We start from the raw sequence: 144,179 nt of genomic DNA, 5'->3' as shown, positions 1-144,179 counted from the left end.
CAGGGCCATCCAAATAGAATATGTGGTATGGGCTTTTTTAGTAGGTCATCCTACCAGATTAGGGTTTATCGATGACGAGCAACTGACATTAGTAATAACTATGAGTAGATATCACACTTCTATATGTATAACACAAGAGGCAGTTGATCCTACTTAATTAAGTACTAAGATACCCCGGCCCATGCATTAGTCGCAAGTGCCCCATATGTCCTATTTTTGGCAAAGTCATGCTAAAATTCACGGAAAATTTAAGCATGACCTTTGCTGAAAATAGGACATATGGAGTACCCGAATTTGCCGGAACGGAAGTTAATCGACATTTCGGCAAACTCAAGGGCCTCTCGGGGTACAGCAGCAGCATCACAAGTTGACAAAATTCCCAAGTAGTACAGCAGCAGCATCACACGTAGTACCAATGAACATATAGTCCAGCACATTATGAATTTCGATAAATGACAGCAAGTTAACCCATTCTGAACATATAGTACCAATGAACATATAGTCCAGAACATATTGTCCAGTAGCAACATCTATTTACATTACTTCTGATATAACCTTGCAGTGTTCTTACACCTTGTAAAATGTATAGCGGTGTCATCTACTGTCCATAATACTCCCTCCGACAAACTTGAGACAAGTTTTTTCGGGCAAAGGGAGTATCATATAAAGAAATAGACCCCTCTACCACATCATAATGATCTGCTAGAGCAGAACACTTGCAACACAGTCTACACTGCACGTGGTACATTTCTGCAAGTAGAAACACAAGCACCACTCATGGACAAGTAGTAAAGCATTGATGTATATAGCAGCAGTAGTAAATTAGATTGTACCACTCATGGTACATTTCTGCAAGTAGAAACACAAGCACCACTCAGAGCAATGGAGAGGAAAATCTGACAATAACTTAACTGAAACCAAAGAAAGACCAAGCAAACTATTGCAAGTACAGTACACTAACTACTTGCTAACCAAAGAAAGACCGGTTAACTAACCATAGTAGTAGATGAACATCTATAGTAGTAGGAAACTCTAGAATTGGGGAATTCCCAATTTACACAACATAACACCACATGTACTAGAACATCAACTACATAGAGCAAACACACAGAGGCCAACAACAGCATGAGATGCATAACACCAAGACCAAGAATACATGGCCAGTTCACAATAATATACTAACTCTTCAGTTACTATCACAGTTAAATCTTCGTGTAAATTACATCAATTTTAAAATCAGCACAACTACAAAACCTAAACATTGACAACTACCCAGTGAATCACATTGTAAATTCAATGAACTTGCAGTTGAAGAAACCATCAAAAAGCAAGATTCAGACTGGAAAAGAAAACAATCAGAGATGGGGGACAGGGGAGAGGGAGGGCAGACGCTGGCAGCCGGAGGGGTGGGAAGGGGATGAGCATACCTGCGCTGGACGCCGGTGGGTAGGGCTAGAGCTCACCCCGGTTCTGCTCGATGATGGAGTTCGTCCGATCCTGCAGAGAGAAGGGAAGGTGGAGGAGTCCGTCAAACGGAGCCATAAAGAGATGTGGGGCGGCGGGAATGGAGGGGAGGAGGGAGGTCGAGGTGGACGCCGGCGGGTCAGGAGGGATTTACCTGGCCGCCGCTCGATTTGGCGCGTGGAAGACGAGGTTGGGCGGTGGGTAGACGGGCACCTTGGCGTGCAGGCGCTTGTAATCGAAGAGGAAGACGGCGGCAGTCCTCCTGGGCGCCTCGGTTGGTCGTGGGGAGGCTGGCGGCCACGTGCTTCGCGGGTCGGCGCGGGGGCGGCGGCGCGGGGGAGCTGCAGTGGTGGGGGGCGCGGGGGCGCGGCGGCGGCGGCGCGGGGGAGCTGCAGTGGTGGGGGGCGCGGGGGCGGCGGGGGTGGAGTCGGGCGGGGGTCGGGGCGGCGGCGTCGTGGGTCAGGTGAGCGCGCGGGTGGACTGGCGAGGGAGAGGGAGGAATTAGCTAAGGGGGAAACTTACTAATGGCGCACCCCGAAGCGGTGCGCCATTAGAATGTTTTTTTTACATAGCAATGGCGCACCCACGATCCGTGCGCCATTAGTAATCTTTTTTTATATAGAAATGGCGCACCAGCCAGAGGTGCGCCATTAGTAATCTTTTATATATATATAGTAATCTTTTTTATTATTACATTTTGTTGCATCTAATAATTTTTTAGAAAATGAATATGAAAATGAAACAGTAATAATTTTTTATAAAAACAGTAATAATTTTTTAAAAAATATCATCAAATTTGTTATTTGAAAATATTTATGAATATGAAAAAATATCATCAAATTTATTATTTGAAAATGTCATCAAATTTATTATTGGAAAATATCATCAAATTTTTTATTTGAAAATATAATCAAATTTTTTTTTTGCAATTTTAGTTGCATTCATTTGTGACGGTAGAGCGTGTTGGGTAACGTAGCGGAAATTCAAAATTTTTTACGCATCACCAAGATCAATCTATGGAGTAATCTGGCAATGAGGGGAAGGGGAGTGCATCTACATACCCTTGTAGATCGCGATGCGGAAGCGTTGCAAGAACGCGGATGAAGGAGTCGTACTCGTAGCGATTCAAATCGCGGTTGATTCCGATTTAAGCGCCGAACCACGGCGCCTCCGCGTTCAACACACGTGCAGCCCGGTGACGTCTCCCACGCCTTGATCTAGCAAGGAGAGAGGGAGAGGTTGGGGAAGACTCCGTCAAGCAGCAGCACGACGGCGTGGTGGTGGTGGAGGAGCGCGGTACTCTAGCAGGGCTTCGCCAAGCACTGCGAGAGACGAGGAGGGAGAGGGGTAGGGCTGCGCCAAGAGAGAGATGTTCTCATGTCTATGGCAGCCCCAAAACCCCCACTATATATAGGGGAGGGAGAGGGGCTGCGCCCCCATCTAGGGTTCCCCCCCCCCAAGGGGCGCGGCCAGCCCTAGATGGGAGTTGGAGGGGCGGCCAAGGGGGGAGAGAGGGGGCGCACCACTAGGTGGGCCTTAGGCCCATCTGAGCCTAGGGTTTCCCCTTTTCCCCCTTCCCTGAGCCTTGGGCCCCTTGTGGGAGGCGCACCAGCCCACCTAGGGGCTGGTCCCTTCCCACACTTGGCCCACGCAGCCCTCTGGGGCCGGTGGCCCCACCTGGTGGACCCCGGGACCCTCCCGGTGGTCCCGGTACGTTACCGATAGCACCCGAAACTTTTCCGGTGACCAAAACAGGACTTCCCATATATAAATCTTTACCTCCGGACCATTCCGGAAGTCCTCGTGACGTCCGGAATCTCATCCGGGACTCCAAACAACATTTGGTAACCACGTATATCTATTCCCTATAACCCTAGCGTCATCGAACCTTAAGTGTGTAGACCCTACGGGTTCGGGAACCATGCAGACATGACCGAGACGTTCTCCGGCCAATAACCAACAGCGGGATCTGGATACCCATGTTGGCTCCCACATGTTCCATGATGATCTCATCGGATGAACCATGATGTCAAGGATTCAATCAATCCCGTATACAATTCCCTTTGTCTACCGGTATAGTACTTGCCCGAGATTCGATCGTCGGTGTCCCGATACCTTGTTCAATCTCGTTACCGGCAAGTCTCTTTACTCGTTCCGTAAAACATCATCCCGTGATCAACTCCTTGGTCACATTGTGCACATTATGATGATGTCCTACCGAGTGGGCCCAGAGATACCTCTCCGTTTACACGGAGTGACAAATCCCAGTCTCGATTCGTGCCAACCCAACAGACACTTTCGGAGATACCTGTAGTGCACCTTTATAGCCACCCAGTTACGTTGTGACGTTTGGTACACCCAAAGCATTCCTACGGTATCCAGGAGTTGCACAATCTCATGGTCTAAGGAAATGATACTTGACATTAGAAAAGCTTTAGCAGACGAACTACACGATCTTGTGCTAGGCTTAGGATTGGGTCTTGTCCATCACATCATTCTCCTAATGGTGTGATCCCGTTATCAACGACATCCAATGTCCATGGTCAGGAAACCGTAACCATCTATTGATCAACGAGCTAGTCAACTAGAGGTTTACTAGGGACATGGTGTTGTCTATGTATCCCCACATGTATCTGAGTTTCCTATCAATACAATTTTAGCATGGATAATAAACGATTATCATGAACAAGGAAATATAATAATAACCAATTTATTATTGCCTCTAGGGCATATTTCTAACAGTCTCCCACTTGCACTAGAGTCAATAATCTAGTTCACATCGCCATGTGATTAATACCCAAGAGTTCACATCACCATGTGAATGTAATGAATCCAACACCCATGGGGTTTGTTCATATCTTGCTTGTGAGAGAGGTTATTAGTCAACGGGTCTGAACCTTTTAGATCCGTGTGTGCTTTACGAAATATCTATGTCATCTTGTGGATGCAGCTACCACGCGCAACTTGGAGCCATTTCAAATAACTGCTCTACTATATGAATCCGGTTTACTACTCAGAGTCATCCGGATTAGTGTCAAAGTTTGCATCGACGTAACCGTTTACGACGAACTCCTTTTCACCTCCTTAGTCCACTAGATACTAAAGATAAGTTCGACCGCTGTCATGTGATCCATTCCCGGATCACTATTGTACCCCTTGACCAACTCATGGCAAGGCACACTTCATGTGCGGTACACAGCATAGCATACTGTAGAGCCTACGTCTAAAGCATAGGGGACGACCTTCGTCCTTTCTCTCTCTTCTGCTGTGGTCAGGTCTTGATCTTACTGAATACTCACACCTTGTAGCACAGCCAAGAACTCCTTCTTTGCTGATCTATTTTGAACTCCTTCAAAAACTTGTCACGGCATGTATTCATTTGAAAGTACTATTAAGCGTTTTTTATCTATCCTTATAGATCTTGATGCTCAATGTTCAAGTAGCTTAATCCAGGTTTTCCATTGAAAAACACTTTTTCAAATAACCCTGTGTGCTATCCAGAAATTTTACATCATCTCTGATCAACAATATGTCAACAACATATACTCATCAGAAATTCTATAGTGCTCCCACTCACTTCTTTGGAAATACAAGTTTCTCATAAACTTTGTATAAACCCAAAATCTTTGATCATCTCATCAAAGCGTACATTCCAACTCCGAGATGCTTATTCCAGTCCTTAGAAGGATTGCTGGAGCTTTGCACACTTGTTAGCATCTTTCAGGATTGACAAAAACCTTCTGGTTGTATCACATACAACCTTTCCTCAAGAAAATCGTCGAGGAAACAATGTTTTGACATCCTATGTGCAAGACTGCTAATACAATTCCAACAGACTCTTAGCATCGCTACGAGTGAGAAAGTCTCATCGTAGTCAACTCCTTGAACTTGTCGGAAAACATCTTAATGACAAGCCGAGCTTTCTTAATGGTGACACTTACCATCATTGTCTGTCTTCCTTTTAAAATCCATCTGCACCCAACAGCCTTACGACCATCAAGTATTTCTTCCAAAGTCTACATTTTGCTTTTATACATGGATCCTCTCTCGGATTTCATGGCCTCGAGCCATTCGTCGGAATCCGGGCCCACCATCACTTCTCCATAGCTCGTAGGTTCATTGTTGTCTAGCAACATGACTTCCAAGACAGGATTACATACCACTCTGAAGTAGTACGCATCCTTATCAACCTACGAGGTTTGGTAGTGACTTGATCCGAAGTTTCATGATCATATCATAAGCTTCCACTTCAATTGGTGTAGGTGCCACAGGAACAACTTCCTGTGCCCTGCTACACACTAGTTGAAGTTATGGTTCAATAACCTCATCAAGTCTCCACCATCCTCCCACTCAATTCCTTCGAGAGAACTTTTCCTCGAGAAAGGACTCATTTCTAGAAGCAATTACTTTTGCTTCCAGATCTGAAATAGGAGGTATACCCAACTGTTTTGGGTATTCTATGAAGATGAATTTATCCGCTTTGGGTTCGAGCTTATTACCCTGAAACTTTTTCACATAAGCATCGCAGCCCCAAACTTTTAAGAAACGACAACTTAGGTTTCTCTAAATGGTGTCGTCTCAACGGAATTGCGTGGTGCCCTATTTAAAGTGAATGCGGTTGTCTCTAATGCCTAACCCATAAACGATAGTGGTAATTCGATAAGAGACATCATGGTATGCACCATATCCAATAGGGTGCAGTTATGATGTTCGGACACACCATCACACTATGGTGCTCCAAGCGGTATTAGTCGTGAAACAATTTCCACAATTTCTTAATTGTGTGCCAAACTCGTAACTCAGATATCTCTATGATCATATCATAGACATTTTATCCTCTTGTCACAACGATCTTCAACTTCACTCTGAAATTACTTGAACCTTTGAATAATTCAGACTTGTGTTTCATCAAGTAAATACACTCAGCATCTACTCAAATCATCTGTGAAGTAAGAACATATCGATATCCACTGCGTGCCTCAGCACTCATTGGACTGCACCCATCAAATGTATTACTTCCAACAAGTTGCTCTCTTGTTCCATCTGACTGAAAACGAGGCCTTTCAGTCATCTTGCCCATGTGGTATGATTTGCATGTCTCAAGTGATTCAAAATCAAGTGAGTCCAAACGATCCATCTGCATGGAGTTTCTTCATGCATATATACCAATAGACATGGTTCGCATGTCTCAATCTTTTCAAAAACGAGTGAGTCCAAAGATCCATCTACATGGAGCTTCTTCATACGTTTTATACCAATATGACTCAAACGGCAGTGCCACAAGTATGTGGTACTATCATCACTATTTAATATCTTTTGGTACGAACATGTGTATCACTGCGATCGAGATTCATTTTAGGTGCAAGACCATTGAAGGTATTATTCAAATAAACAGAGTAACCATTATTCTCCTTAAATGAATAACCGTATTGCGATAAACATAATCCAATCATGTTTATGCTCAACGCAAACACCAAATAACAATTATTTAGGTTTAACACCAATCTCGATGGTAGAGGGAGCATGCGATGCTTGATCACATCAACCTTGGAAACACTTCCAACACATATCGTCATCTCACCTTTAGCTAGCCTCCGTTTATTCCGCGGCTTTTATTTCGAGTTACTAACACTTAGTAACCGAACCGATATCTAATACCCTGGTGCTGCTAGGAGTACTAGTAAAGTACACATTCATATAATGTATATCCAATATACTTCTGTCGACCTTGCCTGCCTTCTCATCTACCAAGTATCTAGGGTAGTTCTGCTTCAGTGACCATTCCCCTCATTACAGAAGCACTTAGTCTCGGGTTTGGGTTCAACCTTGGGATTCTTCACTAGAGCAGCAAATGATTTGCTATTTCATGAAGTATCCCTTTTGCCCTTGCCCTTCTAGAAACTAGTGGTTTTACTAACCATCAACAATTGATGCTCCTTCTTGATTTCTACTTTCGCGGTGTCAAACATCGCGAGTTGCTCAAGGATCATCATGTCTATCCCTGATATGTTATAGTTCATCACGAAGCTCTAATAGCTTGGTGGCAGTGACTATGGAGAACCATCACTTTCTCATCTGGAAGATTAACTCCCACTCGATTCAAGTGATTGTAGTATTCAGACAATCTGAGCACATGCTCAACGATTGAGCTTTTCTCCCTTAGTTTGCAGGCTTAAGAAACTTGTCAGAGGTCTCATACCTCTTGACGTGGGCATTAGTCTGAAATCCCAATTTCAGTCTTCGGAACATCTCACATGTTCTGCGACGTTTCAAAAACGTCTTTGGTGCCACAATTCTAAACCGTTAGCATTACGCACTGAACTATCACGTAGTCATAAAAACGTGTATGTCAGATGTTTTGCAACATCTACAGACGACGCTGAGGTTCAGCGCACCGAGCGGTGCATTAAGGACATAAGCCTTCTGTGCAACAATGAGGACAATCCTCAGTTTACGGACCCAGTCCGCACAATTGCTACTATCAACTTTCAACTAAATTTTCTCTAGGAACATATCTTAAACAGTAGAACTATAGCGTAAGCTATGACATAATTTGCAAAGACCTTTTGACTATGTTCATGATAATTAAGTTCATCTGATTATTTCATGAACTCCCACTCAGATAGACATCCCTCTAGTCATCTAAGTGATACATGATCCGAGTCAAACTAGGCCGTGTCCGATCATCACGTGAGACGGACTAGTCATCATCGGTGAACATCTCCATGTTGATCGCATCTACTATACGACTCATGTTCGACCTTTCGATCTCTTGTGTTCCGAGGCCATGTCTGTACATGCTAGGCTCGTCAAGTCAACCTAAGTGTTTCGCATGTGTTCCGAGGCCATGTCTGTACATGCTAGGCTCGTCAACACCCGTTGTATTCGAACGTTAGAATCTATCACACCCGATCATCACGTGGTGCTTCAAAACAACGAACCTTCGCAACGGTGCACAGTTAGGGATCATCTTATTTATGCTACCGTCGTTCTAAGCAAATAAGATGTAAACATGACAAACATCACATGCAAATCATAAAGTGACGTGATATGGCCAATATCATCTTGCGCCTTTGATCTCCATCTTCGAGGCGCGGCATGGTCACCTTCGTCACCGGCATGACACCATGATCTCCATCATCGTGTCTTCATGAAGTTGTCTCGCCAACTATTTCTTCTACTACTATGGCTAACGGTTAGCAATAAAGTAAAGTAATTACATGGCGTTTTCATTGACACACAGGTCATACAATAAATTAAGACAACTCCTATGGCTCCTGCCGGTTGTCATACTCATCGACATGCAAGTCGTGATTCCTATTACAAGAACATGATCAATCTCATACATCACATATATCATTCATCACATCCTTTTGGCCATATCACATCACATAGCATACCCTCCAAAAACAAGTTAGACGTCCTCTAATTGTTGTTGCATGTTTTACGTGGCTGCTATGGGATTCTAGCAAGAACGTTTCTTACCTACGCAAAAGCCACAATGTGATATGCCAATCTCTATTTACCCTTCATAAGGACCCTTTTCATCGAATCCGATCTGACTAAAGTGGGAGAGACAGACACCCGCTAGCCACCTTATGCAACTAGTGCATGTCAATCGGTGGAACCTGTCTCACGTAAGAGTACGTGTAAGGTCGGTCCGGGCCGCTTCATCCCACGATGCAGCCGAATCAAGATAAGACTAGTAACGGCAAGTAAATTGACAAAATCGACGCCCACAACTACTTTGTGTTCTACTTGTGCATAGAAACTATGCATAGACCTAGCTCATGATGCCACTGTTGGGTAACGTAGCGGAAATTCATCATTTTCTACGCATCACCAAGATCAATCTATGGAGTAATCTAGCAACGAGGGGAAGGGGAGTGCATCTACATACCCTTGTAGATCGCGATGCGGAAGCGTTGCAAGAACGCGGATGAAGGAGTCGTACTCGTAGCGATTCAAATCGCGGTTGATTCCGATCTAAGCGCCGAACCACGATGCCTCCGCATTCAACACACGTGCAGCCCGGTGACGTCTCCCACGCCTTGATCCAGCAAGGAGAGAGGGAGAGGTTGGGGGAGACGCCATCCAGCAGCAGCACGACGGCGTGGTGGTGGTGGAGGAGCGCGGTACTCCAGCAGGGCTTCGCCAAGCACTGCGAGAGACGAGGAGGGAGAGGGGTAGGGCTGCACCAAGAGAGAGATGTTCTCATGTCTATGGCAGCCCCAAAACCCCCACTATATATAGGGGAGGGGGAGGGGCTGCGCCCCCATCTAGGGTTCCCCCCCAAGGGGTGCGGCCAGCCCTAGATGGGAGTTGGAGGGGCAGCCAAGGGGGGAGAGAGGGGGGCGCACCACTAGGTGGGCCTTAGGCCCATCTGAGCCTAGGGTTTCCCCTTTTCCCCCTTCCTTGAGCCTTGGGCCCCTTGTGGGAGGCGCACCAGCCCACCTAGGGGCTGGTCCCTTCCCACACTTGGCCCATGCAGCCCTCTGGGGCCGGTGGCCCCACCTGGTGGACCCCCGGGACCCTCCCGGTGGTCCTGGTACGTTACCGATAGCACCTGAAACTTTTCCGGTGACCAAAACAGGACTTCCCATATATAAATCTTTACCTCTGAACCATTCCGGAACTGCTCGTGACGTCTGGGATCTCATCCGGGACTCCAAACAACATTCGGTAACCACGTATACCTATTCGCTATAACCCTAGCGTCATCGAACCTTAAGTGTGTAGTCCCTACGGGTTCGGGAACCATGCAGACATGACCGAGACGTTCTCCGGCCAATAACCAACAGCGGGATCTGGATAACCATGTTGGCACCCACATGTTCCACGATGATCTCATCGGATGAACCACGATGTCAAGGATTCAATCAATCCCGTATACAATTCCCTTTGTCTACCGGTATAGTACTTGCCCGAGATTCGATCGTCGGTATCCCGATACCTTGTTCAATCTCATTACCGGCAGGTCTCTTTACTCGTTCTGTAACACATCATCCCGTGATCAACTCCTTGGTCACATTGTGCACATTATGATGATGTCCTACCGAGTGGGCCCAGAGATACCTCTCCGTTTACACGGAGTGACAAATCCCAGTCTCAATTCATGCCAACCCAATAGACACTTTCGGAGATACCTGTAGTGCACCTTTATAGCCACCTAGTTACGTTGTGACGTTTGGTACACCCAAAGCATTCCTACGGTATCCGGGAGTTGCACAATCTCATGGTCTAAGGAAATGATACTTGACATTAGAAAAGCTTTAGAAGACGAACTACCCGATCTTGTGCTAGGCTTAGGATTAGGTCTTGTCCATCACATCATTCTCCTAATGATGTGATCCCGTTATCAACGACATCCAATGTCCATGGTCAGGAAACGGTAACCATCTATTGATCAACGAGCCAACTAGAGGCTTACTAGGGACATGGTGTTGTCTATGTATCCACACATGTATCTGAGTTTCCTATCGATACAATTTTAGCATGGATAATAAACGATTATCATGAATAAGGAAATATAATAATAACCAATTTATTATTGCCTCTAGGGCATTTTTCTAACAGAGCGGGGCGGGGAAGGTGCGGGGAAGGGTGCGGGGGGTCGTCGGCGGCGGTGGAGCGGGCCGGGGAGGGTGCGGTGGGTCGTCGACGGCGGTGGAGTAGGGGAGGGTGCGGTGGGTCGTCGGTGGCGGTGGAGCGGGGGAGGGTGCGGGGGGTCGGCGGCGGCGGCCGGTGGAGCGGGGTAGAGGGTGCGGGGGGTGCTCGGCGGCGAGGGGGGCCGGATCTAGCGAGGTGGGATAGCGATCGAGATGGAGGGGGATCGAGATCGAGTGTCCATTAGTAACCCTGGTTACTAATGGCGCACCTACTGGTGGTGCGTCATTAGTAGTTTTGCAAAAAAAAAGTAAAAAAATATACACTAATGGCGCACCAGGGAACAGTGCGCCATTACTAGTGTAAACTAGTAATGGCGCACTATACACTGGTGCGCCATTAGTAGTTTTGCAAATATATATATATATATATATATATATATATATATATATATATAGTAGTGGCGCACTGTGCCCTGGTGCGCCATTAGTATGTTTGGAAAAAAATTGTTACTAGTGGCGCACCGTGTGTCTGGTGCGCCATTAGTGTCTTTCACACTAATGGCGCACCAGCACATGGTGCGCCACTGCTATATAGTAGTGGTGCACCACATGTCTGGTGCGCCATTAGTGGCCATTCCATCTATAGCCCTTTTCCTAGTAGTGTATGGGAACTCATCTGTCATTCAGTACTGCATTTCATCCTCAGTCGCAAGGGCAAGTTGAACGTGTCAACCAAGTTCTCGAAGACATGCTTCGAGCTTGTGTTATTTCCTTCAGCAATAAATGGGAGGAATCTCTCCCGTATGCTGAGTTCTCTTATAATAATAGCTATCAAGCTAGTCTGAAGATGGCCCCCTTCGAAGTGTTATATGGGCGAAAGTGCCGAACCCCTCTGAACTGGTCAGAAACTGGGGAACATCCACTCTTTGGTCAGGATATTATCCAACATGCCGAAGAACAAGTCCGCATTATTCGTGAGAATCTCAAGACTACTCAGTCACGTCAGAAGAGTCAGTATGACCGTAAACATAAAGACATGGTCTATCAACCTGGCGAAAAGGCCTATCTTCGAGTTACACCAATGAAGGGTGCTCACCGCTTCGGGATCAAGGGCAAGCTAGCTCCTCGCTATATTGGCCCATTCACTATTCTCGAAAGGCGTGGAAAAGTGGCATACCAACTGGAGGTTCCGCCGAACCTTTCTCAGGTTCACGATGTGTTCCACGTGTCACAGCTTCGCCGTTGCTTCAAGGACCCAATCCGAGCAGTGGATCATGAAGTACACGAATTGCAGCAGGACCTCTCCTATAAAGAGCATCCGGTCCGCATTCTCGACCAAGCTGAACGCCGCACACGTCAGAAGGCGATCAAGTTCCTCAAAGTTCAGTGGTCGCACCATTCTGAAGATGAAGCCACCTGGGAACGCGAGGATCGCCTACCTGCTGAATACCCCACACTGTTTCCGTCTACCTCCTAAATCTCGGGACTAGATTTCTTGTAGTGGAGGAGATTTCTAACGCCCCGATAATTAGGCTACAGTAAAACTCTCCTGATGATGCCATGTCATCTCTGTTACTGTTGCTAATCAAGTGTTAGTTCAAAACATTTCAAATTCAAAAAATGAATTAGTGACAAACACCCAGAGTTTTCAAAAGTCAGAACAAAAATGTTCGTGGGGTGCCAAATATTGCACTGGTAATTATTGTGGAGAAAACTTTTTTTAGAAATTGCCTAAGTATTTTAAAGTGAAATAAAATAGAAAAGAAAAATAAAGAAAAGAAAAGAAAAAGAACCCCCCCTCACTTGACCAGGCGGCCCAGCTCACAGGCCAGACCGGCCCACCTGGCCCATCTGGCCAACCGCCGGCCCAGCCCCCCTGCCTCGTCTCCCTTCCCTGTTCCCCCGACCTGGGTCAGAACAGGGGCGCATCGCCACCGGACCTCCCTCGCCGGCGTCGAGGACAGGATAAGGCCGCCACGCCCCCGCCTCCTCGATCCCGCCTCCCACTCGCCCCCACTCTCGCCCTCGGTGCTCGCCGCCGTTCTCCGTCGTCCCCGCGGCCACCGTCATCGCCCTGCACCCCCGACATGCCGTAGGCGTCCGTCGTCGTCCTCCACGTCGACCGGTGCCCACCGTTGGAGCCGGGAGGCACCACAGCACCGGATCCACCTCGTCCCCTTCCGCCTCGCCGCCGGTGATTCCCGTCGACCACGGCCTCCCTCTGCCCTCCCGTTCACTCACGGGGCCTCCTTGCGCCCGCACGGTGAGCACCACACGTCCTCCCCCTGCCTCCCCCTCGTTCTGCTGCGCATAACATCGCCGCCATGGATGACCGAACGCAGCTCTGCCGTGCCGCTCTTCGTCGTCGCTTCCTTCGATGCCATGGCCGTCCAAGCACACCATCGTGCTCGGGGCACTCCAGTGGTGCGGCCTGGCGCTTTAGATTGTTTATGTGCGTGCTAGTTCTTCTTTTTCGCCAAGCTACCATAGACCACCGACGCCGGCGACCTTGCAACTCCCTGTTCCGGCCATCTCCGGTCGGTCCAGTGGCACCACTCGACGCGCGGTAGCGTCAACGTTCGAACGCAGGTGAAAACGCGTGATTTGGCGCTCTGTAGCGAAGATCCGAGCCTCTTCGGCGAACTCGCCGCCGCGAAGAGATCGCCGGCGCAACTCCGGCGCCGGCCGCCGACGTGGCACACCTGGGGCCACCCCCTGTGTCACTGCCAGTGGGGCCCCTGGTCCCCTGTTGACCAGTTGACCTGGTCAACTGTGCTGACGCTGGGCAGGCCCCAGCCACTGACGTGCGGGCCCCACCGCTTAATCCCCTAACAAAAATGTTTCAATAATTAACACTGATTAGTTTAGCTAATTAGTCTATGGCAGGTGGGGCCTACCTGCTAAATATCTTTGTTTAGTTAGTTTTAAAACTCTGTTATCTCTCTGTCTATGACATGTGGGTCCCACTGGACCCACCTGTCTGGTTTGACTAGTCAACCGCTCTGTTGACTGTTGATGTCATCAAGACGTCATGCTGACGTCATATTCCATTTCTGTTAATATAATTAAAATCAGAAAATGATTAAATCTTTAGAAAATCATATAAAATAATCTGTAACTCGGATGAAAATACTTTCTACATGAAAGTTGCTCAGAACGACGAGACGAATCCGGATACGCAGCCCGTTCATCCACCACACATCCCTAACATATCGAACTCGCAACTTCCCCCCTCCGGTTCATCTGTCCGAAAATGCGAAACACCGGGAATACTTTCCCGGATGTTTCCCCCCTTTGCCGGTATCACCTAGTACCGCGTTGGGCACACCTAGCATCATGCTTTGTCATGACATGCATCGCCATGCATTTGTTTGCATTGTGTTTATTGTTTCTCCCCCCTCTTCTCTCGCTAGACACCGAGACCGACGCCGCTGCCACCCAGTACGACTACGGTGTTGACGACCCCTCCTTCTCTGCTGAGCTTCCAGGCAAGCCCCCCCCCCCTTGACCAGATATCGCCTATCCTTTTCTATACTCTTGCATTAGAGTAGTGTAGCATGTTACTGTTTTCCGTTAATGCTATTCTGCTGCATAGCATGGCTTTGCCACTACTGTTGTTACCTTTACCTGCAATCCTACATGCTTAGTATAGGATGCTAGTTTTCCATCAGTGGCCCTACATTCTTGTCCGTCTACTGTGCTATACTATCGGGCCGTGATCACTTGGGCGGTGATCACGAGTATATACTTATATACTCTATACATTATACGTGTGGTGACTAAAGTCGGGTCGGCTCGTAGGAGTACCCGCGAGTGGATCTTGTGGCGGAGCGACAGGGCAGGTTGAGACCACCTAGGCGAGAGGTGGGCCTGGCCCTGGACGGCGTCCGCGGTTACTTCAAAATAACACGCTTAACGAGTTCTTGGTATTTGATCTGAGTCTGGTCATTTGGTCTATACGCACTAACCAACTACGCGGGAACATTTATGGGCACTCGACGTCGTGGTATCAGCCGAAGCCTTCGTGACGTCAGCAAGTGAGTGGCGCGCGCCGGATTGGACTGGAACGCCTACTAAGCTAGGTCTGCTTTCGGCCGCCCTCGCAACATGCAGGTGTGCAATGGGCGATGGGCCCAGACCCCTACGCCATAGGATTTAGACCGGCGTGCTGACCTCTCTGTTGTGCCTAGGTAGGGCTGCGACGTGTTGATCTTCTGAGGTTGGGCATGACCTAGAAAAGTGTGTCCGGCCAAATGGGATCGAGCGTGTTGGGTTATGTGGTGCACCCCTGCAGGGAAGTTTATCTATTCGAATAGCCGTGTCCCTCGGTAAAAGGATGACCCGGAGTTGTACCTTGACCTTATGACAACTAGAACCGGATACTTAATAAAATACACCCTTCCAAGTGCCAGATACAACCCGGTGATCGCTCTCTAATAGGGCGACGAGGAGGGGATCGCCGGGTAGGATTATGCTATGCGATGCTACTTGGAGGACTTCAATCTACTCTCTTCTACATGCCGCAAGATGGAGGCTGCCAGAAGCGTAGTCTTCGACAGGACTAGCTATCCCCCCTTATTCTAGCATTCTGCAGTTCAGTCCACCGATATGGCCCTTTACACATATACCCATGCATATGTAGTGTAGCTCCTTGCTTGCGAGTACTTTGGATGAGTACTCACGGTTGCTTTCCTTCCTCTTTTTCCCCCGTTCCTTTCTACCTGGTTGTCGCAACCAGATGCTGGAGCCCAGGAGCCAGACGCCACCGTCGACGACGACTCCTACTACACCAGAGGTGCCTACTACTACGTGCAGCCCGCTGACGATGACCAAGAGTAGTTAGGAGGATCCCAGGCAGGAGGCCTGCGCCTCTTTCGATCTGTATCCCCGTTTGTGCTAGCCTTCTTAAGGCAAACTTGTTTAACTTATGTCTGTAGTCAGATATTGTTGCTTCCGCTGACTCGTCTATGATCGAGCACTTGTATTCGAGCCCTCGAGGCCCCTGGCTTGTATTATGATGCTTGTATGACTTATTTATGTTTTAGAGTTGTGTTGTGATATCTTCCCGTGAGTCCCTAATCTTGATCGTACACGTTTGCGTGCATGATTAGTGTACGATTAAATCGGGACGTCACAGAAACTCACTATGAATTTAGGTCAAATTCCCTGTATAAGGGCATCTATTTTCATTTTGAGCTCAACAAGGCAGAGAGGGACGGGCTTATAAACCGGTGTGAGCGCCCTTCGGTTGGCGAGGTGGGACTAAAGTGGACCAACCCTTTAGTCCCGGTTTGTGGCACAAACCGGGAATAATGGTCATGGGCCAGGGGCGAGGCACATTGGTCCCGGTTCGTGCCTTGAACCGGGACCAAAAGGTCCAGACGAACCGGGACCAGTGGCCCACGTGGCCCGACCGGCCCCCTGGGCTCACGAACCGGGACTAATGCACCCCATGGGTCCCGGTTCGTGCCGAACCGGGACTAATGGGCTGGCCAGGCCCGAACGAAAGCCCTGTTTTCTACTAGTGTCACCCTTTCCTCTTCAAGGGAAAACCAACGCATGCTCAAGAGGTAGCAGAGACCTTTAGTACCGGTTTGTAATACCAACCGGTACTAAAGGTTGGGGGGTTTTGGTTTTATTTTCTATTTTTTATTTTTATTTTAATTTTGTGTTTTCCATTTAATTTAGAGATTGTTTTTACATTATAATGAGTTGTTAAATCACTAGGTGAAAGTACCGCGGATTAGTTTGAAGTGGATATGGATCGTCCTAATAAGTGATCAAGTAATATGGATATGGCATATTACTTGATCACTTAGCTAGGATCCATATCCAGTTGAAACTAATACACAGTTTCTTTCATAAATGATATAATAACTCATCATCATCATCATCATATTAATATAAAAACTCTTGTATCATATCATCACAAACAACACTATCTAGCTAATAATCATCATAGTCGTGGTCATGAGATTATAAGCGTTCAACATGCATGGTCATGAGATTATAAGCGTTCATAAGACCACAAAAGCAAATCACTTTGAGATTAAGTTCAGGACGAAGAACACGGACATGAGAGGACAAGTACTAAGAGCATGAACTAGCTAATCACTCCTGCTACTCTCTCTCAGGTAAAATAGCATAGAACATGTGTAGCTCTCCTAATTCATCATATTGGAGCATGCAGATGAACCTGTCTCCTAATCCTGGGATGCGCTTCTCATTGCTGCCCCTAGTACTTCTTTGTGATCCTTCACAATTTTGCTCCAGTCTTTCACTATTAAGCATTCCTCGGTTTTAGAAATCCTGAATGCACACATGTGCAATGTAGGATGTCTTGGGCGTAAGCTAACCGTTGACATGCGACCTTTAGTACCGATCCACTGAGGCACAACTATCACGGGAGTCCCTGTTGAAGAACATCGTATAGTAACATACTTAGCAATGAAGTTTAGGTTGAAAAATAATGTATGCAAAAGATGCACTGAGGACAAATAGTAAAAATCTTACCATCTTGCCTAAATAGATATGACCGTAGTTCAATACGAACACTATTGGTCGCACCTTTTGAGTACTAAGATTTTCAAATTCAGGAAAATAATTTCTCTTGACAGCATCAAGATCCTCAAGCCATGAAACATAATGGCTTATCTCCTTGCAGTTTAGTTCAGCCCCGGGACAGTGGGCGGTCCTGTCTACCAAGCGCCGGACATGTTTGCTTGAATGGAAATAAGCTGTCAATAGAAATTAGTTGTCAACTACTTTTGAATAAACAATATCGAAGACATAAATATGGTTGAGAAATTCACATAATGGTAGAACTGGAGGCGTCTACGCATCGACCCAAATGTCTTTAGTACCTTCAATATCATCTTCCGGATGAATATCAAAGGTGATAACCATATCAGCCTCAAATGCATAAGCCTTGCATAGTGCTTGCCAAGTTTTGCATTAAAATAGGTGTAGGTGTTTGCATTGTATAATTTGACGTCGAAGGTATAACCATGCTCGGTCTTCAAGTAAACTCTCTTTACCTACATAGTTTTGTTAGGACTTTTCCAAGACGAAAACTCTTGCATGGCAGGGGATACACTAGTAGAATATTGAAAATTTAAAATTATAAGTTGAAACAAATGAAGCATAAGTCATCCTTAATTACGAAATAAGACTTGTCGTTGTGACTTACTGTATCCACTTCGAAGGTATCATCCAGATTGATGCTGAAGTGCCTATCATCAACTAGGAAATTTCTGTCGCACAGGCCGCGCTCGTCTTCATAGTATTCGCACATAATGAAATTGTTTTCGTTCTCAGATGACATTTCCTATGTTCATAGTTGAAACATTAATTGATAAACACTTACTAGTTCTATTAATCCAACTAATTCAACTAAGCACTTACTAAAAATAAACTAGTTTCTATTAATTTTCTTACTAAAAATAAAGTAGCTAGTTCTATATAGGAAAATTTTAATTAGATGATCAAATCTCATATACCTAAATTTAATATATCTAATTCATCTAACATTAATATATCTAAATAATCTATAACTAAAAGTATAACAAACTAACTCATCTAACATTAATATCTAGCTAATTCATCTAACATTTGACATTAATATCTAACATTTCTATATATATGATCATCTAACAATTGACATTAGTCTAACATTTATATAAATTAAAACTATAAAAAAACTAAAAAACAAAAAAAAACATTAAGAAAAATCTGTCTTTGTTTGTGTGTGTGTGTGTGTACTGTGTGTGAGGTCGGCCGCCGGCCATGGCGCGGCAGGGCCGGGGCGGTCGATCTTACAGCGGGGCGACAGCCGGCGATGCGAGGCGATAGGCTGGGGCGGCGACGTACGGCCGGGGAAGGGGGGCCGCCCGTGCGCGTGCGATCGACGTACGACGGGGAAGGCATGCGCGGAGACGAGGGCGGGGACGGGCGCGCGCGACGGGGGCGGCGACGTCGACGGGGACGGGGACAACGACGGCGCTGGGGACGGGCGCGCGCGACGAGCGCGTGTACGGGGACTGGCGCGACGAAGAAGAAGAAGACACTAACTAAAATTTTCGTAAGTGCTGTATATATAGGAGTGGCCTTTAGTACCGGTTGGAGCCACCAACCAGTACTAAAGGTCCAATTTGGCAGGCCAAGTGGCGGGAAGCGCACCCCCTTTAGTACCGGGTGGTGGCTCCAACCGGTACTAAAGACCCGCCCTTTAGTACCGGTTGGAGCCACGAACCGGTACTAAAGGGGATGCGCTCCCATCCCGCGGTGCACAAAGTTTAGTCCCACCTCACAGAGCAAAGGGCAGCCGCACTGGTTTGTAAACCCAGCCGTGGCTGCTCCTTCGAACTCCTCTCTAAACCAGGCTTCTAGGCCTAACTTTGTCGCGCTGCCCTGTGAGCCTGCTGGGCATTATGGGCCTGCATATCCACGCCCAAGGCCGAGCAGGCCCACTGGGCAGCGCGCAAATATGTTTTTATATAGTTTTTTCTTTTCTGCTTTATTTATTTTCTTCTATTTATTTCGGAGTAGTTTTTTGATGTATTTAGAGTTTCTTTGTGAATATTTTTGCTTTAGGTACAGAAAATTTCAACAGTTAAATTTCAATTATTTGAAATTTGTGTGAATCACTAGTTTGTGAATAACTTAACTTTAAAAATAGATTTTTCAATGATTCTTTTTTTCTTATGTTTAATATTAGTGTGTTTTATAATTATATTCAAATTGGTAATACGTCTGGAGTTGTAATAAGTTTAAAAAAATGAAGTGCCGGTGTAACAAATGAGTTTTCGTCCGAAACCCCGATACTTCGAAAGAGATTGTTCAATTTGTACACGAAGTGCATCCAGTTTTTGTCGTAACCCCCTCTACTTTTTTGCACATGTTATGTGGGTGAAATGATTATACCATACCAAGTTTCAACCTTTTCAGAGTTTATTTTGTAGTGCTTTTCAATTTCATGGTTATTTAGCTCTCAAAACAAATCAGTAAATGAATGAAAAATAGCAAATGATGTCAGAAAGGGTTGAAAGTCGATGACGTGGCTTTGAATGGTGCATACTTAATGCAAAAAAAGTCCGGAGATGTAATAAGTTTTAAAAAATGAAGTGCCGGTGTAACAGATGAGTTTTCATCTGAAACCCTGATACTTCGAAAGAGATTGTCCAGTTTGTACACGAAGTGCATCCAGTTTTTGCTGTAACCCTCTCTACTTTTTTGCACATGCCATGTGGGTGAAATGATGATACCATGCCAAGTTTCAACCTTTTCAGGGTTCATTTTGTAGTGCTTTTCAATTTCACGGTCATTTAGCTCTCAAAACAAATCAGTAAATGAATGAAAAATAGCAAATTACGTCAGAAAGGGTTGAAAGTTAATGACGTGGCTTTGAATAGTGCATACTAAACGCAAAAAAAGTCCAGAGTTGTAATAATTTTAAAAAAATGAAGTGCCGGTGTAACAGATGAGTTTTCGTCCGAAACCCTGATACTTCGAAAGAGATTGTCCAGTTTGTACACGAAGTGCATCCAGTTTTTGCCATAACCCTCTCTACTTTTTGCACATGCTATGTGGGTGAAATGATGATACCATGCCAAGTTTCAACCTTTTCAGAGTTCATTTTGTAGTGCTTTGAATTTCACGGTCATTTAGCTCTCAAAACAAATCAGTAAATGAATGAAAAATATCAATGTCAGAAAGGGTTGAAAGTTGATGACGTGGCTTTGAATGGTGCATACTGAATGCAAAAAAAGTCTGGAGTTGTAATAAGTTTAAAAAAATGAAGTGCCAGTGTAACAGATGAATTTTCGTTCGAAACCCTGATACTTCGAATGAGATTGTCCAGTTTGTACACGAAGTGCATCCAGTTTTTGCCATAACCCTCTCTACTTTTTTGCACATGCTATGTGGGTGAAATGATGATACCATGCCAAATTTCAACCTTTTCAGAGTTCGTTTTGTAGTGCTTTTCAATTTCATGGTCATTTCGCTCTCAAAAAAAATCAGTAAATGAATGAAAAAATAGTAAATTATGTCAGAAAGGGTTGAAAGTTGATGGCGTAGCTTTGAATGGTGCATACTGAACGCAAAAAAGTCCAGAGTTGTAATAAGTTATTAAAAATAAAAGAGAGGCGCAATGCTCACCTGCACGTTGCTTAGCTTCAGGCCTTGAGAAACTACACATAGCTCTGTGCAGTCTACACCAATTCAAGGCCTGAAGCTAAGCAACGTGTAGGTGAGCATTCCGCCTCTCCTTCATCGTCTCTGCACTCAGGTCTTATAAACCGCTGCTAGTGCATCTAGCTTGGCGAGGGGGGACTAAAAAATAGTTGTAGAAAGAATCAACTAAAAAACTCTAGTACCAGTTCATGCCACGGACCGATACTAAAGGTGCTCGTGGGGCCCCAGCCTTAGAACTGGTACTAAATGAAATGCCTTTGTAACAGATGAGTTTTTGTCCGAAACCCTGATACTTCGAAAAAGATTGTGTAAACATGTAAAAATATACATCAAAAATACATTGGTCAGTACCGCCTTTCAGCCAAAATGCGCTACTGCTATGTGTAAACATGTGAAAATATACCCCCTCTATAAAGAAATATAAGAGCATTTAGATTACTAAAATAGTGATATAAATGCTCTTATATTTCTTTACAGAGAAATACATCAAAAATACATTGATCATCAATGATCTTTTTGTGTATAATATGAATTGTCAATATGAGTCCTCACCGGTTTAGAAATCGGAGAAGACTCATATTGTGGCCACAAATTCTACACATGGAGTTCAATGAAGACCAAGTGGTTGTGATAGTTTGAGAAGTAACATATTTAAGGTGGTAAAAACCTTGTTAGCGAGGTGAGACTAAAAAACCGCTGCAGGAAGAATCAACTAAACACCTCTAGTACCGATTTGTGGCATGAACCGGTACTAAAGGTGCTGGTGGGGCCCCAGCCTGACCACGGCCTGCCACAGCCTCTTTAGTACCGGTTCGTGGCACGAACCGGTACTAAAGGTTCGCCACGAACCGATACTAATGAGCTCCGCCTGCCTAGCTATTGGAACCGGCACTAATGGTCACATTAGTGACGGTTCAGTTATAAACCGGGACTAATGTGCTTCACATTAGGCCCTTTTTCTACTAGTGCGCGTTACTACTATTTTGCTTAGCAGTAGCGCAGTCTGTATACGGGTGCTACTACTATACTTAGCCTGTTGGCAATGGTGTGGTAGTTATACTAGTAGCGCATTTTATCAGGGAGGCGCTACTGCTATTTATATAGCAGTGGCGACCTTGTTCAACCAGCGCTACTATTAGATAGCAGTAGCGCGTTGTTTTAACTAGCGCTACTGATAATCCTCTATGTATACGGTTTACGTAGTACTGTTTAAAGGCATAGTCCTCGGACGAGAGGCACGCTGCATTGGAAAAATAACCTTGGACGTGGTCTTTGGAACCCTGGATAATTTCAGCTCCGAGGAGATCATGTTTCACGTCGCTGCTTTCCAAACGGGATGCTTTCTCAAGATCCCAAGCAATGACGCACTACGGCTACATGAAGCTCAAGATGTCAGGCCCGAAAGGGATCATTACCACCTCAAGCGACCCCGACGGGGCACTTAAAGCCGAGAATAAGATGGCGTATCTTGCCCTCGAGACTTTGGCCGAAGCCTTCGCGGCCGAGGAGCTAACCGCGCTACGCGCCAAAGTCGACCGGGATGATGTCCTCCTCGACAAAAGATCGAAGTCTACTTCTTTCAAATCGGCCGACGAAATAGTCAAATTCCAAGTACAACCCTCATCCAGAGATTGACGAGGCTCTACGCACTTTCCTCAAGGAAAACTATGATATATTCGCCTGGCACCCCTCCGACATTCTAGGGATCACTAGTTGAAAACAGGGCTTTGGTTCGGCCAGAAAAGAGCATTAATCCCGGTTGCATTACGAACCGGGACTAATGTGAGCATTAGTCCTGGTTCGAGCGGCTAGGGCACCGTACAGGCATTAGTCCCGGTTCAAATGGGACCTTTAGTCCCGGTTGGTGCCACGAACCGGGACTAAAGGGTGCGATGCCCATTAGTACCGGTTCATGGCACCAACCGGTACTAAAGGTTAGACCTTTAGTCCCGGTTCGAGCCACTAACCGGTACTAATGGGGTTTGAGGCATTAGTACCGGTTCATGGCACGAACTGGTACTAAAGGTCCCATTTTCAAACTCTAACCCCCCCCCCCCCCCCCCCGGATCGCCTTTTCAGTTTTGTAAAAAGGAAAAGAAAATGATAAAAACTTCAAAAATTAAAATCCTTCCAGATGTAGTTATGTTACTACATGTACTAGTTAGGAAAATTTAAAAACTTAAATTTGGACATGTTTTGCAAAAAGTGTAGGGAAAATGTAAAACGGCTATAACTGTTGCATACGATGTGAGAAAAAACGTTTAATATATCAAAATGTTCAGCACGAAAATCCGCATCCGATTTTGACAGCCTACGGCCTGTTTGCAAATTTTTAGAATCCTCAAATTCTAAAAAGAAAAAAAGTTATGCTCAAATTTCTGTTTTTTTGAATTTTTGTTAAATCTGGTCAAACTATGGTCAAACTACTTATTCAAAAAGTATTAGTGTTACTAAATAATTATTCAAGAATATTAGTGTTATTAAATAATTATTTCAGTTTTTTTGAATTTTTGTCAAATCTGGTCAAACTGTGGTCAAACTAATTATTCAAGAAATATTAGTGTTACTAAATAATTATTTCAGTTTTTTTTGAATTTTGGTCAAATCTGGTCAAACTATGGTCAAACTACTTATTCAAGAAATATTAGTGTTACTAAATAATTATTGTTTTTTAGAACAATAGTTTCAAACACAAACAGTGAAATGTGTGACTTCATGCTCAAGCTAAATTCCTGAGGGTTAATAGGATTGACATCTTACTATTGTCAGGAAAACAACAAGTGCAGACTTGGAAACGAGGGAGAATGGAACCCGGAAGTTAAGCGTGCTCAGGCTGGAGTAGTGAGAGGATGGGTGACCGTCCGGGAAGTTAGATGATTTGGAATGATGAGGGGTGATTAGAGATTAGAGGTTAAATTGAGCATTGATGAGGGGTGATTAGAGATTAGAGGTTAAAATAATTCAGAAATTTGAAAATCAAAAAAAAATTCAAAAAAAATTCAAAAAAAATTCATAAAATTTCCTTTAGTACCGGTTGGTGTTACCAGCCGGGACTAAAGGTGGACCTCCAGGCAGCGGCCACGTGGAGGGCCTTTAGTCCCGGTTCTTGTAAGAACCGGGACTAAAGGGAGAGGCTTTAGTAACGACCCTTTAGTCCCGGTTCCAGAACCGGGACTAAAGGCCCTTATGAACCGGGACTAAATGCCCTTTTTCTACTAGTGGATACCCCTTAGGCTCGCAGCCCAAGCGTCAAGCAATGGGCGAGGAGTTGGCTAAACTATTGGAGGCCGGGTTCATTCGAGATATAAAATACCCCGACTGGCTGGCCAACTTGGTTATGGTACCAAAGAAGGATAAGTCCTGGCGTTTGTGTGTCGATTTCAAAGAACACAACAAAGCTTGCCCCAAAGACCCCTTCCCCTTACCTCGTATCGACCAAATTGTAGACGCCACAGCGGGCCACGATGCGTTGTGCTTCCTGGACGCATACTCGGGATATCATCAAATAAAAATGCAGGAGTCCGACCAGGCAGCAACAACATTCATTACACACTACGGGCCGTTTTACTTCAACACAATGCCCTTCGGACTAAAAAACGCTGGAGCCACATACCATCACATGATTCAGTCTTGCTTGAAAAAACACATTAGAAAGACCATCCAAGCCTACATTGTCTATGTGGTTGTCAAAACAGAACACGTCGGATAGTTGGTAGACAACCTCCACGATACATTTGCTAGCCTACGGGAATACCAAATCAAACTCAGCCTTCGGAGTCCCGGTCAGCAAACTCCTCAGCTTCATCTTATCTAGCCGAGGAATCGAAGCCAATCCGGCAAAATTCAAGCCTTGGATCGTTTGAAGATTCCAACAAAGCCCAAACATGTACAGAAACTGGCAGACTGCGTGGCGGCTTTGAGACGCTTCATCTTGCGGCTCGAAGAAAAAGCCCTGCCCCTATACAGGCTATTAAAGCAGACTACAACATTCAAATGGACCAAGGAGGCCGCGACGTCCCTGAAAGACATCAAAGCTCTCCTCGCCACCAATTCCATCCTCGCAGTTGATACGTCTCCAACGTATCTATAATTTTGTTATTGTTCCATGTTGTTATATTATCATTCTTGAATGTTTTACAATCATTTTCTAGAAATTTTATATTATTTTTGGGACTAACCTATTGACTTAGTGCGTATTGCCAGTTGATGTTTTCTGCTGTTGATGCTTCGTGCTCCAAGCTCAGAACTTTTCTGTTAGAATTTCAAGATAACTGAGTGTTCCTGCTGTAAGGTCTTACCTTCACCCACCTTACACTTCACCATTTTGTTTGTAGTCATGGTAGCATGTAGTACTCCGAAAACCCACATGTTATAGATGATTGCTGCACCAGGAAGAGCACATTTTAACTTGATATTTTTAGTGAGAGATCACCTTAATAATTAACTACTGCACAAACAAAAGATACAACCAACAAAAAGGATAAACATCTCATGCAACTCATAAATAGCATGATGTGATATAGCCCTTGGCACTCAGAACTTCTTTATGACCCTCCGTGGTCATCATGAAAGTACCTTGGGATGATGTCGTAGCCATCATCATGTTTCCAGTCCTCAGGCGACGAGCCTTGAAACATAAGGGGACGCTCTAGCTACTGCATGCTGGAATTGCAACTTTTGCAATAGTGTTTTTTCGTGTGATGGGTGCATTCTAGAATTGGCAAACTATGGCGTGTTGACTGGAGATGCATGATGAGAGGATGATCGCTGATTATGAAATGCTCTATGAATGGGTTGATTCAGTGACATCCTTGCTTAGTTAATTCGCTAGTGACGCGTTTGGTTGCCATTATCCACACTAGCCAGGCCCGCCTGAAAAGAATTTGGCCCGTTTGGTTGGCTGGGTCACATCTAAATGTTGGCCCGCACGAAACTGAAAAGCACTCCCCAGCCAGTCCCGTTAGGACTGGCCGAATCAACAGTTTCCAGCAATCCAGCCTATATGGAGCCACCCTGACCGCAATAAAATACTAATTTATTATTATTGTCTCAAAAGATTAATTACCTAATAATTAATTAATTAATTAATATACACGAGCAACATTTAAAAATGAAAATGAACTCATATTAACTAACATGTTTGCCCATACATGTATTAAAATTTCTACAAGTAATTTTTCATAAAAAATGGTTTCCTGTTTTTTATATTTTTTATCCGTTTTATTGGTATATTTTTATTTTGATGGATTTATTTTTCTTTTTCATGCCACTTGTGTAACTACAGCATATCCACCGATCGCACTCTCGCAGTCACAAGTTCGTCGGTCGTGCACAACTATATGTTCACCTGTCTTTCATAGGTGCTAATAAGGGCAGTGGAATTATTTTAAAACATGTCCGACAAACATGACCGCCACCGAGGGTCTCTCCTTGCTCCTCCCTCGCCGTTGCCAGGGGTGCGGCTAGGCGAAGCCTGGTCGTCGCCTGCTGCTGCGGGGCCTCTCTTCCTCGCGTGGGCGCTGTGGCGCGACACGGGGCACCCTTGCCGGGATGCGGCGTGGACGGCGGGTGCCGCAGGGCGGCGACGCGCCGGTGCTCCTCTACAACGGCAGGCTCCATGGTGGTGGTGGTGGTGGTGGTGGGTACCCTCTCGGTCGTGTGGGCGGCGAGAGGTGTATCGGCGGGTGGCTCGGGCGTTTGCTCTTCCCATTGGCAGTGATGACGCCCCGATCCGGACCTGGGGTGTTGGGCTTGTCACTCTTGTCCTAAAGACCTCACGGTGGTGCGGGTGGCTCGGCATTGTATGGGAGCTGCCCCTCCATCTTGTATCGTTCTGCCGTGTTCTTTGTTTGGGTGTTGCTTTGTATATAAAGTGGAACGAAAGCCTATTTCAGACAAACATATTTGCTAATTTTTTTTAAATAAGTCCTTGAGACAAAACAATACAAATAAAACCAGTTTTATAATATGATTTCATTTTCATTTTGCGAATGTTGCTCATGTATATTAACTAATAGGTAATTAGTCTTTTGAGACAATAATAGTAAATTAGTATTTTGTAGGGGAAATAGTTTTTTTTAGGGATTGGAAAATAGTTAATTAGTTTTTACTCCCTCCGTTCCAAAATATAAGTCTTTTTAAAAGATTTCAAATGAACTACCACATACGGATGTATATAGACATATTTTAGAGTATAGATTCATTTATTTTAGTCCATATGTAGTCATCTGTTGAAATCTCTAGAAAGACCTATATTTAGGTACGGTGGGAGTAGCAAGGAAATCGTCAATTAGATTTTTTTTAGTTGAAGGAAATCGGTTTTTTTAGAATCAAGGAAATCGTTAAAAATTGAACACAAGGAAATCGTTGATTAGTTGACTTGTGCAGCCGCGTGATGATGCATCAGATGAACGGCTGGGCTGGTTAAGATATATTTTATGGCCAGCAGGGAGGCCTTTTTTTAGGGGATGGAGCGAGGCCTTTCTGGCCCATACCAATGTGCGTAGAGGAGCCGGTTCCATATAGTCCCCCCGCCGCCGCTGCCGCCGCCGCCGCCCACATTCAAGAACCCCAGTCTCCGGCCATGTCCCTGAAGCGCTCCGCGAAGATGGCGGCACCTCCGCCCCCGCCTCCGCCTCCGCCTGCCTCATCCGAGGAGACCGGCTCCCGCTCGAGCTCTGAAGAGTCGGAGGACGCCATCGCCGACTCCCCACCTTCCGCCAACACGCGTGTGCCCCCGCACAAGGGCGAGGAGGACGACGAGTCTGACGAGGAGGAGCAGGATGAGTCCGACGAGGAGGAGGAGGAGCCCGTCCACGCCGCCCCGACATTCGCCCCCACCCCCAAGTACCAGCCTCCGCCGCAGCAACAGAAAGAGAGCTCGGAATCTTCCGACGACGAGGAGGAAGAAGAGGAAGAGGAGCCCGCCCAGGCCGCCCCTCCCTCCTCTCCCAAGAAACGGCCTCCACCGCAGCAGATCGAAGACGAGGGTGAGTCCGAAGAGGAGGAGGAGGAGCCCGCCCACGCCGGCCCGACCGCCGCCCCCACCCCCAAGTACCAGCCTCCGCCGCAGCAACAGAGAGAGGGCTCGGAATCTTCCGACGACGAGGAGGAAGAAGAGGAAGAGGAGCCCGCCCAGGCCGCCCCTCCCTCCTCTCCCAAGAAACAGCCTCCACCGCAGCAGATCGAGGAGGAGGGTGAGTCTGAGGAGGAGGAGTTCGAGGAGCAGGAGCCCGCTCACGCTGCCCCGACCGCCGCCCCCACCCCCAAGTACCAGCCTCCGCCGCAGCAACAGAGAGAGGGCTCAGAATCTTCCGACGACGAGGAGGAGGAAGAAGAGGAAGAAGAGCCCACTCAGGCGGCCCCTCCCTCCGCTCCCAAGAAACGGCCTCCGCCGCAGCAGATCGACGAGGAAGAAGAGGAGGGTGCCTCCGAGGAGGAGGCGCCACCGAAGCTGGCTCCAAAGCAGGCGCCAGAGGGCGTGAAAACCAAGACCAAGAAGCCAGCCGTGTTCAGCCGCATCTGGTCCACCGATGATGATGTACGTATCCTCGAGGCCCTCGCCGTTCACCAAAAGCAGCACGGCACGCTGCCGCAGTCGGATGCTCTCGTGGACGCCCTTGCAGGCAAGCTCGACAACCGTGCCTACGGCCCCAAGGAGCTGAAGGTCAAGGTCGGAACCCTGAAGCGTCGGTACCATGCTCTCAGCAAGAGGAGCGAGCTCCTGAGCAAGGAACACGATCGCCAGGTGTTGGACCTTTCCAAGACCGTCTGGGGCGGTGACAAGAGCACCGCCGCAGCTGCCTCCGTAAAGACGACAGCGAATGGCCACAAGCGCAAGAGCTTCGAGGAGATGTGCGAGCTGTACCCGTACTTAGCGGAGGACGTGAAGGAGCTGATGGTGGAGAACCCGGGCATGTTCAAGAGTGACTTCGGGAAGATGGATCATGAAAAGGCGCGCGTGATGAATGAGAAGATCAAGAGGCAGAGGGTGGCACAGATGAAGCTGGGGCTGCGCCGCCACGACCTGATCAGGGAGGTGACCAAGACAATCATCGACCTGGTCGACTGATGGGAGCTGCGTATCAGGGTGTTCTTTGTTGGTGTAAACGGATGTTTTTCTGCATGACGAGATCATATATGCTGGGAATTGCATGTCGTGCCAACTCTGGCGATTTAAGGTTTTTTTGTGTGTGTGACGAGAGCATACTAGTATGAGTAGAACTTGCGTCTTTTTTGAGTGGCAAGCTGAATTACAAATTGGGATGCTTTTCGCACGACGAGAGCATATGCTGGAATTGTAAGTTTTTGCAATAGTGTTTTCTTGTGTGTGATGGGTGCATGCTAGAATTGGCAAACTGTGGCGTGTTGCCTGAACATGCATGATTAGAGGAGCATGATCGCTGATTATGAAATGCTCGCTCAATGAGTTGGTTCAGTGACGCTATTTTGTTCTTCAGTTTTGACAGCTTGTTTATGCAAAGTCGTAAAAAGTCTGAAATAGATGAATGCTATACTGTCTATACTTGACTGTTTTTTTCTCACAACTTGGTTAGCGAAACCACAGTTCTTCAGTTACCCTTTGTCGAGCAGTGGCCATTGCTACACGTTGGAGGTGGCGACCTGCCTAGCCACCTAGCAGCAGTATTCATTTTGTAGATAACAATGGAACTTCCTCCTCAACAAGGTGAGTTCACTCCGCTTCATTTGTAAAAGCTTAAAACTGGAGCATCATGTTATGTACACATCACGTACAGTACATAGGCTTATTATTTCTATGCGCCATTTTCTGGTTCAATCACAAACCCTGCACAATTTCTTTAATTTGTACAAACATCTTTACTTTGTCTATTTCATTAGAAAATCTGATAGCAATGTCAATCTGTTGTTAATTTGCTTGCTACCAAACAGTCTGATAGCATCATGTTGTTAGTTTGCTTGCTACCAACCAGTGTGGTCTCCTCCAAATTGTTGCTTCCTAGAAGCAATCCTTGTTGCTCATGATGGTCTTGTTCTCAACTTTTCCAGACGGAGGACGGCTACTTCTCACGTGGCGGATGAGGATGATACGTCTCCTCCTCGACAGCTGCTGGACAGCTGCGTCCTCCTCCCCTCCTAGCGGCTGCTGTACCCGGTGAGCTTCAATTCCCCTCTCCACATCCCTTAACTTTCTCTCCCTTGGCCAGTGGATCCCCATCCCCAAGTTGGTTGTGCTCTGTTCTGGAAATTCCTCAAGTTTGTGTAGTTCAAGTTCATGGCTCTGTAAAGGTAGATGGTAGATTGATACGCCTCAAGTAGCGTTGAGGTGATTTTAGCGGTGCCCTGATCTTTCACCGCACGCACAGGCAAAAAAAACAATGAGTTTGGCAGCGAAGAACGAACAATAGCAGATGACGGAATTTGCTGGTAGACGTGTAGTAGCTAGAGAAAATATAGAACTTGATGGAGTGATGGATGTATACGCGAAGGAATCTAGTAGCAGACGTGATGTAGTAGTAGTACTAGGATAGATGGAGAGATTAAGCTAATGACGATTAGCGGCGGCGACGGCGACGGAGTAATTAACAAAGGAGATTAGGAGTAGATGGAAGCGCAAAAGAGAGATTGGATCGATCCTGGAAAATCAAGAACCGAACAAAACTAATGCCCTGGCAATCTAGGTCGCCGGAACACATGCAATCATCGAACCAAAATTATGGATCGCAGAAACACAGATGTGGCGCATCCATCAGATGCTTTTCTGAGTATATTTTCTTCACGTACTAAAACCTAACCTTTACAAAGCGTTGCACCTGCCTTTGCTTCTAATCAGGTTGCCTTCATTCTCTGAAATATGCATCTACCTTTGCTTTTAATTTTCCCTGTTCATGTTTTATTTGAGATTCTACTAATGACTAATTAGGCTTGTTTGTCTGTCTGTGCCAGCCCAGCACCCTTGGTTTATCACAGAAAGGCGGTTGGTCTGAAGCCAAAGGTGGAATGGTGGAAGCCACAGAAATTGGGCTGGCTCAAGCTACAGCAGGCTGGCACCACCTAAAGAGCAAGAGTTGGCGACTCAGAAGGTCGATACACAACTGTCAATTATAAGAAGGTAACTTGTGCTGCAGCCTTGGTCCATCCTAGTTTGATTTAGCGATGCAATGTTGCTAGCTAATGGCTCAAAGGCCAGCATCACTAAATTTATTTGACCTGAAATAAGAACATGACTGATTAACATAATCATTTGCCCAGAATGAAGAAAACCACTGATTAACTTGCTTTACTTGAACATACTTTGTGTCGCTGCTTACATACTTGGTTTAGAGTAGACTACTCTCCTGCACGTGTTGGTTTTGCCTTGAGCAGAGTCACTCGGTTTTGCACTTTCAATTGGATGTAGAGATATATGAATACACATCACGCCCGGCCTGACGTGTTGCGTGCGCTGGTGTTATGCGCTGCTAAACCTGGGCATGGGCAGCCCGGCCTGACGACCCGGCCCGAGCCCGGCCCGAAAAACCCGGGCCGGGCCGGGTCGGGCTTGACATTCGGGCCCGGCTCGGGCTTTGTTTTGCAGCCTGAAAGATAGTTCGGGCCGGGCTCGGGCTTCAATTTCTCTGTATTTTGGGCCGGCTTTCTGGCTTCGAGTCGGGCTTGCACGTGCGCGTACTAAAAAACAGCATTCAGGCCGGGCTTTTGGGCTTTGGGCATGATTTCGGGCCCGGCTCGGGCTTGAAAACAGGAAGTATTTCGGGCTTCTGGCCGGGCTCGGGCTTGAGAAACGAAGGTCGGGCTTTTACAAGCCCGGCCTGACGTTTGCCCGGGTTTACGCGCTGCTGCTGCATGCGAGTGGTGCATGCGTGCACCAGCCGTGCTGGAGAGGGGATGGCCTTGGAGAGTAGGCCGCGTGAGGACCTTGGAGACGACGGCTGCGCGTGCAGAGGAGATGACGGCGGCGTGGGGAGAGCCGAAGATGCAGCAGTTTCTCGGTCCTATGAGCGGTCCCAGTTAAAGACCGGACCGGACCGATGAAGTTTCGGGCCGAAATCTATAGCCCGGACCGACTGATTACTTTACCGGGCCAGGACCGAGCCGGCTCGGACCGAGCGGGCCACGAGCGGGCCAAAAAGCTTGCTCGTGTCGTCCACCCTGAGTCACTGCCAACATCCATAAACACCGCTGGTCTATATCAAAGTCAGCCCAAGGTTTATCTCGGTCCACTATTTGAGCCAAAGTCATCTCGTCATCAGCGCATGTTTAGCCATAGTAAATTGGGGGGATCCCAAGGTTGCCTCCCAGGTCAAATTTCGTGTTTTGACCCTTTTCACGTATAAAATCAGGATCTGACCCCGGTATGAATTTTTTCCGACATTTAACCCTTTTGGCTACCGCCGGATGCCCCGGCGGTAGCTATCTACAGGCTACCGCCGTCCGGCCTGGCAGTAGGTTCGTTTGACGGCCGTCTAGCCGTTAATGGGTGCTGACGTGGAAAAGGGATCTACCGCCGCCCTTGGCGGTAGGCTCCAACACCCTACCGCCGAGGTCTATGACGGTAGGATCCTGGAGGATAAGGTTTGGTGGGGTCCACTCACCACCCACCCACTCCACTCAGCTTCTTCCTCCCCGAGCTCTCACTCTCTCCCCCTCTTCTCCCCCACCCAAGCACCCACTAGATCCCCCTCCATTGCTTGAGATTTGTTCCGTGGATCGAGGCCATTTGCATCACCCAAGGTACCTCCCCCATCCCCCCTTCATTTGGTTGGTTCAAATCATCTACTTTTGTTGGAATCAACAAGTTTTGCAACCCCCTAGTTCTTCCTCTAGTTTAGCATTTATGGTGCATTTATGGGTCATTTATGGTGCATTTATGGTTGACCTAAGTAATATGTGTCACTTTTTGTTGTGGCAAGCTAGCTTAAGTGTTAGGGTTAGGGGTTTAGTTAGGTTAGGTTAGGGTTAGTGTTAGGGTAAGGGTTAGGGTTAGGGTTAGTGCTACGATTAAGGTATACTAGTTGTTAGATTCAAAATCTTATATTTTAGATAGTTCATCCATATGAAATGACCGGTCCATGGATGACTCAATTTTGTTCCATTGTTTTTAGATGGATAAACTAGTGAATGTGCATTATTTGGACAAGGCGGCTTTCATGGATGGAAATGCCGACGAAGGGGAGGAGGCCATGGTTTTTGACACAAGCCCGAGCTATGATGATATTGTCGTGGAAGTGAGAAACATCCTCAATTGGATTAACCCAGGTGATGGTGTGAAGCTTATTGGGCGATATGATGTGGGCGTGGGAGTAAAATCCCGATTAAAAAGTATGCCCATCACCTCTCAGTTTCATTGGGATGTGTATAAGGAGAAAGTTGAGGGATCACAAGACAAGTCACTTGAGTTATTTGCCATAAGACAAGTAAAGGTTGAAGTTCCTCGGCCACTACTCGACTTGAACCGGAATGTGTCCTCCCCAATACATGATGTTGTCGTGGTGTATGACCACAATGCGGCTAGCCAACCACCAAGTAGCCAACCAAATTAAGAGGACATCAATGCTAGAGCCATAGTTCTTGTAGGTGATGATCATGTTGGAGATGAGGCCGTTGCTCATGTTGATGAACATGCAAATGTTCATGTTGATGAAGATGCCATTGCTCATGTTGATGGAGATGCTATTTCTCAAGATGATGTGTATGCGGAAGAAGAAGAGATTCATTGCAATCCCATTGGTGACTTGGATGTCATTGTGCATCAACAAGACATGGACCGGAACCTCCCTTATAGCCGTATGTGTAGGTATGAGTCGGATGATGAGGGTCCACCGGAAGAATTGGATGAGGATGGATTCACGCCGCAAGAAAATCAAATTTACAAGAAGGTCAATGGCAAGGAAAGAGGACCCTCTTTGTTTCGTGATCTTAGCCTTGCCGGCAAGGCCATTGTTGATGGTGGCATGAGGTTGGGCTTGATCGAACCATCACCTTGCCTGAGGATGGGTGATCCAAGGCCACCGGGTGAGGACAAGAATGCTCATTTGAAGAAAGGGATCAAGCTTGGTTGTTTGCAAGAGTTCAAGATATGGTTGAGTGACTATGCCATTCGGAACCATAGGCCGTTCGTTGTTGGTCATTCCAACAAAAAATTGCGCTACACAATCAAATGTGACAAAGAAGGTTGCCCATGGAAGGTCCGTGGACGAAAGATCAAGGAAACCGGGCAATGGGAGTTGAAGAGTTGTGTGGCCACCCACAAGTGCATACCGCCGGAGAAACCGGACCGAAGCAAGGGACACCGCCAACTCACGTCCGAGTATCTAGGCTATAAATTGTTGAATGAGATATCCCATGATCCAACAGTGAAGGTGAAGTTCCTCAAGAGTTCGGTCTTCGAAAGATTCGGGTACCCGGTCAAGTATGGAAAGGCGTGGATGGCGAAGGCAAACGCTATAAGGATGTTGCATGGTGATTATGTCGCCGCGTACAACATTCTTCCGAGAATGTTGGCAGCCATTGCTCATCGGAACCCGGGCATGCGCCATAGGGTCGAGTCAATCGAGGGAGTGTTTCATCGAGCTTTTTCGAGCTTTGGGCAATGCATCGATGCATTTAGGCATTGCTGCCCCGTGTTGTCAATTGATGGCACGTTCTTGACCGGAAAGTACAAGGGCACATTGATGGTAGCAATGGCCCACTCGTCCAATGACAATGTGTTGCGAGTGGCATTTGCGTTGGTGCCTTCCGAGCACGATGATAATTGGCAGTGGTTTATGGATCATGTGAGGACGAAGGTGATTGGCCCCAAACGAGAGGTGTGCATCATATCGGATCGCCATCATGGGATTCTCAAAGCAATAGAAGTTGACATTCCAGGCTAACCAAAGCTCCAACACCGTTGGTGCATGAGGCATTTCGTGGCAAACTTTTACCGTGCATGCAAGAGTAAGGAGTTTTGCAAAGATCTTACCCATGTTTGTGTGGCATTCAACACCGACACATTCCAAAGCCGCTATGATAAGCTATTCAAGGCGTTGGAGAAGAACAAAGGAGGGAGAGAATTCTTGACAAGGAATTTTCCGGAGAAGCATAAGTGGTCACATGCTTACGACGAAGGAGGTTTCCGATACGGAGACATGACAAGTAACATGGTGGAATGCTTCAAGAATGTGCTCAAGGGTGTCCGTTCCTTGCCGGTCACTGCAATAGTGAAATATACCTTCTTCAAGCTCAACGAGTATTTTCTGAGGCATTTCGAAGAGACGGCCAAATGGATAGGTGAGAAAATGGAATTTCCCTTCAAAGTTGAGGATTGGTTGAAGCATCAAGTGCGCAAGTCTTGGCATCAACAAAGTATCCGATGGTACCACCTTGCAGTTGCATGAGTTCACATTGGAATGAACGAGGTTGACATGGGCTCCTAGGTTTCATCCCTTCCTAGATCAGTCACAGTGGCCTGAGTATGATGGGCCACACATCGTCCCCGACCCCGAACTCATGGTGCCTACAAAGGGAAGAAGAAGAAAGAAGAGGTTTAGGGGTGACATGGATGACCTAGATGGATACACCAGAATGAAACAATTTGGTAGCGGCCATTTCATGGAGGCACCGGACATCAATAGTTGTGGTAAATGTGACGAGCCGGGACACAATGTTAGGAAATGCACCAAAAAGCCACAGACCGATGCCAACACTCCAGATCCTAGTCAAAGTGGTGCCCGAAGAGGAGGTACCGATGGCACACGAGGAGGTAGGAGTGGTAGTGGACGAGGAGGCAGGAGTGGTGCGCGTGGAGGACGGATGAATCTTGGCGGTAGTGGACGAGGAGACATTATTAGAGGACGTGGGGGATGGTCGGGTACCGGTGGCCGTGATCGTAGGACGAGAAGGGTTGATAGAGGAAGGCCTATTGACATCTTGCTTAACCCAGATGATTGAAATAAGGTGAATGGTACTTGTTATTTGGTCTTGTTTATTTGTTATTTTTGCATACATACAAGTTATTTTACTTTACTAAATACCAAATTTGTCTTTATAGGCATGGCTTCTTCCGGTTCCGTGGCGAGGCCACCGTGTGCTAACCGCGAGGACATGCCGGACAAGTGGACAGACGCCGAGTTGGATAAGGTGAAGGACAAAGATATGAGAACTCCATCATGTTGGTGTGGAGATGTTTGCAAAGTTAAGGTATCCACCGACCGCAAGAAATCATGGACGGAAGGAAGAAGATATTTTGTTTGTCCCAACTATGCCTACGATCGTCCTCGTCCAGCTCACGCCTATGATGTACCGCCGGTAAGTTGTTCAAGTTCAAACATGTCGTCAACCATTGAATCTATCTTACTAATGACCACATTTGTTCTTTATTTGTACGTACGTAGTCGCCGCCTCCACTTTGTAAGTACTTCAGATGGATAGATCATGATGTGCCAGAAGATGTTAAGAAAGATCAACATCGAGATTGTCTAAGGAGGCAGCGGTTGTTTGAAGAAGCATTACAGAGAGGCTTGGATGAAGAGCGTCGTGAAAAGGAGAGGATGGAGCGAAAGAAGCATGAAGAGGAGAGAGCACGCAAGGAGAAGATTGCTCGTCAAGAGGAGAGAGCAATAAAGCTTGCAAGGGCCCGTGAAGCCCAAGAGGAGGATCATGCACATGACAAGAAAGGAAAATGGCCGGTGTGACTCAATAAGGCCTTACTTTTGAAAAACTAGTTATGAACAATGCCTTCGCTTCGAGAAACATGTGATGAACTGTGTCCTTAATTTGTGAAACTTGTGTTGAACTATGTACTTTATTTGCGAAACATGTCGTCAACTGTGTCTTTGATTTGTGAAACTTGTGACGATTCATGAACTACATCTGTTATGCTGTTGTTTTTGCTGTCAATTAGAAACGATGGAAACGATGGAAAACAGAGTGAACTATTGCTCTGCTTTGCACCCTACCACCGGAGGCCCTGGCGGTAGGTTATGATACCCTACCGCCATAACGCCTGGCGGTAGGCCACGAATCCCAACAGCAAACATGCTGGAACGCTAAATCCTACCGCCAAGGGCCACGGTGGTAGGGTGGCCACCCAAACGCCTGCTCTGTTGCTTCTCCTGTGACCAAATCGGGCATTTTTGTGGTGGTAGGGTTGGTCACCCTACCGCCGGAGCCTATGGCGGTAGGGTCGAGCCATTTTTCTGTGACCAAATCGGGCATTTTTGTGGCGGCAGGGTTGGTCACCCTACCGCCGGAGCCTATGGTGGTAGGCTTGGTCACCCTACCGCCTTATCCTATGGCGGTAGGGTCTAGTACCCTAACAGCCATTTTTCTGTGACCAAGTAGGTCATTCTTGTAGCGGTAGGGTTGGTCACCCTACCGCCGGAGCCTATGGCGGTAGGGTTCTGTTCCCTTGCCCTCTTCCTATATTTTTTAGCCCTTTGCCTTTGCATTTCTTACAAAAGTCTATGAACTAAGCATCCACAAATGATCGAGTAGCAAAGACATACATAACCGAGCATAGTTCATTACATCCACAAATGACACTAGTTCAACTGACTTAAAACATTTAGAGATTCGAATGACATGAGTTCAAACTACGAAGCTCAAGCTCGAGCATACACTTTCTACTTCGGAAAAAAAGTTCTAAAACGCATAAGACGTTCAATTTGTGCGTCACGATCAGGATTAGGCTTCAGTAGATAATCCGACGACCCCCCCCCCCCCAATTCTCCAACACACCTTTCGTTTCGCCGAACCAGGCCCATCGAGCATGGCGTTCCGGAATCTCTGACTTGCCTTGTGTGATTGCCCATCCAATGACCTGTCCGGGTTTTCTCAAGTCCAGCTCACGGAATTCTTCTATGTTCATAGAGAAAAAGATCTTCGTTGCCACAGAATGTCTGCAAGCATATTGCTTCTCATGCACCTCATTAAGTATCTTCTGTTTTTCTTTCACAAGCCTACGGAAAACTTTTCTCTCCTTATGATCAGAAGGTTCCTCCATGAATGGATACTTGTTGAGATCCATCATGGCATCAAACACCTCATCATTGCTCTTGAACCATGCTTCAAGCTCCCTCTTGATACCAAGTTCTCGGTCCGCTACAATCTTCTCAGACGCTGCCGCCAAACTCTTAGATTCAATGCCACAACACTTCTCATATACTTTCTTCAACTGCTCCGGGGTCATGTTTTCTATGCTACATGAAATGGAACAAACCATAACTCAAATCAAATGATACAATACAAACACAAAGCATAACTTATTTATAATAACCTAGGTTACATAATGTTCTCACTGGTTCAAATGACATAGGTTGCATAAATGATAAGGGTACATGCCATTATAGTCCAAATGACACTACAACATCATTTGTTTCAACCCCCTCTACTACTCCATCAACAAGACATCTTTGTCGTACGGCCCGGGGTTGCAACAAATGACATCATTTCTTTCACGGACCCAAGCCCAACGAGTTGCCCGACTAAGTATCTCCGATGATGGTTGTCTTACTAGCCAATCAATGATATGGCCAGGGTTGTTAAAGTCCATCTCATTCACTTCATCCCTTGTTCCACACAATGCAATTTGCCTTGCAAGAGCGCGTCTATGATTTTTCTCTTCATTCTTGAGGTTTCTTATGTTTTTCTCTTTAGCTTGGTATAACTTAACTCTGGCATCGTCGCACTTTGACACATAATACTTTGAAAAATCTCTACAAGCCGCATTCAATGCATCAACGGCTTTGACCCACAAGTCCATCTTTTCCTCAATGACTGCACGATCATGCTTCGCCGCCGCCTCCGGAGAAGTCTCAACAAAGATGATCGATCCCATCCTAGAAGTTGAGGGATTACTATAACGGTCATCCAAGGCAAAAATCCTAACCGTGTCTTGACAAAAACTATGACCCTAGGAGTAGATCGAGCTATAATTCAAGAGGTAACTAATCTAACAAAACCCTAACTAAACTATAACCATAACGTTCGTCATATAGGCATTTACTTAAGCATAACCATAACCATAACCATAACCATAACCCTAACCATGTCATTATACCTAACCCTAACAAAACCCTAAATGACATTTCTTACTACCCAAACAATGCTAGTGACACAATACATTGTCAAAGCACAAACATTACCCTAAATGCATCATATACATTGATTTCACCACAACAAAACCATGAACTAGTGATTCCAACAAAATGAGCAAAATGCATGATTTGAACCAACCAAATGAAAGGGGGATGGGGGAGGTACCTTGGGTGATGCAAATGGCCACGATCCACCGGCCAAATCTCAAGCAATGGAGGGGATCTAGTGGGTGATATGGTGGGGGAGAAGTGGCGGAGAGAGCTTCAGCTCGAAGAAGAGTGGGGTGAATGAGTGGGTGGGGGAGCAGCACAGCCCCCTCCCTCACAACCTTATCCAGGAACCTACCGCCAGACAGCCCGGCGGTAGGTTGCAACAGCCTACCGCCGTAGCCGGCGGCGGTAGGTCCCTTTGCCACGTGTTCACGGCCGTTAACGGCCAGACGGTGTCAGGGAACCTACCGCCACATGGGGCGGCGGTAGCCTCTACATCTCTACCACCGGGGTCTACGGCGGTAGCAAAATGGTCAAATCTCGAAAAAAAAAATCATAACGGGGTCAGATCTCGATTTTATACGTAAAAAGGGTCAAAACACGAAATTTTGCCTCCCAAGGCCTCCTATCCACTTTAGTGTGCACACGACGTCCCACGCGACCGCACTGCTGCCACCACTTGCACTGTCCCGGGCCACCCAAAAGAAGCGTATGCATATCTTTACAACAGAAGCAATGAACTCAAGGGGTGCCTCAAACGCCAACATGGAGTGAATTAGCATAGCAGCTAGGACTGAGTGCACTAGAATTAGCCTGCCCGATTTGTCAATAGTGGCTGCGCTCCAGGTTGCTAAATTTTTTCCGCACGCCATCCACGATACCCTGAAACTGCACGGCCATTGACTTCCTGAGACAGAGGAAGCCCCAAACACCTACAGGGGGAAACTTCCAATGGGACATCCCATGCCCTTAGACAACATATTTGTTTCATCGGCGGAGCACCTAATTGGCAGGAATAGGATTAGGCATTTCTGCTTGTTGATGCGCAGCCGAGAAGCTTCGCCAAAACGTCAAGAATTGCCAAACATACCGCAATGCCCATCGTATTTGGCTTCAAGAATAGCATTACATCATCGGCGAAGACGGACAAACACTAAGAAAAGAAAGTCCTCTGTTTCCCAATGGTGCCAGCAGCTCTAATCTCTCCGTATGTACAAACATGTGGTGCAAAACCTCCATCGCTAGAATGAATGGTAGAGATGATAGTGGATCACCCTGCTTGAGCCCCCTTGCACTGACTATCGTGTCACCCGGATGGCCATTGATGAGGATTCTTGTTGAGGACGTGAGTAGCCCACATATCCAAGCAATCCAGTGATGCCCAAACCCCTGCCAAGGACTTGTAGGAAAAAAGCCCAATCCAATGTATCAAAGGCCATTGAATTATCTTAGTTTCATGAGGCAAGCAGGCGCCCATAATGCATGCAACCTTTTGATCATACCTTGCACGAGTGCGAAGTTGTCATATACTCCCTCCGTTCCTAAAATATAGGTATTTCTAGAGATTTCAACAAGTGACTACATACGGAACAAAATGAGTGAATCTACACTCTAAAATATGTCTATATACATCTGTATATGATAGTCCATTTGAAATCTCTAAAAAGACTTACATTTAGAAACGGAGGGATTACCTAGTTATGGTGTGCATGGACGTGGGGTGCATGGAGAGGAATAACAATTCCTCTCCCAGGGTGACATATAACACGATACTGAGCCAACTAAGGGCTTGGTAAATACTGAAGTTGGTATTCATTTTGCACATGGATGCTGTTCGAATTGGTGTTTGTTCCACTGTATCTCTTTTGGGATTGCTTGTGTAGCGATTAATGGAATTCGCAAATAAATTTCTCATGTGACCGAGCAAATAAAGAAAATATAAAAGTTTCAGAAGCAAGCTGTCCTAAAAATCAAAATAATCCACTTTGCTCTGCTCAACTGGGCACTACCTGAACGACGGCGACGACTAGACTGAGTTCAGTTTGGCTGTCCATCCAATTGCCAGCAAAATACATCATCATACTACCAACGCCACACACATCAAACTGTTGTCCTTCCATGCATCTATGGCAACATGCCAAAAAAGAAGAAGCAGATCGAGTTCCTCATATCATATTACTACCTCTGTAAATCCGAAATAAGTCCCGTTTTCCATGACTCCACCGTCAAACCAAACTGAGCCAACACATCAACTGCAGCGTATGTCACCCTTCCACCCCTAAAACAAACAAAGAAACAAAGAGGCACAACTAATTGGAATGATGGACGGCATGTGCAAATCATCATATATATGGAGCAGTCACCACTAGTAGAAAAGAGGGCTTTCGTTCGGGCCTGGCCAGCCCATTAGTCCCGGTTCTGCACGAACCGGGATCCATGGGGTGCATTAGTCCAGGTTCGTGAGCCCAGGGGCCCGGCCGGGGCATCGTGGGCATTGGTCCCGGTTCGTTTCGACCCATTTGTCCCGGTTCTAGGCACGAACCAGGACCAATGGGCCTTGCTCCTGGCCCACAGCCATTGGTCCCGGTTCATGGCTCGAACCGGGACAAAAGGGGGAGCTTTAGTCCCGGTTCCGGCCACGAACCGGGACAAATGAGTTGCCTATATATACCCCATCGCCGCGGCAGAGCACTCTGCAGTGCTCTATTTTTTTCTGGCCGGCGAGGGGGAGGGCATTCGGTGCTCTAGCTCACCTCCTATGCACATGAGGTGTTCGATGAAATGCCCGAGCCACACTAGTTAAGCTTTCTCCTCTCGAAGCTCGACCTTCGAGCTCCATTTTTCCCGAGATTTGTCTAGGTTTATATTAGCGGTCCGTCACGCCCCGTCCCTGTCTTCACCGCCGTCGATCGCCCCTGCCGATCTCGTCGCCGACACCACCGTGGTGAGCCTCTTGTTCTTATCTTCTTTCTGAAAGATTTTTTTTTACTTTACATAGATACTTGTCTAATTTTCTTAGTTTTGACACACATAATTATATATAATGCACGCAGATGAACCGACAATGGATGTACGGTGACATACACACCTCCGAGTACATTAAGGGCGTGCATGATTTTCTCGAAGTGGCTGAGGAAAACAAGCAGAATGGTTTTATGTGTTGTCCATGCCCTAAAATGTGGGAATACGAAGTCTTACTCTGACCGGAAAATCCTTCACACCCACCTGCTTTACAAGGGTTTCATGCCACACTATAATGTTTGGACGAGGCATGGAGAAATAGGGGTTATGATGGAAGACGGCGAAGAAGAAGAGGACGATGACAACTATGTGCCCCCTGAATACGGTGATGCTGCAATGGGGGAAGCTGTTGAAGATCAAGAGCAACCATACGATGTGCCCGATGATGCTGCAACGGGGGAAGCTGCTGAAGATCAAGAGGAACCAGACGATGTGCCCGATGATGATGATCTCCGCCGGGTCATTGTTGATGCAAGGACGCAATGCGAAAGTCAAAAGGAGAAGTTGAAGTTCGATCGCATGTTAGAGGATCACAATAAAGGGTTGTACCCCAATTGCGAAGATGGCAACACAAAGCTCGGTACCGTACTGGAATTGGTGCAGTGGAAGGCAGAGAATGCTGTGCCTGACAAAGGATTTGAGAAGCTACTGAAAATATTGAAGAAGAAGCTTCCAAAGGATAACGAATTGCCCGACAGTACGTACGCAGCAAAGAAGGTCGTATGCCCTCTAGGATTGGAGGTGCAGAAGATACATGCATGCCCTAATGACTGCATCCTCAACCGTGGTGCGTACAAGGATTTGAACGCATGCCCGGTATGCGGTGCATTGCGGTATAAGATCAGACGAGATGACCCTGGTGATGTTGACGGCGAGCCCCGCAACAAGAGGGTTCCTGTGAAGGTGATGTGGTATGCTCCTATAATACCACGGTTGAAACAACTGTTCAGAAACAAAGAGCATAAGTTGATGCGATGGCACAGTGAGGACCGTAAGAAAGACGGGAAGTTGAGAGCACCCGCTGTCGGGTCGCAGTGGAGAAAAATCGAGAGAAAGTACTGAGCTGAGTTTGCAGGTGACCCAAGGAACGTATGGTTTGCTTTAAGCGCGGATGGCATTAATCTATTCGCGGAGCAGAGCAGCAATCACAGCACCTGGCCCGTGACTCTATGTATGTATAACCTTCCTCCATGGATGTGGATGAAGCGGAAGTTCATTATGATGCCAGTTCTCATCCAAGACCCTAAGCAACCCGGCAACAACATTGATGTGTACCTAAGGCCATTAGTTGAAGAACTTTTACAGTTGTGGAATGGAAACGGTGTACGTGCGTGGGATGAGCACAGACAGGAGGAATTTAACCTGCACGCGTTGCTGTTTGTAACCATCAACGATTGGCCCGCTCTCAGTAACCTTTCAGGACAGACAAACAAGGGATACCACGCATGCACGCACTGTTTAGCTGACACCGAAAGTATATACCTGGACAAATGCAGGAAGAATGTGTACCTGGGCCATCGTCGATTTCTTCCGACCAACCATCAATGTCAAAAGAAAGGCAAGCATTTCAAAGGCGAGGCAGATCACCGGAACAAGCCTACCATGCGTACCGGTGATCACGTACTTTCTATGGTCAATGATTTACACGTAATCTTTGGAAAGGGTCCCGGCGGACTAGCTGTTCCGAATGACGCTGAGGGACGCGCACTCATGTGGAAGAAGAAATCTATATTTTGGGACCTACCCTACTGGAAATACCTAGAGGTCCGCTCTTCGATCGACGTGATGCACGTGACGAAGAACCTTTGCGTGAACCTGCTAGGCTTCTTGGCGTGTATGGGAAGACAAAAGATACAGCTGAGGCACGGGAGGACCTGCAACGTTTGCACGAAAAAGACGGCATGCCTCCAAAGCAGTATGAAGGTCCTGCTAGCTATGCTCTTACCAAAGAAGAGAAGGAAATCTTCTTTGAATGCCTGCTTAGTATGAAGGTCCCGACTGGCTTCTCGTCGAATATAAAGGGAATAATAAATATGCCAGAGAAAAAGTTCCAGAACCTAAAGTCTCATGACTGCCACGTGATTATGACGCAACTGCTTCCGGTTGCATTGAGGGGGCTTCTACCAGAAAACGTCCGATTAGCCTTTGTGAAGCTATGTGCATTTCTCAATGCAATCTCTCAGAAGGTGATCGATCTAGAAATCATACGAAGGCTAAGGAGTGATGTGGTGCAATGTCTTGTCAGTTTCGAGCTGGTGTTCCCACCATCCTTCCCCAATATCATGACGCACGTCCTAGTTCATCTAGTTGACGAGATTGTCATTCTGGGCCCCGTATTTCTACACAATATGTACCCCTTTGAGAGGTCATGGGAGTCCTAAAGAAATATGTCCGTAACCGCGCTAGGCCAGAAGGAAGCATCTCCATGGGCCATCAAACAGAGTATGTCATTGGGTTTTCTGTTGACTTCATTCCTGGCCTTAAGAAGATAGGTCCCCTAAATCGCGGTATGAGGGGAGACTGACTGGAAAAGGCACGCTTGGAGGGGACTCAATAATATGCAGGGACGAATATTCTTGGTCTCAAGCACACTACACAGTTCTACAGAACTCTACCTTGGTGACCCCGTATGTCAATGAACACAAGAACAGTCTGCGCTCCAAACACCCAGAGCAGTGCGACGACTGGATTACATGTGAACACATCAGGACTTTCAGCAGTTGGTTGGAAACACGTCTCAGAGGTGACAACACTGTTTGTGATGAGCTGTACTCATTGTCCAGCGGACCATCTTCGAATGTATTGACTTACAAAGGATACGAGATAAATGGGAATACATTTTACATGATCGCCCAAGATCAAAAGAGCACCAACCAAAATAGCGGTGTCCGCTTTGATGCAGCAACCGAGAGGGGAAAGGATACATATTATGGTTACATAGTGGACATATGGGAACTTGACTACGGACATGATTTTAAGGTCCCTTTGTTTAAGTGCAAATGGGTCAATCTGTCAGGAGGCGGGGTACAGGTAGACCCACAGTACGGAATGACAACAGTGGATCTGAACAATCTTGGGTACACTGACGAACCGTTCGTCCTAGCCAATGATGTGGCACAGGTTATCTATGTGAAGGACATGTCTACCAAACCGAGAAAAAGAAAGGATAAGGAAGCGAATACATCATACGATTAGCCAAAGCGCCACATAGTTCTTTCAGGAAAAAGGGACATCGTGGGAGTGGAGGGCAAGGCAGACATGTCTGAAGATTATGAAAAGTTTCATGAAATTCCTCCCTTCAAAGTCAAGGCTGACCCAAGCATCCTGATAAACGATGAAGATTATCCATGGTTACGGCGCAATAAGCAAATGACACAAGCGAAGAAAAAGTGAAGACTTTCTCTCCACAACTATTATGATGATACCATGCCAACTTTCAACCTTTTCGTAGTTCATTTGAAATGCCTGTTGTAACAAATGAGTTTCCGTATGAAACCCTGATATCTCGAAACAGATTGTCCGTTTTGTACACGAAGTGCATCCAGTTTTTGCCGTAACCCTCTCTACTTTCTTGCACATGCTATGTGGATGAAATTATGATACCATGCCAACTTTCAACCTTTTCAGAGTTCAATTGAAATGCTTTTTCAATTTCAGGGTCTTATAGCTCAAAATAATCAATAAATGCATGAAAAATAACAAATGAAGTCAGAAAGGGTTGAAAATTCATGATGTGGCTTTTAATGGTGCATTTTGAACACAGAAAAACTATGGAGTTCAAATAAGTTCAAAAAAATGAAACCCCTTTGTAACAGACGAGTTTCCGTATGAAACCCTGATACTTCGATAGAGATTGTCCGTTTTGTACACGAAGTGCATCCAGTTTTTGCCGTAACCATCTCTACTTTCTTGCACATGCTATGTGGATGAAATGATGATACCATGCCAACTTTCAACCTTTTAAGAGTTCATTTGAAATGCTTTTCAATTTCAGGGTCTTATAGCTCAAAATAATCAATAAATGCATGAAAAATAACAAATGAAGTCAGAAAGGGTTGAAAATTGATGATGTGTCTTTGAATGGTGCATTTTGAACACAGAAAAACTATGGAGTTCAAATAAGTTCAAAAAAATGAAATCCCTTTGTAACAGACGAGTTTCCGTCTGAATTATCATAAAATATCAAAAAGAATTATCATAAAATAAAATAAGGAAAAGGAAGAAAAGATGAAGAAGGAAAGAAGGAAGAAGAAGAAGAAAAAGAAGGAGAGGAAGAAGGAGAAGAAGAAGGAGAAGAAGAGGAGAGGAAGAAGAGGAAAAAAGAGGAGAAATAAATAAGAAGAGGAAAAAAGAAGAAGAAAAAATAAGAGAAGAAGAGAGGAATAGAGGAGAAGAAGAAAAAATAGAAAATACCTCTGTTCCTTTCTTCTTCTCCTCTTTTTTCTTCTTTTTTTTTCTTCGATCTTCTCATGATCTATTAATCCTTTCTTCTTCTCCTCTTTCTTTTTCTTCTTCCGGACACCGCGGAGGTGGTTAATTAGTAGTGGAACTAGTTAAACTAGTTTATTTATAGTAAGTTCTTATTTAGTAGTTGAACTAGTTGATTTAATAAAACTACTTTATTTATAGTAAGTGCTTAATTAGTAGTTGAACTAGTTGATTTAATAAAACTACTTTATTCTACTATATATAGAAGTAGTTTATTTTTAGTAAGTACTACTTTATTTTATTTATAGTAAGTGCTTAGTAGTTGAACTAGTTGATTTAACAAAACTACTTTATTTTACTATATATATATAAGTAGTTTATTTTTAGAAAGTACTACTTTATTTTTTTATAGTAATTAAGTGCTTAGTAGTAGTTGAACTAGTTTATTTAAGAAAACTATTTTATTTTACTATATATAGAAGTAGTTTATTTTTAGCAAGAAAATTAATAGAACTACTTTATTTTTTAGTTCAAGCAATTATTCCCGCATCGACGTCGATGATGCCTATCCCGCATCCTCGTCGTCGACTTGGCGGAGGAGACCGGCTTGATCAGAGGGGCCATGTCCGGGACTGAGCTCCGCCGGGCTGGTATTGGGAGGTGCTACCTTCCGGGGGGCGTAGGTTGGTGAGGAGCCAGCCCGTCGTTGAACCGATCCTTGTTTGGTGGTGGTCGCGTGTGCCAGTGACGGTGCCGAGGCTTTCGGACACCGCGGAGGTGGTACGTCACCGTGTCAGCAAGGAGGACGAGCACGTCTGTCGCTACATGGTTGCGTTGGAGGGAAAGTCCGACATACCTGGCAGGTTCTTCAGGGATCTCACTAGAGCTATGATCCTGTGATGGTTCCTTCTCTTTGGGTGTCCACGGCCCGCGCCGATACCCGTCGGGCGCTACGGTTCTAGCTGTATTAGCGATGCTATATGTATGATAGTATTCGAGGTGCATTAGTGATAATATTCGACGATGTACGGACGCAAGAGATGATGTAGTTTTGCTTATAATTGAATGCATTCTAATTTGAATACTACTTTATTTTACAATTTGGTTTTGCTTATTGAATGCTCAAATTGGAAAAGTACTCCTACTTTGAATGCTAAAATTGCAGAGCACTATGCAAGGCGTATGCATTTGATTAGTTGATAGCTTATAGGGTTTATGTTTTTGCAGAAATCTAGGAGCCCCTCCATCATCCCCGCCGTCGTCCCCGTCACTGACCCCCCTCCGACCTCGAGGTGAGACTAGCCAAATCTCCATGTCAATATGAGTCCTATATATATGAGAGGACGATATGTCCTTTTTTAGAAAGATAATTAAACGATATTTTGGGTTGAGTTTAAGTTTGTCGAGTCTCCACCATATATGAGAGGACGAAGAATCCCGACTGTTGTCATGGGGGTAGCTTCTCCTTCGTTCCCGTGTGCTAGACAATTTGTTGTAATGCACTCGAGAACGAAAGGAGGAGCTACCATCACCGACGGTCGCAATGTCAGAGAGGAATCAGTGAGGGAGAGTCTCCACCATATATATATATGAGAGGACGAAGAATCCCGACTGTTGTCGTGGGGGTAGCTTCTCCTTCATTCCCGTGTGCTAGACAACTTGGTGTAATGCACTCGGGGATGAAAGGAGGAGCTACCATCACCTACGGTCGAATATGTACACCACGTGAGACGAGTGTTTTCAAGAAAAGACTCGACAGACCGATAGTCAACCCGTGTTGAATAATAATGATCTAATTTAGGTTTTTTAGTACATATATTTAATTGTACAAGTTTAATATTTGAATTATGAACATAGGAAATGTCGTACTCGGACGACGAAAGTCTCCCAGGGGAGTGCGACTGGTGCCACGACGACCGAGGTCTATGCGACAGGCCTCACCTAGACGAAGATCGGCGCTTCAGCATTAAGCTGGAGGAGACCTTCGATGTTGAAATGGTACCACTACAAAAAAAAGACACATCCGTGACATTTTGGGCCGAATGAAAATCTTTTCTGTCATACTTATGACACTTCTATGACGATAGTTGTGAGAAAACCCGGTATCATCATAGATGTGGTGGGGTCCTACTTCTATGACAAAAAATCATGACAGAAAATGGGCTTTTCGTCCTGGGCGGGCCAGAGACGCAGCTGCATGACATTCTTTGGGCCGTCCATGACGGAAAAAACCATGGTAGAAGCGAGGGCGAGGAAAATATCGGGGTGTTCCCGGTTACGGTGGGTGGTCGGGGCCGAGCGATGCGCATTTCTCTCATACACGCACGCGCGTAGGTGCGAGGCGTTGGGCTCTAACTGAACCCGAGCGATTTCACAGCAGGCTACGCGTTACTGAACCCGAGCGATTGATCGATGGCTGTTAACTGAACTTGATCGAGCGATTCCTTCGCTACTGCTGCTAACTGAAGCCGATCGATGCTGCCTCTGGATGAATAGTGAGTGTTGTGGGGGGCGGGGGGGGGGGGGGGGTTGGATGAACAGTTCCCGGTGGGGGTGGATGAACAGGACCCTGTGGTGTTGCCTCTGGATGAACAGTACCCCGATCGATCGAGCTGGTTGGGGCTGGATGAATAGGACCCCGTGGATGGCAGGATGAACCGGACCACCCCGTGAGGGCAGGATGAACAATAGATGATGGAGGGCTGGATGAACAGTAGCCTATGGAGGGGTGGTTGAACAGGAGCCCGTGGAGAGGGCTGGTTGAACAGTAGCCGGTGGAGTAGCGCGCAGTGGAGGCTGGATGAACAGGAGCCCGTGGATGAACAGTCGTAGGTGGAGGCTGGAGGAGGTCGACGGTGGATGAACAGTAGCTCGTGGAGGCTGGAGGGGGTCGACGGTGGAGATGAACAGTATCCCATGGAGTCCCGTTTTGTGGTACGCCACACCCCTCCCGATGAACAGGACCCCCGTTTCAACCATAGCGCTCCAACACAAGTCCGTTTCCTCCGTTTTGCGGTACGCCACACCCATCCCGATCAACAGGGCCCCCGTTTCGAACGTAGGAGGTCCGTTTCCTCCGTTTTGCGGTACGCCAGACCCCTCCCGATGAACAGGATCCCGTTTCGAACGTGGCCGGTCGAACACAAGGCCGTTTCCTCCGTTCTGCGGTACGCCAGGCCTCGTTTCCATCGGCTGTTCCGTCCAAGCCGGTTGGCTCCCACGCGTTCCGTTGCCTCCCGATGAACACGACGCATTCCGTTGCCTCCCCATGAACACGACGACGACGTTGTTTCTCCATTCCGACCCAGCCATGTACACGAGTCTTGGCCGTACGTACGCGCGAGTAGGCGTTTGAGACCCCGCCCGTCTGTACGTACGTGGCCGTATTTACTTTCTTGCACCCTGGCCGCTGGACGTACGTGTACATGCTACGTGCGCGCATCTCTACGTCGACCAGTACGTACGTACACGTTCGCGACCAGAATGACAACGCTACGTACGCTTCGACCAGGTGGGTCCCGACTGTCAGGCACTTCCTTGCGTGCGAAGATGTAGCTGGTGGCACTACAGGAATCAGCTACTTTGCCGTCTGCCACGGCAGATGGCAAAGGCAAGGATGGTGGACGGCAAAGGCCTTTGCCGTCTGCCGCGAACGGCAAAAGGCTCCGGCAAAGTAGGCTACGGTAAAAAGCTTCTTTGTCGTCTGCTTTCTGAAGCGGACGGCAAAGGGGCCTTTGCCATCAGCGGCTGACGGCAAAGAAAGCCGACGGCAATAAATGTGTTGTTAGTCCGTTAGGCGGCTAACGGCAGCCTTTGCCGTCCGCCGCTGACGGCAAAGAGCATCCGGCCTTTGTCGTCCGCCGAATGACGTCAGCTGGACGTCACTGCGGGACAAGCCTTTGCTGTCTGCCACTATAGGCAAAGTGCTCAAACATGCCAGTCCCAGGAAGCACAGGTAGGTGCCACGTGGCATGTTTGCCGTCAGCTAGCTGACGGCAAAGAGCCTGTACAACCCTGTTTTAAATTTAATTCATTCAATTTGACAGCAATTCATAGATATACAGAGATATACACAGCAATTCATATATATACACAACAAGCATATCCAACACACAAGTTTCATCATATATACATACATAACCAACACATATATAGTTCCATCCTTACATATTACAAAAGTTTCACATTGTTCATCCTACACCGTTATTCATCCATCCATATAACAAGTTCCAACCATGCAAGTTCATTGATACAAAATAAAAGCACAAATGGAAAAGAAGCACTCCATCCATGCAAGCTTCCGTGAATTAAATCAAATCTGCAAAATGATAAACAAGATGTTATAAAAAGAAGAAGAACATGAAGAAGAAGAAGAAGACTATAAGAAATAAGCATACTTAAGTAAAATGGAGCTAACCTAGAAGAAAATGAAGAAGAAGAAGAAGACTAGAAGAATACTAGAAGAAGACTAGAATAATAATAATAATAATAATAATAATAATAATAATAATAATAATAATAATAAGAAGAAGAAGAAGAAGAAGAAGAAGACTATAATTAAGCTTATTATGTAAACTTGGTCATTTTGTGCTAACATACGTAATTTTGGAGTTAACCTATAGGAAACTAAGCATATTAGAGATAACTTAGCATATTAGAGCCAACTTAGGTAAAATGGAGCCAACCTAGCTAATTATGCCATCTTTGAGTGAACTAAGCATATTAGAGCTAACTTATAGCTAACTTATGACCTAGAAGAAGAAGAAGACTATAAGCTTATTATGTAAACTTGGTCATTTTGTGCTAACATAAGTAATTTTGGAGCTAACCTATAGGAAACTAAGCATAGTAGAGATAACTTAGCATATTAGAGCTAACATATGTAACTAAGCATATTAGAGCTAACATAGGTAACTAAGCATATTAGAGCTAACTATATATAGATCATTTTGGAGATCTGACATAGCTGACATAGTTCAGTTCTCATTATTCTTCTCCTTCTCCTTCCTCAGCTCGATGCGCCAAGAGCGGCGAGGCAATGGAGGCAGTGGGATGTAGTCTTCTACCACAATTGGCGTGGTCATGTCGCTCAGCTGTGGGATCGCTGGCGCCACCACCGGCGCGAGGTCATTGTCAGGCACCACCACCATCGCGAGGCCATCTTCAGGCAGGACAGGCATGACCATCGCTAGGTCATCCTCAGCCACCACCATCTCTTGCCCATGGTGCGCCACCACCATCTCCTGCCCTTGGTCGGCCACCACCATCGCTAGGTCATCCTCAGCCTGATGCCCACTCTGCTCCTCTTCTTCCCCACTCCAGTGCAGATCATCCTCCTTGCTGTCTTTGCTGCAGCCCGAATCGCTCCTGCTTTTGATACAGCTAGAATCGATGTTGCTTTTGCTACAGCCAGAATCGCTGCTGCTTTGCCTGTAGCCAGTGTAGCTGCTGCTACTCCCATTGCCTGTCCAAATGCAACAATTAATGGCCGTTAACAATCGATGCGAGACAAAGCCAAATGTAGAGGAATAAAAAGAGTCAGAACGTACCGGCATCATCGTCGTCAGCGTAGCGCATGTGACACATAGTCGCGTTGAACACCTTCACAATGAGCATGGTGGCGTCGTCGTCGTACCTGAAGAGAAGGAAGTACCCCAGCCGCAGGTCGTAGGCACGGTAGAACTTCTCCCAGCCATGACACAGGTACATGTGGCCCTCCTTGATCACCAACTCCACGTCCCACAGCCTGTGAAACCCGCTGCCGGCCTGTCGCAGCTTCACATTATTTGGTGGATCTTCACCCAGCATGTTCATAAAAGTGTCAGGCAACCTCTGCAGTTTGGGACAAGGAGTGATGTAGCAAACAACAGAGTTATCATAATGAGAAGGGTGAAGGGGAGATCTCTCCTTTTATATACCTGCCTCTTGGAGGAAGTGCCAAGTATGATACTGAAGAACTCGAAAGCATCCAACCCGTACTTCGGCGTGGTAGAGCGGAGCCTGCGGTGATGGCCTCCCCCCATCTCTAATAAGCAGCAGAAGAGACCAATTAGTATCTAGCTAGAAGCATATCTATAAACATAGAGCCAAGTTTCTAGACATGAAAGAAAACTGAGAAAAAAAAGCAATGCACTTGTGCTCAACAACATCAACAACACTTAGTTAATTTGGTAGGTTAGTTGGCAATGGCAATTGGCACCCTTCGAAACTAGGGATTTCTTTAGACGTGAAAGAAAACTGAAAATGTTGAAAAAATGAGCATAGTAATCTAAAAATAGGGGAAAAATACACTTCTTCTTTCTCCTCTTTATCTTCTTGTTTTCATCTTTCTTCTTTCTTCTTAACCAAAACTAAACCGAAAGTTCCTTCTGGTGTGATCACATTGGAATACTTGTGGCAACAAATCATAGTTGCACCATATTTTAGGTGGCTCTAGGTGCCACACACCAAGCAAACAAACAAACCTCAAATCAGAAACTAAGGGTGTAGTGTCATAAAATCAATTTACTTTGTATGCAAATTAGAATGTATAGTTTGCCTTTCCGCAAAAAAGAAAAGGAAAAGACGTGTATAGTTTGCCTCTTATGACAGATTCCATAAGCAATATGCATGCCTTGTTGTTTTCTCAAATTAAACTAATTCGAGTGTTGCTGATTGATGAATTTGAATATATGCAAAGGAATTTGAGGAAAGCTTTTGCTCTTCTCACTATTAATTTCATAATCTTTTATACAACCCCTTCAAGGAGTCTGTGGATAACTTTCGTTTACAGTTCACTAGATATGTGTATTACATTTTCTATTGGAAATGCATTTGAATTCATTTATCACAAATACTAATTCTAAAGTTTAACTCTGATGATACGGTTGCCACGTACCCACCAAGACATGCCAATTTTTTCTTGTATATAAAAGAACTCGTGCACTAATATTTACTTCACTGAAAGATTTTTCACTTTGAAGGGAAATAGTTGTTGTTCCATCATCTATTAATAATATAACAATAATAATTCATTATATGCCAATGAGTTGAGAAATCTGGCACTACATTATTTAAATGACACATAAAAAGCATAATGTACAAAAAATTGATCATGAATAACTAAACACTGTGGATCAATAATAGTATAGAAGATGATCTAACTAATAAGACTACTAGTGAGAATTGAGATTATACACAATTATAGTAGAGAAGATGCTATCTATGCTCTAAACCTAAACTAAAGTAAACCTAAACTAAACCAAACCTAAAATAAACCTAAACTAAACTTAAAATACAGAAACAAAAACAGAAAAAACAAGAGGTCTCACCGGGTGGAGGAGGGGGCACCAGAGGGGTAGGGCGGCCGCGGTGGTGGAGGAGAGGGGCGCCGGGGCGGCCGGGCGGAGGAGGGGGCGCCGGAGTGGCGGGGAGGCCGCGGTGGTGGAGCAGAGGGGCGCCGGGGCCGCCGGATGGAGGAGGGAGCGCCGAAGCGGTGGGGCGGCCGCGGTGGTGTAGCAGAGGGGCACCGGGGCCGCCGGGGTGGAGGAGGGGGTGCCGCGACGACGTGGGTGGCGTGGGGCGGCGGCGGCTCGGGCACGGGCGGCGTGGCGCGACGACGGGGATTACGCGGGGCGGGGAAGGGGGTCACTGGTGCTGCTGGGGCGGCGCGGCGACGGGGGTGGCGCGGGGCGGCGGCGGCACGAGGGCGGGATGGTGCGGGGCGGCGGCGGCGCGGGCGGAGAGAGAGAGAGAGAGGACAGATGTGGGGCACGGACGGGCGTCGATATGGATTTTAGTTAGGGCACGGTTCTTTGCCGTCCGCTAGCAGACGACAAAGATCCTAGCTAACGGGCGTTAGCTTGGCCACTTTCTTTGCCGTCTGCTAGCGGACGGCAAAGACAGTGTCCGTTAGGTGGTTCTCGGTAGTGGGCCACCCTCATTCTTTGCCGTCGGCTAGCGGACGGCAAAGACTATATGCCGTCTGCTGGCGGACGGCAAAGACTTGGCTGACGTCAAATATGGTCTTTGTCGTCAACCAAATCTTTGCCGTCAGCTTCTATTGAGCTGATGGCAAAGAAGGTCTTTGCCGTCAGCTAGCGGACGGCAAAGACATGGCTGATGGCAAAGATCGTGATTCCAGTAGTGTGGGTCCCAGTAGTCAGGGGCCGAATCATTTTTTTGTTTTTTCCCGGACGCACTTCCTTGCGTGAGAAGATGTAGCTGGTGGGTCCCAGCAGTCGGGGGGAAATGTTTTTATCGCGAAATACGGTGGCCCGTCCGGTGGGTCCCCGCTGTCAGGTGGAGGAATAATTATTTTGCGCGTAATAAGGAGGCACTTCCTTGCTGTGGCCGTGGACCCAGCTGTCAGCCTCTCCACGTACAGCCCACATCCCATGGAAGCCGTTCCTTGACCACGTTGACCACGCCACGCCGAGAGCACCAGGGCGGTGGACGATGGCGAGGCCTAGGAAGGGGACGATGAGGAGCCGGGGAAGACGCGACAGTGGAAGCCCGCACGGAGAGGAGTACAAGGGTTCACTGGTTCGGCTGCGGTGTGAGGCTGCCATCGCCGTAGGGCCTGGCCAGCGGTGGGAATAGTAGGGGCGTGAGGCCTCCGTGGCAGCACAACCGGCCACAGGAGGCAGGAGCATGCGGCACGACCGGCACTGCTTTGGGCGGCTGGAGCAAGAAGACCAGAGGTTGAAGAAGCACAACAGCCGTTGGATTGACATCGTATGGTCTCTGGAGCTAGAATCGTTCATATTGACTAAGTTGACAAAGCACTCTGTCCCCGTCAACTTAGTAGGCCCACAAGTCAGCCTCCCACCAAGGTGGGTCCCAATTAGCAGGGGGAGTATTCATTTTTTTGTGCGTAATAAGGAGGCACTTCCGGTGGGTCCGAGCTGACAGCGGGGGGAACGTTTTTTCGCGAAATACGGTGGCCCGTCCGATGGGTCCCAGCAGTTAGGGGGGAAACGTTTTTTTTTGCAAAATACGGTGGCCCGTCCGGTGGGTCCTTGCTGTCAGGTGGAGCAATAATTATTTTCTGCGTAATAAGGAAGCACTTCCATGCGGCTGCCGTGGACCCAGCTGTCAACCTCTCCACGACAGTACTCTTCCGATGGAAGTCGTTTCTTGACCACGTTGACCACGCCGCACCGAGAGCACCAGGGCGGTGGACGACGGCAAGGCCTAGGAAGGGGATGACGCGGAGCCGGGGAAGACGCGGCATTGGATGCCCACACGGAGAGGAGTACGAGGGTTCACTGGTTCGGCTGCGATGTGAGGCTGCCGTCGCCGCAGAATAACAGGGGGTGTGGTTGAGTAGAGGGATGCACTGGCCAGCGGTGGGAGTAGTAGGGGGCGGTGAGGCCTGCACGGGAGGCGGGAGCAGGCGGTCCCGCTGGCGCTGGATTTGGTGGCTGGAGCAAGAAGATCAGAGATTGAAGAAACACGACGGACGTTGGATTGACATCCAATGGTTACGTTTGCTAGAATCGTTTGTTGACGTATATAATAACTAAAAAAATCTTGCATACGCGTCAACTTAATAGGCCCATAAGTCAGACCATTCCCTCTTTTTTTTAATAATTTATATATAGCTCATTGCGACTCCATATGCAATTTATTGCAGTCCGTTTTTTTGGTTGGCCAGGGCCAATTTTGCATATTTCTGTGGGTTCCAAACTATTTTTAATACCGAAATGTCGAGCTAGATTTAAAGTACTTTGAAGATATATTTAAATTAGGTTAATGCCCAGTGAAATAGGAATCTGAAAATGTGAAATATTCAGAAATTATAAAGTAATTGCCAATTTGTCATCTGTTTTTATATTTACAACCCATTTCATATTACTTTCAAGATTTGCCGGTGTCTTGAAAGAGTTGCAGCCCATCAGGGCGTAGAAAAATAAGTAGGCCTGGATTGGGTATTCTTCAGAAAAAAATAAAATGGGCACATTTTCAAAAAGAAAAAAATAGTTGGGTGATACGTCTCCAACGTATCTATAATTTTTGATTGCTCCATGCTATATTATCTACTGTTTTGGACAATATTGGGCTTTATTATCCACTTTTATAATATTTTTGGGACTAACCTATTAACCGGAGGCCCAGCCCAGAATTGCTATTTTTTTGCCTATTTCAGAGTTTCGCAGAAAAAGAATATCAAACGGAGTCCAAACGGAATGAAACCTTCGGGAGCGTGATTATTGGAACGAACATGCAGGAGACTTGGACCCTACGTAAGAGAAGCTTCCAGGAGGCCACGAGGTAGGGGGCGCGCCCATCCCCCAGGGCGCGCCCTCCACCCTCGTGGGCCCCACGTTGCTCCAGCGACGTAATCCTTCCTCCTATATATACCTACGTACCCCCAAACGATCAGATACGGAGCCAAAAACCTAATTCCACCGCCGCAACCTTCTGTACCCACGCGATCCCATCTTGGGGCCTGTTCCGGAGCTCCGCCGGAGGGGGCATCCATCACGGAGGCTTCTACATCAACACCATAGCCTCTCCGATGAAGTGTGAGTAGTTTACCTCAGACCTTCGGGTCCATAGTTAGTAGCTAGATGGCTTCTTCTCTCTTTTTGGATCTCAATACAATGTTCTCCCCCTCTCTCGTGGAGATCTATTCGATGTAATCTTCTTTTTGCGGTGTGTTTGTTGAGACCGATGAATTGTGGGTTTATGACCAAGTTTATCTATGAACAATATTTGAATCTTCTCTGAATTCTTTTATGTATGATTGGTTATCTTTGCAAGTCTCTTCAAATTATCAGTTTGGTTTGGCCTACTAGATTGATCTTTCTTGCAATGGGAGAAGTGCTTAGCTTTGGGTTCAATCTTGCGGTGTCCTTTCCCAGTGACAGCAGGGGCAGCAAGGCACGTATTGTATTGTTGCCATCGAGGATAACAAGATGGGGTTTTTATCATATTGCATGAATTTATCCCTCTACATCATGTCATCTTGCTTAAGGTGTTACTTTGCTTTCATGAACTTAATACTCTAGATGCATGCTGGATAGCGGTCGATGAGTGGAGTAATAGTAGTAGATGCAGGCAGGAGTCTGTCTACTTGTCTCGGACGTGATGCCTATATACATGATCATACCTAGATATTCTCATAACTATGCTCAATTATGTCAATTGCTCAACAGTAATTCGTTCACCCACCGTAAAATACTTATGCTCTTGAGAGAAGCCACTAGTGAACCCCGGGTCTATCTTCATCATATTAGTCTTCCAATACTTTGTTATTTCCTTTGCTTTTTACTTTGCTTTTATTTTACTTTGCATCTTTATCATAAAAATACCAAAAATATTATCCTATCATTTCTATCAGATCTCACTCTCGTAAGTGACCGTGAAGGGATTGACAACCCCTTATCGCGTTGGTTGCGAGGATTTATTTGTTTTGTGTAGGTACGAGGGACTCGCGCGTAGCCTCCTACTGGATTGATACATTGGTTCTCAAAAACTGAGGGAAATACTTACGCTACTTTGCTGCATCACCCTTTCCTCTTCAAGGGAAAACCAACGTAGTGCTCAAGAGGTAGCAAGAAGGATTTCTGGCGCCGTTGCCGGGGAGGTCTACGCAAAAGTCAACATACCAAGTACCCATCACAAACCCTTATCTCCCACATTACATTATTTTCCATTTGCCTCTAGTTTTCCTCTCCCCCACTTCACCCTTGCAGTTTTATTCGCCCTCTCTTTTTCGTTCGCCTCTTTTTCGCCTGCTTGTCGTTATGGCTAGTCCCTTATCCACTCCGTTGTCCCCTGAGTTTGAAGTCTTTCACTTCAAACAAAGACAAGGAGAAAACTTAAAAGATGCCTGGTTGAGAATAATGGAGTCTTATCGTAATTGTACCTTGGAAGTGAACCTGAGGAATTTGCTTGGCAATTTTTATGTTGGATTAAATATGTCTCATAGACAACTATTGGATTGCGTTGCCAAAGGCAATTTTATTGAAATTGATCCCCATATTGCGCTTGAAGTTGTAGAAGGTATAGTGGGAACACTACCTCAACAAAAGGGGCCACATCCTACTGAGGAAGAGACACAAGTTTTTGAAAAAAACTTGCGAAGTAACTAAGATTTTACAGAAGTCTCTTGAACCTCTTAAGAACGTTAGCGGAAATATTCATCGTATGAATATGTTGATTACTCTTTGCAATAAGCGGTTGGATTCTTTAGATCTAAAAATTTCAGAATATGAAGGGAAACGAAAAGAACCTCCCGGATTCAAGCTGGATTCCGCTAAAAATTTGAAAACCAAGGATGGCAATACGCAGATCTATCCTTGCTTTTATGCCTAGTTAGGGGCGTTAAACGATAGCGCTTGTTGGTAGGCAACCCAATTTTATTTTTAGTTTTTTGCTTTTTAATTCTGTTTAGGAATAAATCTTTGTTCTAGCCTCTGGTTAGATGTGTTTTTATGTTTTAATTAGTGTTTGTGCCAAGTTAAACCTATAGGATCTTCTTGGATGATAGTTATTTGATCTTGCAGAAATTTCCAGAAACTTTCTGTTCACGAAAACAATTGTTAAAAATCACCAGAATGTGGTAAAATACTGATTCCAATTGCTGCTGATCAATAAACAAATTGTCTAGGTCGTCCTATTTTTGCTGATTTTTTGGAGTTCTAGAAGTTTGCGTTAGTTACAGATTATTAAAGACTGTTCTGTTTTGGACAGATTCTGTTTTTCGTGTGTTGTTTGCTTATTTTGATGAATCTATGGCTAGTATAATAGTTTATAAACGATAGAGAAGTTGGAATACAGTAGGTTTAACACCAATATAAATAAAGAATGAGTTCATTACAGTACCTTGAAGTGGTCTTTTGTTTTCTTTTGCTAACGGAGCTCACGAGATTTCCTGTTAAGTTTTGTGTTGTGAAGTTTCCAAGTTTTGGGTGAAAGATTTGATGGATTATGGAACAAGGAGTGGCAAGAGCCTAATCTTGGGGATGCCCATGGCACCCCCAAGATAATCTAAGGACACCATAAAGCCAAAGCTTGGGGATGCCCCGGAAGGCATCCCCTCTTTCGTCTACTTCCATCGGTAACTTTACTTGGAGCTATATTTTTATTCACCACATGATATGTGTTTTGCTTGGAGCGTCTTGTATGATTTGAGTCTTTGCCTTTTAGTTTACCACAATCATCCTTGCTGTACACACCTTTTTAGAGAGCCATACATGATTTGAAAATTATTAGAATGCTCTATGTGCTTCACTTATATCTTTTGAGTTATATAGTTTTGCTCTAGTACCTCACTTATATCTTTTAAAGCACGGTGGTGGATTTGTTTTATAGAAACTATTGATCTCTCATGCTTCACTTAGGTTATTTTGAGAGTCTTAAATAGCATGGTAATTTGCTTAAATAATCCTAATATGCTAGGTATTCAAGATTAGTAAAAACTTTCTTATGAGTGTGTTGAATACTAAGAGAAGTTTGATGTGATTGTTTTGAGATATGGAGGTAATAATATCAATGTCGTGCTAGTTGAGTAGTTGTGAATTTGAGAAATGCTTGTGTTGAAGTTTGCAAGTCCCGTAGCATGCACGCATGGTAAACGTTATGTAACAAATTTGAAACATGAGGTGTTCTTTCATTGTCCTCCTTATGAGTGGCGGTCGGGGACGAGCGATGGTCTTTTCCTACCAATCTATCCCCCTAGGAGCATGCGCGTAATGCTCGGTTTTTGATGACTTGTAGATTTTTTCAATAAGTATGTGAGTTCTGTATGACTAATGTTGAGTCCATGGATTATACGCACTCTCACCCTTCCATCATTGCTAGCCTCTTCGGTACCGTGCATTGCCCTTTCTCACATTGAGAGTTGGTGCAAACTTCGCCGGTGCATCCAAACCCCGTGATATGATACACTCTTTCACACATAAACCTCCTTATATCTTCCTCAAAACAGCCACCATACCTACCTATTATGGCATTTCCATAGCCATTCCGAGATATATTGCCATGCAACTTTCCACCATTCCATTTATCATGACACATTCATCATTGTCATATTCCTTAGCATGACCATCTAGTTGACATAGTATTTGTGGCAAAGCCACCATCATAATTCTTTCATACATGTCACTCTTGATTCATTGCATATCCCGGTACACCGCCGGAGGCATTCATATAGAGTCATATTTTGTTCTAATATCGAGTTGTAATCATTGAGTTGTAAATAAATAGAAGTGTGATGATCATCATTTTCTAGAGCATTGTCCCAAGTGAGGAATAAAAAAAAGAGAGAGAAAGGCCATAAAAAAAGAAGAGAAGGATCAAAAAATTGAGAGAAAAAGAGAGAAGGGACAATGCTACTATCCTTTACCACACTTGTGCTTCAAAGTAGCACCATAATCTTCATGATGGAGAGTCTCTTGTTTTATCACTTTCATATACTAGTGGTAATTTTTCATTATAGAACTTGGCTTGTATATTCCAACAATGGGCCTCCTCAAGTGCCCTAGGTCTTCGTGAGCATGCAAGTTGGATGCACACCCACTTAGTTTCTTTTGTTGAGCTTTCATACATTTATAGCTCTAGTGCATCCGTTGCATGGCAATCCCTACTCCTTGCATTAACATCAATCGATGGGCATCTCCATAGCTCATTGATTAGCCTCGTTGATGTGAGACTTTCTCCTTTTTGGTCTTCTCCACATAACCCCCATTATCATATTCTAATCCACCCAGTGCTATGTCCATGGCTCGCGCTCGTATATTGCGTGAAAGTTTATAGGTTTGAGATTACTAAAGTATGAAACAATTGCTTGGCTTGTCATCGGGGTTGTGCATGATGAGAGCATTCTTGTGTGACGAAAATGGAGCATGACTAAACTATATGATTTTGTAGGGATGAACTTTCTTTGGCCATGTTATTTTGAGAAGACATAGTTGCTTAGTTAGTATGCTTGAAGTATTATTATTTTTATGTCAATATGAACTTTTATCTTGAATCTTTCGGATCTGAATATTCATACCACAATTAAGAAGAATTACATTGAAATTATGCCAAGTAGCATTCCACATCAAACATTATCTTTTATCATTTACCTACTCGAGGACGAGCAGGAATTAAGCTTGGGGATGCTTGATACGTCTCCAACGTATCTATAATTTTTGATTGCTCTATGCTATATTATCTACTGTTTTGGACAATATTGGGCTTTATTATCCACTTTTATATTATTTTTGGGACTAACCTATTAACCGGAGGCCCAGCCCAGAATTGTTGTTTTTTGCCTATTTCAGAGTTTCACAGAAAAAGAATATCAAACGGAGTCCAAACGGAATGAAACCTTCGGGAGCGTGATTTGTGGAATGAACATGATCCAGGAGACTTGGACCCTAGGTAAGAGAAGCTTCCAGGAGGCCACGAGGTAGGGGGGCGCGCCCACCCCCCAGGGTGCGCCCTCCACCCTCGTGGGCCCCATCTTGCTCCACCGACGTACTCCTTCCTCCTATATATACCTACGTACCCCCAAACGATCAGATACGGAGCCAAAAACCTAATTCCACCGCCGGAACCTTCTGTACCCACGAGAACCCATCTTGGGGCCTGTTCCGGAGCTCCGCCGGAGGGGGCATCCATCACGGAGGGCTTCTACATCAACACCATAGCCTCTCCGATGAAGTGTGAGTAGTTTACCTCTTCGGGTCCATAGTTAGTAGCTAGATGGCTTCTTCTATCTTTTTGGATCTCAATACAATGTTCTCCCCCTCTCTCGTGGAGATCTATTCGATGTAATCTTCATTTTGTGGTGTGTTTGTTGAGACTGATGAATTGTGGGTTTATGAACAAGTTTATCTATGAACAATATTTGAATCTTCTCTGAATTCTTTTATGTATGATTGGTTATCTTTGCAAGTCTCTTTGAATTATCAGTTTGGTTTGGCCTACTAGATTGATCTTTCTTGCAATGGGAGAATTGCTTAGCTTTGGGTTCAATCTTGCGGTGTCCTTTCCTAGTGACAGTAGGGGCAGCAAGGCACGTATTGTATTGTTGCCATCGAGGATAACAAGATGGGTTTTTATCATATTGCATGAATTTATCCCTCTACATCATGTCATCTTGCTTAAGGCGTTACTCTGTTTTCATGAACTTAATACTCTAGATGCATGCTGGATAGCGGTCGATGAGTGGAGTAATAGTAGTAGATGCAGGCAGGAGTCGGTCTACTTGTCTCGGACGTGATGCCTATATACATGATCATACCTAGATATTCTCATAAATATGCTCAATTCTGTCAATTGCTCAACAGTAATTCGTTCACCCACCGTAAAATACTTATGCTCTTGAGAGAAGCCACTAGTGAAACCTATGGCCCCCGGGTCTATATTCATCATATTAATCTTCCAATACTTAGTTATTTCCTTTGCTTTTTTACTTTGCTTTTATTTTACTTTGCATCTTTATCATAAAAATACCAAAAAAATTATCCTATCATTTCTATCAGATCTCACTCTCGTAAGTGACCGTGAAGGGATTGACAACCCCTTATCGCGTTGGTTGGGAGGATTTATTTGTTTTGTGTAGGTACGAGGGACTCGCGCGTAGCCTCCTACTGGATTGATACCTTGGTTCTCAAAAACTGAGGGAAATACTTATGCTACTTTGCTGCATCACCCTTTCCTCTTTAAGGGAAAACCAACACAGTGCTCAAGAGGTAGCACTGGGCTGCTCACATGGTGAACATAAAATATAACCCTGGGCTAGACGGGCCACAACCCAGTTCAAACCCTGCTCCGTCTCAACAATAGCAAAAAAATACTGCTCGAGCTGCTACGTCCCAGGTGTCAGCCGATCTTGTGCTGTTCTCTTGTCTATTGACTATATACGCTCACAATGTCGTGGGTCCCAGATGACACGAAAACACTAGGAGGAAGCATTTAATTTTTCCATACGCTGACATGGTGGGCCCTAATGTCATCCTCTCCACGTACTTCTGCCGATTCCTATTGTTTGTTGACCATGTTGACAACGCGAGAGGGCGGCGCCGCGGCGAGCGCACCAAAGCACGCGGAGGACAACGGCGAGGCCTCAGACGTCGGCGTTAACGATTTAGGAGACGGTGGGGCGGCGACGCGTGCGTTGAGGCGTAGCCATCCATGGGAGGCGGAAGCAGGCGGCCCCGCCGGCGCTGGTTTGGTTTTGGCAGCTGGAGGAAGACATGACTGAAGAAACCCGACATACTGTAAAAGCAGCAGGAGTACTTAACAACCTTAACTGAAACCAGCAGGGGCACTTAACAACCATAGCTGAAAGCAGTATGAGTACTTATACAGGTTCAACCGTATAAAGCATGCCTCGAACAGTGCTACTTTGCCTACAGTTAACCAAGGGTGAGGCCGCCAAGCCCCAGGACAAGGCCTAGGCTCCACCCCGCGCATCCACAACCTTCTGAAAGCGGCTTTATCTCACAATGTGGTCAATAAACAGGATATTCGCTTTAGATCCATGGAAAAGCAGGAGCATAATCTGCTGTCCTATTCTCCAAGATGGACGGGCCTTCATTATTTGAGACCACCCATGAATTAGTATCTTTTCACCTCCAAGGGGAATGGAGTAGGTCGACATAAACATCATGTTGTGACCAAGCGCAAGTCTGACCTGACCATGGTCAGGCATCTGTATAGGAACAATAGAACCGGGCAGTTTCTATTTCAAGAAGATCACAGCTGTAAAACTGTGTATAAGCAATAGTTTATGAACAACATATATAACAGAAAATAGCTCATACCATAAGTTTCTCGACATAGTTGGACCTGTTCAACGAGTGCAACAGTGGCACACATATCCCACGTGGCCTTCCACCATTGAAACACCCCACAAGGACCTCAAGATGATCAATAAAGTGTAGGAACTTGTGGATGTCGTCCCAGTCAACTTCAGTGCCATCAGTAACAGCCGAGTTGTTACAGAATAACAAACGAGCAGCCTGCTTAACTCTGGAAAAACCTACACGTGCCACCCATTATAAGAAAATATTAGTTAGAAGTAGCATCTTCGTGAGAGATTCGTTGCTACTTCTAAAGTTAAATTGTGATCAGTTAGACAGAATAGGTGGATTAAGAAGTAATCGAGGCAACAAGCAAGAACCAGATACAAAACCAACATGGATGAACAATTGGAACGACGTCGGGGTGGAAGATCGCAGTGAAGATGAGACCAGGTTCTGCTATTTCCATCAACATTCGTGTGCCAACTTTCAGTCCGTAACACTTGAGAAAGTTTATCCAAGTTCGGCCATAAAAAAGCAGCGATCTTCTTGGTTGATGAACCCAACTCGAAACTTATATCCATGGCTTGTCTTCCTTGTTACCATTAAACTGGTGTATTCAGTTATGGCAAGGCCGAGCATCTTGAGTACCTGTGTTCTGGCAGAGCAAGGAATGCACTGCAGGAAAAATAATATGAGAACACAATGTATTCCCTATATCCAAATCTAGAAATACTTTCCTCCATCACGTCAGTATTGACCATGGTACTAGTACCTTTTATCCAAATATAGCAATCCAAATTTCCAAATTAGTCGACATCATGTTCAAAAAACCCCACCCTCCCGGATAGAAAAGAGGATTCTAGGAACATACTGTGCGCATTTTAAAATCCTGTGTTAGGATGAGAAGGAACAAGTGTGGCGTCTCGCCGAGGGCGCAGAAACCTGTAGGGTCCTCGCACTTTGGGCACTGCAAGTGAAACACACTAGATTCAGTAGGAAGAAAAATGCATCAACGGTGGCGGCTGGAATCCTAGGAGTACCCGCGACCCAGGGAGTTAGATTTATCGGGGATGGATGAAGAATTCGTACCAGGTTCTCCATGAGAAAACCCTATGCAATTGCCGAGCGGGGGTTTTCCTCTGAACAAGCAGACAAGGGAGAAGGGATTCAGGCCGAGTGAAATATTGTCGCTTCGTTCGTCCAGCTTACTGCTAAAGCTGGAAAGGTGGTTTTTTTTGTGATTTGACAGCTCATTGGGCATTAATGCAGTGCTACGACTGGGGTGTGTCTACCGTGCAGTTGTGCACTCTAATTTGGTGCATATGGCATGTGGACCCCGTTGCCGGATGCCCCACATATCAGCGCAAGGAAGTAGAAAGACAGGAGTAACTAGTTATTACACATAAATATATTTTTGACAGAGAGGTATTCCCTCTGTAAAGAAATATAAAGATCTTTTATATCACAACTTTATACATAAGAAAAATCAAGGGGAATATATATAACATATATAATTATAAAAAACAGAGTTTTTTTAACACGGTATAGACGAGTTGGTGATGATGGTGTGCCTGTCATCCTGCAATATAGGCCGTCCGATTTATATCTGACGGATAGGAAGGAAACTATGGCAATTTTGCAAAAAGGTACCCACACACCTCTCCGCATTTGCAAATAAGGCCTTCCCTCGATCATCCTTTTCTCTCACAAGATAAAATACTCATACAAATGCATCTTGATGTTACGTGCAACGCACGGGCATTATGGGGGTTCAGCTGAGAAATACTCAGACAGGCTCACGGTTCTGGACTTTGGGCCATAGGCCGGTGGGCCTGCATGTTTGGGGGCCCATGTGTTCTACCTCAGCGCTTTTCATATTGCAAGCAGTCAGTATGGCGCTGGTTTTAGATGCTGTCGCAAGGCACATACACAAAATTGAATAAAGCACAGCAGCTGTTGGAATGAAATCAAACGACAGTTCCTAACCAGCAATCAGAGTTGCAATTCTATCAATGATACTGTCGTGCTACTTATACACACAGGACACTTGTTTCACCATGCCAGAGTATTAAATCAAAATCTCTCGGCAGATAGATCAGTTCGGCAGTACTGAAGAATTTCAAAGTTGATTTGGACCAGCTCTCCTTGCCGAGAAAGTTCGATTTTGACATCATCCCCTACCGCAAGATATGATTAGATTTGAACCTTGACCATCCTTTAGCATCAATCATCATGCGACCATCCTTTGTACTTACGATATATTGAGCAGGTTCATTCACACCAAGGCTGCGCATGGTAAGAGAAACTTGGCCGCGATCGCCTGAATTGTTGAACGACTCCCTCGTTGCTCTAGGAATTCTCTGTTTGCAAACAAGAAGACATACCCAAACAGTTAGATCAACACAGTGAATCATGCGAAACAACATGGAAATAAAAAAGAACGAAACACTTGGGCGGCCAATGCTTACCAAGAAGGTGGACATGTCGGTTTTTGTAAGGACTTTGGTATATGAAGTGCGAACTGCAGCCCAGTCTGTTGCCGGTGCAACTGCTCGTTCGGTTGCCGCTGCACGGGCCGGAGCAGATGCAAGTGCAAGTGTTGGTGCAGGTGCCGAAGCCGCTGCTGCTGCCGGAGATGGTGCTCCTTGTAGAGCTAGTGCTGGTGTCGGAGCAGGTGCTGGTGTCGATGCCCGATCCTCCGGTAGATCAACCTGATCCGCTGACGCGGTCGGTGCCCAATCCTCAGCTGGATGAGACTGAGCTTCTGCCGCTGTCAGTGCTAGAGCAACTGCCGGTGCTCGATCCGTTGCTGAAGGTGGTACCGATGTGCGAGACAGCGTCGATCGTGTCTGGTCTGCTATGATCAGCTTTCTAACTTGACTAGGCTTCATGACCGTGATCCAGTTTTTTTCTTCATTTCTTTTAAACGCGAGAAGGACTAATTATGGCGTTTTTGTTAAACCAAACTGCAGTTCATCATAGGGATTCAGCTTGTACTCAGACAACAGACTGATCCAATTTTTTCCAGTAATATAAGTGATGGACAGTGCCTTCGTTACTGACAGGACATAAGAAGTGAAACCTGCAAAAATAGCCATCGTAGAGCAAACCAAACGGTTTATTCTGTGATGAATGTCACATGGCAAAACCTGCATCGTAAAATAGCAGGAAAAGAACGAAAACATGACATTAAATCAATAAGATTTAGACAGTAAATCAATAAGATTTACTTGATGTGACACGAGTGAATCCTTACCAGGAAATCACTATGTTGATGTACTAAACAGAAGATTGATCGTCCAACTACGGGTGGCATGCAGGGGCCCCGCCTACTCCCACACGCAGGACAGTCCAAAGGTCGTGACAAATCGTATGGACCGAACATCCATGGGACTGGAAATCCTGGTGGATGCGATAAACCCTGCAATGCATACAGATATTGGAGTGTAACCATAATTGATAAACCGTCCTCACAAAAAAGATGATCTGGATACTTCAAAATATACAGACTGAATTGAGTGGACAGACATTAACATAGACCATTCACAGGACTGACCACACACAAAAAGCGGCAGTACTAATAAACAATACAGGGTTCACAAACACAAATCAAGTACTGAACAATAGTACTTACTACAAACAAGAAAAGTTGCACTAATTAAACTCTGCAGACTATTTCTTCCCACCGACCTACGGGATGAACCCCGCATAACTGACTAAGCCATGGACTTCGTCAGAGATGTCTACATGCACCATCACCATCTTGTCAACCTGGGAGAACCTAAAAGAGTGGTCTTTCCACTCATAAACATGATCATGAAGACAGGCCGCATCAGATTTGTTGGGAAGATTTACAAGAACCACACCCTTCATAATCGAAGGCACAGCCAGGAAATTGTTGTGGTCAAGTACAGCCTCGAGAACACGCCTGACAACAATGCTACATGAAAACACTACTTCAGGACACATGGCGACAAGGACACAACAGCTAGATAGTTTAGTAGTAGAACTCATCCTCATGTCTTCCAGTTCACATGGCATGACTTTGAGAACTTCATATCCACCGCGGACCTGGTTCTAATTCAAACAGAAACCATATTTTATTACTACCTCCGTTCAGAAATATAAGATGATTTTTGATATTATACTCCATATATGACTACATATACGCACAGAAATGTGTGAACAAAGACACTAGAACATGTCTTCAAAGGCATGAGAGCAGAGGATTACTTGCAATATCCATAACACAAGTTACTGAGGCAAATATACCCTCTTCAAAGGTAGCATTGATGTTCATAAAGTACTCCCTCCGTCCCAAAATTCTTGTCTTAGATTTGTCTAGATACGGATGTATCAAGTCACATTTTAGTATTAGATACATCCGTATCTAGACAAATCTAAAACAAGAAATTTGGGACAGAGGGAGTAGTTGAAAGTAATCTATAAGAAATCAGTGTCAACCTCTCGCATGTTTTGGTCAAAAGAGGAATTTAGAACCGTCATTTGGCACACAAAAATCACATGCAAGATCACCTATAAAGTTGTACTACTAGTACTAGTAGTGCGTGTTAGATGAAAAAACACGATCAAGATCGAGAAAAAGATTGTCAAGAAGAGATATTACCTGGACTTGCTTAATGAGGGATCCCGGATATGGGGGCTTGGACAGGGCGATGGCTTTGAGCTTGTCTGCGGTAGTCTCAGCGGGGTGCTTGCACTTCTTCGTACCATGAGCCTCGACGGTTTTGGCCAGAGCCATAGACATCACTTCGGCCGGTGCTCCAGCGTACATCAAGAAACTGTCAAATAGAAATAAAAGAAAAGAAACCATAATCACAAACCCAAAAGAGGAAAATAGAGGGAGTTATAGGATCAGTCTCGGGGTTGCAAGACCGGACCTTGTCCAGAATCAACACCATTGATGCGCTCACCTTTCCTTCTTTGGGAGAGAAGAACAATGGCAGAAGCAGGTCGGGGTTTTCTTGAAGAAACGAGGAACAAGATGAGGGAGAAGCGAGGATTGGGTAGAGAGGAAGCTGAGAGAGAAGAGTGAAATGATGGTTGCTTCGTCCGTCCAACTTACTGCTGGAAAGGAGGGGGTTTTGTGATTTGACGGCTCATTGGGCATTACTGCAGCGCTTCGATCGGGGTAGTCTACCGTCACTCTACTACAGAGTAATTTAGTGCATGGCTGGTGGACCCCGATGCTGGCTGTCCCACATGTCGGCGAAAGTGAGTAATTTAGTGCATGGCTGGAGGAGGATCTGCATGGTAGAGCATGTCCACTGTTTTTTTGAAGAAAAAAAGATTACAGCAAGCGTTTCCACTCTTACGACGGAGGAGTGCGAAACACGGCAGCCACTTGAACATACACAGTGCTCCTACTACTAGGCATGTGCAGTGGTTCATACGTCAGTACTACATAATCTTGTTGCTAGTGTAGTAAGATATGACGACGACAAATGATGTTGTGCGCATGTCAACTATATGAACAGTAATGTAGTAACATAGTACCGCTTTCTCGACTGTCCGGTCGAGAATGAACGGTGAGATCAATGTTAACAGAACTAGGTCTACAGTGCACGGAGAGTACGGTGCTACAGTACTCCATGAAACATGAACCATATGAAGCACGAATAGTGTTAGGCGGGGTGTATGAAGGGTGCACGGGATGGGAGCAAAAGTTCCCTTCTCGACCCACTTTTGGGTGTTTGGCAGAGTGCATGAAGGGTGCATGAGTCCACACTAGTAGGTTAAGACAAATACACGAAGAGGAAACAACTACTCCGTCTAGGTGTATAAGTCATCTTACGTTGTGCACTGTGACCAAGGCGGAGAGGAAAACGAGAAAACTTAATGTCTTTTTACTAATTAATAGCATTGCATGCAATGAACTAACCACTGCATGTCATGTTTATTAGTCTCAAGTCATTGAAAGCATGCACGACCCACATCTCTTATTGGTTGATATGTCACAAAACATGAAACGGGAAGGGAGTTAATGTACCGTGCCTAAGTGTTTTGGGATTATTTGGTTTTCGTAAGGTGACTTACACACTATATTGAGATGAGAATGCAACCAAACACACCCACACGCTTTGTGCTACAGTGACTGATCTGCACCGTCTGAGTTTGATCCAACGGTCATGTTGCACCAAGACATGGACATGCCCATGCAGAGGGCGCCTAAACACCACCGAAGTCCCTCTACTTCTCGAGGCGCATGACATTGGTGATGCAGGGTGCGAAACGGCTGAAAGGCAATGCAATCTACGGGAAGGCGGAGGGAGCCAGCCGAGGAGCGGGGAATCTTTTGGTTTTCACCATGGTAAAACACCAGTTGATGACTTCTCACATCAGGGAACAGTGGGTTTTACAGGCGGAGTCATCGTGACTAATTGCTGCCGCGCCTGCTCCCGTCAATCAAAAATTAAAAATCTTGCCGCGCCTGCTCCCGTCAATCACAAAATTAAAAATCCTGCCGCACTCAAACACCAGAGCAACGCCGCGGTGGATGTTTAAATTTACCTGCCGGCAAGTAGATAAAAAAGGGGTGAAAAAACAAATGTGGCGGCGGCCTAGCTAATCGGTCGAACTAGCCCAACTAGCTAGCCACCGTGCTTCACTGATGTACTCGGCGGGAAAAGTGGTCTTTCGTGATTTGACGACTCATTTATTTACTTGCTTCGGCGAAAACGCGCGGTAGGGCATCCCGTGTCAGGAAGAATATATGCGTGCACCACCCGGGAGGACCCCGAAACTGCGCGGTAGGGTGTGCCATGTCTCGGCACGGAGGAAAAATGTGCGTATAAAAATTTACTGTATCAGACGTAGTACCTATGGTTCGACCTCGGGACCCAGCCAGTCGGTCGAAAACACCCCACTAGCCAACACAGCTTCATCATGCTAACATGGCACGAAGGATAGTTTTGGTTAGCCCCGTCTCGACCAGCCACAACGTCTCTTGTTCTAGGCGATTCTTTTTATTTTCCAAGCTTTTTTTAGTTGTAATAACACCACGGCAAGCTAGCGCCGCTCTTCGTGTGTGCCCGTGCAAAGGTTAGACGATGGAGAGAAGAGAGAGATCGCAGACCTGGGACCCACCAGTAAGTGAGTCAACGGTCATGCACGTGTAGGCGAGGCACTCCCTCTACTCTACTCAACGTAATACTATAGAAAATCAAGTTATGGGACAAAGCCAACAACCGTTGTTGTTTCAGGCTATCGACTTACGCTTTGTAGTCCAGGTTGCCTGTTCGAATCTCGTCTTTCAGATTTGTTAGCTTTAGGTCCAAATTTGATTAATGACAAGTGGGACCCTCGTGTGTTGTTCCGATATTTCAGTGTAGGATGGTTTTTTTGAACAAAAACTTTGCGCGGTTAGACAAGTAATGGCACAAGTTACATGTATTTTGCAAGTTTACAAAAAAATTGGCAGCGGCATAGAATATCACATCCACCCTGCAGCTTAGATGCTATGGTGATACGAGTTTTTACACCGTTGGAAGTGAGATCCAATTGCTTGGGAGTAGTCTTTGTAATTATGCGCAATTTCCAAACTCTCCAAAGGTTTTTTTGCAAATAAAACATTCAGGCCCCGTGTGTGTCGCTGCATCTTGGATCCAATGGCTCCCCTTTACTCATATTAGGTGCTCCCCGTAGCTTAATTACCCGCTACGGTGATATGAGCATCTAGGTCGTATGATCAGTGATCAGATGGCACATGCGTAGTACTTGTACTTTCTGCGCAATTCCCAAACTCTCTCAGCCGTATATTGTAAAAACATTCAAACCTCCTACTGTGGGCCGTTAGATCTCCATGAACTCGTATCACCATAGAATCTACGATGCGGGAGCACCTCATATTCTCTTGTGCGAGAAAACATAAGGTGCTCTCGCAGCTTGGATGCTACGGTGATACGAGCTTCGAGGTCGTTTGATCTGAGATCCAATGGCATCTGAGCAGTCTTTGTGCTTGTAAGCAGTGGCCGAACTCTTTGGGCGCTTTTCTGCAAAAAACCATTCGAACCACCGAGGAGGCGTTGGGTCACAAATCCAACGGCTCCGAATAGCTTGTATCACCAAAGCATCTAACGTGTGGTAGCACATGATATTCTTACATACAGGAGAATATGATGTCCTCCTTCATCTTAGATGGTACGGTGATACGAGCTTCGAGGTCGTTGGATATGGGATCCAAGGGCATCTGAGTAGTTTTTGTACAAATTGTGTGCAATTCTCAAACTCATCAAGGTTTCCTGTAAAAATATTAAGACATCATGTGATCTGCTATATCTCAGATCTACAAGCTCCAAGCAACTCGTATCGGCATATAGCATCTAAGGTATGGGGGCACATGATATTCTCCTGGGGAGGAGGGGTGGGGGGTGCACAACCAATCAGTGGTTGGGAGGGTGGGGACAAATATAATCTAAACAACCCTAAACAGAGTTTCACAATTTTATCTAAGGTCGAGGGGGTGACCCCCGACAATCATAGCTCCGCCTAATTAAACACAACATTTGCATGTACCGTAGTACTAGACTTAATATTCATGTTTCAGTTTCATGTTCGTTTTAAATATTGAATTGAGGACCATGCATGTCTTACATTTTACTCCCTTCGTTCCTAAATATTAGTCTTTTTAGAGATTTCAAGTGGACTGGCACATACGGATGTATATAGACATATTTTAGACTGTAGATTCACTCATTTTGCTCCGTATGTAGTCGCTTGTTGAAATCTCTAAAAGACTAATACTTAGGAACAGAAGGAGTATTTTTGAATTCGTGTCATACATGCATGGTTTGGAAAAATAGATGCACTATACTTATTGGATTGTTGTTGTGTTCGTGTGTGGGTGTTTGTGTGTGTGTGTGTGGTCATATGCTTGATACATACAAAGTTTTCTCACATTCATATTGTTCATCTTTTAAATTTGAATTTGCATTGAAAAACTTAGCAGGGATACCATGAAATGTGAAATCCACGTTGAGATCACTATATCACAAACTCACTCTAATTCAACAACCCGTCATAAATCAATTACCACGTTGAGATTAGTATTTGCAAGGGAAATACGGGCATTGTAATACACATAGATTCGTTCGGCAACTTAAAAGGTTCCTTTCGTATTCTCGAATGGTAGGACCCAACGGCGTACCAGCCAGACCTTGGCTCGTGTTGATCCTAAAAAAAACCGGGCTCGTGTCCTTCTGGTGGCGTGCGTGGTACGCACATTAGGCAACCCCAACCAGTCGAGCCTCCGCGTTTCGAGTCGAAATATCAGGCGGCCAGAATTCCAGCCCTAGGAAATTCCCCTCATGTCCCCGGTCCATAATGACTACCGATGAACAATGGAGGGATGCTTTAGTAACTAGACAGCGTTGTGTTCAAAAAAAGTAACTAGACAACGTTACCTACCGTGCCGAGCACGGTTCAATTCCCTTGTTCACCGCTCGCCAAGGTCACCCGTCAGCTGCATTGCCTAGTACTACTACTACTACACCAGGATGAGCACAGAATTCAGCCCGTTTGTTTGTGCCTAGTACTTGAGTTAATATATCAGGCAATGCACTGGTACGGAGGGATTATCCTTTTGCTCTGCATATATAACTTGTCTGAAGTCTAACTAAGCAAAATGTTTGACCAAATCCTCTCTTAAGAAATACAACAGGACAGATGTATGGCTTGAAAATTCATTGCATGATGCAGGTTATGATATTGTTTCGAATCTTGGATCTTAAATTTTAGAAAATCCAAAAGTGACCATAAATTCTTGAAACTGAGCATGGTCACGTGATATGGCACAAATATTACTTCATAATTTTTTTCTTCAATTTGAGACAAGCTGGTTATGACAAGTTGCACAAATGAAGAGCCAAGGTATTTTGGAACAAAGACCTGTCACGTTAAGGCGAACGCTTTCACTATTGAAACCGTGGGCGTTTACGTGCCGCCATGAGTCCCGCTTCTCATCGGTAGGTGCGAGGAGACCGCTGCGCCGGCTGAGGGAGGCCTGCGAGCAGACCGCTGTGCAGGCTCACCGGGAGGCGAGCCCTTTGACCAGGCTTCCCCGCCCACCTTCGTCCCAACAGCTCCCACTTTTAATGTCGCCGGCGCCGCAGTTTAAAATCAACCCCGCACTACCCGGTATCGCTACAATCTTCTCTCTTCCTCTCCGATTCTCCTGTCGTCTACCTCCAACCAGCCTGACCTAAACGTGCGCCATGCCGCATCATGATGGTCTGCCCTTAGTCTTCCAGTTTCCTGAGGAAGACACCCAGCCAGAGTCTCAAGAACATAAGGCGCTTTGGGACGAGCTTGAACTGGCCTTGTGGGAAGACGCCGCGCGTGTCCGCGCTCCCGTTCCGGCTCCCGTCGCCCCGACTGCGCCAGCGCCCATCCCCGTGGCATTGATGGGCTGAGAGCCGCGCATTGTCGCCGAGCTTGATGCCACGGGGTTCCACGAGGTCCCCGCCGACTTTCACGCGCTCGTGCACCTGCCAGGGCATGCGCCTGCGCGTGCACTGACACGCACGCCCGTGCCAGTGCCCGTGCACCTGCCAGCGCATGCGCCTGCGCGTGCACTGATGTGCGTGCCCGTGCTGGTGCCCGTGCACACGAATGTCTCCGCCGCTCCGTTGACAGCGCCTGTCCCCGCGCGGGTGCCAGTGCCCCCCTCAGCTGCATGGATGGCCGCCGTCGACCGCTTCCTTGCACCAACGCCAGTCGCCTCCTCCCGCCAGTTGACTCGCTCCTGGAGACCAAAGTCCAGAACATTGTATCCTTCCTTGAAGCTAGGGCCAACGTCCAGGAGTACGCCAACAACGGCGCAAGACGCCGACGACACACAGAGCATGGCAGAGGAGCCGCTTCCCACTGCAAGACGCTCCCGCCGCCGCCGCGTAATCTAAATTTGCCATGAAAAACGTTCGGATTGCCATGCTTAAAATCGGAACGTTTATCATTTCCGTTTATTTTAGATCGATCGTCGTATAATTTAAAGTTGGAGTCAGACTGAATGAAATTTATGGTTTGATCGACTGAATGTTCTGCTAGAGCCGTATCAAATTAAATATAAAACGTCATCAAGCCACATGTATTCCTTGTCGTCCAATGACCTGGACTGCTTCAATGTCGAGCGCTCAAAATGTTTAACATGCAGTTAATTTCATGCCAAAAATAGTGCTAATCACATAATAACACACAAATAATATCCAACTTAATATCCGCATGCACTTAATATACTTCCAAATTAACGTGCATTGCACGTACACACTGACTAGTGCTGCTAGCACGTGAAACTGGTGCCGTAACTTATGAATGCATCCAGATATGGTCAACGGCAACATCGCCCGCGAGTTCTTCGTCTTTGCCCGTGCGACTAAACGTAGAAGGGGAGGAGAGAGAGAGGGAGCACACATGGAACCCACCAGTTAGTGAAGGCGAATAGTACTAAAAATAATATTACATGTTATCAATTAAATAGGCTGTGGTAATATAAAAAACATTATGTGAAAAAAGGGAGGTACAACAAACATTGCTGTTCTACGTATGTTGCCTATTGACGTGCGGCTAGAAGGCCCTGGTCGCATGTTCGATCCTCGTCCTTTATTTTTTAATTTGTATATGGGTCCAAATTTGTTTCATGACATGTGGGCCCCTCGGTGTGTAGTTTGTAGCACTTTAATTTGTGGGTCCAAATTTGTTCCATTCCAAGTGGACTATCGGTGTGTTTTGTAGCTTATTTATAATAATTAAAGAGAACAATATAGACCATGGTGCGACGTTGAAGGCGAGAAAGGACGTGCGAGAGAGCGATGACCGAGCCAGAGGGAAATTAACTAGGGGAGTTGCGGGGGTTGCAATGGTGTTTCGAGTAGTTGTGGGCCGAATGCTACGAAAATATAATCTAAACCGACCAGAATAAATGCCTACACAAATTAATCCAAGGTTGGAGTGCCCCTCGCAATGTAAATGGCTCCGGCTTTGTGAGGGATGGAGAGGTAGCTTCAATGTGTGGAAGATACGGCGTGAGAAAGCGAGGTCAATCGAGAGACATATAGATAGAGAAACAAAGTTAGTGTGGTCCGACATTCATGGAACAAATATATATGCTCTGGAGAGATATTGTCCGATTGAGCTTTTGGCAAGCGTGAGGGCTGTAAGATAGAGCTTGAGAGATGATCCAGTCACAGACGTGTAGATATATTTTCTGCGTGGGAGGAAGCAAGGTCGATCGATCACATAGGGTCGTCGTGCAATCGAAAGAGTGAGACGGGTTGGAGAGAGTGACCTAGATAGACAATGTGCGTGAGAGAGTATACAATGTGAGTAAGTCGAATTGGGCTCAAACATGGTGATATATCATTTTTGTCCGAGAAAGAGCGAGGTCAATCGAGACATACAAAGAGAGAGAGAGAGGGAGAGAGAGGGAGAGAGAGAGGGAGAGAGAGAGAGCGAGCGTGGCCCGCCACAAGGTCATAAGAGTGGGGGCGGCTTTGATGGACTGACCTAGATAGACAATCTGTGTGAGAGAGTATAGAGTGTGTCGATCGAGTCCCGAATAGGGAGATATATCATTTGTGTGTGAAAGAAAACGAGGTTAAACGAGACTCAGATAAAGAGAGCGAGATTGAGCGAGTGTGGCCCGCCGTGCGGAAGAAAGAGTGAGACAGTCTCGAGGGAGTGACCTAGATAGACAACGTGCGTGCGTGCGCACGAGAGGTTGGGGGGCTAGATAGGAAATGCATGTATTTAGCACGAGAGGGTGAGAGGGAGAGGGAGAGGGAGAGAGAGAGAGAGAGCTCGGCATGGGGTGCAATGGCGGGTGTGTGAGGTAAATACATTTCGTAACAGAGTGGAAAAAGGGGGTTGTGTAGTTGAGAGAGTTAGAGATCGAAACATGGAGAGAAAGAATGGATGTGTGTTGGAAACCGATAGCTTCCTAAGGTGGTTAGGAGAGGAAGATTGACCGATACAGGAAGTATGTAGCGTGTGTGCGGGGGGGGGGGGGGGGCTAAAAACAACATTTGAATGTAGATAGTACGAGACTTAATATCGATGTTTCAATTCAGTGTACATTGTAAGATTTGAACTGAGGACCATGCATATGGGTAATTATTTTGAATTCGTGCCATACTAGGTTTCGAAAAGTTGATATTGACTCGATTTGTTGTGCTATTTTGTAGGTCAGATGTTTGAATCCATCCAAAAGTTTTCTCACTACCATGGTGTTCATCATATACATATGAATTTGTATTAAAAAAGTAGCGTGGATACAGTGAAATGTGAAATCCACGTTAGAATTGGAGATCGCTATGTGACACACACTCTAATTCAAATAACTAATTATGTGACACACACTCTAATCCATGTTAGCGTGAATACCGTTTCGATTTCTTTTCAAATAACTCCTCATTAATTAATTTATAGTATCTCGTTTCGAATGACTAATTATTGCAAGGAAAACACGGGCATGGTAATACATACAGATTCGTTTGCAAATGAAAGAAGATTCGTTTGCATTCTCAAATGTAGGCGCACCAGGGTCGTGTCGTGGTGGTCGCGTGTGTCGCACGTAGCACCTAGACACCAACCCCCCTCCCTCACTCCCCCTCCCCCCTCAAAAAAAAAGGACGACGACAAATTACTTAGCGCTTCCACGTTTCGGATTGAAATATCTGGCGGCCCCAATTCCAGCGCTGCAAAATCTCCATTCTCCACCGTCCCCTTAGATACGTCTCCGTCGTATCTACTTTTCCAAACGCTTTTGCACTTGTTTTGGACTCTAACTTACATGATTTGAATGGAACTAACCTGGACTGACGCTGTTTTCAGCAGAATTGCCATGGTGTTATTTATGTGCAGAAACAAAAGTTATCGGAATGACCTGAAACTCCACGGAACTTATTTTTGGAAAATATTAAAAATACTAGCGAAAGAATCAAGGCCAGGGGGGCCCACACCCTAGCCACGAGGGTGGGGGGCACACCTGCCCCTGCCTCGTGGCCCCCCTGGAGCTCCACCGACCTCAACTCCAACTCCATATATTCGTGTTCGGGGAGAAAAAAATGAGAGGGAAATATTCATCGCGTTTTACGATACGGAGCCGCTGCCAAGCCCTAAACTCTCCGCCGTGCGTGAATAATTCCATCGTAGGCTTGCTGGACGGTGATGGGTTGGATGAGATTTATCATGTAATCGAGTTAGTTTTGTTAGGGTTCGATCTCTAGTATCCATTATGTTCTGAGATTGATGTTGCTATGACTTTGCTATGCTTAATGCTTGTCACTAGGGCCCGAGTGCCATGATTTCAGATCTGAACCTATTATGTTTTCATGAATATATGTGAGTTCTTGATCCTATCTTGCAAGTCTATAGTCACCTACTATGTGTTATGATCCGGCAACCCCGAAGTGACAATAATCGGGACCACTCCCGGTGATGACCATAGTTTGAGGAGTTCATGTATTCACTATGTGTTAATGCTTTGGTCCGGTACTCTATTAAAAGGAGTCCTTAATATCCCTTCGTTTCCGCTAGGACCCAGCTGCCACGGGAGGGTAGGACAAAAGATGTCATGCGAGTTCTTTTCCATAAGCATGTATGACTATATTCGGAATACATGCCTACATTACATTGATGAAGTGGAGCTAGTTCTGTGTCACCCTATGTTATGATTGTTACATGATGAACCACGTCCGGCATAATTCTCCATCACCAATCCAATGCCTACGAGCTTTCCACATATTGTTCTTCGCTTATTTACTCTTCCGTTGCTACTGTTACAATCACTACAAAACCCAAAAATATCACTTTTGCTATCGTTACTGTTACTTCCATACTACTTTGCTACTAAATACTTTGCTGCAGATACTAAGTTATCCAGGTGTGGTTGAATTGACAACTCAACTGCTAATACTTGAGAATATTCTTTGGCTCCCCTTGTGTCGAATCAATAAATTAGAGTTGAATACTCTACCCTCGAAAACTATTGCGATCCCCTAAAATTGTGGGTTATCAAGACTATTTTCTGGCGCCGTTGCCGGGGAGCATAGCTCTATTCTTTGAGTCACTTGGGATTTATATCTGCTAGTCACTATGAGGAACTTGAAAGACGAGAAAACAAAAATTTATCCCTCAACTATGATAGGATGTAAGGAACTGCCATCTAGCTCTGCACTTGATTCACCTTCTGTTTTGAGTAAGCTTGCGACACCTAAACCTGCTTCTGCTATTAATTCTGATATGTCGCATGTTATTGATGATGCCACTTCTGCTATGCATAATACTTATGATGAAACTACTTCTATGCTTGATAGTACTGTGCCACTTGGTGAATTTCTTGATGAACAACTTGCTAGGGCTAGAGAGAATGAAATTATTGAAATTGATAAATATTGAAGAAAGTGATGATGAAGACTCTCCTAATAAATATGAATTACCTGTTGTGCCTGAGGGCTATGTTATGGATGAAGAAACTGCTAGAGACTTTCTTGCTTGCAATGACAGGAGTGACCTTAAGAAATTATTAGCTAAGCTTAAACAAAAAACTCTGAATGCTAGAATGAAATATGATCCTGCTTGTGCTACTTCACCTATCTTTGTTACTGATAAGGATTATGAATTCTCTGTTGATCCTGATATAATTACTTTGGTTGAATCTAATCCTTTCTATGACTATGAATCTGAAACTGTTGTGGCACATCTTACTAAATTAAATGATATAGCCACCCTATTCACTAATGATGAGAGAACTCGCTACTTTTATATCCTTCAAATATTTCCGTTCTCATTAAATGGTGATGCTAAGATATGGTTTAATTCTCTTGATCCTGGTTGTGTGCGTAGTCCCCAGTATATGATTTATTACTTCTCTGCTAAATATTTCCCTGCTCATAAGAAACAAGGTGCTTTAAGGGAAATATATAATTTTGTGCAAATTGAAAAAGAGAGTCTCCCACAAGCTTGGGGGAGGCTTCTCCGATTACTTAATGTTTTGCCTGATCATCCTCTGAAGAAAAATGAAATACTTGATATCTTTTATAATGGACTAACCGATGCTTCCAGAGATTACCTGGATAGTTGTGCTGGTTCTGTTTTCAGGGAAAGAACACCGGATGAAGCTGAGATTCTATTGAATAATATGTTGACAAATGAAAATAATTGGACACCTTCCGAACCAACTCCTAAACCAACTCTGAAGAAAAGGGGTGTTCTATTTCTCAGTCCTGAAGATATGCAAGAGGCAAAGAAATCTATGAAAGAAAAAGGTATTAAAGCTGAAGATGTTAAGAATTTACCTCCTATTGAAGAAATACATGGTCTTAATTTCCCGCCTGTTGAAGAAATACATGGTTTTAATTCATCACCTGTTGAAGAAACTCATGGTCTTGATAACCCAACACATGTAGTAAAGGTAAATTCTCTCTATAGATATGATAGAGCTGAAATCCCTCCTACTAAGTTTGCTAGCCAATGTTTCGATGAGTTTGATAACTTTATGGTTAAGCAATAAGACTTTAAAGCTTATTTTGGTAGACAATTAAAACAAAATGCTTATATGATTGAACACTTGGGTGATTATATGTCTAGAGTTAAAGGTGAACTTAAACTCATTAGTAAACATGCTTCTATAGTTACCACTCAAGTATAACAAGTACTTAAGGCTCAGAACGATTTGCTCAATGAATTGAATAGTAAGAATAATGATTTTGCTGTTAGATTAGCTACTAGAACTGGTAAAATGACTCAGGAACCTTTGCATCCTGAAGGCCATCCTAAGAGAATTGAGCAAGATTCTCAGAGAAATAATATTAATGCACCTAGTCCTTCTAAAAGAAGAAAAATAAAAATGATGGGACTTTGCATGCTTCTAGTGAACCTATTGCTGAACCACCTGAGAATCCTAATGATATTTCTATTTCTGATGCTGAAACACAATCTGGTAATGAACATGAACCTAGTGATAATGTTAATGATGATGTTCATGTCGATGCTCAACCTAGTAATGATAATGATGTAGAAATTGAACCTGCTGTTGATCTAGATAACCCACAATCAAAGAATCAACGTTATGATAAGAGAGACTTTGTTGCTAGGAAGCATGGTAAAGAAAGAGAACCATGGGTTCAGAAACCCATGCCTTTTCCTCGCAAACCATCCAAGAAAAAGGATGATGAGGATTTTGAGCGCTTTGCTGGAATGATTAGACCTATCTTTTTGCGTATGCGTTTGACTGATATGCTTAAAATGAATCCTTATGCTAAGTATATGAAAGAAATTGTTACTAATAAAAGAAAGATACCGAAAGCTGAAATTTCCACCATGCTTGCTAATTATACTTTTAAGGGTGGAATACCTAAGAAACTTGGAGATCTAGGAGTACCTACTATACCATGCTCTATTAAAAGAAATTATGTTAAAACTGCTTCATGTGATCTTGGAGCCGGTGTTAGTGTTATGCCTCTATCTTTATATCGTAGACTTGATTTGAATAAGTTGACACCTACTGAAATATCTTTGCAAATGGCCGATAAATCAACTGCTATACCTGTCGGTATTTGTGAGGATGTGCCTGTTGTGGTTGCAAATGTTACTATTTTAACGGACTTTGTTATTCTTGATATTCCTGAGGACGATAGTATGTCTATTATTCTTGGAAGACCCTTTTTGAATACTGCAGGGGCTGTTATTGATTGCAACAAAGGCAATGTCAATTTTCATGTTAATGGTAATGAGCATACGGTGCACTTTCCGAGGAAACAACCTCAAGTCCACAGTATCAATTCTATTGGAAAGATTCCATCGATTATTTTTGGAGGTTTTGAATTTCCTCTTCCTACTGTCAAGAAGAAATATGATATTCTTATTATTGGGGATGTGCATATCCCCGTTGAGGTAACATAGTGTTATTCGAAATTTCTCCGGTTCCATGTTATTCGGAATGAGTTTGTTAACAAGACTTGATCAACCTTGTTAGTGGATTCCTTTTGATGAGCATGAGATGGATGAAGTTAGAAAGCACAACCTTCTGTACCCTCCTTCTACTTTCGGTTATTTAGTTGAGATAAAGTAAAATTAGTATTTTCTGTCTGTTTTCTGAATTATCCGTCCAATATAAAAATACCCCGAAAATAAAAGTTCTCCAAATGCCCTGCCAATTTAATATGATTTTTCTGGAATATTTTAGAATATCTGGCACTAAGAACACAGCAGGGGAGCAAGCACCTGGCCACGAGGGTCCAGGGCGCGCCCCCCTGCCTCGTGGGCCCACGGTGGCTCCCCTCCACTTATGCCAGCCACCAAACACTTCTTCTTCCTCCGAAAAAAATCACTATCCTTGCTCAAAGCACCTCTCACAAAACTGCTTTGGGGGATTGTTCCTTGGTATGTGACTCCTCCATTGGTCCAATTAGTTTTTGTTCTAGTGCTTTATTCATTGCAAATTTGTGCAGCCTAGGTGACCATGTTCTTGAGCTTGCATGTCAAATTTATATGGTTCCAAGTAGTTCTAATGCATGATATAGGCTCTAGGCACTCGTAGGAGTAGTTGCTATCAATTTTGTTGAGTTTGGTTCACTTTTATTTGAAGTTACCAAAATTTTCAGAAATTTTTCAGAGGAAGAAATATGTTTAGGAAAATGTACCAAGGTGGTTCCTCAAGGAAACAAGGACCCAGGCTTGCAATGCGTGATGCTGATGATGAACCACCAAGGGATGCCCCAGTGCGGCCTTCTGAATGGCCTTCTGAGGACTTCATGGATCGAGCAGGAATTAAGGAAGAATTTAACGCATATTTGCGTAACGCCGATCTTGTGAGCTTCGAGGCAGAAAAGTGCCGTCAGTACCACTATCTCACTAGTTCCTTTGTGAGGAGGTTTGAATTTTCATCTTCACGCAATTCTCAAACTGTCCTGTTTGATCTTTATGAAAATTCTTATACTATGGACTTAGAGGATTTTACCACTGCTTGCAAACTTCCGCAATGGGGTAGTACTAGTGAACCTCGCAAATCTGAATTTAGAGATTTTCTTGCTAGTATAACTGTGGGGGAATCTAGAGACATAGCACAAGCTACCATAGGGAGCATTCATTTTCCTGCCATGCATTATTTTGCTCTCTTCATAGGTAGGTGCATAAATGGTAAGGATGAAGCATGTCACATGTGTGTCCCTGACCTCAGCATTCTTAGGAGTGCTGTGTTAGGAGATAAACATTATAATTTGGGAGCCATTGTTGCACGTAGGTTGCATCATAATAGATTTAATGGAGATTTGTTTGGTGGAATTTATGCAACCCGTATAGCTAATTTTCTTGGTGTAGCCATACGTGAGGATGATATTGAGTTACCTCCTGCTTATTTGGATTATGAGGCTATGGTTCGTCATCATTTTGTTGAGAGGAAGGATCAGTTCCTCCAGTATCGACTAATCTTTGACAGACGACGCACCTATCACGCCGCTCTCCCTGCTTCTACTTTCTTTGACTTTCAGGCAAAAGGGAGATATTTTATAACCAGAGAGGAGGCGGAAGAGTATAAGAGGAGGGCTGAGATAGCTCGCCTTCAAGCTGCAGCCCACGATGCAATGACTGCTGCATCTCAATACGACCCCAACTACAACTATGGATATCCGCCAGGCCAGCCGTGGCAATAGACTAACTTAGGCCAAAAGCCTAAGCTTGGGGGAGTACGTATTTCCCACCGACATTACATTTATGTTTACACACTCATTGCTAGATGTCGGTGCTCGTACTCTTTCATTGTAATATCCATGATAGTTTGTTTTCTTTTTTATGCTTTCTTCTTGTGGGTTTGAAAAACCTTAAGAAAAAATAATTAGTTGTAGCTTTTAGCTAGTTTACTTTCTTGTTGTAGTAGTAATAATTAAAAAGAAAACCCAAAAAGATTTCATGTTCTTCTTCTGCTTGTTGGGAGCTTTCCCGTGTAAATAGTTTTTATTTCTTTTCTTTGGGGGTTGATAGGAGAAGACCATAATTAAATTGTTGAAGTGGCTCTTATATGCATTATTATTGATTTAACCAAGGGCCCATATTACCTTGTCTTCTCCTGTTCATTGAATGCTTGCAGATTCCAGCTTAGTCCAATGCACGTGCACTATTATTATTATTCACATCGTTCGGTCATGCAAGTGAAAGGCAATAATGACGATATATGATGAATTGATTGAGATGAGAGAAGCTGGTATGAACTCGACCTCTCTTGTTTTTGTAAATATGATTAGTTCATCGTTCCTGATTCAGCCTATTATGAATAAACATGTTTGCAGTGACAATTAGAGATTATAGTTGCTCATGCCATGCTTAATTAGCTAGGAGCTTATAATGGTTTACCTTGCGTGCCAACATGCTATTAAAATGGTTGTGATGTGGTATGATGGGGTGGTATCCTCCTTTGAATGATTCAAGTGACTTGACTTGGCACATGTTCACGCATGTAGTTGAAACAAATCAACATAGCCTTCATGATATTTATGTTCATGGTGGATTATATCCTACTCATGCTTGCACTCAATGTTTATTAATTTTAATGCATGTTCATGACTGTTGTCGCTCTCTAGTTGGTCGCTTCCCAGTCTTTTGCTAGCCTTCACTTGTACTAAGCGGGAATACTTCTTGTGCATCCAATCCCTTAAACCCCGAAGTTATTCCATATGAGTCCACCATACCTTCCTATATGTGGTATCTACCTGCCGTTCCAAGTAAATTTGTATGTGCCAAACTCTAAACCTTCAAATGAAATTCTGTTTTGCATGCTCGAATAGCTCATGTATCAACTAGGGTTGTCCGTATCTTCCATGTTAGGCGTGTTATTCTCAAGAGGAGTGGACTCCGCTCCTCACTCACGAGAAAATGGCTGGTCACCGGGATGCCCAGTCCCATGCTTTATGCAAATCAAATCAAAATAATTGCAAACAAAACTCCCCCTGGGACTGTTGTTAGTGGGAGGCACTCGTTGTTTCGAGCAAGCCATGGGTTGATGCTTGTTGGTGGAGGGGGAGTATAAACTTTACCATTCTATTTGGAAACCACCTATAATGTGTGTAGCATGGAAGATATTGCCATCTCTTGGTTGTGATGTTGACAATGAAAGTATGCCGCTCAAAATATTATTTATCTCTGGTTTAAAATCGAGCTCTGGCACCTCTACAAATCCCTGCTTCCCTCTGCGAAGGGCCTATCCATTTACTTTCATGTTGAGTCATCACCCTCTTATTAAAAAGCACCAGCTGGAGAGCACTGCTGTCATTTGCATTCATTATTGTTAATTTATATTGGGTATGACTCTGACTGGATCTCTTTTACCATGAATTACAATGTTTAGTTAGTCCTTGATCTTTAAAGGTGCTCTGCATTTATGTTTTGCGGTATGAGAAAGGGCTAGCGAGATACCATCTTGTTATATCATATCATGATTGTTTTGAGAAAGTGTTGTCATTCGAGATTTATTATTATTGCTCGCTAGTTGATTATGCCATTGTCATGAGTAAACATGAGACCTAAGTGTTATTGTGAATATGGTTAGTTCATAATCTTTGCTGAAAACTTGAATGCTGGCTTTACATATTTACAACAACATGAGCAAACAGAGTTTGTAAAAGTTTTTCTTGATCACTTTTAGTTTATCAACTGAATTGCTTGAGGACAAGCAAAGGTTTAAGCTTGGGGGAGTTGATACGTCTCCGTCATATCTACTTTTCCAAACACTTTTGCCCTTGTTTTGGACTCTAACTTGCATGATTTGAACGGAACTAACCCGGACAGACGCTGTTTTCAGCAGAATTGCCATGGTGTTATTTATGTGCAGAAACAAAAGTTCTCGGAATGACCTGAAACTCCACGAAACTTATTTTTGGAAAATATTAAAAATACTGGCGAAAGAATCAAGGCCAGGGGGCCCACACCCTAGCCACGAGGGTGGGGGCGCGCCCCCTGCCTCGTGGGCACCCTGGAGCTCCACTGACCTCAACTCCAACTCCATATATTCGTGTTCGGGGAGCAAAAAAACAGAGAGAAAGATTCATCGCGTTTTACGATACGGAGCCGCCGCCAAGACCTAAACTCTCTCGGGAGGGCTGATATGGAGTCCGTTCGGGGCTCCGGAGTGGGGAATCCGTTGCCGTCGTCATCATCAACCATCCTCCATCATCAATTTCATGATGCTCACCGCCGTGCGTGAGTAATTCCATCATAGGCTTGCTGGACGGTGATGGGTTAGATGAGATTTATCATGTAATCGAGTTAGTTTTGTTAGGGTTTGATCCCTAGTATCCATTATGTTCTGAGATTGATGTTGCTATGACTTTGCTATGCTTAATGCTTGTCACTAGGGCCCGAGTGCCATGATTTCAGATCTGAACCTATTATGTTTTCATGAATATATGTGAGTTCTTGATCCTATCTTGCAAGTCTATAATCACCTAGTATGTGTTATGATCCGGCAACCCCGAAGTGAATATAATCGGGACCACTCCCGGTGATGACCATAGTGTGAGGAGTTCATGTATTCACTATGTGTTAATGCTTTGGTCTGGTACTCTATTAAAAGGAGACCTTAATATCCCTTAGTTTCCGCTAGGACCCCGCTGCCACGGGAGGGTAGGACAAAAGATGTCATGCAAGTTCTTTTCCATAAGCACGTATGACTATATTCGGAATACATGCCTACATTACATTGATGAATTGGAGCTATTAGTTCTGTGTCACCCTATGTTATGATTGTTACATGATGAACCACATCCGACATAATTCTCCATCACCGATCCAATGCCTGCGAGCTTTTCACATATTGTTCTTCGCTTATTTACTCTTCCGTTGCTACTGTTACAATCACTACAAAACCCAAAAATATCACTTTTGCTATCGTTACTGTTACTTCCATACTACTTTGCTACTAAATACTTTGCTGCAGATACTAAGTTATCCAGGTGTGGTTGAATTGACAACTCAACTGCTAATACTTGAGAATATTCTTTGGCTCCCCTTGTGTTGAATCAATAAATTTGGGTTGAATACTGTACCCTCGAAAACTGTTGTGATCCCCTATACTTGTGGGTTATCACCCTTCCGCGCCCAGATTGCTCAAATCCCTAATTCGCCGCCAACCCAAGCAAAGTTCGAATCGCCCCTCGTCTCGTCTCTTTCCCCACCTCTGTGCCGGACGACGACGACGGTCACGCTTCACCACCGCACCGGAGCTACCTCATCTACGCCCTCGTCCACCGCACCGGGTGGTCCACCGACAACGTCGGCCGCCGCAACCGACGTGCCTCACAGACACCGACTTCCACCGCATCAGGTGCGCTTCACCGATGCCGTCTCCCAGCCCACCGGGGCTACTTCACCGAGCACATCGTCGCGCCTCCGCCCCCCGAGGCCGCCGGGGCTTCACCAACGGTCTCGTCCACCGCATCGTAGCGTTCCGCTGCCACTCAATATCTGCATCTGTGCGCGGCCAGCCAACGCCAGCGCATCACCCTCAACGGCTCACAAGTGACCTGCACTCTAGCTAGGCGAGCATGCCCACACGCCGGCCCGAACTAGGTATCCACACATCACTCCCTTGTGCACTGTTCCGATGATGTTTCGATATCCTTTCACTGCTCTCTTAGCTTAATTACACGCCTATCCAACTCTGACTTTAACTCTTATTTCTTCTGGAGATATCATCTGAAACAAGAAAATCCATTTTTAGCGAAGCATGACGGCGCTACGGGATCTGGTACACATCCTGCACACCCGTATAACCTTGTAAGTATCTGTCCTCCGGTACAACAGCAAGGTCGATTCCTCTTATTTGATCAGCCATTCGAGCTAGCGTAAGTCCCTGCATTTCATTTAATTCGTACTGGCATTCGTGTATGATTTGTGTGCAGTTGCGGATCCACGAATTCAAGTTACCAGGTGCGAACATTTAACTTAAAAAATACGAAGGCACTTGCACTCCGGAGATCAACATAACTTGAGAAATGTGAAGCTATATGCACTTTGAAAACCAGCTAATGATCCAAAGTAGTTCAGATTATAAACACTAAATGATGCAAGCACCAAAAAACACAAAATGCAACATGGTGTACAAGGACTACAAACATGGTCTGTACCTGCTTGAATTATTCGTTCTCTGCCTGAAAATATCAAAGTGTAATTGCACCTATAACCAGTGCGCAAACTGCATATCAATATATCTATCCTGCACAAGTATGCCAATAGTTTCAAACAACAGATTAGAAAAGTATTTATGCTACGTTGTCATGATACGGGGACTTTCTAGTAGATGGCCTTGACGTTTCCTCAAGCCATGAAAATGAACTATAATTTGCTTGTCATCAATGCCTGCAAATCTCTACGTCTCTCTCAACATAGCAGATCATCATTAGACACTAAATCCTTCAATGGGAGCTTGCAAAATGCTTGCATTAGATGCCTCATTAGACACTATATGTTCATCACCAGGAGCATGTAAAATGTTTGCATCAAATCATTCATTAGCAGTCTGTTCATTAGACACTTCAGGCTCAAGAAAAACATGAGCTTGGATGTTTGCACCGGAAACTTGATTAGATACATCAGATTTAGTCAGTTCAGTATTGATTGGGGGAGTTATAAAATAAGTAGAAATTGGTTTCATTTTCTCATTGATTCCGTACGTACAAGCAGTTTTACAACACCGTCAGGTTTAACTATTGGCCAGAAATTGAAGAGTTGAATTAGATATAATCAGGGATGTGATGTACCTGCTCGTTGCGCATGCTACTCTTGCAAGTTGCGACTGTCCGTTTGCGCAAGATCGATGCCATGCCCGTGCTGCCGCCGCTGCCTCCCACGCAGGCTACACCCAGGGTTGGATCTTCATCTTCTTGTCCTTCCATTCGCTTGAAGCCCGGCGACCGCCCTCCAACGAGGGTGCGAGGAAGAGCTGTGTCGGTCTGTCCAGCGGCGGCTAGGTTAGGAGCGAACCAGACTGGAGGCTGGAGCGAATGAATTGGGATTTTTCCTGCTGTCGATCGATATGGGAGGCGCTCGTTTGGGCCGCGAGCCTGCTATAGGGCCTGCCTTGCACTTATGCTATTGGCCTATCCAAATTGAAACATTTTTCTTCATTCTTTACATTGCCTGCTCGTGCGTTGGGACGAACAAAACTAGCCTGGGCCAACCTGGACGACTCAAACTAGGTGCACACTTTCGAGCCACCCGAGGCGGCCGCCCATACCAGCCCCTATAGTGGCGTCGCCCCTTTTTGCATGTATGATAGGGGTAGTGAAAAATATTCCAGTGGCGCTTTTGATTTACCCACGGAATGGTTGAATTGCTTGTTTCTATGAACTGAGTTCGCCAATAATGTGAAGGATGCCAGTCTTTTCATCCTATTGTAGATTTCTTAGATCTCGATATGCCAAAAGTAATCGCATGAAATATACAGTAAAAGCCAGTGTGATGTGTGTGGCTACAACTAGTCTGACCACACGTCCTCATATAACATATCAAGGACGCACCATCTTACCAGGTTAACTATTCGACTTACCAATGCAGTGTGGGAAGAAAGAAGTATTGGGACTGCGTATCCAAGCAATTGATGCCATGGACTCCTTCGTACAACCTTGTAAGCGAAAAAGAAGTTGCAGTGTGCCTGTACAAAGAACTACCGTAAGTTCAGTTACCTGCTTCTCGGAATTTTAGTTAGCCACTTATTGCAAAATTGTTTAATTATGTTGCTTGGCTTAATTTAGTTTGCTACTGATTACATAATGCCACATCCTGTTAATCCTATTATAGACCGCACCTATCTATGTGTTTGATACTTACTGTTAAGAATTACCTGTTTGCCTGAACTTAAATAGCTACTTGTTTGTTTAACTGCTTTGTTGCTGCAACAATGGGTTACAATGATGTTAATAACTACTTTTCAGCATCGAATTGAAACTCTTTAATTCCTTGTTTGTTTAACTGGTTTGCTGTTATAACTCCCAGTTTAGATGTTTTGCTAACTTCAACTTTTCTGAATCCAATCGGAACTTTAATGGCAAAACAGGTTAGCCCAAGATCAAAGAGCGAGGTCCCCATGGACGTTGTACCATCCCACAGCAGTGGCACCGGCCAAATCGTGCATTATGAATTGCCAACTGCTGATGCTCTAGAGGCTAAACTAGTGGTAGAAAGAGATTCTGCTTCTGCACTTAGAGATAAAGTTGACATGTTGAGGAAGCAAACAACACAATTAGTAGCAGTACTCAAGACAACCATTAAATATTTGGTAGATTTCAAAACGAAGCAAGCTGAGACTGAGCACACTGTTAAGGTCCTGAAGGAAAAAAAGGAAATTAAATTCCCAGTTCGTAAATCATAGGTGAAATCTTCTTTCCATCGTTGAATAACCTTCATGTTGTTTGTTCATGTAATCAATCAAACCATTTGTTTTAGAGATCATGTAATAATTGTTTTTTGTTTTTTGGTTTGTAATTTTATTTCAGCACAAGTCCGTATTAATTGATAAGACTCGGAGACATTTCATTTTGATTGTTGTGCCAGACCTACAAATATGCCAATGGGGCTGAATGTGCATTCAGCAATAATAGTAGTATAGATGGACCATAAATGGCACGCATTGGAATGGGCCAAGATGCTGTAGTAGCTTGGCTAAAAAAGGATACTGTTGTAGAAAAGAAAAGTACAACGGCCTGGCTTATGTATGTTAGTTGATATTATTGATCCATATACTCTATAAGTGTTTATATGTCTGTTAGTTCTATACATTCTTGGTTGATTCACTCGGTATTTGAATCTTGATACATCGCTTGTGTACATATCTAAATGGGAGTACACATTATGTTGCGTGTGACATTTGAGTTGGACATGAAGTGTTCCAAATATTTGAATTCACCTTAAACTGGATTCTAGCTTCTGAATTGAGTATCGGCATTTGTAAACCATATTCATATATGACAGTGGAATACATCTTTGTCGTCCTTTTGAAGATATATAAAAACACATAGAATGATTTATAAAGATTCGTATAGGAATACAAAATGGATTCGAATTTAGTTGCCAGGGTAAACGTGGATGCTTATTGTACCAAAATTCGAAAGAAGCGGCAAAATGTCCACTCCCACGTCGGCTGCCCGAAGCCAAGTGTTTGGGAGATGGAAATTACTGTCTACCCATTATACGGACAATCCATCGGCCCGTTTTCCACTGCTCTAATTAGGGGTAGGATAGTAACTTCAATAAGACATGACACGACCGCCTCTGAGCCCATTCCGACACGGTGGGCGCCAAACATGGGCGGCAAAACACATTTGATTCAAGCTCGTCCGAAAGACCTCTGTTTCTCCCTCCATTTCCCTATTCATACACGGTGGGCGGCAAAACAAACTCGACTCGGCCGAAATCGATGTAGGCAAATATTTTGAATAGGGGCAGGTTTGTAACTTCAGTCAGACGTGACACAACCGCCCTACCTGTCAGCCCCGTTCATACACCGTGGGCGCCAACCATGGGCGCCAACCACCCTCGCCTCACCCGAAATCGCTCTGGGCAAATATTGGCGAGATGCGAGATTACCTCGTATCCCCAACCGACGAGACGTCCAAATTTTAAACGGTGGCTAAGTTTGTAACTTTCCCATATTTCAGACAAGCGCGTCCCAAAAACATGGTTCCCCGTACCTCTCCCTCCATTTTCCCATTCATACACCGTCCGCGCTAGAACACCATCCCCACACCAGCCTCCGTCCGCCACCCCATCCATCACCGCCGTCCTCCACCACATCCATCGCCGCCGTCCTCCACCACATCCATCGCCACCGTCCTCCAGCTTGCCGGAGCGCCTACCAAGACTGCGTCGTCCACTGCTAGAGATGGACGTTTTTCATCCACTGCGACGGACCAAGAGCCTTGCATCATGTCCTATCGCTTCATCGGCACCGTTGTCCTCTTTGCTGGGGCCGCTCACACGACCTTCTCTTCCACCGCAACGGGACTTATCCCCCGATGCACCCATCTACCATCGCAGATCTGCTTCAACGCCACCGACAGCCATCGCACCCCCGATGCCTACACAGCGCCGCAAGAGAGGTGGTAGTTCATATCTCCTCAACTTTTCGATCTCAACCAGAAAATAGATCTTAACTTGGTTACTCTACTTTCTTTTCAGCTCTTAGAATTTAGTTCTTAGTTCGAAGCAAACAATGGCTGCTAAATATCATTTCTCCGGTTTCCCCCTTTTATGATCACTATACGATCAAAATACGTGCTTCGTGTCATAATAGCACTGCTCGACCCATCAAGCTAAACAAACTTAGTTGTTCAAATACAAATCTGATATTATTAAAACAAATTCTTTTAATTGGTCAGCTAAATGTTCCTAAATTAGTTTCGAAAATGCATGTTCGCCGCTCGGGTGTGTATCTCTATAGGGTGCCCACGGTGGGCCGGCCCACCCTGGGATTTTGGGTCGTCGCAGGCCCCGATTCCCCTCTGTTCTGCCGCGCGCTTCCAATCTCTACTCGCCCCCAGCCGCCTGCCTCGCAAACGACTTGCTGTCCCCGGACGGCATGACTCTAGGAGGAGACGCCGGACTAACAGGAGGCCAGGAGCCGCTCGCCCAACAGCGTCACCGATGCCCGGGCGCGCCGCCGTGCCTACCTTGCCAGTCCGTTCAGGGCTCAGGCGTGCAGCACCCACTAAGCCAACCCGATTTATCCTGAGATAAGTCCTCAACACTCAGCAGCCACTCCTCATCACCCATTTTCTAATTGATTCATTACTCATTAGGCAGGACTGTCATTAGGGTTTGTTGTGTGCTCAGTGCTACCTACACTTAATGGTTCAGATGTATTTCGGTAATCTTTAGTACCTGTAAAGTTCACAGGGTTTTCAAAATTCCGGCCCTAGGAACAGACACTAGTCATTTTGGATTGTTGGTCGTAGTGACATTGAACCAGATTACTACTGCAAGCCAGGTTTGTTGAAAATTTTACTTGTCTTTCTTACTCATTCGATATAATATCCAATTATTCATGTCGATTAGTTGCAAACAGTAAGTTCTAGACAAACTTCTTGATTCAGATTTTGGACGGTCTCTTACTGCAGTTACAATTCTGCATACTTGTCCTAGTGAGCTCACAAGTAAATGATTGATTCACTCCATCTATGCTTGCCTTGTCATATTTGTTGTCAATATTCTTTTTGGGTGGACCACCCTGTTTCTAAATACTGCAACCGTAGACATGAGTGAATAGTATTTCTCTATGTGATCTCTTCCATCATGTGTGGGCAATGAACACTGCATTGTATAGAAAGAAAGTGTCATTTCCAGCTTTTACATAGGCTTCGATCTTTTACATGGAATACAATCTGCCTACTTGCTTTGTGTCGCACTACCAACACTCCACCCTTGAAGCTAAACATTAGGCCACTCATAATTCCTTAGTTTATTTGTTCAAATACGAATTTCATATAATTCTAGTGTTCCTACTTCAGTTTTGAAATGTGTGTCTGCCTGTTATAGAGACATAAGGGGTTTGTATTTCTGTGTGTGGTCTGGTCAGCATGGTTGGGGGTGAACTTTGCATATGCAGGGGTTTATAGGGAGACACTCTTCGAGTTGAATCCGCAATGCATTCCATACATAATCTAACTACTTTTTATGTTTTCATGAATCTCAGATTCTGAACAGCATCATAATGATTATGAGCTTGCGCGCATGAAAAGAATAAAGCAGAACAATGCCATGGCTGTCAAACTTGGCATTAAGGGACTGAAATCAAGTTTGGATGCAATGCAATGCAAACACTCTCTACCTACAGATTCATGCTCAGAATATGATCCTACGAGTGATTCTGAGTTAGAGGGAGACCTAAGTCAATGTATCTCCCTAGTGGAGGAGTCAGAGGAAGATGCCCTATCTTATTCACCCATCAAGGTGCTTGCTCTAACTTTCCAAGGTTACATTTGTCGCACATATCTTGCAACTGATGCTTTGCATTGCTTCTACTTTGTTGAACTGCCATTAGCTTAGTTTACACATCGTGTATGTGAATAAGGCTTGCCTATCCATTTTCAATACATATTCCATCTGTCATCATACCATATTTATCCATTCAAATGCTGTTCTTGTGTATCAGAGGTTCAAAAGGAAGAGGGCAATTTCTGATCATGGTGGAGCACAAGCAAAGTATTTGGAAAAGGTAGTGGCACCTGATAAATCAAATAGCCCATTAGGTGTAGTTGCAATATCACCTGACCCACAAAACACCCCAACTCTAGCAGACTCTAGCCCTACTACACTCCTCATTTCTGATGCCCCAACTCAGCAGACCCCAACTGTAGCAAACATTATGATTATGCCAGTTGACATAGCACCAGCTCTACGACGCAAAACCCCCATTCCAGCAAAGAGTACACCAAATCCAGTTGCCAAATCCCTTTTCAAACCAGAGAGAGCCCCAATTGCAGCAAATAGGACCCCTGTTCCATTTCTTCCCAGTTTAGAAGACAAAGCTTATATTGTTGTCAAGAACTTTGTGCGCATCTTTCCTTCATGGAAAGATTGTACCGCAGACACAGAACAATTTCCAGTCTTCCTCCGCAACTTACGCGTAAGTAATGTACTAATGTTATTCATGGTCATTACTGCATATGTTTCTGCTGACAGAAGACACAAGATTTCATTCTTTTGAATAGGCGAGGACCAAACTGGATTGTGAAGACGAGCAAGGGTTGGTTGCGCTTTTCAAGCACTCGTTGATGAAGTATCGTTCCTACCTGAGGCAAGCGCACTTCGATGGCAAGCCTCTAAACGAAATTTCTGTAAAGTCTCCGGTGCTACATTTATCCGACGGTAACTGGAATAATCTTGTTACACATTGGTCTCGGCTGCAGCGTAAGGTACTATCTATGATATCACATCACAATTTGAACTACATTTCTGCATTTGCCTTAACGTCTCACTTGTACAAAAACTGTTCGTTCTTCAGGGACCACAGAATCTCGCAACTATACTGTACACTGCATTGCTCTTGTGAGTACCTCTTGCCCTATATGACCATACTTACTTTCATAGCTGTTTGATTATGTAGCATCACTGCACATGTTAGCCTCGTTATCGTCCATTCGGTGGATATTACAAGATCCTTATGGACTCTTACATAAATTTAGAATCAACCCAATGCTTTTGAAGAGGTTTAGCTCTGCAGTCCTCTTGTCAGGACTGAACGACGTCTATCACTGTACTTACATTAACAGCTTCTCCCTCCGTCCCATAATATAAGAACGTTTTGTACAGTACACCAGTGTTCAAAACACTCGTGTATTATGGGAAGAGGGATTGGTTCATTGTGTAGCATTCTGCATCTTATCTCCCTCGCCCACCATTTACTAAAAAAGATCAGATCTATATTTAATCTTACCAAAAAGTAGAATACACAGACAATGCCAGTGCAGAAGTGTAGCCCATTGCTCTTGTCAGTACATTTTGTCCTGTAATGCTTGTACTTCCAGGGATTGGTAGTTGATTATGTAGCATCAATCTGCATATTATCTTCATTATTATCCTCTATCCCTTCCAGTATTATCAAATCTATAATTACTCTCTACAAAATGTAGAGTACAGGCAATGCTTATGAAGAAGATTATGTGCTAAAATTCTTGAGTTATCCTTTCCTTGACATGGAGAAGGGCATTATAAAGCCGGTGTTAACTGTTAATGTAAGTCAGTCATTCTAAAGCCTTTATCCTCAACTGCTGTTTAATTTGCTCATACTCCCTATCGTTTACTGCTGTTTAGTTTGCTGTTTCTACCAAAATGCATGTTCGCAAGAACCGTAAGTTCTAAGTTTTACTTGTTAAACCAAATTCCTTATTCATACCATGCACATTACTCAATACTCCCTATATGTATGCTTGTTTTTGTGGATCTATAATCCAGTGTGTGGTGAAGCAGCCCACGTTTGCACCTTGTCATCTCCTGTTTTATCTTACTGGTGTGGCTGATGATATGAACAACATGCCATGCACATTAACCAAAATAGATACAATGATTTTCTTTGCCCTTCATCTATGCTTGTTATGTTGACATGGTAATCCCGTAGTGTGGTGAAGCTCCCCGCATTATGAACAATGCCAAATTATGCTATTGATATTTTGAACTTAATCTTTATTTTCTAATTTGAAATTGGATGGAATTGACAACACACTTATCATCTTTGTTTATACACGTGCAAAACCTGTCATCTCTCTGCTTTGTTTCAGGGTGATATGCCTAATGGCATGCACAAGTCTGTTGAAGGCTGTGCGACAAACCCAACATATATTGCAGCAAAGAAGGCAAAACATCTTGAAGATAGCGAGACAACCCCAAAGTCTTGTCTTGATGCAGTGTTCAAGTTACTTGAGACTAGCAGTCAGACAAGCTCACAAAATTCGTTGTCTGAATCAGTTCGACTTCTTCAGTCCCATGTTCTAGCAGAAAGGCATTCTGCAACTCAACTTCGACTTGAAGTCCTATCGCTAAGAAAGATTGCAGAGAACACCAATGAGAACCTCATCGCTAAACAGCTACACCTGAAAGCTATGACCGACATGCTAGGCCGATCTCACAGCCTTGCTTAGCAGCTTGCGCAGCAGTTCCCGCGCAAGGCTAACCTTTCTTGAACTGTCTTGGAAGTGGTCTCGGTTCAGTATTATTTTGTTACGCTGCAATGGTGCCCGGTTTTTGTAATCTGCTTCTTCGTCGCGCTTTATGATCACTGGTGGCGAACTTCGATGCCCAGTGGATGTAATATACCATAAATCCTTTATTGTATAGTGTAGGTTTATTCTTAGTTACTATGTCGTAATTTATTTGTTGTATAGAGTAGGTTTGTTCTTAATTCCTACTAGTTACTGCCATCATTCGCTATCTGAAAAAAATAAGATGTAGTCGACCGGGCCAAAACATTCGCCTCTAACGGGCCTGGTGTTTAGCGGACCACAATTGGGTCGGCCTGCATCTTTCTTGGGCCCGAATGATTGGGGCCTTCACACTTTGCGCGAGGCCCACAACTTACACCGGCCTATATTTTAGTTGGGCCTTTTGTGGACCCAACGCTTAGTTTGGCCCAGGTAGCGTTGGGCCATTAACAGGCTGAATATTGTACTGGCCTGTTACGGCCCAGATGAAACCATGGGCCTTTAGCAGGCCGAAATGCATATTGGGCCTCAATTTTCACTATTCGTCCACGGGCCTTCAGCAGGCTGAAATGTAGACCGGGCCTTTTTGGGCCCAGTTATATCACGGGCAGATACCAGGCCAAAACATATCTCGGGCCTTAGTTGGCCCACTGATATCATGGGCCTTTAAGAGGCCGAAAGCTTAGTACAGACATCAACGGTCCGAATTATGCGACAGGCCTTTAACAGGCCCAAAGTCACGTTGGGCTTAACTGTTGCCACCTTTATCACGGGCCGTTAGTGGGCCCGATGTCCCGTCGGACCATATATGGCCCATGGGCAGCACGGGCCATTCCCAGGCCGAAAGTCACACCGGGCTGAAATGGGCTCATGTCTACATCGGGCCTCTAACAGGCCGAAAGTCACTGGGCTGTAATTGGGCCCAAATATTCGTCGAACAATTAACGGGCCAGATCTGGCTTCGGGCCGTAAATGGGCCCAAATATTCAGCGAACAATTAACGGGCCAGATCTGGCTTCGGGCCGTAAATGGGCCTTTATTAAGCAGGCCGTTATTGGGCTGGACCACGAGTACCTGAGTAAGTACTACGAGCCTTTGACTGGGCCTGCCTTTTTAACATATATGGGCCTCTGTTGGGCCATGCCACGTGTCGACGTATCATAGGCGCTTTGGGTCCAATGAGTGGATGACATCTATCCCAACGGTGAGCCGACACGTGTTTCCTCTAGCCAATGATGATTTTACACGTGGAAAATCTCCATTGGTCGGGGCTGTTAACGGGTTATCGGGTCCAAAACCGGACCCGATAGCTTAACGGCGTTCTGTTACGGTGGATGCCACGTGTCGGTCACCATTGACGAAAGCACTTCTATGACGCGCGATTTATCGTCATGGAAGTGGACACTTCCGTGATGATAATTTTGGTAATGTCATGAAACACTTCTACGACAGCACAGGTATGACTATCTTGATTCTGTCATAAATTTGTTATGGATGTACATGCATGATAGAAAACGTGACCTACTGTGACAAACACGTATCATCACGGAAGTGTATTTTTTTGTAGTGTACGCAACGACAACAAGTGTTATTTTTTCGTAATTAAGCACGACTTCAACTATTTCAATGTGTAATTTTCACCTGTTACAATTCGACTAGCTTATCCCATGTCATGCAAGACGCTATGTCTTGGAGAGGATGGGTTTTGAAGACCATGAAAGTATGGAAACAAAGAAAATTCACCTAAGGACCCATCATGATATGGATTTTGAAGTAAATCTGTATAATTCTGAGAGCGTAACCCATTTTGGTTGCAAAAATTGGGAAGCATTTTGCAAGATATATGATTTTGATGAGGGTATGCTTGACACCATGGATCTTGGTGATCCTGACATCGAGCAAGACAATATGGACATTTTTGTCCTTGTTGACTAATTTATATTGTTCATTTCAAAATAGTTGACAGCTTATTTCCATTGATAGCTCATTTTGATTGTTCAAACAATGTGCGGAACATGGTAGACATAACCTACTACACCGATGGCTCTGAGTTAACTTATAAGGGGGAAAATCATTTGGTCGGATTTTGTACTGATCATGAGAATTACAATATCTATTGTAAAACTCCTCCACATTATGGTCAATACGTGCCACTAGTGCATGTGTTGAACTACGGTAACTACTATGGAGATACACTGGTAATTTTTTTTACTATTACGACATCCGTGCATCTTTTGCATACTTCTAAAACTAGTACATCATTGCTAACTATGAAGTTATTACTATGTTTTTCAATAGATAATCCCAGAGGATTGTGTGCATCATCTGATGTATCAGAGTGGTCGCCTTGATGTTTTGAACATACGTTCAGGTCATCCTACGAATCTCAACTGTCCATACCGGATTTCTAAAAGAAGTGGAGACATGAAAATCAATGAATGGAAAAAATGTATGGACAGTCGTCAGGAGGTTCTTGGAAGCAAAAGCAAGCGAAGCGCAAGAATTGGAGACAGGATGATCTCCATTCTTCATAATGGAGAGTCAGGGTCTATATTGTTTTATGCTATTTTAACTTAAAGAGGGTATTTAGGTGTTGGGGAGAGTGTTGTCCACGTACACGCACACGCAAGATCATGGTGATGCATAGCAACGAGAGGGGAGAGTGTTGTCCACGTACCCACGTAGACCGACAGCGGAAGCGTTATCACAACACGGTTGATGTAGTTGTACGTCTTCACGATCCGACCGATCAAGTACCGAACGCACGGGACCTCCGAGTTCTGCACACGTTCAACTCGATGACGTCCCTCAAACTCCGATCCAGCCGAGTGTTGAGGGAGAGTTTCGTCAGCACGACGGCGTGGTGACGATGTTGATGTTCCACCGACGCAGGGCTTCGCCTAAGCTCCGCAACGGTATTATCGAGGTGTAATATGGTGGAGGGGGGGCACCGCACACGGCTAAAATATCGTATATCAAGTGTGTCTAGAGGTGCTCCCTGCCCCCGTATATAAAGGAGCAAGGGGGAGGCCGGCTGCCCTAGGCGCGCCAAGGAGATGGGGGAGTCCTCCTCCTAGTAGGAGTAGGACTCCCCTTTCCTAGTCCAACTAGGAAGAGAGGGGGGGGGGGAAGGAAAGAGAGGGAGAGGGAGAGGGAAAGAGGGGCTGCGCCCCCCTCTCCTAGTCCAACTAGGATTCCTCATGGGAGGGGGCGCGCCACCTCCTGGCTGCTGCCCTCTCTCTCCCCTCAAGGCCCACTAAGGCCCAATACTTCCCCGGGGGGTTCCGTTAACCCTCCGGCACTCCGGTTTAATCCGAAACTTCTCCGGAACACTTCCGGTGTCCGAATATAGTCGTCTAATATATCAATCTTTATGTCTCGACCATTTCGAGACTCCTCGTCATATCCGTGATCACATCCGGGACTCTGAACAACCTTCGGTACATCAAAACATACAAACTCATAATATAACTATCATCGTAACGTTAAGCGTGCGGACCCTATGGGTTCGAGAACTATGTAGACATGACCGAGACACCTCTCCGGTCAATAACCAATAGCGGAACCTGGATGCTCATATTGGTTCCCACATATTCTACGAAGATCTTTATCAGTCAAACCGCATAACAACATACGTTGTTCCCTTTGTCATCGGTATGTTACTTGCCCGAGATTCGATCGTCGGTATCTCGTTACCGGCAAGTCTCTTTACTCGTTCCGTAATACATCATCCCTCAACTAACTCATTAGTCACAATGCTTGCAAGGCTTATAGTGATGTGCATTACCGAGTGGGCCCAGAGATACCTCTCCGACAATCGGAGTGACAAATCCTAATCTCGAAATACGCCAACCCAACAAGTACCTTTGGAGACACCTGTAGAGCACCTTTATAATCACCCATTTACGTTGTGACGTTTGGTAGCACACAAAGTGTTCCTCCGGTAAACGGGAGTTGCATAATCTCATAGTCATAGGAACATGTATAAGTCATGAAGAAAGCAATAGCAACATAGTAAACGATCGGGTGCTAAGCTAACGGAATGGGTCATGTCAATCACGTCATTCTCCTAATGAGGTGATCTCGTTAATCAAATGACAACTCATGTCTATGGCTAGGAAACATAACCATCTTTGATTAACGAGCTAGTCAAGTAGAGGCATACTAATGACACACTGTTTGTCTATGTATTCACACATGTATTATGTTTCCGGTTAATACAATTCTAGCATGAATAATAAACATTTATCATGATATAAGGAAATAATTAATACTTTATTATTGCCTCTAGGGCATATTTCCTTTAGTCTCCCACTTGCACTAGAGTCAATAATCTAGATTACATAGTAATGATTCTTACACCCATGGAGTCTTGGTGCTGATCATGTTTTGCTCGTGGAAGAGGCTTAGTCAACCGGTCTGCAACATTCAGATCCGTATGTATCTTGCAAATTTCTATGTCTCCCACCTGGACTAAATCCCGGATGGAATTGAAGCGTCTTTTGATGTGCTTGGTTCTCTTGTGAAATCTGGATTCGTTTGCTAAGGCAATTGCACCAGTATTGTCACAAAAGATTTTCATTGGTCCCGATGCACTAGGTATGACACTAGATCGGATATGAACTCCTTCATCCAGACTCCTTCATTTGCTGCTTCCGAAGCAGCTATGTATTCCGCTTCACACGTAGATCCCGCCACGACACTTTGCTTAGAACTGCACCAACTGACAGCTCCACCGTTCAATGTAAATACGTATCCGGTTTGTGATTAAGAATCGTCCGGATCAGTGTCAAAGCTTGCATCAACGTAACCACTTATGATGAGCTCTTTGTCACCTCCATAAACGAGAAACATATCCTTAGTCCTTTTCAGGTATTTCAGGATGTTCTTGACCACTGTCCAGTGATCCACTCCTGGATTACTTTGGTACCTCCCTGCTAAACTTATAGCAAGGCACACATCAGGTCTGGTACACAGCATTGCATACATGATAGAGCCTATGGCTGAAGCATAGGGAACATCTTTCATCTTCTCTCTATCTTCTGCAGTGGTCGGGCATTGAGTCTTACTCAATCTCACACCTTGTAGTACAGGCAAGAACCCTTTCTTTGCTTGATCCATTTTGAACTTCTTCAAAACTTTGTCAAGGTATGTGCTTTGTGAAAGTCCTATTAAGCGTCTTGATCTATCTCTATAGATCTTAATGCCTAATATATATGCAGCTTCACCGAGGTCTTTCATTGAAAAACTCTTATTCAAGTATCCCTTTATGCTATCCAAAAATTCTATATCATTTCCAATCAGTAATATGTCATCCACATATAATATCAGAAATGCTACTGAGCTCCCACTCACTTTCTTGTAAATACAGGCTTCTCCAAAAGTCTGTATAAAACCAAATGCTTAGATCACACTATCAAAGCGTTTATTCCAACCCCGAGAGGCTCGCACCAGTCCATAAATGGATCGTTGGATCTTGCACACTTTGTTAGCTCCCTTTGGATCGACAAAACCTTCCGGTTGCATCATATACAACTCTTCTTCCAAAAAGCCATTCAGGAATGCAGTTTTGACATCCATTTGCCAAATTTCATAATCATAAAATGCGGCAATGGCTAACATGATTCGGACAGACTTAAGCATCACTACGGGTGAGAAGGTCTCATCGTAGTCAATGCCTTGAACTTGTCGAAAACCTTTCGCAACAAGTCGAGCTTTATAGACAGTAACATTACCATCAGCGTCAGTCTTCTTCTTGAAGATCCATTTATTTTCAATGGCTTGCCGACCATCGGGCAAGTCAACCAAAGTCCATACTTTGTTCTCATACATGGATCCCATCTCGGATTTCATGGCTTCAAGCCATTTTGCGGAATCTAGGCTCACCATCGCTTCTTCATAGTCCGTAGGTTCGTCATGGTCTAGTAACATAACCTCCAGAACAGGATTACCGTACCACTCTGATGCGGATCTTGATCTAGTTGACCTACGAGGTTCAGTAATAACTTGATCTGAAGTTTCATGATCATTATCATTAACTTCCTCACTAATTGGTGTAGGTGTCGCAGAAACTGATTTCTGTGATGATCTACTTTCCAATAAGGGAGCAGGTACAGTTACCTCATCAAGTTCTACTTTCCTCGCACTCACTTCTTTCGAGAGAAACTCCTTCTCTAGAAAGGATCCATTCCTAGCAACGAATATCTTGCCTTCGGATCTGTGATAGAAGGTGTACCCAACAGTCTCCTTTGGGTATCCTATGAAGACACATTTCTCCGATTTAGGTTCGAGCTTATCAGGTTGAAGTTTCTTCACATAAGCATCGCAACCCCAAACTTTAAGATATGACAACTTTGGTTTCTTGCCAAACCATAGTTCATAAGGTGTCGTTTCAACGGATTTCGATGGTGCCCTATTTAGAGTGAATGCAGCCGTCTCTAAAGCATAACCCCAAAACGATAGCGGTAAATCAGTAAGAGACATCATAGATCGCACCATATCTAATAAAGTACGATTACGATGTTCGGACACACCATTACGCTGTGGTGTTCCGGGTGGCGTGAGTTGCGAAACTATTCCGCATTGTTTCAAATGTAGGCCAAACGCATAACTCAAATATTCTCCTCCACAATCAGATCGTAGGAATTTTATTTTCTTGTTACGATGATTTTCAACTTCACTCTGAAATTCTTTGAACTTTTCAAATGTTTCAGACTTATGTTTCATTAAGTAGATATACCCATATCTGCTCAAATCATCTGTGAAGGTGAGAAAATAACGATATCCGCCACGAGCCTCAGTATTCATCGGACCACATACATCTGTATGTATGATTTCCAACAAATCTGTTGCTCTCTCCATAGTTCCGGAGAACGGTGTTTTTGTCATCTTGCCCATGAGGCACGGTTCGCAAGTACCAAGTGATTCCAAAAGTCCATCAGCATGGAGTTTCTTCATGCGCTTTACACCGATATGACCTAAACGGCAGTGCCACAAATAAGTTGCACTGTCATTATCAACTCTGCATCTTTTGGCTTCGACATTATGAATATGTGTGTCACTACTATCGAGATTCATTAAAAATAGACCACTCTTCAAGGGTGCATGACCATAAAAGATATTATTCATATAAATAGAACAACCATTATTCTCTGATTTAAATGAATAACCGTCTCGCATTAAACAAGATCCAGATATAATGTTCATGCTCAACGCTGGCACCAAATAACAATTATTTAGGTCTAAAACTAATCCCGAAGGTAGATGTAGAGGCAGCGTGCCGACGGCGATCACATCGACTTTGGAACCATTTCCCACGCGCATCGTCACCTCGTCCTTAGCCAATCTTCGCTTAATCCGTAGCCCCTGTTTCGAGTTGCAAATATTAGCAACGGAACCAGTATCAAATACCCAGGTGCTACTGCGAGCATTAGTAACGTACACATCAATAACATGTATATCACATATACCTTTGTTAACCTTGCCATCCTTCTTATCCGCCAAATACTTGGGGCAGTTCTGCTTCCAGTGACCAGTCTGCTTGCAGTGGAAGCACTCAGTTTCAGGCTTAGGTCCAGACTTGGGTTTCTTCTCCTGAACAGCAACTTGCTTGCTATTCTTCTTGAAGTTCCCCTTCTTCTTCCCTTTGCCCTTTTTCTTGAAACTAGTGGTTTTATTGACCATCAACACTTGATGCTCCTTTTTGATTTCTACCTCCACTGCCTTTAGCATTGCGAAGAGCTCGGGAATTGTCTTATTCATCCCTTGCATGTTACAGTTCATCACGAAGCTCTTGTAGCTTGGTGGCAGTGATTGAAGAATTCTGTCAATGACGCTATCATCCGGAAGATTAACTCCCAGTTGAATCAAGTGATTATTATACCCAGACATTTTGAGTATATGCTCACTGACAGAACTATTCTCTTCCATCTTGCAGCTATAGAACTTATTGGAGACTTCATATCTCTCAATCCGGGCATTTGCTTGAAATATTAACTTCAACTCCTGGAACATCTCATATGCTCCATGACGTTCAAAACGTCGTTGAAGACCCGGTTCTAAGCCGTAAAGCATGGCACACTGAACTATCGAGTAGTCATCAGCTTTGCTCTGCCAGACGTTCATAACTTCTGGTGTTGCTCTTGCAGGAGGCCTGGCACCTAGCGGTGCTTCTAGGACGTAATTCTTCTGTGCAGCAATGAGGATAATCCTCAAGTTATGGACCCAGTCTGTGTAATTGCTACCATCATCTTTCAACTTCGCTTTCTCAAGGGACGCATTAAAATTCAACGGAACAACAGCACGGGCCATTTATCTACAATTAACATAGACAAGCAAGATACTATCAGGTACTAAGTTCATGATAAATTTAAGTTCAATTAATCATATTACTTAAGAACTCCCACTTAAATAGATATCCCTCTAATCATCTAAGTGATTACGTGATCCAAATCAACTAAACCATGTCCGATCATCACGTGAGATGGAGTAGTTTCAATGGTGAACATCACTTATGTTGATCATATCTACTATATGATTCACACTCGACCTTTCGGTCTCCGTGTTCCGAGGCCATATCTTCATATGCTAGGCTCGTCAAGTTTAACCTGAGTATTCCGCGTGTGCAACTATTTTGCACCCGTTGTATTTGAACGTAGAGCCTATCACACCCGATCATCACGTGGTGTCTCAGCACGAAGAACTTTCGCAACGGTGCATACTCAGGGAGAACACTTTTATCTTGAAATTTTAGTGAGAGATCATCTTATAATGCTACCGTCAATCAAACCAAGATAAGATGGATAAAGGATTAACATCACATGCAATCAATATAAGTGATATGATATGGCCATCATCATCTTGTGCTTGTGATCTCCATCTCCGAAGCACCGTGCTTGTGATCTCCGTCTCCGAAGCACCGTCATGATCACCATCGTCACCGGCGCGACACCTTGATCTCCATCATAGTATCGTTGTCGTCTCGCCAACTTTTTGCTTTTACTACTATCGCTACCACTTAGTGATAAAGTAAAACTATTACATGGCGATTGCATTTCATATAATAAAGCGACAACCATATGGCTCCTGCCAGTTGTCGATAACTCGGTTACAAAACATGATCATCTCATACAACAAATTATATCACATCATGTCTTGACCATATCACATCACAACATGCCCTGCAAAAACAAGTTAGACGTCCTCTACTTTGTTGTTGCAAGTTTTACGTGGCTGCTACGGGCTTAGCAAGAACCGTTCTTACCTACGCATCAAAACCACAACGATAGTTTGTCAAGTTGGTGCTGTTTTAACCTTCGCAAGGACCGGGCGTAGCCACACTCGGTTCAACTAAAGTGAGAGAGACAGACACCCGCCGGTCACCTTTAAGCAACGAGTGCTCGCAACGGTGAAACCAGTCTCGCGTAAGCGTACGCGTAATGTCGGTCCGGGCTGCTTCATCTCACAATACCGCTGAACCAAAGTATGACATGTTGGTAAGCAGTATGACTTATATCGCCCACAACTCACTTGTGTTCTACTCGTGCATAGCATCAACGCATAAAACCAGGCTCTGATACCACTGTTGGGGAACGTAGTAATTTCAAAAAATTTCCTACGCACACGCAAGATCATGGTGATGCATAGCAACGAGAGGGGAGAGTGTTGTCCACGTACCCTCGTAGACCAACAGCGGAAGCGTTATCACAACGCGGTTGATGTAGTCGTACGTCTTCACGATCCGACCGATCAAGTACATGTTCAGCTCGATGACGTCCGAGTTCTGCACAAGTTCAGCTCGATGACGTCCCTCGAACTCCGATCCAGCCGAGTGTTGAGGGAGAGTTTCGTCAGCACGACGGCGTGGTGACGATGTTGATGTTCCACGGACGCAGGGCTTCACCTAAGCTCCGCAACGGTATTATCGAGGTGTAATATGGTGGAGGGGGGCACCGCACACGGCTAAAATATCGTATATCAAGTGTGTCTAGAGGTGCCCCCCTGCCCCCGTATATAAAGGAGCAAGGGGGAGGCCGGCTGCCCTAGGCGCGCCAAGGAGACGGGGGGAGTCCTCCTCCTAGTAGGAGTAGGACTCCCCTTTCCTAGTCCAACTAGGAAGAGAGGGGGGGAAGGAAAGAGAGGGAGAGGGAGAGGGAAATAGGGGTTGCGCCCCCCTCTCCTAGTCCAACTAGGATTCCTCATGGGAGGGGGCGCGCCACCTCCTGGCTGCTGCCCTCTCTCTCCCCTCAAGGCCCACTAAGGCCCAATACTTCCCCGGGGGGTTCCGGTAACCCTCTGGCACTCCGGTTTAATCCGAAACATCTCCGGAACACTTCCGGTGTCCGAATATAGTCGTCCAATATATTAATCTTTATGTCTCGACCATTTCGAGACTCCTCGTCATGTCCGTGATCACATCCGGACTCCGAACAACCTTCGGTACATCAAAACATACAAACTCATAATATAACTGTCATCGTAACGTTAAGCGTGCGGACCCTACGGGTTCGAGAACTATGTAGACATGACCGAGACACCTCTCCGGTCAATAACCAATAGCGGAACCTGGATGCTCATATTGGTTCCACATATTCTACGAAGATCTTTATCGGTCAAACCGCATAACAACATACGTTGTTCCCTTTGTCATCGGTATGTTACTTGCCCGAGATTCGATCGTCGGTATCTCGATTCCTAGTTCAATCTCGTTACCGGCAAGTCTCTTTACTCGTTCCGTAATACATCATCCCGCAACTAACTCATTAGTCACAATGCTTGCAAGGCTTATAGTGATGTGCATTACCGAGTGGGCCCAGAGATACCTCTCCGACAATCGGAGTGACAAATCCTAATCTCGAAATACGCCAACCCAACAAGTACCTTTGGAGACACCTGTAGAGCACCTTTATAATCACCCATTTACGTTGTGACGTTTGGTAGCACACAAAGTGTTCCTCCGGTAAACGGGAGTTGCATAATCTCATAGTCATAGGAACATGTATAAGTCATGAAGAAAGCAATAGCAACATACTAAACGATCGGGTGCTAAGCTAACGGAATGGGTCATGTCAATCACGTCATTCTCCTAATGAGGTGATCTCGTTAATCAAATGACAACTCATGTCTATGGCTAGGAAACATAACCATCTTTGATTAACGAGCTAGTCAAGTAGAGGCATACTAGTGACACACTGTTTGTCTATGTATTCACACATGTATTATGTTTTCGGTTAATACTATTCTAGCATGAATAATAAACATTTATCATGATATAAGGAAATAATTAATACTTTATTATTGCCTCTAGGGCATATTTTCTTCATTAGGTCCTACCTAATACTGATGATCATGTGCCTAGAACAATTAAGTAGGGTTGGTTCGATGACTATGAGGATGATGATCATATGACTTGTTATTAATAACGAATAGAAGTTGTATGATGATGATTAGTAGGACTTATTATTATGATGATGCATGATGCGAGCATGAAGAGTTATTATATATCAGTGGGTGAAATGAACATGGATTGGATTGAAGTGAAGGCAACAAACATGTGGTGCATGTCGAAAATAGTACTAATCCAAACTTGATCAAGTTAGGATTAATATTACTTTCGACATGCATCACATGTTGCCTTCACTTTAATCTAAGCCATGTTTAGGCATAGCAGTAGCGTTGGTAAACCAAGCACGGAAATAAGAGAGGACACTTCTCTTTGTTAGCTAGCTTACACACCCTAAATTACCCCCTAAACCACCCCCTTTCAGAAAAAAATAAAATCTCAGCTCCTGCCAGCTGCTGACGCGTGGATGCCTATTGGTCCCGGTTGGTTCCACCAACCGGGACTAAAGGCCCTCCTGCCTGGGCTCGCTGCACCGGCCACGTGGAGTCCCATCTGTCCCGGTTTGTGTAAAAAAACCGGGACTAAAGGCCTAGGGAATTAGTAACAACCCTTTAGTCCCGGTTCAAAAACCGGGACAAAATAGGCCTTACGAACCGGGACAATAGGCCCTTTTTCTACTAGTGCACCCATATATATATAAGAAACAAGAGCAAGCTCGGCAACTAATTGGAATGATGGCATGTGCAAATAATTGTGCGGAACAGTCACACGTATATACTAGAAACAAGAGCAAGGCAACTAATTCAAATGGTGACATGTTAATCGTATGGAACTGTCAACCAAAAAGAATGCATTGAACATCGTGCGCACCTCTTCTGCTCCTTGGAGACCGCTTCAATGAACTCAACTAGATCCGCTGCTACCTTCAACCCAGATTTTGGGTCCTTTATACCCCGCAGTATGCCAGAGTAGGCCTTGCATATTCCCTGTCTAAGCTGGATACCGTAATCGACCTTATCCTCGTCAAAAACATTGGCATAATATATTGGGTTAGCAGCTTCTTTCAGCTTTTTCCTAACTGCCTGCAGGTACTTGTCCTCAAAAATCTTGCCGATAGCAAGAGCAATCTCTCCAAAGCATGCCAAAATCTGAGGTTTAAGCTCGGGTTTTGAGAGACCTTTGTAAAGAACACCCATCATATAATCACAGCATGGCAGGATTTCATCTCCCAAGGCATGAAAGATAGTGCCAATCACCTCTAAATAGATTGGGAGAATAGCTTCACTGTAATACTGCAAAAATATTGGCATGTGATCCAGAAACTTTGGACCGACGGCACGAGCGAGAGCACCAATGGCGAGCGCTGCTTTATCACGTGCGGTAGAGCAGTCGCAGGTCAGGACACGGCAAAACTGAAGCAACATAAATGGAGCAGACTCCCTAACCTTGTCCGGGTGGAGTGAATTGCCGAGTTTCTCGATTATGGCGTGCAGTACATCACACAGCAACGCCTGAAAGATTGTGCTTGTTAGTCTTGTCATCTGATGAAATTGCCTTGGCATCAAGCGCGGTGTTTAATCTTCTCATGATACAATGCATTAAAACTATAATAGCTAGTACAGCTTCTAAATCCCATATGTTGCTTACTCTCACAACCTCAATCAATGCTTCATAAGCAGATGCAGATGCTGGAAGCCCGAAAGGGGTTTTCTTATGGAAAACGTTCGCAGCCGGTCGACCGGCTACCTGTTCCGCCGGTCGCTCGCGCACATGTACTGGGCCCATGGGTGCTCAATTCTCGCCACATACCTCATCACGTGTCGCAGTTCCCCTTTTTCTTACGATTTGACCAGGAAGCCGCAACTTCCCCTATCTTCCTCACAAATCACAGCCCTCGCTGCGCACAACGGACACCAATCGCCGATGTAAATCGAGAGGAGGCAGGCGCTGCTGCATGGAGTCCGGGGGGAGGGAGGTGCTGTGTTTTTTGGCCTGCGGTTTTTGCTGGCGAATCTGGTGCTGCGGCTGCGGTGGCCCCCGATGGCAGCTGGCCGGAGCCAAGGGAGAGACGAGCGCGAGGTGTGATGCGGGACGACAACGGCGACTCGAGGTGCCGGAGTGCTACATCCGCGTTGTGCCTGGAGCTAGGACCGGCGCGGCGAGGTGCGGGGGCATGCTGGAACCGGCAAGGCGGAGTGCTACCACCGGCGAAGAGCAGTGCTTCAACCGGATTCGGCGAGAGATGCCATCGGCGGCAATTGTTGCTACAACTAGGTTTTTGTTTTGCTGGAATAGTGGATTTTTTTGCAAGGATGGGGGCTGTTTTTTGCTGGAACCAACTTCAATTTTTGCTGCTGCCATCTATGATTTTGCTACTACCATCCTTCTGATTTTTGCTACCGCCTGTCTTTGATTTTTGCTGAAACGAGTTTCAAATATTTGCTACCACCGCCCTTTGTTTTTGCAGCTACCATATTTGATTTTTGCTACCACCCTTTCTTTTTGATTTTTTGTTGGACTAGTAATAATGTACGTGCAATGCACGTTTATATTAGGTAGGATATTAATTCACCCGCAAAAAATGGTAGGATATTAATTGCACGTTATATTAGGTAAGATATATTTGTTGCACGTTGGTATTTGGTAAGATATAAATTACTTTCGTTGAATGGTAGAATATTAATTACATGGCAGATTTCAAGGGATAGCGTTGAGTCAAAACATGTTTATAACCAATGGCAGTGATGGGTAATTAGAGCGTTAAACGTGTTTGGTGCTCAACATTGGAGCGATTTGAACCGCTAGATAACATGATTTGACGATCGAGATGGTTTGGATCTGCCCATTTGGGTCTTTTTATATTGGTATAGATTCATCCTTTTGCTGGAACCAGCGAAGTATTTTGCTGGGAACAGCAAATTATTCTGCTGGAACTGGCTTCCTCGGTAGCACGGCCCGGGCGGCTGCTTTTCTTCCCTCGTGCGAGATGTGCCAGGGGAGGAACGAAATTGGCAAAAGCTGGAACCGGCGCACAATTTTGCTGGAATCAGCACCCAATTTTGCTGGTACCGGCCACGACGACGACTACAGTAGGAGCAACGAACTAGCGAGGATGTTTCAACCTGCAGGCTTTTTTGCTGGAACCGACAGCGTGTTTTGCTACATGGGGCAGACACACGCGGGGCACGAGCGATGAGACCATCGAGTCAGCGAGGTGCGCCGGCAAGCGGTGACTGCGAGCCGACGAGCGGCGCCATGGAGCCAGAGGCCGCGGGGGAACGACGAGCAAGCAGGGGATGTTCGCAACTGCCATCGCTCGCGAGAAGAGAAGAAACTTGCGCGAGGCAATTCTATGGTCCAGGGCGCGTGCATCGGGCGGCTGCGCGTCGACCGGCCCAAATTTCGGCCGGTCGACCGGTGCCTAGTACTGCCCTTTTCTTATCAAGTTCTGAAACAGAAAGGAGAGCATCGATAACACCACCAAGAAAAGGTGAAAGCTCAGATGAGATTTTCTTTTTTGAATGGTGTAACTCAGATGAGATTGACTCATCATAACCTCGGGCAAGAAAATATATAGCTCCACAGACCTCCTTGAACACTTGTGGAACATCTTTACCACTCTTTCACAACACAGCCATGATGCGAGGGAAGTCTTCATTTGTGAATAATCTCTTATCGAGAGCTGGAGAATGCAGAAGCTCAAACGCCCGCCCAAGAGTGCATGCAGCGGTGCCTCTTGCCTCCATGTGTGGGTCTTCCATCCCGTCCATCAACAAACCGACCACGGGAGCGAGTTTCTCAATAGAGGGCCCTTCAAGGATAACACCTAGTACAGAAATAGCTGTCTTGCGACACCGCCAATCTGCCACTTTGATGTTATCCTCGACAAACTGCATTGCAAGTGGGACAATTGAATCCCTGATAATTCTAGCGACAAGGCCTAGGCATGTCTTATGTGGGAGTAATGGGCCACGGGTCGGCTAACCCGAGACCAAGAATCTTTCAAGACATCGGGGCTGGCTGCGCCCCTTAAGGCGTCAAGACGAGGTGCCGCCTTCTGATGGCAGGCTGGAGGAATAGCCGGCTGCCCGTAGACGGCCGAGTTCCAGAAGCCGGCATCATGACAAGCCGACTACTGATGGGCGGCTTCCAGAGAAGCCGGCCCCTAGCAGTCGGCCCGTGGCGCCCACGAAGCCTGCGCTCTCACCAAGAAAGACAAGACAGGGAGTGGCTACAGTGTAGCCTATCCACCCCCCCGTTCCAAGGATGGGCGTGGCCACAGTGCACCGTACAGGCGGAGATCTCCGCCCGGCGCGGCACTGTTGTCACTCCACCCCTGACGTCACCACAAGCAGGCGGAGCCCTGCTCCCACGACAGCTTGTCGGTACGGCCCAAGAACGACGGGCCCCACCGATCAGCGAGAGCCCGGAAGACGGCTAGAGCCCCACCAGTCGGACCCGAGGGAGGTCGGCCCCCAGCAGTCGGCCCGCCCCTTCCTCGGGGCCCACTCGCCATTAACCAAACGAGACACGGAGTGGCTACAGTAATCGGCCGCCAGGCGGCGGGGCTGTAGCCACGCTCCCCTGACCGAGCCGGCGACATTAGCATCACGACTACAGTGATCAGCAGCCCACAAGACACGCGAGCGGCGGAGGCGGCCTGTCGGCTCAGTACCAGACCAGTTGGCGGGGTCCACCAGTCGGCGGGGCCCAGCAGCCGGCAAAGGGTTCCAAACCTGTTAGAACTAGACCGACCCATAGAGAGAGGAGGGAGCTAGCCTTGCTTTCTTTCACCTCTAGCAAATAGCTCAGGAGCACCATTGTACTCACTAGTGCCTTAGTGATCATGCGGAGGCCCGGCAGAGCAGGACTAGGGGTGTTATCTCCTAGGAGAGCCCCGAACCTGGGTAAAGTGTGCCGGCGTTCGTGTCTACGCCTTATCCCGCTTCCAGGCACCGGCGACGTTCTACTCGCTCCCACCATGATAAGCCATCCATTGGCATATGTCGCACCCAACCCCCGACATTTGGCGCCCACCGTGGGGCGAGGTGCACCGTCGTCCGGAGACCTGTCCTGGACGGGAACCTTTTTCTCCCTGGCGAGCGCAGCCAGCCCGGCACGCCAGACGGAGTCTGCGCTGACGCGCTGCATGGCGCGGAGGTCGCCTACGCGGCGAGCTGCCTCGCCGATCTTGTTGGCGAGGTTCGCCTCTCCGACGAGCCCGCGTCCGATGCGGGCACCGATGGCCCCGAGAGCCGCCTCGTCAGCCTCCTCGATCAGCTCCACGTCGCCAGCGAGCCCGCTGTAGACTTGGAATCTGTTGGCTCCACCGACCCGATGCTTGTTGATTCCGACACTGCGTCGCTTGACGCGTTCCCCACCAACGTGGTGGTCTACGACGAGCCTCTTCCTCGCGCGGAGAGCAGCGGAAGCGCCGTCACGAAGGTGCTTGTCATCGGCCACGGCGAGCACTCCGGCGGAGGTGCTCATGACCCGCTCGATGCGGCACTGCAAGTCCTGACGACGCCCATTCCAGAAGACGCCGATGCCGAGATGCTGGAAGCACGCCGCGCCCAGCTAGTCGAGAGCGCCAAGAAGCTGGCCAACATGAGACGCCTGTCGGAGGCCTACCAGCGCGAGATGGACCGCACTGTGGGTGGCACACCGGCTCCTGGTGGACCTAGCCGCATCGGCACGGTCCAGCAACGCGGCGCGGCCATCGCCAGCCTATTCGGGGCAGATCGCCCTGTCTACGCCACGCCCGTGGAAAACATACGAGCTGCCCAGGCGGCAGCAGAAGAGCTGGACAAGTTTGAGGGCGAAGAGCGTCGCCAGATGGCGGAGCGCGTCCAGCGACTCCTCGACGCGGCTGCTGAGCAGCACGAGGCCGGCTGCCGTACTGAGGCTCCCAACCGGCGGAATGACGATCCGTCTCCCTGCCTAGATCAAGGCGCGACATCCCGGACGCCCACTGGTGGCGTCTGCGGAAGAAGAGACAAGGAGCCGGCTGCCAGCCGCAGCCGGACTTGCCTCACCATCGAGCGCGACCAAGATGGCCGCCCAAGAGCAGTAGAATGACAGGATGAATGTCCGCCTCCTCCCCCTCGCAGGGAAAGGCGTGTCTCCCCGCCGCCTGTCGAACACCCGACAATCGGTGACCGCCTTGGCCGCCGAGAAGGAGTCGGAGAGAACGATGCCCGCCACCGGATCGACCGTCTCAACCGATCCCTGGCGCTAGAAGAAGATGATGAGCTGGGTCCGCCTTGTTTTGGACCCCGCATTCGAGTTGAGCCCTTCCCCAAAGGGTTCACGCTCACGAGAGATACGCCCAAATACACCGGCTCCGTAAAGCCGGAGGACTGGCTGGTCGACTACTCCACAGCCCTCAGCATCGCAAACGGCAACAAGCGCGTTGCCGTGAAGTACGTTCCGCTCATGCTCCAGGGCACGGCCCGGACATGGCTGAACAGCCTGAAGCCCCACAGCATCAACAGTTAGGTTGACTTCACCGAAGGCTTCATCCGCAACTTCACCAGCACATACAAGCGGCCGCCCAAGCCTCGGCAGCTCTCCTTGTGCGTCCAGGGCCCCAACGAGTCGACTCGTGACTATCTCACGCGCTGGGCCGAGCTCCGCAACTCTTGCGAGGGCGTGCACGAGGTGCAGGCCATCGAGTACTTCACCGCCGGGTGCCGAGAGGGCACCCTTCTCAAGCACAGGCTTCTCTGCGACGAGCCGGGAACCCTCGACGAGCTGCTGAACATAACAGATAAATACGCCACGGCCGACTCCTCCATGAGGGCAGAGATCCAAGTTGATGCATCTGGCAAAGTGGCTCCTCCAGCTCCTCGGGCCCCGGCTGGTGACACCAGTCGGCGTCAGCCACCCAACGACAACAAACGCAAGGCCGCGCAGCCGGCTTCCACAAGCCGGCAGGTGGCGACAGTCGAAGACCAGCAGCCGGAAGGGCAGCCTCCATCCAAGCGCCAGAAGGGCGGCAAGCCCAATCGGCTGCCCCGCTTTCTCGTATGAGCAGACCCTTGACGCGCCCTGCAAGTTCCACAGTGGTGCGAAGCCGTCCAACCACACCACTCAGAAGTTTCATTGGCTCGCCAGGATCGCTAAGGGTGACGGCCTTTTGCCTCCTTCGCCTGCTGGGCAGCCGCCTCCTCCTCCCCCCCCCAGCAGCCTGCGGGTCGACCAGTCGGAGCCATACCAGCTGAGTATCCTGAAGAGCACGGAGCCTATGTCGTGTTCACCAGTGTGGCCGACGATAAGCACAGTAGACGGCAACGACAGCAAGAAGTGAATGCGGTGGCATCAGAGACCCCCGAGTTCATGCATTCCTCCGAGAAGCCCATCAGCTGGAGCAGAGCCAGCCACCCGGAAGTAATGCCCAATCCCGGCTCCTACGCCCTGGTTCTGGATGCCACTTTTGCCATAGATAGGCGAGCTGCTCGCTTTTCCCGAGTTCTGATAGATGGCGGCAGCAGGATCAACATCCTATACAAGGATACCATGGAGAAGTTAGGAATCAAACAAAGGCAGCTTCAGCCCAGCCGGACCATATTCCATGGCATAGTTCCTGGCCTTTCCTGCTCTCCAATCGGCAAGATCCAGATAGACGTCCTCTTTGGAGACAAAGACCACTTCCGTCGAGAGCTAGTCTGGTTTGAGGTGGTGGACCTTGAGAGCCCCTATCATGCACTACTTGGCCGGCCTGCTCTGGCCAAGTTCATGGCGGTCCCCCACTATGCTTACCTCAAGATGAAGATGCCGAGTTCCAAGAGAATTCTGACCATAGCAGGGGATTACAAGAAGTTGTCCGCTTGCGCAGCAGATAGCAGCCGGCTGGCCGAGTCCCTTGTGATCGCGGCCGAGAAGCGGCTCCTTGACCGAGTTGTGGCGATGGCAGGCAAGCAGCCGGAAATGTCACCCAACCCCAAGGAGTCGGAAGCCGAGGGCTCGTTCAAGCCGGCCAAAGAGACAAAGAAGATACCCTTGGGCTCGGAGCACCTGGAGAGGTACGCTGTCATAGGTGCAAACCTTGACAGCAAATAGGAAGGCGAGCTCATCGATTTCCTCCGTGAGAATCGGGACATCTTTGCATGGTCACCTAAGGACATGCCGGGTGTTCAAACGGATTTCGCCGAGCACAAGTTACATGTCCGGTCCGATGCCAAGCCAGTCAGGCAGCCCTTGCGCCGCCTGTCAGAAGAGAAGAGAAGAGTCATTGGAGAAGAGATAGCCCGGCTGCTGGCAGCCGGCTTCATCATGGAAGTGTTCTTTCTAGAGTGGCTGGCCAACCTAGTCCTCGTGCTTAAGAAAAACAAGCAGTGGCACATGCGTATTGATTACACCGGCATCAACAAAGCCAGCCCCAAAGACCCATTTGCTTTGCCGAGAATTGACCAAGTGATAGACTCCACAGCCGGATGCGAGCTGTTGAGTTTTTTGGACGCATACTCAGGGTATCAGCAGATCAAGCTGAACCCGGCCGACAGGCTGAAGACCGCCTTCATCACACCATTTGGAGCCTTCTGCTACTTGACCATGACGTTTGGCTTAAGGAATACCGATGCCACGTTTCAACTTTGCATGCAGAAGTGCCTCCTCAAGCAACTCGGCGGGAACGCCCACGTTTATGTGGACGATGTTGTGGTGAAGACGGAGAAGCGTGGAACACTGCTAGAAGACCTCAAGGAGACTTTTGAGAACTTGCACTGATTTCAAATTAAGCTCAACCCGGAGAAATGCGTCTTTGGAGTACCAGCCGGCCAGCTTCTTGGCTTCCTGGTCTCAGAGCGCGGCATAGAGTGCAACCCTGTGAAGATCAAGGCCATCGAGAGGATGGAAGTGCCCACCCGACTGCTCGACGTACAAAAGTTCACCGGCTGTTTGCCGTCCATCAGCCGTTTCATCAGTCGGCTGGGAGAGAAGGCCCTTCCCCTGTACCAGCTCATAAAGAAGACCACTTTTTTCGAGTGGAACGACAAGGCTGATGAAGCTTTTCTCCAACTCAAGAAGATGTTGACTACTCCACCTGTCCCGGCGGCTCCGACCCCTAATGAGCCCATGCTCCTCTACATCGCCGCCACCAGCCGGGTGGTCAGCACAGTCATAGTGGTAGAACGCAAGGAGGAAGGCAAGGCACTACCAGTCCAGAGACCGGTGTATTACCTGAGTGAAGTGCTGTCAGCCTCCAAGCAAAACTACCCCCACTATCAGAAGATGTGCTACGGCGTGCACTTTGCCGCCAAGAAATTGAAGCCGTATTTTCAAGAGCACCCAATCACTGTTGTCTGCACTGCTCCGCTTGCCGAGATCATTGGAAGCCGGGATGCCTCAGGACAAGTGGCTAAATGGGCCATAGCGTTGGCCCCCTACACCATCTACTACCAGCCCCGCACCGCCATCAAGTCACAAGCACTGGCCGACTTCTTCGTCGACTGGGCCGAGACCGAGTACCTGCCGCCAGCGCCGGACTCCACCCATTGGCGGATGCACTTTGATGGTTCCAAGATGCGCACCGATTTAGGAGTCGGCATCGTCCTCACCTCTCCCAAAGGCGACAAGCTCAGATATGTGCTGCAAATTCACTTTGCTGCCTCCAACAACGTCGGTGAATACGAGGCACTCATTCACGGGCTCCGGCTTGCCAAAGAACTCGGCATTCGCCGGATCCTGTGCTATGGTGACTCTAATTTGGTGGTCCAGCAGTCGTCGGGCGACTGGGACGCCAAAGATGCAAACATGGAGAGCTACCGCTTCCTCGTACAACAACTCAGTGGATACTTTGAAGGGTGCGAATTTCTCCATGTGCCAAGGAATGACAATGAGCAAGTAGATGCCTTGGCATGAATCGGATCCACCCGTCAAGCAATAGCAACCGGCGTCGCCCTACAACGCCTCCTCAAGCCATTTGTCAAGCCATCGCCAGAGTCGGATTCCATCTTTGTGCCGGCTCCTCCTGAAGCAGCCGGATCCGACTTGAGGACCCCAGCAGCCGGCACGAGGAATCCGGCAGGCGACCCGGGGACTGCAACAGCCGCACCCGGCCCGGGTACTTCAGAACCCGGCTCGGGGACCGCAGCAGTCGGCCCGGGGAGTTCATCGACTCAGCAAGCGGCAGCCGACTCCAACCCGCCGCCTCCCGGCCGAACCGCCCTCGTCCAAGTTGCAGTCCTAGCAGTCGAAGAAATTGCAGCACCATCATGGGCCCAGCCCATCCTCAACTTCTTGGTAAACAAAGAGTTGCCGACTGATGAGATCTCGGCCCGGCAAGTGCAACGCCGGGCAGCTGCATACACCATAGTCAATAGAGAGCTTGTAAGGCGCAGTGTCACTGGTGTCTACCAGCGCTGCGTGGAGCCGGAGCAAGGCCAAGCAATCCTCAAAGACATCCATCAAGGCGAGTGTGGTCACCACGCGGCTTCAAGAGCACTTGTCGCCAAAGCTTTCCGCCATGGTTTTTTCTGGCCGACTGCTCTAGAAGACGCCAAAGACTTGGTCCATAAATGCAAAGGGTGCCAGAAGTTCCGCTCCAAGCCACATCAGCCGGCTTCCACACTCAAGACTATCCCTGGACATGGTGGGACCATTCAAGACTGCACGAGGCGGCATGACTCATCTGCTTGTCGCGGTGGACAAGTTAACCAAGTGGATAGAAGCAAAACCAATCAAGAAGCTGAATGGTCCGACTGCTGTGACTTTCATCTCCGACATCACCGTCCGGTATGGCATACCGCACAGCATCATCACCGACAATGGCACAAACTTTGCCAAAGGCGCCTTGGCCCGTTTCTGCGTGACGCAGGGCATCCGACTGGACTTAGCGTCTGTTGCCCATCCGCAGTCAAACGGCCAGGTGGAGCAAGCAAACGGCCTCATTTTGTCCGGCATCAAGCCCCGACTGGTCGAGACTCTGGAGCGTTCGGTCGGCTGCTGGCTCGACGAGCTGCCAGCCGTCCTCTGGAGCCTGCGCACAACTCCGAACAAGTCAACTGGCTTCACGCCTTTCTTCCTCGTCTACGGTACCGAAGCCGTCATCCCGACGGACATAGAATTCGACTCTCCTCGAGTCACCATGTACACCGAAGAGGAGGCAGAAGAAGCGCGTCAAGACGGTGTCAATCTGCTGGAAGAGGGCCGGCTGTTGGCACTCAGCCGGTCCAGCATCTACCAGCAGAGCCTGCGCCGGTACTACAACCGGAAGGTCAAGCCGAGATCTTTCCAAGAGGGAGACCTTGTGCTCCGGCTGATCCAGCGAACAGCCGGCCAGCACAAGCTCTCAGCGCCTTGGGAAGGCTCCTTCATCATCAGCAAGGTGTTGGGCAACGACTCCTACTACCTGGTCGACGCTCAGAAGCCTCGAGCGCGCAAGAGGGACGACTCCGGCAAGGAGACGGAGCGGCCATGGAATGCAAATCTCCTCCGAAGATTTTACACTTGATGCAGTATGTACCATGCTACCTTTTGTATTAAAGTACGAAGACTCCGGGTCCCCCGAGAAGAGCTCGGGGACTGCCCTCTTTTATCTATATGATAAGAATTATGCCTATGAATGCGTCATTATCTTTATGTCGCTTGGCACCGGGTCCGACTAGTCGGCCCGGGGAATCGCTGAGGGAGTCCTGGATTAGGGGGTCCTCGGACAGCCGGACTGTATCCTTTGGCTGGACTATTGGACTATGAAGATACAAGATTGAAGACATCGTCCTGTGTCCGGATGGGACTCTCCTTGGCGTGGAAGGCAAGCTTGGCCATATGGATATGTAGATCTCCTCCCTTGTAACCGACTCTGTGTAACCCTAGCCCCCTCCGGTGTCTATATAAACCGGAGGGTTTAGTCCGTAGGACAAGAACAATCAGACCATAGGCTAGCTTCTAGGGTTTAGCCTCTATGATCTCGTGGTAGATCAACTCTTGTAATACTCATATCATCAAGATCAATCAAGCAGGAAGTAGGGTATTACCTCCATCGAGAGGGCCCGAACCTGGGTAAACATCATGTCCCCCGCCTCTTGTTACCGTCCGCCTTAGACGCACAATTCGGGACCCCTACCCGAGATCCGCCGATTTTGACACCGACATTGGTGCTTTCATTGAGAGTTCCACTTTTCCGTCACCGTACGGCTAGATGACTCCTTCGATCAGCGGCAACGACGCGATCCAGGGTGAGGCTTTCCTCCCCGGACAGATCTTCGTATTCGGCGGCTTCGTACTGCGGGCCAACTCGCTTGGCCATCTGGAGCAGATCGAGAGCTACGCCCCTGGCCATCAGGTCAGGTTTGGAAACTTGAACTATACCGCCGACATCCGGGAAGACTTGATCTTCGATGGATTCGAACCCATGTCAGGTGCGCCGCACAATCACGACGAGCATGACTTAGCTCTGTCGTCGGACAGTGTTCGGGAGATCACCCCTGCAACTACTCCGGCCCTCAATCCGGAACAGATTGTGCCATCCAAGGACGGGTGGATGGACCCCGCCTTGGAGGCCGCACACTCAGTGGCGATAGAGCCGAATACTGACTTCACCTCCTGCGAGACCCGTGTTGCCGAACTGTTGGATTCGCCCCCGGCCATGGGCTCCGAGCCGCCTGCGTCCGTGCCTATCGAATCCGATTGGGCACCGATCATGGAGTTTACCTCCGCGTATATCTTCCAGCACTCGCCCTTTGCCAACGTACTAAACTCGTTGAGGTCTCTCTCCCTGTCAGGAGACCCTTGGCCGAACTACGTCCGGCTAGAATGGGATGTGGACGACGAAGAAATTTGCTCCCCACCCGCCACCCACTTAGTAGCCACTGTCGACGATTTAACCGACATGCTCGACTTCGGCTCCGAAGACGTCGACGGTATGGACGACGATGCAGGAGACGAACAGGAACCACCGCCCACAGGGCGCTGGACAGCCAATTCATCACACGATGTATATATGGTGGATACACCCAAAGAAAATAATGATGAGGAACGGAAGGATGCAGCGAAGGATAGCTCCCTCGAGAAGCAACCAAAGCGACGGTGTAGGCGCCGCTCCAAATCCCGCCTCGGCAAAAATAGCGATAACAGCGCAAGAAAAAATAACACCCCGGTCGACTCCAGAGGAAGTGACGACCACATTGACCCAGCGATAGAGCAGGACGAACCAGCGAACAGTGAACATAGTACGGAGCCGCTGTCCGAGCACGTTGACGCCAAGGATAATGCTCATCAAGCTCTCTCCGGAGAGCAAAATAGTCCGGACGACGACGCACACATCATCCCGGAAAGGCACTTGGAACAAGAGAACCTCCGTAGAAGGCTTGTTGCCACCGCGAGGAGTCTGAAGAAGCAGAAGCAAAGGCTTAAGGCCGCGCAGAATACGCTCAACGGTAGATGGAACAAAGTGCTCGACACTGAAGAAAAGTATGGTGGTAGTTGCCACACAAAGAGCTATCCAAAGCGCAAGTTGTTGCCTGAATTCGATGATGAGGCCTTAGAGCCCACACAGACGAAAAATAAAACGGCTGACCTGTCGGATCGACCACCTCGTGGCCGCGACAGGGCGGCTAACGAGGCCGCACATAAGTCAGCACATGATCCACGCGGGGACTTGCATCAAAAGTCCGGCGTGACCAGATCCATCTACGGATCTAGGAAGCGCGCTCCAACGCATAATCAAAACCGAACACTGCAACCGTCAAAATGCAATGACACATCCAAATACAGGGGTGCCACACACCCCCTATGTTTCACCGATGAGGTGCTGTATCACGAATTTCCAGAGGGATTCAAACCCGTGAACATAGAGGCGTATGACGGAACGACGGACCCTGGGGCCTGGATTGATGACTTCATCCTTCATATCCATATGGCTCGCGGAGACGATCTCCACGCCATCAAGTACTTGCCCCTCAAGCTAAAAGGACCAGCTCGGCACTGGCTGAAGAGCCTCCCCGAAAATTCAATCGGAAGTTGGGAGGAGCTTGAGGATGCTTTTAGGGCTAACTTTCAAGGGACCTATGTCCGACCTCCGGATGCAGACGATTTAAGTCATATAATTCAACAGCCCGGAGAGTCAGCCCGAAAGCTTTGGAACAGATTTCTCACTAAGAAGAACCAAATCATCGATTGTCCGGACGCCGAAGCCTTAGCAGCTTTCAAACACAGCGTCCGAGATGAATGGCTCGCCAGACACCTCGGGCAAGAAAAACCAAGGACAATGGAAGCCTTAACAAGCCTTATGACCCGCTTTTGCGCGGGCGAAGACAGCTGGCTCTGGCCAGTTGTAGCACCAGCGACCCAGGCACATCTGAAGTCAGGGATGGTAATGGAAAACCACGACGCAGTAAAAGCAAGCGTCCAAATAACGAAGACAGCCCAGACAACACGGCAGTAAACGCCGGATTTAGGGGCTCTCGACCCGGTCAGCGGAAAAAGCCTTTCAAAGGCAGCAGAGATGGACCGTCCAGCCTAAACAAGATTCTAGACAAATTATGTCAGATTCATGGCACCTCCGAAAAACCTGCAAATCACACCCACAGAGAATGCTGGGTCTTCAAGCAGGCCGGCAAGTTAAACGCCGAACACAAGGGGAGGGAAACACCAAGTGAAGACGAGGATGAGCCTCGTCAGCAAAACACTGGGGGACAGAAAAAGTTCCCACCAGAGGTCAAAACAGTGAACATGATTCATGTGATGAAGAGGAGGAGCAAACACGCACTCCGAGACATATGCGTCGTACAGCCCGTCACCCCTAAGTTCAACCCTTGGTCGGCCTACCCGGTCAGTTTTGATCGTAGGGATCACCCGACTAGTATCCGGCACGGAGGATGAGCTGCCTTGGTGCTAGACCCAATAATCAACGGATACCATCTCACCCAAGTCCTCATGGACGGCGGCAGTAGTCTTAATCTGATATATCAGGACACCGTCCGCAAAATGGGGATAGACCCAACGAGAATTAGCCAATGCAATACTACCTTTAAAGGAGTAATACCAGGCCCATAGGCTCGCTGTACGGGCTCTCTAGTACTAGAGGTAGTATTCGGCTCTCCCGACAAATTCCGAAGTGAAAAGTTAACCTTCGACATCGCTCCATTCCGAAGCGGCTATCAAGCACTACTCGGAAGAACAGCTTTCGCTCGTTTTAATGCAGTACCGCATTACACTTCTCTTAAGCTTAAGATGCCCGGTCCACGTGGTATCATCACAGTTAGCGGAAATGTTGAGCGTTCCTTACGCGCGGAAGAACGTGTGGCGGCTTTAGCAGCTGAACACTAAACGGCCTCTCCAAACAGAATAAACGATCGATCGTCCGACCGCGGACACGACTAGACGAGTCCGGCGCATCACTAGCTGTAACAGCTTAGATAAACCTGAGATTGGGTTGATGGATATACCCCCATAGGCAGTACCAGGGGCTTCCCGCATGTAAAAAGGACTACAGTTCGGCTCGATCTTACCTATCTTGAATTTTAATGGTTTATTGAGAATAACCAATTTTTCGCACGACAACTTTCACCTAAGTTCTTCTCTTTTACAGATGATAATCGTGCTACACCCTTCCAGGATACGGCACAACGGAGACACAGGCGCATACGTGCAGCAAGGCCCCACTCAAAGGTTTCTTTTTAGATTAAGACCCTGTGTAAACCTTTTTTACTGTCTCTTGTTGCTTCACATCCTCCGGATACTCAGCATAACCGATACGGATGCTGACGTTATTGGCATTTCGCCACATCAGAATGATGCACGTACCTGGACACTCAGGGTTCATTATCAAGGGCGTTACTTAGCCTGGTATATGTTGTAAAGACCGAATACCTTAGGGAGTGTTCGGCGTCGCGAGTTTGGCCTTATATGCATCAGCTCCAAATCATGTCTTTGGTCAAATGTTGGGTTTGCCCGGCTCCCGCGTTTTGCTACCTTACGTTCCGCTCTATCGGCTAAGGTGGCACCGGGAGAACTACTGCGATTGTGCCCTGGTTCATCCGGATGAGCACCTTAGTAGAGAAAGCCGAAAACTGACTGTCATGATAAAGCACGAGACTGGTCAACCACTCGAGGACTCATCGGAATCTTCGGGATTCCTCTGCATTAACGAAGGGCCAGTTTCCCGGTCATGTACGTATGCGCCCCATACTCGGACGAGCGCGGAAGTACCAGGAGCTATATAGTAGCCCCACTGTCAAACTCCTATGGTTAAGTGAAAGTGTTAAAGCAATATAGTCTGATTGCCTCGTTCGCCGTGCTATCACCTCCTTAATGGACCAAGATGTTGGAACAAGTGTGAACACGCGCTTTTGCGAGCACCCCCGCACCATATGCGTGGGGGCTGAAGCCGACGACTGCAAACTTTCAGGTTATATACATATATACATAAACGACCGCACAGGAGGCATAATAATACTTTCAGGAAAAAGTATAAACACAACCTTTATAATTCAAATAGCATTGTTATTACAATCGAGATACATGTCACTCGAACATGACACTCTTTGAGCACTGAGCCTCTATCAAACGAGCTCCCTCCAGGACTTCTTCAAAATAGTGCTCGGCCGAAACCTGGCCTACGGCCGGATTCTGTGTTGCAATCGCGGTGGCCTCCATCTCCGCCCAGTATGTCTTGACACGGGCTAGAGCAATCCGCGCACCCTCTATGCACGCCGACCTCTTTACAGCGTCGATATGCGGCACAGCACCAAGTAATTGTTGCACAAGACCAAAATAACTATTCGGCCTTGGTCCTTCCGGCCAGAGACGATCCACGACAGACCTCATGGCAAGCCCGGACACACTATGGAGCTCGGCCCACTCGGTCATTTGCTCATTTAACAGCAGCGGATGCGCCGGAGCATTGAACTGCGACCAGAACAGCTTTTCCACTTCGTGATCTTTTTGACCTTCGAAAAACTTGGTCGCATCAGCTGTACTTGCTGCCAAATCTAGGTACGCGTCCGCAGAACTCCATAATTGATCCAGAAGGGCATACTTAGGATCTCCGAACTTCGTCCGCAACAAAAAGGGCTTCCCAGCCGCGATATCTCCGGCTTGACGTAGCTCCTCTTTCGCCGCTCTGATTTTAGAGCGGGTTTCCTTGGCTGCTACCATGGCTTTCGCCAGCTCCGCCGTTTTCGTTTGGCTTTCCTTTTCAAGAAGCTCATAGTGGTCGGCGACATCTTTCAACTCCACGGCCATCTTGGCTATTTTCTCTTTGCTCTGGCAATGCGCAGCCTGTTCGGCTCTTAACTCTTCGACCGCCTTTAGGGCGGCCGCATTACTCCTCCTGGCTTGTTCCTTGGCTCGGGCAGGCTCCGCCCGAAGGGTCTCCATGGCTGCAGCTCCATCTGCAATTACAGCATATTATAGATACTAGCATCATGCCCCTCTTCATATATGTTGACCACTGGAGAATACATACCATGTGCCTCGTCAAGCCGCTTGTTTACACGCACGATGTCGGCATCTGCCGCATCAAGTTGCCGCTTCAGTTCGGCAAACTCATTAGTCCGGCTAACCGCCAGACCATCAGCCGCCTGCACATGAAAGTGGCATGATCATTACCTGGGACTACGATCCTCTGTTTGCCGCCTTTTTCGATAGCAGCCAGAGTCTCAGGGGCTACTATCTGCATAGGGCACATCTAGCGTGTGCGGTACCGTCAAAAATATACATATTACTTTGCATACCTCAAAGCCTCTCAGCAGGCTCATAAAAGCTCCAAGCAACCCACTTTCGGTGGATGAAATTCTCTCAAACACAGTACCCATTAGAGTACAATGCGCCTCCGAGATAGCCGCTTGCTCCAGAAGACTCATCAATGCGTCCAGTCTTGCGCCGGACAGTCTCGGACTCTTTTTGTGGCTCTCCTTAGGAGCCGAATCCTCCGGACTTCGGGTGGCCGAAGGGTTACCTTCTAGCCTTGCGGATCAGGAGAAATCCTCGGTCACGACACCTCAGGGTCGTCTGCCTCGCGAGGCGGGGAGGCGTTTCGCTCTCCATCATCTCCGGAAGAAGATCCCCCGAAGACGAACTCTGTCGAGAAGGGCTACGATCCAAACTACAAGACATACGTCTCGGTTATTGTCCTCGGAAATAAAGTAAGATATATTTACTATAAAGTGCCTTTGTTTACTTACAGCTCGGTGGAGGGCTGGCCCCCTTGTGGGCACTGTGCGGTAAGGATGCCCTCCGGGGCAGTGCCCCCTGTCAAAGGTTTATTCCCTCGTTTGGAAACCATTGTTTCCAAGTCGTCAGAGGCGGCCCTCTTCCTTCCTTGGGGACAGGGAATTTTAGATTCTTCTCCCCGTTTGTCCTCCTTCGCGGAGGCACTAATTCCCCCGGTTTGGATGAATAATGAGTGAGGCTCGCTTTCGGCTTCTTCGCTCCTCCCTGATGGCACTTGATAAGGCGCAAGCTCAAGCATCCTGACTAGTACAGGATCCGGTGAGCCTTCGGGAAGGGGGGCCGGACACCTGATCATCTTCGCCTTTTTTATGCAGTCCTGGTCAAAAGGAGACTTTTCAGAATGGTGTTGTGATAAATTAAAAGACAACGTGTTCGGCCGCGGAATTACTCACTTGGGTGTCTGGACGATTGGAGCTCAGACCCGCATCCTCGGTGGTGTCCGGACACTCTATTTGTGATCCGAAGAACAATCTGTACATCTCTTCGAGCGTCACGCCGAAGAAGTGTTGAATAGTTCGCGGTCCTTCCGGGCTGAACTCCAACATACGGAGAGGTCGACGTTTGCAAGGCAGGATTCGATGAACTAGCATGACCTGCATTACCTTGACAAGGCTGACATCTCTCTCGAGGAGATCTCCGAGGCCGCGCAGGCAGTGCGAGAGGAAGACGACCCGCTCGCCCTCCTCCGGCGCCGGCGAGATCTCCCTCTTCGGCGCGAGGCGGACCTTCACGTAATCATTGCTGGGCAGTCGCCGCGTCTGGCGGAGGAAATCGATATGGTCGTCGTGAACTTCGGAGCCGTCCCATGCTCCGGAGCGCGCCATGGGGGGCGTGGGATTGGAGGATGAGCTCATCGGAGACGAACCACCGTAGCGCTCAGCGTGGCTTGGAGGCGCTACGGCTGGAGGAAGAAGAAGGAGGAAAGAATGGGGAGGAGGGACGCGCGTGCTCCGCCGCTCCCCCTCCTTCCCCTACTTATAGGCCTATGGGCTGCGAAGCCGAGGGGGCAACCGTGGGATTTACTGCGCCCACGACCCCACGCCCCCACGTTTATCGCGCGAGTTACTGCACGCCGTAACTCCGCGGGAAACTCAACCGCCCACCTTGGCCGCAGCGGATCCGCTCGCGTGCCGAGGCGTGGTAGTGGCGGGCCCCGCCAGCAGGCGTGTCCCATCGCGAGCGTGGGTTGGCGGAATGGCCCGGTCGCTCGGCGCCACATGACATGCCCACAACGGGCGGCGGCCTGGAGGCTTAGCTAGCACGCCACTTGGTTCCCGCCGACGCTTTCGAAGTTTGGATAAGTCAGGCTGGACGCTGCCGACACTCGCCAGTCGGCTCGGTGGAAGTCGGACGAAGCTCCACCTCGAGCACTCGGAGAAAGAAACTGCTGAGGCTCCTCGGCTGCTCAGCCGCGGCGCCTCACCAGCTTCGGGGACTACCGTCGGAGTAATGGGCCACGGGTAGGCTAACCCGAGACCAAGAATCTTTCAAGACATCGGGGCTGGCTGCGCCCCTCAAGGCGTCAAGACGAGGTGCCTCCTTCTGATTGCCGGCTGGAGGAATAGCTGGCTGCCCGTAGATGGCCGAGTTCCAGAAGCCGGCATCAAGACAAGCCGACTCCTGGTAGGCAGCTTCCAGAGAAGCCGGCCCCTGGCAGTCGTCCCGTGGCGCCCACGAAGCCTGCGCCCTCATCAAGAAAGACAAGACAGGGAGTGGCTATAGTGTAGCCCATCCCCCCCCCCTAGTCCAAGGGTGGGTGTGGCCACAGTGCACCGTACAGGCGGAGATCTCCACCCAGCGCGGCACTGTTGCCACTCCACCCCTGACGTCACCACAAGGAGGCGGAGCCCTGCTCCCACGACGGCTTGTCAGTACGGCCCAAGGATGACGGGCCCCACCGATCAGCGAGAGCCTAGAAGACGGCTAGAGCCCCACCAGTCGGACCCGAGGGAGGTCGGCCCCCAGCAGTCGGCCCGCCCCTTCCTCGGGGCCCACTCGCCATTAACCAGACGATACACGGAGTGGCTACAGTAATCGCCCGCCAGGCGGCGGGGCTGTAGCCACGCTCCCCTGACCGAGCCGGCGTCATTGGCATCACGGCTACAGTGATCAGCAGCCGACAAGACCCGCGAGCGGCGGATCCGGCCTGTCGGCTCAGTACCAGACCAGTCGGCGGGGCCCACCAGGCGGCGGGCCCAACAGCCGGCGGAGAAGCCGGCCACCAGAGAGACTGACAGCCGGGTCCTACACTCGGCCGGATTACTATTCTACCCCTGGGGGTAGGCCTATATAAACCCCCCAGGGCACCCATGCAAAGGGTTCCAAACCTGTTAGAACTAGACCGACCCATAGAGAGAGGAGGGAGCTAGCCTTGCTTTCTTCCACGTTTAGCAAACAGCTCGAGGAGCACCATTGTACTCACTAGTGCCTTAGTGATCATGCGGAGACCCCGCAGAGCAGGACTAGGGGTGTTATCTCCTAGAAGAGCCCCGAACCTAGATAAAGTGCGTCGGCATTCGTGTCTACGCCTTATGCCGCTTCCAGGCACCGGCGACATTCTACTCGCTCCCATCATGATAAGCCATCCATTGGCATATGTCGCACTCAACCCCCGACATCTTAGCACTCATGAAGATGTTCAGTTCATCGACATCTTTTTCTTGGTGTAATGACCGAGTTTCTAGCAGAAGTGGAAACAAGTGAACAAAGGGGATTCTCAAGGAAGTGACAATCTGCGGTCAAAATAACACGAGGAAAACGCTTTTTTTATTCTCGGAGTTCAATCACTTCTCCACAAGTGGCACTCCAGAACTCGATGCATCCGAGCGCAACTGTTTCGTCCGCACCTCCTTCCAAGTCCAAAGCCTGAGTTGTAAGGCTGAGTATGGTTTCCACGTAAGGTTCTAACTCCATATAATAGTTGGATGCAATCGCTGCAAGGCAGTCGAATGCTGCATGCTTGACCTCCGCTGCTTCATCGGATTTCGCTGCATCAGAGATTGCAGTCATTATACGATTTCTGCAATCATCATCATTTGCAAAGTTAGCAAACTTATGAACATTCTGTAGAGCTTTAACCGCCGCAAGACGGACTTGAAAATTTTGCTCTTCCCGACGGTTCATCGCCCGGATAACGGCGTCCAGAACACCATCAATTGTATCCTTGTCGAACCTCAAGGTCTCCTCAAACACATACTCCAGCGCCTCTAGAGTTGCTTGCTTTAGTGGAGGAGATGCACCCTGTTGTGCCATGTTGCCCAGCAATCTGGCAATGAGGTCTTGTCATCCCCGGGAGGGTATCTCAATGTATGCCAGCCTGCCAATAATCTGTGATGATGCGTGCCTCGCCTGAGGAGCGGGGGATCCTAGTGTCATCAGCAATGACTCCTTAATCTCAGTTTTGATGCGTGGATCGAGGCTGATCCATTGTTTGGTGAGTATGCTGTCATGTTCAGAATACTTTCCTTCAACTGAATTCTGTAGGATAGTCCCAGCGAGGCATCTGCACTCGGGTGGAATTGCCTCACTCGAGAGCTCTGCTGATAAAAATAGGAGGAAGTTGGGACGATTACGCTCCTCGGGCTGCTTGAGTTTGGCTTCTGCTTCTAACCTTACGTTGCCATCCGGATCCTGAGCATCTTGAGGTCTACTTCGGTACACCACCACCACCACCACCACCACCACCACCCCCCCCCCCCCCCGCCGCTTAACGTATAAGGGCATTTTGGGCATACGGTGCTTAACGTATCCCGTGCCGTATGCGGCGTGCCCATACAGGTCGAGTCGAGCGCACGGCTCGAGCCGATACGACCGGCTCGCATCTACCCCCTCTCCGTCACGTGAAAAAAAAATTACCCACGACATGCGTTGATCACGCGGCCCATTCCAACGTCGCCCCGCCCCGCCGATCGCCGCCCCCTTTCCCCGCCGATCTAGCCGTGATCACGCTGCCAATTCCAACGTCTCCCCGTCCGGCCGATCGCCGCCTTTCCCCGCCGATCTCCGACCATTCTCCCCATCTTCACCCGGGATCTGGCCGTCACGGACGTTGTTGGAGTCACCCGCCGTACGTGATCTGGCCTCCGTGCAGGTCGTCTCGGTGACGTGGCCTACGTGGACGCCGTCGCCGCCCGCAACTCCGTGATCAACCTCTCCGGGAACGTCCTCGCCGTCCGCAGCCAGGCCAGGCCGGCCGAAGTGCACGTGCATGCCATGTAAGCCATCTAGTTTGTCAAAAAAAATTGTACCTGCCTGTAATTATCTGCAATCACTCATCCGTATGACCGCAGTATATTTAATTCGATTTAAAATTGATAGATCAATATTTATTTATAATGTTGCAGTGTTGGTTGTGAGGTCATTCAATGGATAAAGAAACTGGATTTACGGATCTGTTTTTGGAGAGTGAGTGGGATGGTAGCGATAGTGTTGATCATACGAATGGTAATGAAAGTAAAAATGATGATGATAGCAGCGATAATGAATCCTGGTCGTTGTACGATAATTAACCTGAGGAGGATTTTCAAAAGGAGGAGGAGGGTGCTTGTAGTGAAAACGTAAGTGACGTGTACATTCATTTCGTCGGATGACGAACCATATGGGTACTTACATGTGCATATGATTTTTTTTATGTGCAGGAGGATATTGACGTCCAAAACGAGGAAAATCATGGTGTTGAATCTTTCGCGGATAACATAAGCCAGGTTCGGTCCAAAATTTAAGATGTCATACAATAATAAAAACTTGTTAATGACAACTTACACTTGCTTATGTGGAATATTTTAGGCTAACTTTGATGGTTGGAGTGGTGATGATGGCTATGAGCATGAGGATGGAGCTAATATGGACATTGAGGAAGCTGAAATCCAGGAACGTGCGCTGGAGACATAGTTGAAGGTTATGGGTATGACATTTGCATCACAATGGGAGGCTTACATGTTCTATAATAACTACGCCAAAGACCGTGGATTCAGTATCAGAAAAGATAAGGTGAAACGAGGAAAAGGAGTTTCAACCATTGTTCGGTATAGGCGATACGTTTGCTCGAGGGCAGGAAAACGTCTCAGTAAATTTTTAAACCCGGAGGGCCGTACCCGCAGGCTAAGACCTGAGACTCGTTGCGAGTGTGGCGCACATTTAGTCGTGAAGTTGGACAAAGGACGTGGAGTTTGGTTCGTGGCAGCTTTTATGGATGATCACAACCTTTTGTTGGCTAGAGCAGATGAGGTGGTATTTCTGCGGTCACATCGAGTGATGGGAGATCACCAGATATCTGAGATCTTGGCGATGGAAGGAGCTGGGATCAGAAAGCATATCATCGTCGACAACTTCATTAGCAGGTATGGCTCGTATGATAAGTGTGGGTTTCTGAGACGAGACGTCTACAACCTATGTTGCCGAGAAAAAATGAAGTTGATTGCGAAGGGTGATGCTAACACGGCAATCGGAATTATGTGGAGCAGAAAGGGGAAGGATCCAGACTTTTTCTTTGAGTACATGCTCGATAAGGAGGGCCGTTTGAAGAGCATGTTCTGGTGCGATGCATAGTCGCGGCGGGACTATCAGTTGTATGGAGATGTGACTGTGTTTGACAGCACGTATAAGATGAACAGATATGGTAGCCGTTCATCCCCTTTGTTGGTGTAAATAATCACCGTTGCACCACAGTTTTTGGTTGTGCCATTGTGTCCGACGAGACCGAAGCGACGTACGTGTGGCTGCTCCAGACATTCCTGAAGGCCAATTGTCAGAAAAAGCCAAGGTCAATCATCACAGATGGAGACGCTGCAATGATATGAGCTATTCGGTTGGTTTTGGTTGATGTGTTGCACCGTCTCTGCTCATGGCACGTGGAAAAAATATGCAGAAGCACCTTAATTATAAATCGCTAAATGAGTTCAGGGCACTCTTGTACTACTCCACCTCTCCAGCCAACTTTGAGGCAAGATGGCACGCTTTTGTCCGTAAATGGAAGACTGATAAAATAGAAGAGTGGCTGCGTAGGATGTACAGGAAGAGGAGTCTGTGGGCAGCATCATATCTGTCAGATGGTTTTTTTCTGGGTATGCGCAGTAATCAGAGAGTGAAAGCCTTAACTCTTGTCTTCACCTTCACCTGGACGGCGGTATGACTATTGTGGACCTAGTTGTGCATTATGAGAATTGCATAGTTCGACTACGTGAGAACGAGGCGCATGATGACTGTGTTTCAAATCAGTCATTGCCACCATCAGTCACAGAATATAAGGACATTGAGAAGCATGCTGCCGAAAAATTCACTCATTCCAATTTTTATATTCTTCAACAAGATCTGAAGAAGATGGGAGAGCTTGAGATTTTTGAGACGCTAGTGGGAGTTGACTGCCACACCTTCATCGTGACATGGAGAAATAACCGCAAATTTCAGTTCAGCGTGAATTATCGAGCTGAAAACTCTGACCATACGATAGACTGCAGTTGTGGACGAATGCTTCGGAAAGGGTTGCCTTGCAAACACATTCTGTATGTGTTGGTTCATCTGAAAATATCTAAAATATCTAAGTGTTGCATCCTTAAGAGGATGTCGAAAGTTGCGAGAGGTGGGCTGCCTGCACAGCGGAAGAGTGACATGTTTGGCTGGGGTTGGACAGGGGAAGAGCAGCGTGCTCGCTATAGTCAACTCAGTATAACAGGAGCTGAAGCTTTTCATGTTGCTTCAAATGATCCATTCATCTTTGATGAGTTGATGCAGTGTCTGCAGAATATAATAGTGAAGAAAAAGGTCCCTGATGATGATGCTGTTGGTAGTAGAAGAAATGTGCATAAGGAGCCACGTGAGCCGGAACAACATGTTTATGTCATAGGTGATCCCATGAAAGTTTCCACGAAGGGCGCCCCTAAACAGAGCACGACAGGGCGGGCAAAGAAAGATCCAAATGTTACAAAAAAATGGAAGACCAAAATCATTTTCTGAGAGAAAACCCGGTCCTCTTTGTGGCATTTGTAAGAAAGAGGGCCATAGATGGCAAACGTGCCCTGAGAATGAAAAATAAGTTTTACATTATTTTAATTATTTTTTGTTTCTCTCTTTACAATTGTCTGATGAGTTGTTTACAATTTGTTATGTAGGAACCGGGCATAAAGATGAAGTATTCATAATCAATGGAAGGCACTGGGACAGAATTCAATTAGCATGTCGTACTATTTGTCGCTTTATTTTGGTTAATTTGTTCGATTCTAATGCGACATGGCACTTTCAGTTTATTTGTTTAAGGATAAGAGACATGGCACTTTGAGTTTATTCTTTATGCCACCTTGTTCAATGTTATGAGACATGCAATTTTTATTATTATGTGTGAAACATGATATATTTGTATGAATGTGTTACTGCTGTCATGACTTTGTCAACTGTTTAACATTTTTAAAATTTAATCTATGTGAAAAATATATTTAAAAAAATGCCCAGCCGTGGCCGGGCGCATGCACGGACAGTATGCTACAACGCCTTCTGGGCCGCCGAGCGGGAGGCCACGGCGTACAACAGGGCATTCATTAGTGTTCTGTAGTGAGCTTGTGAGAAGGCGATGACGCGGGTATATAAACCGGTCGTCGCGTCTCTCCGCGGGCGAGGTGGGACTAAACCTAGTCGGCACAACGCGCCAGCGTCCCCATCCGCAGATGAAGAGGCATTGAAGGGCCGGCCCACGCGCCCGACGCGCGTCATTAATGGGCCGACAGATCGCCATAAATCCCCCTCGAGATCGTTGCATGTCCCCGCTCGGTGGGGCGGGACGAGACGTCTGCCACCGGGCCCGCGGCTGTCGCTCGGTCGGCTGCTGGGCCACCAGACGTTCGCGTGGACCATGGCGAATCGCGCCAGCCCGCACTAGCTGTACTGCGCGGGCCCGGCTCTGCGTCGGCTGTCGGCCACCGCACGGGCTGGGCTGGAATATTCGTCGGATCCAGCGCCGCTGCTGCCACCAGAATCGCCCTGGGATATTGTGCAGGTTTTGTCCACGTCGCGCCAACTCAGGACGGCGGGGATATTTTTTAATAAATAAATGACCGCCGCAAATAGAAACAAGAACAGTACATATAACGTCGCAGCCGCAAACTGATACATTTTAGCATAGCAAAAATATTACTTGCCCACACGCATTTAAATGTTTAGTCTCGCACGAAAGCGATAAATAAAACGTGAAAAATTGTCGAAATCTGTCCCAGTGCCATGTCGCATTACAATCAATCAAAGTATCCAACAACGGCAGGGAAACCTTCTACGGGACTAAAACCCTACCGATGCTAATACCTATTCCTTCTCCATGATTTTAACAATTTTCATCTTGACCTTCTCTAATTTGTTCACCTCTGAAAAAATAATTTCCGCGACAATACGTCGCCTTGACGCATTAATCTCTTCCTGGTCGAATTCATGTGTCCAGCGATCTCCGTCCCAGTATTTTATGCACCACATCATAAAAAGTCCACAAGACACTCTGCAATAATTAAACATGTGTGATCAGCTTACGATGTAGCATGCACTTGCTTGTACTCATTTAACTTACCCATCTTTTTGTCTTGGCATTTTATACTCATTAATTGGCCACGATGAGACATCTGGAAATTTTTTTGCTTCAAGAGTTGAGTTGGCCTCCATAATATACTTAGAAATTTCAGCTCTCTCAAACAAATTAACAAAACCAGAATTTAATGTATGACCCAATATTTTTCTGAATGCTAGTGCGAAAATTATAGTGTACCAGGGTGGCAATCATATTGCGAATTCTTTGGCTAATTGCACCTTTAGAATTTGAGTCAAGAACTTGAAACTCCTCCTTGACGGTGTGCATCACTATGGTTATCCAATGATTATCATTAACGTGCATAGGAAAATACGCCTACATAGTAACCAAATGATGTTAGTGCAATTAAATAGTAATGACTAATAAAAACAAATAAATATGAAAGCAATACCTTGTCCCGTCTGAAATACTCATCCATTACTCTTGCGAGGACTTCTGTTTTCTTTGTAACATTCTCTGAGTCTAAACCATTTACTGACTTGGTCTTTCCCCTTGCCCTATTCAACATAAATTTGGGGAACCACGTTGTTGATATGTAACGATCAGAAAAATCACGGTGTTGTAGGTGTTTACAATATGCATTGATGATCTGCATACATAAACAAAAAATTTCTATCAACTTGTGAAGTACAAATGAGAGTTTTGTTAAAACCAAACTCATACTTACAGCGCCATTCAACCATTTAAACGTCAGGACATCGTGAAGCATAGCTGGCGTGCATATGTCCCCATCTGGTGGCGGCGCGTCAACCACGGTTCGGTGTGCATGCTTCTTTGACGATGCGAGAGTCTCAACAAAAACTCTGGCTGCCTCTATATGATCCGGAGTCATATTAAGAGAACTTGCTAGAATTGAATGTGGTGACGATGCAAACAGATCTAAAACAATGCAGCTACAGTCAGTTATATAAAAAAATACATAACGCGTGAATGAATTATAAAGTAGTATTTGACTTACTTTTTTAACACGTTTCTTGCGGGTAATGAGAAGGTCGTAGGGGGATTGACAATATTTCGACTTTTTTCTTTTGCGCTTACCTTCATTTTCCTGACTGCCTTCACCATTACCTATGTTGGTCTCTGCCGGGAAACTCTCAAACGTGTCTTCGGACTTTGTTGGTGACAAAGCATCCATAGACTCACCAGAAATATAAGCATTCTGCGGGGTTCGGGACATCGACGGAAAGTCTTTTGTACGTACAGTTGATGCCGAAGATGGAGAGTTTCCATTATCGTCTATAATGAAAGGATCAGTAGCTTCACCTTTACCCGGTGTCGTCGCCGGAGCACCCTTGTCATCAACGGGCACGGAGGTATCATTGATACCCGTGAAAGATGTTCCTATATTTACGTTCGTAGGTGATTCAATATCTGGCCAATATTTTGATGACTTGTACTGGCCATTCTCCATCCCAACTCCTTCACCTACATTATCAAATTCGTCATTGTTGTCCCTCTTATTGGGTTTGTACAACACACCTTCCGTGTTCAACCTTTCCATTACCATCTACGAACACAAATGAAACACGATAAGTAGTTGAACAATTAAAACACGTTCAATACAACTTGTAAATTACCTGTCACATCTTTCGGGTATATTGAGAACCTCCTTGTGAAGCAGCTTTATGTATGTCATCACACGGTCCATACTATAAGTCGTGTTTGATGAAACCGCGGACGTGCTTGGCTTTCTACTCCTGCCACCACCTTTCCGTCTAGGTTTCTTCGTTTCTTCCTCTAGGACAGTCCCTTCACGTGCTACCTTAGCACGTCTGTACTCTTCGCTAACGCAGTTTTCAATCTGTACAACAAACACTAAAATAAATTAAATAACGAATATACTTAATTACTATGTGAAACCAATAAGGACTATATACTTATTAACTTACATTGCCGGTGCCCCGCCCGTACATGTTGTCATAGTTGTCTCGCTTTTTCCCTTCCGTTTCTGGCCAGTTAATCATTAGTGGGTATTCACGAGACAAAGGATCAAATGTATCCACACCAATTGGCTCAACTTTTTCCCAGTATATATACTGCATGATAGTAAAGACAACTAGTCAGACACATAGATCACATAAAAAATATATGTACATACAACTATTACGAAATGACTTGTACCTGAAGAAGAGCCAAGTTCCCGATAGGCCACTTGAATTTTTCAAGATCTTCGACCGTTTTTTTAATAGCATCCATGCACACCCCCAACGTGAAATCGTTCCAATTGTATGACTTGATAGCGTTCACGTCCTCCACCATTTTGTAATAACGATAAGGAACAAACTTGGTGGATTGTGGTGCTAAGACTGTACCCATGAGAACCAGTACGGCCCTTCTCACAAAATCATCATCATATGACTGAGTATCAACAATATTTTTTATCAACTCATCGATGAGGATCAGGCCTGTTCTTTTGTCTAGAAACCGATTCGGAACAATTTTTTTGGCATCTAGTTGTACTGTAGCTATCATGCTACTGACATCATCACCCTCGTTACGTAGCCCGAATATGTCATAAACATCTTCATTAAGCACACTGATGCCATCAGTATTTGGCCGAATAATAAATCACTTTCTACTACTATCATACGTTGTAATCATAAATTCCAATAAATTTTTCCTCATTTTCAGTGAAGGAATTCTCAACATACTGTCCAAATTTGTGCCACGTAGCATCATTCGCTGTCTGGGTGTGAATTTTCCCACCAATTTGCACCACTTCTCAACCGAGCAGTACACATCTCCGAATTCTTGCATTCTAAATAAGATAACGGTTATCTAACTAGTTACGAGATTCAAAAAACATTACATACGGTTTAATACCATACCTTCCGGCGCCTCGACGTGCACCGGCAGCCCCCGTTGGCTAACCCCACCCGGTGTGGGTTAGTCGTGGCAGCCGCGCGCCCTCTGCCCACACCACCGCGCTGGCCGACGGCCCGTCCTAGGGTTCTGGGTGCGGGCGACTTTGCCGAGACGGCACGGTCGGGCCTGAGATCCAAGTCGCGCGCAATGCCGGAGTGTATGGCCGCCATCAGGCCGGCAGGGAAGGGAGTTGGGACGGCCAAGGCGGTGCGACCGTCAGATCGGGGTGAGGACGTGCGTGGAAGTGGCGCGGTTAGGCGGTCCTGGGGCGAGGTAATGGCGGCGTGGTTTCCATGCCATGCACGCGCGTACGGCGTCATAGACGTGGTCACGCCATAGTGGGCCCCTTGGCCGGTCCCGTAAAACTACCGCCGGCTGGCCCACGATGCATTTATTAAAAACATGGATCATGCATATTCTTCAAAAAGAGAGCCATTATCTCCGATGTTTTTTAACGACAGAAAATATTAATGCATTTTTTAATGCAACCATTCAATTTTTTGCACACGCACTCATCACCAGGGCCATCATGCGTGCAAGTTTTCATAATTTTCCGACACCGTATGAATTTCTTATGGGTTTCTCCGTGAAACGCACCAAGAACACTGACCGGGCGTGACGCAACGTGCGTTTCGTGTCCGAATTCGTTCAACTCTTGCGTGGGGCCCTAACATGGGCATGCCCACTGCCTCCCAAAATTGGGTGATGTTTCGTGCATGCCACCTCGACCACCCATGCAACCGGCACTGATCGGATATGAAGGATGTCAGCCCCGTACTGCGTTCTCTTTTCTGACTCAGCTGGGGGACCCCAAACTTTTTCCACACGCCAGCATCACCAGGGCCATCATGCGTGCAAGTTTTCATAATTTTCCGACACCGTATAAATTTCTTATGGTTTTCTCCGTGAAACGCACCGAAAACACTGACCGGGCGTGACGCAACGTGCGTTTCGTGTCTGAATTCGTTCAACTCTTGCGTGGGGCCCTAACATGGGCATGCCCACTGCTTGGGTGACATTTCATGCATGCCACCTCGTACCACCCATGCAACCGGCACTGATCGGATATGAAGGATGTCAGCCCCGTACTGCGTTCTCTTTTCTGAATCAGCCGGTGGACCCCAAACTGTTTCCACACGCCAGCATCATCAGGGCCATCATGCGTGCAAGTTTTCATAATTTTCCGACACCATATGTATTTCTTATGGTTTTCTATATTAAGTAGTTCTATATTAAGTAGTTTTTTAATATAATTACATAATAAGTTCTATATTATGTATTGTTTTTAACATAACTACTTAATAAATTCTATATCAAGTAGTGTTTCTTAAGAAGAGTATTTTCCAAATTATTATTACTTATAAATTATAACAAAAAACTCTTTACTATTATGAAAACAGCTGTAGCCATTAATGCAAAACAAATAAAAAATTAAAACATAAACTGATTATTTTTACCTATAAATTGTAATAAAAAACTCATTATTCTTACTTATAAGTTATTAAAAAAATGCATTATTATTATGAAAAAAACAATTAGCCATTAATGCAACACATTACATTACTAAACTTTGCATATATTTTAAGTATTTTTTAGTCATTAATTAACATTACATAAATATTAAAAATGTAATTACTAATCTACACAAATATCTGATTAAAATATTCATTAAAAAAACTCATTATCAATTAATTATCAAAAAACTCATTATTGTTTTACCAATTAATTATAAAAACTCATTATTTTTTCCTATAAATTCTAATAAACAACTCATTATTATTATTAATAAATATAGTTAACAATTCTATATTACGTATGGATTTTTATTAATTATAGAATTTTTTATACGATAACGAAAGGCATAAATAATTAAAAAACTTAATACTATTTTTTTTAAACAAAGCCTTGACTGTGCGCGACGGCCCAGTGACCGTGCGCGACGGCCCAGTGACTGTGCGCGATGGCGCGCGTGGACCGGGTCATTGACTGTGCGCGCGGTGCGGGGGCAGGGTCAGCGGGGGTGAGGACTAAAGTTTAGTCCCACCTCGCCCACCGAACGACGCCGCGACCGCCTTATGTACCAACCTCCCACCACCCTTTCGAACTCCTCTGGTTCCCGCACCGTCGCGCCACAGCCCCGTTGGCCTGTGCTGCAGGCCGTAGCTGGGCCGAAAGGCCGGCCCTTTCGCCACCCGGCTTGATCGGGCCGGACCGATTAAGCGCAGTTGCGGCATGCAAGCACAGGTGGGCTTATTTTTTTCATCACTATTTTTTTGCCTTCTATGAGTCACGGCGCGGGGGGAGGTGGAAGGGGCGCTTTTTTAGTCCCACCTCGTGCGCCGAGGGATGCCAGGACTGGCTTATATAGCCGCCTTTGAGCTATTTATTAGATAAGGTAGTAATAATGTCAGTTGACTTTAACTAAAGTCAACTGATATTATTACTATCTTATTTTTTAATATCAGCTCGTCAATTCGCGCACAAATAACAATAGTAAAGTTTTCATATGTATAATTTCAATACGAAATAAATTCTGTATTAAGTACTCTTTTTAATATAATTACTTAATAAATTCTGTATTAAGTAGTGTTTTTAATTTAACTACTTAATAAATTCTATTTGAAGTAGTGTTTTTTATGAACGGTCGTTTCCAAATTATTAGTTATAGAAATAAACTCATTAATATTTTTTAATAAGCTGAAAAATGTTAGGCATTAACGCAAATTCATAAAAAATGAAAATATAAACTGATTATTTTTACCTATAAATTGTAATAAAAAACTCATTATTCTTACTTATAAATTATAAAAAAAGAACGCATTATTATTATGAAAAAACAATTAGCCATTAATGCAACACATTACAGTACTAAACTTTGCATATATTTTAAGTATTTTTTAGTCATTAATTAACATTACATAAATATTAAAAATGTAATTACTAATCTACACAAATAATTGATTAAAATATTCATTAAAAAAGTCATTATCAATTAATCATCAAAAAACTCATTATTGTTTTACCAATTAATTATAAAAAACTGACTATTTTTTCCTATAAATTGTAATAAACAACTCATTATTATTATAATAAATATAGTTAACAATTCTATATTACGTACGGATTTTTATTAATTATAGAAATTTTTTATACGATAACGAAAGGCATAAATAACTAAAAAACTTAATACTATTTTTTTAAACAAAAGTCTTGACTGTGCGTGACGGCCCAGTGACTGTGCGCGACGGCGCGCGTGGGCCGGCCCATTGACTGTGCGCGCGGTGCGGGGGCAGGGTCGGCGGGGGTGAGGACTAAAGTTTAGTCCCACCTCGCCCGCCGAACGACGCCGCGACCGCCTTATATACCAACTTCCCACCACCCTTTCGAACTCCTCTGATTCCCGCCCCGTCGCGCCACTGCCCCGTTGGCCTGTGCTGTAGGCCGTAGCTGGGCCGAAAGGCCGGCCCTTTCGCCACCCGGCTTGATCGGGCCGGACCAATTAAGCACAGTTGCGGCATGCAAGCACAGGTGGGCTTTTTTTTGCATCACTATTTTTTGCCTTCTATGAGTCACGGCGCGGGGGGAGGTGGAAGGGGAGCTTTTTTAGTCCCACCTCGCGCGCCGAGGGACGCCAGGACTGGCTTATATAGCGGCGTTCATGCACATTGCTATATGAGACAGTTAGTACTAATTTGGTTTGACTTTGCACTGCCAGGGGAGGCACTGCCGTACTGCCCGGACAGTGTAGGCTCATTACATTGCCGGGGCAGTGCATCAGAGCTGCCAGTTGCAGTGTAAACTGAAATCACATCATTACTATATGTTTTATTTTTTTATTATTTGTCACACTATGCAAATTTAGTCTCACCTCAGTCAAATTACATTAGTACTATCTACATTATTTTTTTGACGTCCTTCAAATGAACCCAAAATTTTTATAGTGTTCCACCATCATGACTAGGATGCATGACAAGTTTTGAGGCTTTTTGCCACTTTATGAATTTTCTATATTTTTCAGTGAAAACACCACATAGCACACCCCGGACGTGACACAACATGTTTTTGATGTTCAAATACGTTCAATTCTTGGATTGACTGTGGGGTTGGCCATACCAACTCACTTGCAAAATTTGAGGTCATTCCGAATATGTCAAAAAATTAATCTCCTTCTCCGGAGACCGTTCGGGCAGGACCAAAGGCCCCGTCCGAAAGGAGTTTTTTTCGACATCCTTGAAATGAACTCAAATTTTTTCCATAGTGTTCCACCATCATCACTAGGATGCATGACAAGTTTTGTGGCTTTTTTTTCATTTTATGAAATTTCAATAATTTTTTCAGTGAAAACACCACATACCATACCCCGGCCGTGACGCAACATGTTTTTGATGTCCAAATATGTTCAATTCGTCGAGTGACTGTGGGGGCGGGCATATCAACTCACTTGCAAAATTTGAGGTTATTCCGAATATGTCAAAAAATTGACCTCCTTCTCCGGAGACCGTTCGGGCAGGACCGAAGGCCCCGTCCGAAAGGCGTTTTTTTTCGACACCCTTTAAATGAACCCACATTTTTTTATAGTGTTCCACCATCATCACTAGGATGCATGCCAAGTTTTCTGGCTTTTTTACCGCTTTATGAATTTTCTATAATTTTTCGGTGAAAACACCACATAGCACACCCCGGACGTGACACAACATGTTTTTGGTGTTCAAATACGTTCAATTCTTGGATTGAATGTGGGGGTGGCCATACCAACTCACTTGCAAAATTTGAGGTCATTCCGAATATATTGAAAAATTGACCCCCATCTCCGGAGACCGTTCAGGCAGGACTGAAGGACCCGGCCGAAAGGAGTTTTTTTCGACATCCTTCAAATGAACTCAAATTTTTTCCATAGTGTTCCACCATCATCACTAGGATGCATGACAAGTTTTGTGGCTTTTTTCACTTTATGAATTTTCTATAATTTTTTCGGTGAAAACACCACATACCACACCCCCGGACGTGACGCAACTCTTTTATTGACTGTGGGGGTGGGCATACCAACTCACTTGCAAAAATTGAGGTCATTCCGATTATGTCGAAAAATTGGCCTCCTTCTCCGGCGACAGTTCAAGAGGACCGAAGGCCCCGTCCGAAAGGACTTTTTTTTCGACAGCCTTCAAATGTTTTTGGTGTGCATGCATGACAAGTTCTCCGGAGATCGTCCGGGTATGAGCGAAGGCCCCATGCATGCGTTTTGCGACTGATTTTTCTACAATTTGTGTGTCAATTATCGTCTCGTAACGTTAAAATGCATGTTTCCGTTTATTTTTTGAAGTTGCACGACTAACATCAAATTAAAAATACGGATTTTTTTCCCAGATAAACCATTCCGAGTTCATTCATAATTCAAAATATTTTACATAACCCTAAACATAACCGAGCACTGCTCTTACATAACTTAGACCGAAATTTAGATATAAACCCTAAAACTAGACTACTCGTCGTCGCTTGCGCTGGTGAGGTCGACGACCGGCGCCATACCGCCGGCCTCTCCTTCGCCGCCGTCGTCGTCGTCGCTGAAATCCCACCAGTTGTCTTCCCGCGCCTGCTGCTCCTGCACCGCCGCTATGGCCGCCAGCCACTCTCGTTCCTCACGAGTGGCTGCCGCCGTCGCCTCCTCTGTCGACTGGGCCCGCACCGCAAGTAGCCCTGGCGTGTCGTCGGGGTCTCCGTCTTGCGCGAGGGTGGCCTGCGCCGGCGGGATCTCGGCCAGCGCCGGGGCAGGGGGCGCCTGCTGTGCCGGGGCAGTTGGGGCGGCTGGAGGTGGGCCATGGCGGCGGCGACCATGGGAACTGCCGGCCTCGCCGGTAATGTCCCCGACGGTGAGGCCGGCCGCCGCGTCTCTGAACGCGCCGAGGACGATGTCGAAGTTCTTCCCGCACCAGAACCTGCGGCGGGCCCTCCGGTTGTACCGGCCGCCAGGGAAGGCGCGGAGCTGCTCCCACGTCGCCGGCGGTCCCATGGTGGGGATGCTGTCCGCCCCGATCCGCCATGGCCCCGTCACCTTGGCTGC

At 46.3% G+C, this 144,179-nt stretch overlaps 1 protein-coding gene, 1 long non-coding RNA gene and 1 pseudogene across 2 annotated transcripts; 2 read left to right on the top strand and 1 right to left on the bottom strand.

Annotated features, from left to right (window-relative positions):
• The first annotated feature begins 27,637 nt into the window (after positions 1–27,637).
• Positions 27,638–29,707, top strand: LOC109767233 (uncharacterized). The gene has a single exon (XM_020325994.4). The coding sequence runs from the start codon at positions 27,763–27,765 to the stop codon at positions 29,335–29,337; it is 1,575 nt and encodes a 524-aa protein (XP_020181583.2). The 5' UTR covers positions 27,638–27,762; the 3' UTR covers positions 29,338–29,707.
• A 586-nt stretch (positions 29,708–30,293) lies between these two features.
• LOC120963793 (uncharacterized) lies at positions 30,294–37,107 on the top strand. The gene is made up of 4 exons (XR_005755505.3): positions 30,294–30,399; positions 31,191–31,356; positions 36,274–36,530; positions 36,617–37,107. It is a non-coding gene; the product is annotated as an uncharacterized lncRNA (long non-coding RNA).
• Positions 37,108–40,806: 3,699 nt separating this feature from the next.
• On the bottom strand, positions 40,807–130,419 carry LOC109762761 (importin subunit beta-1-like; annotated as a pseudogene).
• Positions 130,420–144,179: the final 13,760 nt, after the last annotated feature.

Source organism: Aegilops tauschii, chromosome 5, assembly GCF_002575655.3.
Source record: "Aegilops tauschii subsp. strangulata cultivar AL8/78 chromosome 5, Aet v6.0, whole genome shotgun sequence".
In the NCBI taxonomy this organism is placed as follows: Eukaryota; Viridiplantae; Streptophyta; class Magnoliopsida; order Poales; family Poaceae; genus Aegilops; species Aegilops tauschii.
This window is presented reverse-complemented; position numbering and strand designations above follow the sequence as displayed.

Coding starts and splice junctions, on each gene's coding strand:
- LOC109767233 (XM_020325994.4), top strand. CDS start 27,763: ATGTGCGTAGAGGAGCCGGTTCCATATAGTCCCCCCGCCGCCGCTGCC.